At 37.5% G+C, this 144,179-nt stretch overlaps 1 pseudogene across 4 annotated transcripts; it reads right to left on the bottom strand.

Moving 5' to 3' along the window:
- Positions 1 to 60,329: 60,329 nt before the first annotated feature.
- On the bottom strand, positions 60,330 to 117,074 carry LOC149223885 (exocyst complex component SEC15A pseudogene; annotated as a pseudogene). Of its 4 annotated transcripts, none has more exons than XR_016249491.1 (4): positions 116,627 to 117,074; positions 113,891 to 116,390; positions 60,614 to 60,685; positions 60,330 to 60,517 (listed from the first exon to the last, which is right to left on the bottom strand). The product of XR_016249491.1 is annotated as an exocyst complex component SEC15A pseudogene, transcript variant X4 (transcript). The 4 variants fall into 4 exon arrangements; XR_016249490.1 differs by having other exon boundaries at positions 60,330 to 60,541; positions 113,891 to 116,476; positions 116,627 to 117,073; XR_016249488.1 differs by having other exon boundaries at positions 113,891 to 116,476; positions 116,627 to 117,073.
- Between the last annotated feature and the right edge of the window lie 27,105 nt (positions 117,075 to 144,179).

The following is a 144,179-nucleotide window of genomic DNA, read 5'->3' as shown; positions in this document are numbered from 1 at the left end:
GGTAATCCGTGCATGAGAGAAGCTTATGTAAATTTTCATTCTTTGATTAATAAATTGCCTGTAGTACCCACGTTGGGACAGGCCATGGACTGTTTCCCTCCTTGCACTCAGAGGGTTTTAACCACGTCAAAGATAATGGTGTATTGATTTGAGATCTGGTTGTGAGCGGTGTCCTTTTGGTGTTCTTTCTGAGGAACTTACCCTGTAAATTCCTACATGGTATCAGAGCTATTTGAGGGCCGCGTCCGTTGGTGATCCAAATCTGAAGCCGGTAGAACTGCATGCGGCTGTCGTTTCCTAGATCTGTTGTTTCTGACTGCTTTCGGGCCGAGAGGACTGCTCTGTTGCGTTCGGAGCATCTGTTCCAGTGAGGAACCCCTTTCGTTTCACGCGAAAAGGTTTCCGGTAGCCCTAGCTGCGTCATTTTTCAGATCGGGAGGTATACAGTGTTTTTTGCAGTTTACTGTTATTTTCTCTCTGCTTATTTCGGTTTCGGTTTATTTAGCCTTTTTTTTTAACCGGATCTATACCTTTCATTTCTGCGTATGCTCTTTGCCCTGCGACTCTGTGCGATCTGGGCAAATCAGAAACAGAAAGGAAGGATTTTTCTCATGCGTATGCTCTTTTCCCTGCACCTTAGTGTGATCTCGGAAAATCAGAAACATTGAGAAAAATATTTAGTTTTTCGGCTAAAGCTAACTTTGAGATTTTTTTAAAATTTCTAGTTTTTTGGCTAAAGCTAACTTCGAGCCGCAAGGTTCGTTTTTCTTTGCATATTCGTGTTGGGTTTTGTGTTTTGTGTTTTGTAGGGAAAAAGAGCTTTCTCAAGGCAAGCACGCAAATCAAGGCCCCCCCCCCTCTCTCTCTCTCTCTCTCTCTCTCTCTCTCTCTCTCTCAAATTTTTTGTATAGATCAATTGGTTCAAAGCTATTTTAAGAGAGTAGAGGTCTTGGGTTCAAGTCTCCATTTTGTGGGGGCGGATTTTTTCATTCCCGCACATTCGCGCACTTTGCCGGCAACGTCAACAATTTTTTTTCAAAAAGCCATAACTTCTTCATCCGGAAGCCTTTTTCAGAGCCGTTTTTTTTAAAACCGCCTATTTTTTCGAGATCTATCCATTGGACCACTTACTTTCAGCATCTTCAGCTTCAGTTTTTTCTAAAAAATGGAAAGTCCATGCCAAGTCATTCTTGACAGCACTAACTACTTCCAATGGGTAGCCTACATGGAAGATTTACTTAGAAGTAAAGGTCTCTTCAGAATAGCCACAGACCAAGAGAAGAAACCAAAAGATGAAGACAAGGCTGAAAAATGGGAAAATAGACAAGATCAAGCACGTGGTTTGATAGGGATGTCTATTTCTCCTGATCTTAGATTCCACATTGCAGAACTTGAAACTCCTCATGAAGCATTAGAAAAACTCGCTAAAGTTTTTGGGATTAAAAATGAAATTAGAGCCCATCAACTTGAAAATGAGTTGCTTACTTTGGATCCTAATAATTTTTCTTGCATTGAAGATTTCTTGTCCAAATTCAAGACCCTTAGATATCTCTTGGAAGGTGTTAAAGTTAAGAAAGAAGATGGTAACCTTATTTATTCCATCCTTACTAAGTTGGGACCAGCCTACTCTGTATTTGTTTCCACTTTCCATTCTACAAGGGAAGCTTTCATTTGTCAAGGAAAAGACTACAAGGCCCCTTCCTTTGACTCCTTTTGTGATTCCTTAATAAGAGAACAAGAAAAACTCTTACACCTTGGTCTTCTTAATCTTGGAAACTCTTCCACGAAAGCGTTAGCCGCCCAGCAGCAACCAAATTCAAAGAATCCTAAGAAGTCATATCCTCAAAAGAATGGTCCTAAACCAACTCAGCCTCAAAATGAAAGATCATTTCAGCAAAATGATAAGACCAATAAAAACAAATGGAAGAAGACTGATAGACATTGTAACTTTTGTAATCGAGATGGCCACTTAGAATCTAAATGCTTTAAGAAGATGGAAGCCTTGGAAGCCGCAATGAAGAAACATAACATCCATGTGGAGCCTACTTCAACTTCAACTTCCGGAATGGCACTTTCTGCATGTCGTTGTCAATCATCTCAGTCTGGTTATGCATTAAATGTATCTTCTTCTTCTTCTCATTCTCATGAGTGGCTCATTGATTCTGGAGCCTCTTATCACATGGCCAAAAACCAAGCCATGTTTTCTTCTTTAAATGATTGTAACACCAAAAATATATATGTTGGTGATGATAGATCTCTTAATGTTGTAGGGACTGGAACTGTTCATCTAGACAATGGTCAGTTTAATGATGTATTATGTGTTCCAACCTTATCCTGCAACCTTCTATCTGTCTATCAGATAACTCATTCAGGTGAAGGTAAAATTGTTGAATTTTCACCTCATGATGTTGTAATCAAGGATCTAAAAGATCCTAAACAGATTCTAGCTACTGGTCTTGCTGATGATTCCACAAGGTTGTATAAGTTTCACAACTTTGGGTCATCAAATCTTCCCTCAGTATTTGTTGCTCATAATGATGAAGTGAGCAAACTTTGGCATGAGCGATTTGGTCACTTAAACTATCGCTCCCTTCAGCATCTATGTAAAGAAAATATGGTGACAGGTCTTCCTATGGTATCTTGCAGAGATGGTGTTTGTTCCGGATGTGTACTCGGAAAACATCATCGGGACAGTTTTGACAAACGTGCCTCTTGGCACGCCTCAGCCCCTTTACAGCTTGTGCACAGTGATTTATGTGGTCCTCTTCCTGTTGCTTCATTCTCTGGCTGCAAGTACTTCTTAACTTTCATTGATGATTTCTCCAGACGCACTTGGGTATACTTCTTAAAACTCAAGAGCGAAGTATTTAACACCTTTTTGGCCTTCAAAGCCTTTGTTGAAAAACAATCTGGACATCAAATTCTTAAGCTAAGAACTGATAATGGTGGAGAATATGTTAAAAACACATTCATCAACTTTTGCACCGAAAATGGAATTCAAATGCAACATACTGTTCCATACACTCCACAACAAAATGGTGTAGCTGAAAGGAAAAATCGCACCTTAAAGGAAATGGCTAATTGTATGCTGCAATCTAAAGGACTCAGTCTTAGTTTTTGGGCCGAAGCAATTAATTGTGCAAATTATATAATCAATCGCACTCCTACTAAGGTTCTAGAGAATATCACTCCAGAAGAAGCTTGGAGTTCCATTAAACCAGATGTAAGTCACTTTCGTGTGTTTGGAAGTGAAGCATGGGCCCATATTCCAGATGAAAAGCATAAAGCTTTAGAACCTAAGAGTGAGAAATGTACTTTTGTTGGATATTCTGAAGATGTAAAAGGTTATAGACTTATTCCATTTAAGTCCAAAAATGTTATCATTAGAAGAGATGTAAAATTTGATGAAAATAAATCGGCCTGCGAGCCTAGTCCGGCGGATGTGCCACCTCTTCCTATCTCTTCTACTTTTGAAAACATTTCTTCTTCAGATGATGAAAGCGAGGATGATAATCCTCCCCCACCTTCTCAGGATCCTCAACTTCCAAGATGGGTCCGTGCTACTCGGGATGCAGCAGGTGATCTTGCCGGTGATCCTACAGATCAGCGACGTACACGTTCTCAGTTTGAAAGAGCCTCTTCTTTACTGGCTCAAGCTCCAGTAAATCATGATCCTGACACTTTTGCAGAAGCTTCAGGCCATCCACATTGGGAAGCAGCTATGAATGAAGAATATCATTCATTGATGACAAATGATACATGGGATCTTGTTCCTCTACCAAAGGGACGCAAACTTGTTAGATGTAAATGGGTTTACAGAACCAAGTATGGACCAGATGGGAAAGTTGATAAACATAAAGCTCGTCTTGTTGCTAAGGGCTTTTCACAGGTTGAAGGCATTGACTACACTGAAACCTTCTCCCCTGTTGCCAAAATGAACTCTATCCGCCTTGTTCTTTCCCTTGCTGCCTCTTTAAAATGGGAAGTCCATCAGATGGATGTTAAATCTGCCTTCTTGCATGGGGACTTGCAGGAAGAAATCTATATGGAACAACCCATTGGCTTCATACAAACAGACTCCAGCCTTGTTTGTCGACTTAAGAAATCCCTTTATGGCCTCAAGCAAGCTCCTCGGGCTTGGTATGCCAAAATGGATAGCTTTCTTTTAGAATCTGGCTTTTCTAGGTGTCATTCTGACAATACTGTCTACACCAAGAAAGTGGGCAACTCTCTTATCATCCTTGTTCTTTATGTTGATGATCTTATTCTTACTGGTAGTGATCCCAACCTTATAAACCATGTGAAGTCCAGCCTTAAAAAGAAATTTGAAATGACAGACTTAGGACACTTACACTATTTTCTCGGTCTTCAAGTCTTGCAATCCAAGGAGGGTATTTTCCTTTCCCAGTCCAAGTATGCTTGTGATATTCTTCGTCATTTTCACATGGAAGACTGTAAGCCAGCCCCTTCTCCCTTTCAGTCTGGAGTCAAACTTTCAGTCTCTTGTACTTCTCCTGAAGTTGATGCTACCTTATACCGTCAACTTGTAGGAAAACTCTTGTATTTAACCCATACTCGTCCTGATCTTTCCTTTGTTGTTGGCCTTGTTGCTCGTTTTATGCAAAACCCCCGTGAAAGTCATTGGAAAGCAGCTAAAAGAATACTTCGTTATGTTCGAGGTACAGTACAGTTTGGGATTCATTACAGTGCCAAAGCAGCTCCTCTGTTAGTTGGTTTCACTGATTCTGATTGGGCTGGTGACCCTGATGATCGGAAGTCTACTGCCGGTTATGTCTTCACTCTTGGTTCAGGACCTATTACATGGGCTTGTAAGAAACAGGCTGCCATTTCTCTTTCGTCAGCAGAAGCAGAGTATCGTGGTGCCGTGGAAGCTAGTAAGGAAGCCTTGTGGCTTCGTCAGATCCTATCAGAGTTTGGCTTTGAGCAGCAGCATCCAACCACACTTTGGTGTGATAATCAAAGTGCCATTCAGCTATGCAAAGATCCAGTCCAGCATCAGCGCAGCAAACACATTGAACTACACATGCACTTCATCAGAAAGCTCATTCATGACCATGTTCTTGAAGTGCAATATTGTCCACAGATGATCAGGTTGCAGACATCTTCACAAAGGCTCTCACAGAGGCGAAGTTCACTAAACTTCGATATATGCTTGGAGTTCAGGAAGTTGTCACTAAGGGGGGATAGGCTCTAGTGCCTCCTTCCTTCTCCTATTGTGTCATATTTGTAAATCCTTCAATCCTATCCCAAGTTGTTCTTAAGGGGGGATGTTAGGATATTCCGACACATAGGATATAGTTAAGTTCAACTTGGTCTAGTGTAGAGTTAGGTATAGAGTTAGGTAAAGTGTGTTTCTTTACCGTTGTACATTTTGTAACTTACAATCCGACGGTCACGATATGTAGTGATCCGACGGTTCATTCTCTCCTCGGTATTACCGACACTTGATCCGTGGCTTGACACCCGATTGGTCCATGAGTTCTATTTAAAGCGCATGGAGGGTCATTGTTCGGGTAATCCGTGCATGAGAGAAGCTTATGTAAATTTTCATTCTTTGATTAATAAATTGCCTGTAGTACCCACGTTGGGACAGGCCGTGGACTGTTTCCCTCCTTGCACTCTGAGGGTTTTAACCACGTCAAAAATACTGGTGTATTGATTTGAGATCTGGTTGTGAGCGGTGTCCTTTTGGTGTTCTTTCTGAGGAACTTACCCTGTAAATTCCTACAGAGAAACCACAATTGGAGAAGTGGGCAAAGGGATCACATGCAGCCATACCTCTAGGTGTGAGGTGGGGCGATGTGAAGTGATACTCTCAAGAAGGCTGAATTTGGGCAGGGTCCATTGAGAGGTTTATATCATGGATCATACCTTGCTACGGGAGCCCAAAGTACATAGTAGTGGGAGGAATCAGTGGGATTGATGCAGTCAAAGATCAAAGTGACAGAGGCTAGAGTTGTCAGATACTGAAGAGCACAGAGAAGGATTGACAATAGTGCAGAAAGGCATAGTCAACTGAAGCGCAAAGTTTTCAGTTGATAGAGACAATAACAATCAGACACTTTGATGACAGATGCATCATATTGATTCAGGTTGGATGTTTTTTTTGTTTCTGAAGTTGTTGGAGCAACAACAGTTGAGAGAAGTGTTGCATGTCGAACATTCCAAAAGTTCAGGATCGGGATCGAGTTGAATGCCTTTCTTGTTGAGAGAAAGTGTTGAGAATAGCAACAAGAAATGTTAAAAATAGCATTCAGAATATTCCAATTTCAATTTTTCCTTGAATTAAAATTCGAATTTAGTCTCACCAGCTGCTTGGAAAATAATTAATTAATTCATCTTGAGTTAATTAGTTGGAGAAATTCAAGCTAGAAGTCTTTGTGAAGTCATGAAACAGTTATCCCTTAAATTAAGGAGATTATCCCTTAATTAAGGAGATAAGGATGAGTTGTATTTGAGTTGTAATTAGTTAGCTCAGTTAACTGAGTTAAGTCTAGTTAAATTAGTTCCAAACAGTTTGAGGAACTAATTGTGAGTTCAGTTAGTTAATGCATGCATGCATCCAACTAGTGTACTTCAGATAACTGAAGATTCTCTCATCAATAACTCATGCATGTCTATTTTGAGAAAGACCCAATTGAGATTAAAGACAGGGAAATTTTGCTATCAGTTGCATGAGTTTTCCTATAAAGGAAACTCATCCATGCAAAAGGAATAAGGTTGCTTGAGGATTGCGTAGTTCTGACAGTGTGTTAGAGCAGGGTGTGAGATCAGTGTGAGTGATCAATGTTACACTTGGTAACAATATGATCACCCAGAGAAACTGCACAAGAAAATAGGAGGCTTGGAGGGCTGAAGATAAGGTTTGTGAGAAGCCTTGTTTGCCTGTGAGCATCCAGGAGGATTGTACTAAGAGCTGGCTCGCTGTGAGAGCTAAGGCTTTGTGTAATTCTGAGATATTTCCACCTTGTATGATAATACAGATAGTGGGGTTTTTAGCTTAGGCTTTCCCCTAAGTATTTTTTGTGTTTCATGTGTATTGATTCTTCTTATGGTTATATGTGTTCAGCTCTGATTCAGCTCGATCTTTAAGCTTCGGCAAGTTTGATAGTAGAAGTAGATTATTGTATTTTGCTTTGGTATATTGCATTATCGAGTTAATCTACAGTCATATTTTCTACATAGATCTTAGAGGTAGATTTGTAGAGAATTTGTAGGAAATTCTACACACTCTTGGTAGCTTATAGGTTGAGGGATTGTGAGGATAAGTTTTCCGTTTTAGAGATGATATGAACTACTCTCATTCCACTATCATATTTTGAGAGGCTTGCAATGCATGTGCTTGTATTTATCAACATTTAGTGAAAATATTTTCACTTCATACATTGATTATGTGCATGTTAATGGCATTTGTGATGGTTATCTAATACTTTTGTTGTTTATGCATGTGTGCTTACTTATTGGTTACATGTTAATGAACTAATTTGCTGAGTGTATATGGTATGTTTACTTTGAATCTATGCTCTTTCATTCCATGTAAATACTAGTAATTAACTGTGAACTGATTTGTTGTTGGTTTCTAGCACTTTTTTCTTATGTATGTCTTAGTTAGTCTTATCTATCAAATTCTTTCTTAAGAGATGCTTCTTCTCATTGTTACTTTTCTTGTATTATGTTGTGCAATTTATCAATTAAGGGTTGATTTTGTCCTCATTCTTACAAATTTTACGCTTGGTCTCACGCTCTTTCATTCCATGCAAATACTAGTAATTAACTGTGAACTAATTTGTTGTTGGTTTCTAGCACTTTTTGCTTATGTATGTCTTAGTTAGTCTTAGCTATCAAATTCTTTCTTAAGAGATGCTCCTTCTCATTGTTACTTTCTTGTATTATGTTGTGCAGGTTATCAATTGAGGGTTGATTTTGTCCTCATTCTTACGAATTTTACACTTGGTCTCACATTTATTTCTCTGCATTTGAAAGGCAAGAGTAACACGCAGATGGTGGCAGTTGGGCCCACAAACCAGATGGGACTCCTATACCAAACAGTGTGAGGTATAATTGGTACTTCACACCAAGGAGACCCAGGGTTCATTCTAGCCAAAAATAACATTACATTTAAAAATAATAAAATAATACTTACATTTTAAAAAAAAAAAAACTAATGACAAAAGAATCAATGTTAGACTTAAATAAAATAATATTAATAACAAAATATCAATGTTGGATTGAAATAAACTACCTATTTTTCCACCTTAATTTTACATCATACTTTAAATAGAGAGATAAAGTAATTGAAAGTAAAAAAAATTAATTCAATTTTGAGTATGAAGGAGATATGTAATTCCTTCACTACTTAATGTGGAGCTAACAAATGGCTTGTAGAAATAATATTGTTGATAGGAGATATATAATTCCTTCACTACTTAATGTGGAGCTAACAAATGGCTTGTAAAAATAATATTGTTGATACATGATGTGTAATTGACTTGTGACATTTAAAGAAAAAATATATCAATAACAAAAAAAACATTATTATCATTTATAAATAACATAATTTTATATCAAAAATATTATATTTTCACTTTCTATTGTGAGGGTGTAATACCTCTAGTGCAATTGATTTTGAAAACATTATTATTTATATTTACTTGTAAATATTATGGAAGTGTTGGTTGTGGGTGCAAGACTAAAATTGGTTGTAAATTTTAATATATTATTATGAATAAAATATTATTTCACTTATTTATTATTCTCAAAATATAAGAGGATCCACCACGTTATGACCACAACTGTCAAGAAATAGTTAATAATCAGTTGTAATCCATATAAGAAGAGTCACCACGTTAGGACCACAACTATCAAGGACCACAACTGTCAAGAAATAGTTAATAATCAGTTGTAATCCAAAAAAGGGCAATTGACATAAAATCATCCATCTTCAAGGGAATGATTTCCCTACCACCAAAATTATAGTGACTCTAGAGAAAGGTCACGGGTGGAGTAAGATGATTTAGTGGGTGGAGTAAGATGATTTAGTAGGACGGAAGATGATCTAGAAAAACAAACAAGATTGTGGGAGAGGAAAGAAATCTACATAGTAAGGTTTCAGTGGGAGAGAAGAGTTGTGAAAGAAACTAAGTGATTCCTAATAGAAAAGGGGCATGTAGCTCAAGAGGAACTATTGAAATGGCAATTCAATAGTTGAGAGGAATGTGGTCTCATCTTTTGTATTTTTGAAAAAACACAAATAAGTAATTAGGTTTTTATGTTATGATTTGATTGAGAATTTGAATCCCAATATGTGCTTATGTCTCTATGTATGGAAGAGGAACGGATGCAAAATTTAAGGGGTACATGGGTTCCTATTAGTAAGGGTTTAATTTAGTGTTATAAGTGGTTCTATGAAATAGGTTGACTATTTATGTTAAATGAAAGGCTTATTTAATTTTAAAAGTAACCTTGTACAGAAAACTATGAACCAAGTTGAAAATTGTTATATAAATTTTCATATATAATCAAGAATAACAAGGTTAGCATGGTTATGGTTATGGGTTGACACTAAACAAACAAAGGTTCTTAGTGCATCCATCAACAACATACAGTCCTTGTTGTAATATGGGAAACCCTTAAAAGTATTAAGTACAAAAAAAACTCGAAATCCAAGAGTCTTGTACTTAAAACTTCTGAAGTGAGAATTTCCTTAACCTATCTAGTCTATAAGTATATCTTTATAAAAATATATTCAAATAATAAGTAACATTAATTAGTATCACGTTGTTCCTTATATTTAAGATTCAATGAACGTGTAGGAAGATAAATATTAAATAGAAACTACAAATAGATATAGAAGCTCTATTCATGTTTCAACGAAAAAATTTGAAACATGTTATTTTTATACAATAGTTGTGATTTTCTATTCATAAGATGAAATATTTTAATTTTGTAAATACAAAACTAGGGTTGAAACAACTTCAGAATAAGCAGGCAGATCTTTGTGTAAATTGCTTGCCACAAAATTCAATTAATCATGTACAATCCTATTAAGATAACATAACGATTCTAGATGTTATAAGCCTTTTGTACACAGATGAACAATACAGTAAATTGAAAGACCGTTATAAATTATAGTATGTATTGGTTTTCAAGGAAGTGTAATTGAAACAGGGCATTCTAGAAGTAAATGTCCGAACTAAACTTTAGCGGAGTTAAAATAATACATAAGTGAATCCAGAAGGGTTTAGTTTTTTTGAAAGAAAATTGGAAAATGTAAAACAAATAAAAACATGTATGGCCATGGCCACGACAATCCAGAAGGGTTTAGTTTTTTTTGAAAGAAAATTGGAAAATGTAAAACAAATAAAAACATGTATGGCCATGGCCACGACCGTTATTGGGTTACAATCAATACTAATTTGAGACAAAGGGTTACAATCAATACTAATTTGAGACAAAGGTAAACCTGCAAAGAATAAAGGATAAGGTTAGTATCCCTAGATACCCGATAGATGTCTGAGTCACAAAAGTAATATCAGTAAAGGAAAATCCTGGAAAGAATAGGTACAGACCTATAACAGGCAAAGAGAAATAAGTTAGAAGGTTATAATCATAAACATAAAACTTATACAGGTCTAACCATAAGGAAATAATTTAATATACAGTGGAAGGGTAATTACTTGAGTGTGTTCCTTGCATTCCACTGAACCTTATTTATATGCACAAGTAATACTCAAAACTAAAAGCTAAGTGAACTGTAAGGAAATTGGAGTAAATTTTCTGGAATATGTAAGCCATTGTTTATTAAAATACTTACCATAGATGGAACACTCATGAGAGAGATAATATTCAGAGAAATGTTGACCTAAAAACAAAAAGAATGGGAAAAGATGAGCCATTGGAACTTTGGCATATTAAAGTAGAATAAATAAATATAGAAATTTTAGAAGGAATCATAATATTCTTAATAGTATTTACCTGTAAGTGGTGGATTGAAAAAGAAATGTGCTAACAAAATGGAGTAAGGTTTATGTTGTCAAATTTTGAAACCATAATTATAATAATAAATATATAAACCATAAAACTTTTTTTCAAATTTTTCTAAACAACCTCTAAAATTGCTCAAGTAACTAGGTATGAAAATTCAAACCTCAATAGAGTAAAATTACTCTAAGAGCAAGATAATAACATGAAAATTCAAACCTCAATAGAGTAAAATTACTCTAAGAGTGAGAAGAAACTCCAAAATTTCTCCGAGAACTATTGTTTGAGGAATTTACGAGTCTACCTTGCAGCAAAGTTTACAATTAGAATAAAATCTTGCATGAATCAAATAACCCTAAAGGAACAAAGAATACAAGCACATTGTGAAAATGTACTTGTAGTCAAGGGAGTACAAAAGAGTTCAGAGGAAGAGGAATATATATATATATAAAACATTTTGAAAAATATTAATAACAAAAATAATGTTTTGGATTTTTCTCAATCTCATGTGTCACCGTTTTTTTATGTAGCCAATTTAGGAAACTTCTTGTTGTAGCCTCTTATACTTTTTAAAATGTTGCATGTAAATTCCATATTAAACATTGAAGGAATTATGTATCGCACATTGAAGTACAATGAATTTATTAATGGAATAAGAATTTTCTCTTTCACGCACACACATAATATATTAAAATATTTTAATCCACATACATATTGAAATATTTGATTTATGACCCATATTAATGTTTTTTTATTATTTTTTTAAATATCATATGTGAACTCCATATAAGAATGGAATAAATTACCCATCTTTTTCATAATGGAAAGTGAAAATATTTTTAAAAAAAATTAATTTAAATTATTTTATTTTTTTATATAGAGTTGATATAAAATTATGTTATTTATAACTAATAGTAAAATATTTTTTATACTATTTCTTTTTCAAATACTTTATTTCTCTATATAAAGTTTGATGAAATTTGATTTAAAATTAAGTTGCAAATTGAAGTCTTCTATTTATGGCAAATATTGATTTTTTTTGTTATTAATATTTTTTAATTTGTCAATATAAGTATTATTGTATTATTTTTAAATGTAATGTTACATGACGACATCCCTCTTGTGTTGTAGAGCACCTACGCTGCAATAATATTTACAGAATATTAATAATAATAATAATAATATGGGTTATAAATGAAATATTTCTATATACATATTGAGTAAAATATTTTATTATTATAGAGAAAGAGTTCTTATTCCTTTAATTAGTTTTTTCTAATTCAAGATATGATAGAGATTTATAATTCCTTCAACATTTAATATGAAGTTGACATGTAACATTTTAAAAAGTATTAATAACAAAAATAATTATGTATCTATATATAGAAAGATATCTAACATTTTAAAAAATATTAATAACAAAATTAATTGCTATAGCTAAAATATTTTATTAATATGTTGTTCAAAACAAGTATAGATCCATCTTAAATCTAGATCTATTAAGAGGAATCAAATTTCTAAAAGTGTAAATATTTCCTAAATTTTTGCACTTAGAAAAAGGTTTTCATTTTCATTAATTTAATCCCTCTTGGTGTTTGGTAGATTCGAAATTAAGATAATCTAGGTTGGTTATAAGACACTTGAAAATTGTAATAATATATAATTTATGAGTAACTTAGAAGCAAAAGAAACATAACAATATAAAAATTAAAGTTTCCAAAAGGAAAATTAAATGTTTTAAAACTAGCGTATATCCACCTTAATTCTAGATCTACCAAGACATATCAAATCAAATCCCTTAAGATGAAAACTTCTTTTTTAGTGCAAAACTTGAGAAAAAGTTTATACCTAGACATTTGATTTCTATCATCACTTGGTAGATCCTTAGTTAAGATGGAATTATGCTCGTTCTTAATAATATTATTTATATTATATAAATTTCACATCTCTCTATATAAAAGAATTCCATTTTTAATTTTATTAAAATCTCAATTCAATCTTTATGAAATACCCACATAATATTTTTAGTAGTATGAAGGATAAGGTTTAAATATCTCTCAAAAGTAATTATAACATCTAAATGTAGGCTTATGTGATCCATGCTTGAATTATTGAGAAACTTTCGGTAATAGTCATATAGGAGAAATTTTGTCTACACATTTGGAACCAATTATAATATTAAATTAAAATAAAATTTATAAAATATTTTGATTATGAAATGAGCTTTGTTTTTGGTTAGGTGGTATTGATAATCCATGGTATTGGCCCATGTTATTGTAGCAAAGTTTATTTACAAGCTAATAATATCCATGGTAAATCTGAGGTGAATATCTATGGTTGAGAATCATGGTATATGGTAATTTTATTGTAAGTATTTAGCTTTTATGATCATTATTTTAATTTATATGATAAAATGGATCTTAATTTATAGCTACTATTTATATTTATACGTTATATGTTTTAATGTGATATGTATATTATGTTTTTCTTTTATCTAAAAAATTATTACTTTTAGTATTACAGACAACACAACATCTCCTGCATATTGAGCTCTATATTACTTGTAATTTTATTTTTTTTTAATTGAGCCAAAATGTAAATGTTTACAGAGTTTTACATCAAATGATCCAAAACCTTTTACATAACATTTATTCTTTTAAACTAATATACTAAATATTTTTTTAAACTAATATACTAAATGAAATTATTTCATTTTTTCTTATAAATATTTATTTAATTATAATTAAATATATTTATTAAAAATAAAATAATAACTATATAGAAATGTATATTGTAAAACAACCATTTTTAATTTAAATTTGTAACAGAAAATTGTTTGGGCATAAGTGATAATCTATAAGACACAGAAACATTGACATAATATTTAAGATAGAATTATGTTATGCATAATGGAAAATATCAAAACTCTTCTCATTCTATTTAATATTTAAAAGTATTAAAAATAATAAAAATACAAATATTATTAATACAAAAATTATAAATAATTATAATATATTACAAAGTTAATAAATTTGAAAACATATAAACATATAAAAAAATGGCTCTTGGGAAGAAAATAGAATTTCCCTTAATTACATAAACCTATACATGTGAACTTATATATGAATATGCATAAATACAGAATTTATTAAACCAATTTTATTAATAAATATATTTAAATTTACAAAAATTATATAATTTATAACACAATGAAATTGTATAATTATTAATATCAAACAAATAGCATCACATGTCCTAGAAAAGAGTGTATATTTTTTTATCAATGATGATGATGATTATAGTTTAAATTCATAGTCAAAATATTAAATTACAACACCTCCATAAACTTTTATTCTGGTATTTATAATTTTAAAAAATATATAAATGTCTTTTGTTTTATAATATATATTATTTAAGTTTTATGCTTATATAACATTTACTTAACTTAAAATAAGAATTGGAACACTCTCTATAGACTTTTATTTTGGTATTTATAATTTAAATAAATATATAAATATATCTCATTTTATAATATATATTATTTAAGTTTTATTTTTATATAACATTTACTAAGTTAAAATAAGATTGGGAAGAACAATGCATATTAATCGTAAATGTTATATATTTTAAAAATTAAAATTTTCAAATAAAAAAATATAATCATCCACAAAGAGTAATTCATAATGTGAAAGAAAAAAAAGGGGATATGTATATGTATATAATAAAGTTGTTTGAAGTTGAAAGATAAGTCAAAAAAAATGCAGTATGAGATTGTTGTTTAGTTTTCTTTTCAAAATATTGTTTTATATGTTCATAAATAAACACACATTCTAAAGTGAGAAAATAGACACTTTGTAATTGGAGTTTTATAGGTTTTATAAGATTGATATGTGTTATACAAATTTCATATGCATTACAATTGTTACTTATATTTTGTATAAACAACAAATTTTGTATTCATATTTCACACTTGTTCCAAATGATTAAACACACACACATAAAATTAGAGGAATGGACAAGCGGGCCAGTTTCATGCTCGATGATTCGAGTGGTTTTCACTCTAACCTTTATGTGCCTAATATACGCGTTGGATTGCACAGACACAAGTAAATTGGGGGTTTGAACCTCAAAACTTATGCTAATTGCATTGCCCCTAAGGGCTAATTAAACATATTTATTGATTTTTTATTTTTTATTTTTTTTAAATAATTATGGAAGTAGGCATTATGCTCATTATTCCTCCTATTCAATATTTATCAATAAATCTACTAGTTGTTAGAACAAATCTATAAAAGTAAGAAGCAATTATCTTCTAAATCATTTTTTCTAAATACATATGGAAAATGATTTTTTTCTCAATCAATTTTGTTGTGGAATCATCAACACAATAATAATATATAAAGCAAAAATTTGAAAACAATTATTATAAATAATAATATATAAAGCAAAAATTTGAAAACAATTATTATAAATAATAATATATATAGCAAAAAGTTGAAAACAACTATTACATTTCCTAAAGTTAGGATGAAGGATGAAATGAATTCTTAAATAAAAAATATTTAGTATAGTTAATAAAAATGATGATATTATATGGAGTTACACTCTAATGCATATGAGTACTCTTTGACTATTTAAAAAAACCTCAAAATTTGTAGTTGCTAATGAATTCACACAAATTTACTCTACTCAATCTACCGAAGGGAAAGCATACAATAAAAACACATGCAAATAATCAATCACAATGAACACTGTATTTTTACTGGGGAACCCAACCGGGACAACCCCCTCCTTTGTTTGTATTATGTTAGATGAGAAAAAAAAATATCTATTACAATGACAACTTCAATCCTTGAAGCTCAATCTACACTGCAATATTTATCTCCTCCTCCTAAGACTTCTCAAGAAAATACTTAGCCTACACTTGCTCTGCCTACACTCGTGTTCCTACACTCGCTCTGCCTGCACTCATGTTCCTGCACTCACTCCTATTTCCTTATGCAATTCTGAGGAAATTAGCTCATCTTATGCATACCAATTGTATACACTCTCTAGTATACAATAATAAATACAACTATGTCTTTTCCTTCCACTCAACTAGCCAATTTGAATTGTATGCATGACTAGGGCTATTTTTAGTAAATTGACTAGTTAATTGAGAGATCATTGAGTTAACAATAATTACAAATACTCAATTGAACTCCTACTAACCCTATTCGTGACTAGAGGTTAGATCATTGAGTTTCACTAACTATAACTCCACTAGATTGCTATATCTTAGTAATCAACTCATGCACAACTCTACTTCTATCCCACAAAATCGAATTGACTTATTTAACTAAGTGACTTGGCCATGTCACCCCTGCTAACTGCAACTCAAGTCATCCTACTAATGTGGAAATTTGAATTTCTCCATTTAATTAAGGCATGATTCAAATGAATCATTTTCTTGCTACAATTTAACGCTCCCTCTTAGCAAGAAAAGGGTTTTGAACAACCCCAATCCTGCTCCTCTATAGGAATGTATTGTACAACACAATTAACAAACCCTCTCACTGTTGTTGTCGCCACTATAACTTTTGTAACTAAGAAGCATCCAAAATACTGAATCAACTATGTCTCTAAGTTGCATTTGTCTCTTGAGTCTTTTGTTGCTACAATCCTGCAGCTGTCGCCTAAGATGTGACTGCGTCAACTTACATTGATCCTTCTACTACTGAATATTTTGGGCCCATGTAACAAGATTAATGATCCATGAGAAGAGTAGAATGCAATTATTATTTCTCTCATATGGACCCAGCCCAAATCTTTGCAACTTTGGGACTAAGGCTCTACATCGCCCCACCTCACTCTTGGAGGTATAGTTGCATACAAAGCGAACTCTAATTTACTCATATTGTTCCTGCCAATGCTATGTTGTTGCTTAAGTATTGTTGTTGTGACTACTGCAATAATGAGTCTGAACTCCCTAAATCTTGAGGTACTAACTTCCATAGGGATGCTCCCTCTGAAACTATACTACCTTTGAGACTTGATCTCCCTATGGGAAATCTCTTTGCTCTCTCCTCGCAACTTGCATTGTCCTCTTGCACTGGAGAAATACTTGCACAACAAATTAATCTATTATTCAAAATTTCTTGAGAGATTGATGTGGAACTTGGTTTCTATGTAGTTTTCAATAGCTCTGATACCATGTAGAAATCAAGTGAAATTTGCAGCTACTAATCAATTCAGATTGAAAACAATAGACACAAATTTCTTCTACTCAATCTTTGGAAGGGAAAAAATAAAATATAAACACATGCAATAATTCAATCACAATGAACACAGTATTTCACTGGGGAACCCAACTGGGAAAAACCCCTCCTTTGTTTTTATTATATCATATGAGAAAAAAATGATCTATTACAATAACGACTTCAATCCTTGAAGCTCAATATGCATTGCAATATTGATCTCCTCCTCCTGAGACTGCTCTGGAAAATACTGAGCCTGCACTCACTCTACCTGCACTCGCGTTCCTGCACTCGCTCCTATTTCCTTGCGTAATTCTGAGGAAATTAGCTCATCTTCTACATACCAATTGTATATGCTCTCTAGTATACAATAATAAATACAATTACGCCTTTTCCTTCCACTCAACTAGGCAATTCGAATTGCATGCATGTCTAGGGATAGTTTTAGTAAATTGACTAGTTAACTGAGAGATTAGTGAGTTAACAACAGTTACAACTACTCAAATAAAATCATATTGACTATATTCATTACTAGAGCTCAAATAACTGAGTTTCACTAACTATAACTCCACTAGATTGCTAGATCTTAGCAATCAACTCATGCACAACTTTACTTCTAGCCCACAAACTTGAATTGATTGGTTTAACTAAGTGACTTGGCCATGTCACTCCTGCTAACTACAACTCAAGTCATCTTGCTGATGTGGAAATTCGAATTCCTCCATTTGACTAAGGCACAAGCCAAATGAAGTCTTTTCTTGCTACAATTTAACACTCCCTCTTAGCAAGAAAAGGGTTGTGAACAACCCCAGTCCTTCTCCGATGTAGGAATGTATTGTAACACAATTAAAAGACTATACAATTTTGCATGCATCATTTTGTGATTATTAGACCATTTTTTTGTAGATTAGGATATCAAAGTGTTGTCAAATTTGGATTATATTATCACTATTATATTAAGCATGACTAAATTTTTGTTTGTTGAGTGACCTTTATTTTTTTCAACATGATATAAATAAATCTTCTCTATGTTAATCTTACTTTTTCAAATATACAATAGAAACAAAATGACGTTGAGTTACTGAGTTGCAAAATTATCTTTCATTAAAGGAAAATCCAAATAATGGTTCTAATTTACTCTAGAAAAACTGATTTGAACACCCATTTTTTATTTTATAAATTTTCTAAAGCCACATGTGGATGTGTGGGTTTCCACATTTCTTTTATAGCGAAAGGTCCAAGAATTAGCTTCAAATGAACATGTTATTTTGAAAACTATTACTTCATCTATGAATATTTTATTTAAAATTATATCCTAGATTGCTTGAATATGATGACAATTTCTTTATATATTATTAGGTAAATTACCATTAGATTGGAATAGTGTTCTTGTTATTTTGATTTAGTTATTTGAGTTTTGTTGCAGCCATACATTTTGATTTATTTTTCATTAACTACACTTTCTTTGGTGATCGGTTCTTAATTAATTCATGGACATTACCTTCCAAATGGATTAATGATTCCACATAGTCCCATATAATGAACATAATTTCACATCCTCCTTTTTAGGAACATTTATTTATGCATTTAAAGAGTCCCTTCATAATCAAAGAATTAGGAATCAAAATCCATATAGAAATGGGGGAGAAAATGTTAATCTCTCGTGAGCATAAGAATATAAACACATTTCTGAAGAAAATGTTATGGAGTTTTGACACTAGGGTTTCATGAGGTTTGTGCCACATAACTGTAGGAGGTACTTAGATCGTGAGCCAGTCATTTAATAAGTTAATGTTGCACAGACCCATCCAGGTCTTCCCTTTCAATGATTGTCCCTTCTGAAGGAGGGGGAGGTCCCTCCTCTTACATCAAGGCCCTTAAAGGGGGGAATGCAGGTCTATACCGATCCATCAATGGAATAGGATCCCCACAGGGACACAAGAAGAACCAATCATGGCGGGGCAATGGAAGGCGAGGGTGAGCGACCGATGTCTCCCAAGATGGAAAAAAACCCCAAATTTATGATCCAAAACAACCATGTGGAAAAAACACAAAAATTCATGAAATACCTTGTGATTATATATAAATTTATGGGTATTTGGCCAAGGGAATAAGAAATTATCCATTGGATCCACCCCAAATGGAACCCATCTGGACTAATTGAACTTAGACTATGAGCAAAAGGTTTTTTCACAGTAATGTTTACAGATCTGGGGGATGAGAAGAAATTATTTGAGAATGGGTTGTATTTTATGAATAATGTTGAGCTATTCATGATATTCTAGGAGGAATGTAATAACCCAGAGAAAGAACAATTTCAGGTAGCTCCGGTTTGGGTTCACCTTTACTCATTGTCAAAGGACTTCTGGGAAGTCAATATTCTTGAAGGAATAGGCAACTCTATTGGCCAATTTTCCAAAATATCATAAATCACCAAGAAAAGACATCATGCAGCCTATGCCATAATGTATGTTCATATGAACATATCTCAACTCCTCCCAGAATCCATAAATCTAGAGTACCATGAGTTTGTGTGGACCCAACCATTGGATTATGAACATGTTCCTTTCAAATGCAGATGATGCCATAAATATGGTCATCTATTTTTGGAATTCCCCCTTACAATAGTGGAAGAACGAAAGGAAAAGGAAAATATGGATGAGGAGGGGTTCCAACAGGTCGATTCTCAGAAAGGTAAAATCCCACCCTCCACCCTCAAGAAGTAGACAGGCTTGAGCAACCCAGTGCCAACCACGAGCACTAGTCACACTAGAGAAATCAAGGAAGATTGGACCTCAAAATAGTACAGAAGTTTACCAGAGGAGAACCCCTTTGATTCTCTTGCAAACCTAGAAATGGAGGAACTGATAGCCCCACAAGAGACATCTGCGATGATCAATGCAATGGAGACAGAGCAAGATCAATCCAAACCGATTGAAAGAAACATATCAAAGAAGAAATATTTGGAGGATATAGAAGAGGAACATAAACTAAAGGAAATCTTGGTCCAAACCAGTAAGATTCTTGAAGTAGAATAAAAGTACAATAGACTAAACCAGGACGAAAGGAAAATGATTGAACTCTTTAGTGTCTAGAAAAAAAGAGAAATGAAAAATAGCCCCTCCAACCAACTAGCCATCTTCCGATGTCTCTTTAGGAAATGGTACATATGTATCTCCCAGCAGGACAGGGAACCCATTCTAAGCAACAGTGGTAAAGAAGGAAGGAAGCTCTCTTTGGCACATTTGGTCATCATTCTTGTTGAAAAAGGTAAAAGAGGACGTAAAACAACAAAACAGATCCTGAAAGAAGCAAGTGAATTCCTTTTGAATTCAGGAAAAATGAGCCAACTCACGAAATACTTCCCACGTACTCCATTAGTAACCTACACTTTTATTTCCATCCGAGGATTGCGACAAGGGGATCCACTATCCCCTTTCCTATTCATCATTGCAGTAGAGGGTTTGGGCCCTTTATTAGAAAATTATATATTACAGAGCAATGGAACACATAGAATATTGCATAAATATAAACACATAAAACCAAAGAGACACAGATATACGTGGTTCACCCAGTTTGGGCTACATCCACCCCGAACAGCCAGTCCTTCCTTTCTATTATCCAGCAAAATGAAGAGACACAACCTACAGCAGATCCACTGTAATATCCTCTGTTTTCTCTCACAGTCTCACCTCTCTGTTTCTCGCTCGGAGAATACACATCTATTACACAACCTCAATACAATGCCCTCATACAAAGAGAGGGGTTTCCTTCTAGGGAAAAAAACCCTAAACTAAACATAAGTTCTACCGTCAGATCATCCGCCTAATGAACGGCCCAGATTGACTAGAAATTACTATACTTTTACAAGGCAATTTTACATCCGTTTTTAGCTTTAGAGGCGTTGCCCCCGAAAGCCCCGTTGGACGACCGCTAGCCCCCAGACCCCCAGCCGGGGGGGATCGGCCCCCCTGAACCCCCACGGGGGGAACAAGTCCCCCCCGCGTGGAGGGGTGTACAAACTTCTTGGGGTATACATCCGGCTGAAACAAAGACCTCTAAATAATCATGCTCCACACCCAACAATCTCCCACTTGGAGAATGATTGTAGCAACTCCACCGCTGCTTCATTTGCTGGACAATGACTCCTCTTTGGACCTGGCTATTTCTCATCTTCATCGTCATCCTTGAAGACCAATTGAAACTGAGCATATTCTCAGTTTCTCCCTGGTTACAACTTTTGTTAGCATATCTGTAGGATTCTGGCTAGTGTGTATCTTTTCCAACTTCAACTCTCCATCTTCCAACACTGATCGTATGAAATGGTACTTGTGTTGTATGTGTTTAGTCCTAGAATGAAATGCTGAGTTCTTTGCAAGATGAATGGAACTTTGGCTATCATTGTATAACGTGCCCATATCATGCTCCTTACCCAATTCACCCATAAACCTTTGTAACCAAATCATTTCTTTACTAGCTTCTGTAGCAGCAACATACTTTACTTCTGTTGTTGAAAGTGCAACAACACTTTGGATTTTTGAAACCCAACTAACAGTTGTTCCACCTACAGTAAATCCATATCATGTAGTGCTCCTCCTATTATCTCTGTCACTTGCCAGATCTGCATCAACATGTCCCTGTAGATAAATGTTTGAACCACCAAAGCATAATGCTTGATTTGTGGTACCTTTCAAATATCTAAGAATCCATTTCACTGCCATCCAATGTTCCTTTCCTGGATTTTTCATGTACCTGCTTACAACTCCCACTGCATGTGCAATATCAGGCCTTGTGCAAACCATTGCATACATTAAGCTTCCAACTGTTGATGCATATGGAACTTTAGACATATAATCCATGTCTTCTTGGGTCTTTGGGCACATTTCCTTACTAAGTTTGAAATGGCTAGAAAAAGGTGTACTAACTGGTTTTACATTGTGCATATTAAATCTTTTCAACACCTTTTGTATGTACTCATTCTGAGACAATGTTAATTTGCGATTTTTCCTGTCCCTAGTTATTCTCATACCAAGGATTTGTTTTGCAGCTCCCAAATCCTTCATTGCAAATGAATTTGCCAATTTTCTTTTGAGAAAATTTATTTCCTGCATGTTAGACCCTGCAACAAGCATGTCATCTACATACAATAACAATATAATATAGCTGCCATCCTTTTGCTTTTCCAGATAAACACAATGATCAGAGTGACATCTAGTATAACCTTGTTCAGACATAAACTTGTCAAATTTTAGATACCACTGCCTTGGAGCCTGTTTTAAGCCATACAAGCTCTTCTTCAACCTGCACACTAGTTTCCCCTTCCCTTTTACCTCATATCCTTGTGGTTGCTGCATATATATCTCTTCCTCCAAATCCCCATGGAGAAAGGCTATCTTTACACTTAACTACTCAAGTTCAATTCTTCAACTGCTACTAGACTTAAAATAGTAATGATTGAAGTCATTTTAACAATAGGAGAAAATATTTCATCAAAATCAATACCTTTCTTCTGTGAAAACCCCTTCACCACAAGTCTAGCTTTGTACCTTTGTTTTCCTCCATATTCTTCCTTTAGCCTGTAAACCCATTTATTATGCAATGAAGTTTTACCTGCAGGCAAACTAACTAAGTCCCAAGTCTGGTTTTGCATTAAGGAGTCCATCTCTTCTTCCATGGCTACCTCCCACTTCTTCCTGCTTTCAACCTGCATTGCTTCTTCATAACATTCGGGTTCACCAGAATCAGTCAACAATAAATAATATAATGAAGGAGAGTATCGTTCAGGGGTATACTTATCCTGGTAGATCTTCTAACACCACTTTCAAGTGTTTGGGGTGCCTGTTGCTGTTGTGGTGGTTGCTGTTGTTGTGGTTGTTGATTATTATTATTTTCAGGCACCCTTACTTTTTCAGTGATTTCATCAAGAACTGTGTATTCCTTGTTTTCTTTTTCTTGTTTCTTTTCCTGCAGCTGATTCTTATACAAGACCTTTTCATTGAATATTACATCTCTTCTCCTAATGATTTTGTGATTTTCATAATCATATAAGCGATAACCAAAATCATTAACACCATATCCAATAAAGGTACATTTCTTTGACTTTGCCTCAAGCTTTGTTCTATTTTCTTTATTAATATGGACAAAGGCCTCACAACCAAAAGGCTTTAAAAAGGAGTAGTTTACCTTTTTACCTGTCCATGCTTCCTCTGGAACACCGCCATGCAAGGAACTTGAAGGCCCTCTGTTTATTAGATAAACAACAGTATCTACAGCTTCCACCCAAAATTGTAAAGGAAATCCTGCATGCAATCTCATGCACCTTGCACGCTCCATGATTGTTCTGTTCATCCTTTCTGACACACCATTTTCTTGTGGTGTTCTTGGAACTGTCTTCTCTCTACGAATTCCATGCTCTGATACCAGTTGTTAGAAAATTATATATTACAGAGCAATGGAACACATAGAATATTGCATAAATATAAACACAGAAAATACATAAAACCAGAGAGACACAGATATACATGGTTCACCTAGTTTGGGCTACGTCCACCCCGAACAGCCAGTGCTTCCTTTCTATTATCCAGCAAAATGAAGAGACACAACCTACACCAGATCCGTTGTAATATCCTTTGTTTTCTCTCATAGTCCCACCTCTCTGTTTCTCGCTTGGAGAATACACATCTATTACACAGCCTCAATACAATGCCCTCATACAAAGAGAGGGGTTGCCTTCTAGGGTAAAAAACCCTAAACTAAACATAAGTTCTACTGTCAGATCATCTACCTAATGAACAGCCCAGATTGACTAGAAATTACTATACTTTTACAAGGCAATTTTACATATGTTTTTAGCTTCGGGGGTGCTGCCCCCGAAACCCCAGTCGGGGGACCGCTGGCCTCCGGACCCCCAGCCGGGGGGGATCGGCCCCCCCGAACCCCTGCAGGGGGTACAAGTCCCCCCCGCACCCCCCCCCGCATGGAGGGGTGTAAAAACTTCCTAGGGTATACATCTGGCTGAAACAAAGACCTCTAAATAATCATGCTCCACACCCAACACCCTTTGATCTAGGATTTAAAACAGAAAGGTCAAATTAAACAGCTTGTGATCCCTGGTATTGATCTCTCAGCAACACACCATCAATTTTTGGATGACAAATTGTTGTTTGGGGAGCCAACAAGTTGGGAGGCTCATATGGTGCGTGAAACTCTGGAAGCCTTTGAGTCTGCATCAAGTATGTCCCTTAACAAAGCGAAATCTAGCATATTTTTCTTCAACACTCCTATTCAGATCCAAAAGCATCTATCAAGAATTCTGGACTTCTCGATTGGCACATTACCTTCCAAGTACCTAGGAGTACCCTTGGTGTTCAACCCACTAAGGATTACATGCTAGAAGGAGATTTGTGTTAAGATGGCCAAAAAATCATTATCCTGGATGTTTCGTGTGCTCAACCTTGCAGGCAGAGCAACGTTGTTGAAGGCAGTGCTACAATCCATGTCGTTATATCAATTTTTGATACTGCCAACACCTCGTTGCATCTATCAAGAATTGGTGACCATATTTAGGAAATTCTTGTGGCAAGGAATTAATACCCAATGTAAATGTGCACTAGTGTCATGGGAGAAACTATCCTTACTGAAGCTTAATGATGGTTTTGGGCTTTGAGACCCATAAACCATGAGTAGGGTAATGGGTGCTAAACTATGGTGGAGATGGATCCAAGGAGGGAATGAACTTTGGAAACAAATTTGGTTCCAGAAATACTCCAAGGGGCGAGCACAAGAGGAGATAATTCATGCACAATACCTTGGCACAAGCTCACTAGTATGGAATTTAGTAGCCAGAAACAATTCCATTTTCAAAGATCACTCATTCTGGGAGGTACATAAAGGAGACTATGCCCTCTTCTAGCAAGACTCATGGCAACAACTCCCCAAACTTATGAATAATTCTAACTTAGTCCTGGTCAAAACCATCCTACAATTATTAAATGACCACAAAGTCAAAGATTATTGGAAAAATGCAAGACTTGGTGATGAATGGAGACAGTGGAAAAAGAAGAAAGATTGGCAGGGTGTGGGTGACAACCTGGATTGGGAACCATTCCATAAAATTCTAGATGAAAGACGCATCCTAATCTCCCAAAAATTAGATAAGATTCACTAGGCATACTCCCCTGTAGGTATGTTTTCAATAAAGGAATCATACTCTTTGGCTTCTGAGCACCAATCTCTCCCATGATAACCGATCTGGAGCAATATTTGGACTACAAAACTTTCACCAAAATTTGTTATCTTCCTATGGTTGCTCAGCAAAAATGTCTCCTAACCTAGGACAAGTTGGTAAAGAATGGGTTGGTTGGGTCATCCAAATGCCCATTATTTCAACAGCAGGAAGAAGATATTCAACATTTATTGAACAATTACCTTATAGCAAGCTTTGGCACTAGGTTTTGGGGACTTTTGGTAGAACGAACCACTCTGCAAATAGTATAACTGATACGCTAATATAATGGAGGCTATCTCCCTTCAAGGACCCCATTATTGATCAAGTTTCGGCCGTTACTCCTAGCCTCCTAGTGTGGAATCTATGGAAAATCCACAATCGATATATCTTTAAGGATAAAAGTACCCCTTCACAACAGATATGGAATATTATTAAAGAGAACATAACAGATACCATTTTCACAGAGACGTACACAGAAGATGATTGGGAATTTGTCCCAAAGGAAGCCATGGTCATGGCCAATCTTGACCTCTCACCGGCTTTATATTCCCCTCAGCACCCCAATATCTTGCATCATCTCTCTTCCCCTTTCCTATTTTACTCCCCCTTGGGGAAGGATTTACCCAAATCAACTTTGATGGGGCTTCCAAAGGAAATCTGGGCTTTGCAAGGTATGGTGGCATCCTTAGAAATTGGGTGGGTCAACCGCTCAGTTTTTTCTGAGGGCCTTATGTATGTATAACCAATAACATTGTTGAACTAACTACCCTAGAAAGAGGCTTGATGATTTTCGACCATAATCCTTTTATCAAAATCCAGAATACTGGAGACTCTTAGATGGTGACCAAAATGGCCCAAAAAATTATTCATGGATCATCAGTGGAGAAGGTCCTCAAAAGTTGGAGATTAGAGGAGAATATTTTTTAAGTTCAAGACCTCCTATTGGCCTTTCCATATGTAATACCTACTCATATTAGGCAAGAAGACAATAAAATCGCAACCTGGTTATCCAATCAAGGATCCATGGAGAATGCTCGAGACATGGTGTTGGAATTTTCTCCCCTCATACATCCAACCTTAAGGAAACATATGGAGTATCTCATCCATAATGATCAGCTCTCCCTGATGGGGGTGATTCCCAAGATAGAGGACATGATAGAAGGTGTTTCTCCCTCACACGAGGCAGCAGATAATCATGGTTTAGAGTAAATGTGTCTTGGGAGCCTGACTGACAAAGTTTCTCGACGTAGGACAGAGGTTATTAAACAAAGTAACTGAACCATTTGGTATTCTATTATGAAAATAAACACTTATTCTAACGAGGCGAAGGAGTTGCTCGAAAATTTATGGAAATTTCAGTCATATTTAAAGGAAATCTAGCAAGAATTTTTGTAAATCCAAGTTATAGTAGTTAAACTTCAAAATTATAGGTGTCCTAGATGTTTTTGACCTTGCTGAATCCATTTCCACCATCAACAACATGATTCAAACACTGCCTCTACAAAAAAAATTGAAATTTTTTTACCCGAATATCAGCCACTTTTTGTTGTCCGGGAATTCCTTTGCCTCGTTAGACGACTTCGAAAATAAATGAGTTTAGGTACTTAGAGAAACAAAGCCCATGTTGAGGATAGCTTTATCGGCTCTTTATCCCTCTGCAGTTGGTGAGACAAGCTTGGGAATCTAGCTCACGCTAGTTCATTTAATTCTCAGTCTTTTGTGCAATTGTTTGTTTTGGGAACCCAGTGTGGATAAAGGTAGTCATTGGGAGAACTGTGATGAGAAGAGAAAGCATGAAAGCATTGCTAAAGAAATTTCCGTTGCTCCCAACTTGACGCAGGCTTCCTCTCGGGTAATTCCATATCTGATTGTTTCTTGTTATGTTTCTTAATTGTTTTTGTGTGGAAAGGAGTACCTCCAAGCACTGGGTGTTCCCTGGCCTTACTCGGGCAGGGAAAAGGAATAGGTCCCCTCAACGCTCTTAGTGGAAAAGGTTTTTAAATTCGCCAGTCCTTTGGCTAGAGGTCACTGAAGTCAGGTTCGATGCCTCAATTTGAAACCTTGTTGAATGTGATGTAGTATGTCGCAACTTCAATTTGGTCGCTAACATAACAGAATTCAACCATGGCTTCACCCTTGGAAAGATATTGCCTTCTGGCAGCACGGTAATAAGCTTGCGGAGAGGTGGGGCACCCATGGGGAGGAGTTATTGTGTGGTAGCAAGGAAGGCCATAGCAATGGGGTTTCAAGAGGACAAAAGGTCACTCTAAATGTAGCGGCAACGAGGATGATCAAGGAGGGGTGGAGGAAATCAGGAAAGAGAGCAGCATGAGGGGGATGGAGAATTGGACCCTCCAATCAAGAACTCTCCTAACCAGGTGAATTTACCAACCCATTTTGAATCTATTGAAGCTCAAATTGATTTTCTCCAACGCACAGTTGACTAACTTGAGTTGGTCGGTTTCTTGAGTGTCATCCGCCAGAATCAGCATCGCATCCTGGACTGACAGGCCACACTGGGAAGGAACTAGAGGCGTCTGCGGAACTTTCATGTCTCACGTGGAATATCACATCCACGAAGCCTTTCATCACCCAGAAAATGTTGCCCAGGCAGCATAGGTCAACGTCACCCCTCCTCCTCAGATGCATAGATGATAATTGGAGGTCTATACTTTTTGGGTAAATTTTTCCCATTGTGGGCTATGGATGTAATGAGGTCTTGTTTTGTAAAATTTCTCTCCCTTTTTTTTGTATCTGAAGGCTAACAAATCTGGTCGGAGTGAGGCCATTTTTGCACTCTCTCGAAACTCCTCACGATGTAATATTCTCATGATATAATGAAAAAGGGTTGACTATATATATATATATATATATCAACACATGTAGGACCTTGGTGATAAAAAAAGATTAAAAGAATACAAGAAAGAGTATAAATTAAGAACCTTAGCAAATGCAAACCTATGATGCTTCTTTTATCAAAGATGGAAAATTACTATATCATAGTTTAATTAAAAATTAAAGAAAGAAAAAGAAACTTATTATATATTGTTTATTCTTTGTGAATCAACTCACTAAGACTTTATAATGTTTTTATAATTTAGGGAAATATTTTCCAAGGCTTTACAATGTTTTATAATTTAGTGAAAGAGTTGCCAAAAATTTACAAGATTTTATAATTTAGTGAAAGATTCACCAAAATTTTACAAGATTCTATAACTTAGTGAAATTCACCAAAAAGATATATATACATATTATATTATTGATACAATGGCCAATAAATTTTCCTATGTACCACAAAAATTCTCTCATTTATTGTACATATATATTTGAGGGTTGTTAAAATTTTCCCTAGATCTCATGGATAGAGTTGAATTTTCCAATTAAGACCTAATCGAATCCTTGAGTTCTCATTGTTTTGTTCCAAGAGCTCCTATTGACCCATTTGGTGGAGCTATGAAGCCATAGGAAGAGATGTTCAATTTGTGACAAATGATGGTGCCCAACTTAGTTGAAGTTATTGAGCTTTTATATTGATTTTCCAAAAATATGGTGATGTTACTTAGAGAAGAGAAATCATTTCGTGGAAAAAGTATGTATGTGACTCTTGAATAGAATTGTGATTGGAGTTGTGAAAGAGTCATGATAATACATTGCCATGCATTTCATTGCCATGTATATTGATAAAGGGTCGCTTTAATATCAATACGGAAAATGATAAAGGAGATATTGTTTGTGCGATCTAGTATTCGTTGTTGGCATAATTAAATTAACCATGAAATTTATTTATTTTTCATTGATACTTTAATTCGAAACTCTTTTCTTACTCTACTTTGAAATATATATATATAGTATTTTTATTTTTTTTTACATGTTTGTTAATCATTATATACTAAAAACATAAAACAATACTATATATATATAATATTATTACCTTTATTTTTTATTTTCTAAAATATTATATATTTATTAACCAAACATTTTCTTTTAATAGATTTTGTATTTCAGCTCATAGTCAATTTAGGTACTCATTATTAAAATATTAAATCCCTATAGAATAGCTAACCAAAAATAATTTTTATATTTTACATTTAATTTAATTGATGTCATGAGTATTAAGATTAATATTTAAATTTAAATTATTTGATGTATGTCAGTATAAATGAAATTAATATTTAAATTATAATTTATATAAATCTAAATTTTAAAATATTAATCAACTAATTATATCTAATATGCATTATTAATCAACTAATGAAAAATTGAATATAAATTCTTTTCAAGAGTTAATAAAGTATAAATTCCCATTATCTCTTTCTTTATGTGTTTGAGTGTTTTCTATTGTTGAATCTCAAATTCAAGATTTGGAATGAGACCTTAATTTCTCATATTATTAAAATATTTAAGTCACTAAAGTTGTTGACATTTCAAAATGATTTTCCAAAGACGTAGTAATGATACATGGAGAACAAAATTTATTGTCTTTGTTGTAGAAATATATGTCAAATTCTCCTAAAGAACATGGCAATTGAAGTTGTGAAATAAATTCATGATAAGGAATTATGAGAGGTTGTTTGCAATTGTTTTAAAACTAGTAAATGTAAATTTTGTTGAGAACTGAGGATGGATCTATTTGTTGACAATCTACATGGAATTGCTTTGCAGAATTCTGATTATGTACAACTAATAAATTTTTCCACATTGTGTTGATCAATTTGTTCAAGAAGACATCATTTTTTGGAATCTATGGTTTTGTCAATTGAGGTTGTGATTTGCTATTTACTTGTTATGGCTTCTTTCTAACTCCTTTGTTGTTAAAAATTTACTACTAACAATCACCTATCTAAGAAAGATACATGCAAATGACCAATAATAGGTTGATTTGAAGGTTGTGTAAAAAGGCTATGCAAGCACAATTATAATATTAATCCTTTTGTAGTATGTTGTGGTCTACTTATAAATATTAAGTGTAAATTTGTAAATCTATTTGATGGTAGAAATATCTTCATAAGAACCCAAAAAATTAACTATTCATGGAGGATTTGATCTACAATTAAGGGCCATGAAGTAATATACGTGGATATTAACTATAATAATATTTTTCATTTGTGGTGTATTTTAGAACATATACATTAACTTGAGAATGACATAATATATCCACACAAACAATAGAAGAATGAACACAAGAAACAATAGACAATAGAAGAATGAAGACAAGAATGTAGATAAAACCCTTGACGTAGGGTGACACTATTAATTCCTTAAGGAAGAAAACATTTCATAAGCCATGACTGTTATGATTACAATATTATTCACAATAAATCTCATTACATTTCTTCTACTTCTTTATATATTTCTATCTAACTTCCAAGGAACTTTCTAGTGAAGAAACCTTATAGTAGGTGGAACCTTATAGTAGGTGGAACCTTATAGTAAGCCTTCCTAAAAAAATTATTTTCCACAATATTGTCACCTATCTATTATTATCCTTCTTGGGCACATACCTATGTACCTTATATTAACCTTTTTATGACCATTACATTTCATCCCCATTTGAATATTGTGTCCTCAAAACATGGGAGGAAGTCATTTAATACAGTCTACTAAGTATTGTAACCAATTAGTACTAAGCATGAGCATCCATCCATCCTAGTGAAATGTAAGCATGGGGTCCAACTCATTCCTTGACACCTCGATCTTGACTCAAGTTGCTCTTTGGTGCCATGTTGTCATTGTACTACTATAATATCTCCATGCATTGCTTTAGGTCCTCCATGGATTTCCATACTAGTTGTCCTTTTGGTTTCATGTTAATTCATAAGTTTGTTGATGTTGAGGACTATTGTTCTGTTAATGGTGTGGGTGGAAATATGAATTAACCTTAGCTATAAAAAAAATTGACTTGGACTCTTCAACATGGGGTTTTTTCAAGCCATTTTTTTGCCCTTCTTGGGGTTTTATTCATATGCTTCAATATTCTCTTCTTCGGATTCACCTTTAAACATTTCCATTAGTTTTTTTGCAAAGAATTCTCTAGGTGACCCTTTGGAGCCTTCTTAGTTACTAAGATAAATATCATGCAATGTAAATATTTCTTGTAACAAAGCTTCAAAAACTTTGTTTGCACACTAATATTTATTGTACCAACTATGTCCATCCAAGGATATTATAAAAAAATATCCATAATATCCATATATATAGCATGAAAAACTAAATTCAACACATTTATCCATGGTAATATTCAAATCTTTAAAATTTGAATAGTCTCACCCTCAACCTACGTGCTTTGAATATGCTTTTTCAAAACTTGTAATATAGTAGCCAAATTAACATTGATGAAATATGCTTACTACTAGTGTTTATAGAAATAATGAGATGTTAGTGCTAAATGCATCCATTAACATGTAATAGGAATTTTATGAATGAAAACAAAACCTTGGTACACTCTTTATCTTTCTCCCAAATGTTAGACTACCTATCTAAAATTAAATGTTCAATTGCTTTATCTTAAAGTGCCATCATCTTGACACAATTAAGAAACTATAACCATGAGGTAACATCTCCTTTTAAATTAATACCTCCACAATTTCCATTCCTTTCTCCATAATAACCTCCTTTCTTTTATCTTTTCTTTAATAGAAATATAATCATTGTTTCCTATGAAGATCATTCTCCTTGTTATATCTCAAAAATATAACAAGTATTTTGAGTAATCAACTTACTTTTCAATGGAGTTCCTTTGGGTGATTTGGTTTTGAAGTGAATAATGTAAAATGACTAATATAAAATTATCACTTCGGTGATGCTTCTTTGATTGGATATTATTACCATAATTATGAAATTACATTATCAATTTTCAATTATTGGCACTAGTTTAACAATAATATATGCACTATATCAAAATATATTTGATCTATAAATTGTGCAATTTCCATCACAAAACCCTAAACTGGTTGATTTAGATCAATTATAACTCCACTTCCCAACCTCCAATTTGGATTTTCTTTTTGTGTTTGGGCATTTTTTCAAGAGGAACTCAAATCTACAACTATGTTCTTTAGAGTCTACAAAAAATGTTTCGTAAGTAAATATAAGTATTTTCGCCCTATAAGTATTTCTACCCTCAATTTCCTTTGAGAAATCTGCCAAAAAAAAAAAGTCTTCCCCTTATTGGCCCAAGAAAGAGTTTAGTTACCACTTTTAGTGTGACTCAATAGATTTGAAAATATAAGATAGACATTAATTCAAGAACAATAAATCCTATCCACATAATATATAGCAAAATAATGAATATAAGAATGTAGAGAAAACCCTTGAGGTAGAGTAATACCATCAGTTATTCTTTAAGGAAGGAATCACTTTGCAAGACATAATTTCTACAATTACAATATTCTTCAAAATACATTTTCAATATATTGTTTTCTCTTCTTTATTATAGTTCTATATAACTTTTTAGGAAATTTATATTGAAGGAACCTTTTAGTAGGTGGAATCTTCTAGTAAGCCTTCTTACAATTATTGCTCTTTTACACTATGTGGCCACCTATATGTTATTGTTAAAATGGGTACCTCCCTGGGTGGTGGCAATCAAACAAAATTAATTCAGAAAACACCTGCATATTTCTTACACAAATATATGTGTGTGTTTGTGTGTGTGTGTGTGTGTGAAGCTTGAGACTTTCCTTTCTTGCCCCATCATATACATTGCATCCCTATTTATTTTGGAGAAACGAAATATCTTGAAATTCCAAGAGATAGTTCATCCCCTATAAACTTGGAGGAAGTTGAGAGTTAATCTCATATAAACTTGGAGGAAGTTGAGAACAATCCTCTCAAATTTAGACACTTGAATTAACTATATCCTAAACAAATAAAATTAGTCACGATTACATATAGTTTCTAGAATTTTACAAAATCTAGTATTTTCTAGACACTTCTTAGACTTAGAAAAAATAAGTACATGTATCTTTAATAATGCAAGATGCTCCTACATTAAAATCCCAAGGAGAAAAAAAAATCATGGAATCATGTGCATAAATTCTTCATTGCCATTGTCTTCACTCAAAAGTTTGAAATAATTTAAGTGCATTAGTAAAATAAAGTGTTTTCTTCAAATATTTTTCTCCTATATCCCAAGGTCTATTCGCTAGATGAAAACCTGGTTTTCTTCTCAATTATACTATAGTGTTATGATCTTGAAATTGGGAAAAACATATAAATATTGTATGCATAACTGAAACCATGTCATGATTTATTTATTCATCTTTTTTCTTCAATTTGTTCCTGATTTCTTTAATTTCAACTACACATGAAGCAAACGTGTTAAAGAAAATAATGTGTTCATTGGGAGCCTTCTCAAGCCCATCCTCAACCATAAAAATCGCTACCATTTATATAATTGTCAAGACAACTTGAAATAAAGTTGTCTTCATATTCTTTTTTATTTCCTTCCTTTCTTCCACACCACGCTCCATTATTTGATTGTGCGCTTCATATGCATGAAATTGTACTTACTTATGCTCATCCTCTCTCAAACATACAAATACTTCCTCTTCCACAATCTACTCACAAAAATTATTGTCAATATCAATTTCAGGTTTCTAACACAAAAACCCTTCATTGTCTCTCAAGACAACATCTTGCTCTTCATTTTCTTGGTATTCACACATAACAATTTCTTCACTATTTCCTTCTATCACAATATCTTTTTTAACATTCTCTTTTGCAGTAGGTATCACTAGATGATATATCTTTGTTTTGTCAATACTTCATTGGAAAATTCATTAGTCTTCATATTATCATGTTCATTTAACAAGATATGATTTTATAAAGGCAAATCAATTATCTCAACAATTATTTGTCTTATTAGGAAATGTATATCCTATTTCCTCTTAAGTTTTTGTTGATGGTGTTGGATCCGCCAACATTCAGGGGATCTCCCCGATAAGAAATCCCAACTTGACCTCAGACCGTTTGGAGTAGGAGTCTCAACAGTGGGTGGTAATGTAGTGCCTTGACCACAGTAGCGCGTAGAGATAAGTATGATGACTTTGGTCGAAAGCAAGTGTGTGACCTTACAGCGAATCAAGTGAGATGCATGGGAGTTCTAACACACGGTGGGGAGAGGGAGGCATGCCCCTTAGAAGCATGTAATAGTACGCAACTTGAAAGGAACACATGAGCAGAATGACATCACAAGCTCAAATGTGGAATAGTCCACAAACCAAAGTGACGGGTTAATCCAACAACACGCATTCAACAAGCATTAGAGGAAATTTAGCCTAAAAGTGCCAATGAAATTTTAACGTAATTTCCATGTCATAATATGTAAACCAATCAAAATCCTTTAAATTTCAAAAGAGGTACTTGTATCTATTTTTGAAGAAAAAGAAGAAAAACTATTTTTTAATTGTATTTTTTACTTATCTCCTTATAAGTTTACTCAAATTTCAAGTGTAGGCACTCGTTGGATGCGGAATTAAATTTCGCATCCAACAAGTACCCATAATTCATAATTTTGAGAAGACCCACATTGACAACAAATGAAGATACATTAAAAATGTGTGTACAACGCATTTTTTAGTGTATCTTCATTTTTTGTTAATGTGGGTCTTCTCAAAAGTATGCATGATAAGTATTGTTGGATGCAAAATTTGATTTGGCATGTATCAAGTGTCTACACTTGAAATTTGAATAAAACTACAAGGAGATAAGCCAAAAATACAGTTAAAAAAAAATAGTTTTCTTTTTTTCCCTCCAACATTTGTAACTCTTATTTTATTATTTTAACTATTATTTTATTATTTTTCCGTAAGTGGCCACTTTTATGCTGAAATTTCCTCTAATGATTCCTACAATTGATACAAAGTAGTTCATAAGCAAATGCATAAGTTAAACAACATACATTGCTAAAGCAACCAGAATATACCAACTACAATAACAACATATGCATGAAAATGTGTTAGCTCAGTTATTATTATTATAAGTGAAAGTTCCATCCATATGTACACCAGTGACATCCACTAGCCCCGATAGTGGAACATTACAGTCAAGAACACATGCTCCTCCAAAGAAGTATACTCGCTCTACATTGTGGAGCATTCAAGGCTCATCACAATACTCTCAAGCCTTCTCTAAGCCTAACCCTAGCCAAAATCTTGGCTCCCAAAATCCTCTTCTATGAGTTATGAGATTCTATTTATAATAAAGGATGGGGTGACCCTTTACATTCTCCTTTGTGACTCTTTGAATACCCTCCTGACTCTTCAACTTCTTTACAAATAACTCATTACATTACATAGTGAATGTTCACATTCCACTAATGACACTTGGAATTTCACTTACAACATATTTACAAATAATATATGTTTTCCATATGTACCCATGTGATACAAAATAGGCTAGAGACAGCCTAACAAGACAAAACACTATGACTTAGAAGTTTGGGGAAAGACCAACTCGATAACCTCCACTTGATGTTTCTCGGTGACGTACTAATACCAAGCTTGGTATTGTGCTATGATGATGGTGTCTTTCTGATAGCAGACTCTTGCCTCCATAGCTTATGGGTATATGGTCTTGGGACCTTTTTCCAACTCCTCCTGAAGCATGTGCAGCATGGTATTGACGATGACAGGACCACTAATGTACTTTTGCATGTTTTGTGTGCTCGGCTCCAAGTCATCGTTGGTGGCCTCTCGCCTTAGATGCTCCATGTACCTATCTATCTCTAGCCAAACTTGGTTCTTGTGCTTAGCTTCAGTGAGGGAATCGATTGACGGGATATTGTGTGTTCTTACCATGACATCCAAACTCTTATACAACCGTGCATATGAATCTTGTATGTTGTTGACGAACGGGGCGAGCTGCTCATAGTTCTGGATCAACATCTAGATCTTTGATTTGTCTAGATCTACCTACGGCTTCATCATCTTTGGAAAGTGAAGCGGGGCTCCCTTGTACCTCATTGTCCATTCTTGCACATGGGCAATAGCAGCATCTATGTCCTTGAGAGTTTGGACAATCCTTTTGCTCCATTGTTGAAATCCATATAGATGGGCAACCGCCTTATGCACAGTGACAAATATGTCGTAGAGTTGTTGCATGGTAGCCTCAAGAGTAGATACTTCAGCAAGTATCGCTTTCCTCATCTCTACCATTGCGGAACCTACAGATTGTTCTACCTTCTACCTAGCCGCTTGCAAGTTCTTTTCCATTTATTCATTCTTAGTTAACAGGAACTTGACATTTGAGCTCATGGCTCCTGCATAAGCTAAAGTGGCATCGACCATGGAGACTAGATGCTTTCTGACATATGACACTATCACCCTTTCCTTCATAAATGCAGGTGATGCGTGATCATCTGGGAAATGCTTTCTCCGCGCCTGTACAATCTTCTTTTGCAACTCGTCAAATGATAAATTGTACACATCCATCATTGGATCATCATCAAGGAGAACATCCTCTCCCTACTTGCTCGGGACTGGTTCTGATACTAAACATGGTGGAGACTAAGGGGTGACCTCAAGTGCTTTCAGCATTAGGTTTATGTCTTGGTCATGTGGCTCCTACCCCAACTCCATGTTTGTCACTTCAATTAATTGCTCAATCTGTTGAGCAAGCTCCTGATCCTACATCTGCTCGCCCTCTTCTTCAATTGTTGGTCATTTTGACTCCTCAACTTGTATGGGCATTGTTTTCTCTGTCATCGCACCTTGCCTTTCTTCTTCTTCCTATTTCTACTTTTCTACCCTCTCTCTCCTTCTTAGCTCCTTCACTTCCTTCAACTTCTACTTTGTTTCCTTCAACTTCCTCCAGCCTTTTCTTTTCTTTCTTCCTTCGCTCTACCCTCTTTATGTGTTGTTGCCTCTTTGCCTTCGCTTCCAAAGTTGCTTTCTCAATGAGAGGATCTTCTTTGAACTTGTAGCTTTTCTCAGCATCTGGGTTCTCGGCAATATTCCTCTTACCCTTGTCCTGCGTCAATTTGCTACTTATTGTTGTTGTTATTGTTGCTTCCTGCAGTGTTGCTGCCTGCAGAGCAGCTTTCCATGTTGTGGCTATATTGACATGTTCATTGAGCTTGGAGGAGTTATAACAGTACCTCCAAGGGTCCTCCTTTGCCCAATGAAATGTCTCGTGGATCCATGGATAGTACACCTTCACACAATGATTCTTGCAAATACCATGGGGATCATACGGATTGTAGTATTTGGTGTCGAACTCGAACTTCACTATCTCCTTAGCTTCAGCATCCGCATCCTTCAAGCTCTTAATCTCATACAATCCAATCCGCAAAGGAAAAGTGGGCCATGGTGCCTTATTCTTCTTGTGCAGTCCTGATGATAACCCTGTGGAGAGGTGATATGCGACCTCTTGCATGACCAGCTTGTCCTTGGCATATCTTGGTACAACATGTGGAGGCTTCTCTCCGCCAAACACTCCGATGAAGGTGCCACTGGGTGAGGCATACCAATATGCAATGTTAAGTATCGCCTCCATCGCTTCTTGGGACATGCAAGGGGGGTCCTGCTCAAAGATCAACTTGTACAACGGGATGATGAAATGGTCAGCTAGCCTCACCATAAATCCTCGGTAACTGGAGTCAAAAATAAAATTGCAATAAATATGACGGCAACCTCTTTTGGTGCCCATGTCCAACCCATGCTAGGAAACTGATGTTGGGCACAAATTGCATCAAGTAAATATGCGGACATGAAGAATCTTGCCTGCTCATCCTTGGGGAGATTCCAAACGTTAGTCACATGGAACTTCAACTGAAGAGCCAACAAATCTGACCAGTTGAATGGATTTCCATCATTCACCAACTGGTCCAACATAACCACCCAATTTTCCGGAAAGGTCTTCATGCTCTCTTGATCGTATAATCGGCATGAAAATATGATCAAGAACTGGTAGGCCTTTCTGAGTGACTTAGTATTGTAGACATGATTGGGTGTTGCTCTGACATCTCTTTCACTCGTTGCTTTATAATATCTATGGTGTATGAACTGTGGGTGGCATACAAAAGTGCATTCATGCGGTTCACTGGCTGGGGTAAATGATACATTTGTTGATAGTTATCTGCCCTGAAGTTGGAAAGTTGTATCCCACTGGAACTTCTCAATGTCATAGTCTTTGGATCTGTGTGTGAGACAATCCAGTGGATTATGTCCGCACATGGGAAGGCAGGTTACCTACATGCAACCTTATGTAAGCTTGACCGGTGGACATTGATATAAATTTTTCAATCCTCTAGATCTTCCTTGAAGTGCCTTACAAAGATATCATTTATTTCATGACATGTTAGCTTCATGCCCTTCTCAATGAAGAGTTGAGTGTCTGCATAGATTGGAAAATTCTTTGACACATGTTCAATTGTTTCCCCAGTGCTACTCCCGACAGTATCCTTTGATGCAATTCTCTTGGGATTCATGTTACCTGTAACTGTTGGAGAGTTTCTCAACAACTATTGTGCCTGGAGACGGAGAGGACACTCATGGCATGCAAATGTTAGCTTGAAACCAAAATCACTTCAAGAACAGACCAAGAAACAAACTGGACAACTTTGGGGAAGGATTTTGCAATCTTGGCTCACATAGGTGACTGGCTGCCAGCTAGAACTGTGCATTGCACAGTCCCAGCAGTAAGTGGGAGGTATTTCTAACGGGAACTGTGCAATGCGCAATTCAGTCTAGGAAAAGGCTAGGAGATACTGTGCATTATGCAGTCTTAGTGGCCAAGGCTTGGGGTTGGCTCCTGGAACCGCGCAGTGTGCAGTTAGAGCCAAGCCTAGGCAACATTTGCGCAATTCCAAAAGCCAAGGTTGAGGCCCTAAGTTCTAGAAATGCACAGTGCATGCTTGGGAAGACGAGATTCGGGCCAAGGAAGCCCAAATCTGCCCAAGGGAAGTGAGAAATCGAACAGATCTGAAGGATTGAATGATGTTGAGTGTAGATCTAAGTGAATGATGATGCATGCAAGTGAAACAAGTGCAGGAATCAATCAAACTAAAGGAAAACGAAGCATGTGGACAGAGTTGCCGCAACGGCGACCGTTAGTGCAAAAATTGGGTAATGCATGCAACACTTGGGAAAGGCAATGAAAAACTTAAAACAACACTTCTACAAGCTAAAACAAGTTGAAAATCCAATGGTCATTCAACAAAATGAGTGAAACAACACTCTCACAAGATAAACAAACAAAAGTGACAGAAGAAAAAAAAAAAAAAAAAAAAAAACTAGAAAAGAAAGACTTACCCGGAAAAGCAACGACGATCGCACCGGAGGTTCCTTGATCTCCTCAGGAATGCTAGAGCTCTAAGATCGAATATGAAAATGAGCTCTAGTAGCGTCCATTAAATAGATTTGTTTGAATTAGGGTTTATAATGCGAAGGCCAAAAATCAAGGAAAAAGCGACACTTGGCGGCAATTTCCAAAATAACTCTCGTGTCTCCTCAGGGATGCTAAAAATAGATATGTATTTTATAGGGATATTTTTTCACTTTTTTTTCTTTTTTCTTTTTTGAGACAAGTTGCCATGCATTGCCTCGAGAGATTGCATAGTTTCAGGAAGGACTAACCAACTCACTAGCTCATGCATTGAGCACCTTCTGAGCAAGAAGCTTCTGCGCAATTTATGGGTTGAGTGGCTCTAGGTTTCCTCTCAAGCTCTACGCAGTTTCCTAGCTGAAGGTTGGTTGTCAGTTGGCTCTATGCAATTTTGGAGCTGAAGGCTCACTATCAACTTGGACTACTCAATTCCCGAGAGCAAGGTTGGTTGCTCTCAAGGATTGTGCAATTCACTAAGGCAAGCCTGGAACCAGGTTGAAACCAAGTCAAGAGATCGACTTGTGGTTTAGTCAGTAAACCAAGTGAGAAAACACAAGCCAAAATGCAAAAGATAAATCTCAATCAAAGCACAAGTACCTAGGTCAGTGCGAGATGGGTTGTTGTGATTTGGGAGGGAGGCTCCAGAACGAAGCATGGCAAAATTTTGGAGGGTGGTTGTAGCCACTACAACAATTTCCTATTTCAAAAATTCTCTCACTCAGCATTAACACTTTACTACTAATATTTTTTATTGCACCTTCATCCTTTAATGGTAACAATGCATGTTTCTCACCATCCTTTTCAAAAGTCTATGTGTTTCTCCTTCCATCATGCATTGTTTTTCTGTAATAACTGTAGGATGTACCTAATAGAATGTAACATACATCCATGGGTATGATGTCACAAAGTACTTTATCTTTATTTTATTCAATGTGGAACTCTACTTCACATCATTTGTTTACCAATATCTGGTGTCCTTCCTGTAGCAATGACACTTTGTATGGAGTATGATGCATTGTCCTCTTTAGGTTTAACCTCTCCACCATATTTGTAGACACCAAATTTTCAGTGCTTCCACTGTCAATAACAATTATACATCATTTACCTTTTAACTTATAAGTGGTTTTGAATAATTCTTTTATTTATGGAGGCTCCTTAATCTCTTTTACATTTCCAATAGAACTATCTTCATTATAAGAGATTCTCATGCATATAGGAATTCACAATTTATGCATTTTTCTATATATTGTGGACACTTTTGTATTTATGGAAGTGTTCTTTGGACTCATTTGATTTATGATTAATTGTGTTGTATGTATAACATCTAACAACAAAATATTTTCCTATACCTCTTTGATATGGTCATTTGCCTCTAAATTCTCCTCTTGATGGCTTTCTAGATGATATGAACTACTTCATTCTTCTGCATGGGTTGGAAATCTTCCTTGACTACTTGTATGTCCTTTCCTTCCCATTGAATTTCACTCATTTTATCTCTAGATTTGTTTCCTTGTCAGTTTCTCTTACACCTTGATACTTACCTGGTATGCTTCTTCAATAGTTCATAGAGGAAAAATACTCTAACTCACTTTGGATTTCATATCTTAAACCATTAATATATTTAGCTACCTTTTTAATGACTTCTTCTACATAACCAACCCTTATGTTACAAAATTCTTCAATATACTCTTTCACAAACATTGATTGTTTCTTGAGACTCTTGCATTTGTCCAAGGAGATTTAGCTAGTAATATTGGGGTATAAATTCACCTTTTAATTTTGCCACCTTTCCCAGTTAATAACCTTCTTCTTGCCTTTGTTCCTTCGCTCCACTTGCATGTCATCCCACCATAGTGAGACACGTCCCTTCAATTTCATCACTACAATTTTCACCTTCTTCTCCTCAACTACATTCTTGTAGTCAAAATATTTATCCATGGCGATGATCCAATCAATCACTTATTCAGCATTTAAGTTGCCTTCTTGCATAGGCACTTCCAATCTCGGTTTGATGCTTAATCTAGCAATTATCTTGATCATTCTTTCTTCTTCAATTCCTTCTTCAAAATTGGCTTCTTTTGACGACTCTTCTTGATCGTTGATGTCACTAGTGTCAACTCTTCTTCTGTATGTTATCTCCATTGCATCTAATCTTGTTTGTATGATTCTCTTCAAGTACGATTTGGTTGGAAACTAGTCTTCCTCAGCCTATTTTTGCTCCTTTGGTTCCTCTAGCTCTATGCGCCATCTTATTATTTTATTGCACAATTTATATTACAAACATTGTTTGACTAAGTTTCGCTATAACATTTAAAAATGTTAAAATTCCATATTAAAAATCAAATCTCGCAAGCTTATGCTTCTAACAAAAACCTCCAAGAAGCCTCATTGATCTAAATGAAAGGAAAATATTTGACTCGTCCCTTATCTCCACCAACTTCGAAAGACCCACTTGACCCTCAATTTCCTTGGATACATCATCTACTTTACACTTAAATTTTGGAACCATATAGGAAAAGCTCTTACATTTTCCATCACTTCCTGAATTTGTTGTTAGGTTCAGGAATTGGCGTATCCTTATCATCCTTTTCCTTGTCTTTTTTCTTATTTGACCATTAATATCCATGACTTTATATCTAATATCCCATATTTTTATTTAGAGATGAAAAATCTTTATGTCACTCCTATCCATTAAGTTTTGTTTGCATTTGAAAGGGGAATAGTTGTTTTGGGTGTTATTCTAATAATGTGTTGAACAAATGCTTACAGGACGATCTAGCTAGCCTAAGACATTATTACGCCACCATCTTTAAGGTGGTGTTACTCTTGACTAACAGATTGTTGTTACTCCATCATCTTCAAGGTGTTGTTACTCCTAACTCGCAGATTGTTGTTACTATGCGTTCTTCATAATGTTGTTATTATAGGTTGTTACGATGTTGTTACTCCAAGATCCCAGTTTGTTGTCACTCCAATGAATCTGTATGTTATTATTCTAGCATATGGTTATTGCTACTTTGGGGAAGTTGTTATACGCACCATTACCTATTGAACACTACGGTACGAGTGAATACCAAGTTAACCCCCAGTAATCATGCATATGAAGCTAGCGACATGTAGCCCTTGAAGAACCCATAACTCTAAATGAAAGATGAGGAAGTCAAACCTTACCTCTAGTTGGCTATTAGACTATGTTAAATACCTAGCCATAGTTGAGCAGAGCAACAGGGGTGGGAATTTAAAGAGCAAAACAAAGGAGTTTAAGATTCTGTAGCACCTTTGCAAGCCACAAGTCTTAGATAAGTCTATATGAAGTACCTCTTCATTTATACTGGGCATATTTCCATATCAAAGAAAAATTAAGCAAAACAACCTCACCTTCTAATTGGATTTTTTTTCATAATGGTATCACAAGGAAAAATTTGTGTCTATTATGGATGGTGTGTGTATTTATTTATGTTCTATATTTCTCGCATTTCAACTAATTTATTTAGGAATAAAAAATTAATATATAAAGAATCTGATATCTAAAAGGAATTAACATTCACAATAAATATATCAATAATTTTATCCAATCTATTACGACAAATTGTTCTAATGGAATATCCATGGAAATTTACAAATCAAGAATATTCGACATGAGGGGTACTAAGCCTACAGGTAGAAGATCAACCCTAATCAAACATAGATATATAGTAATAATTACAATATAAGATCAAATGTAATTATTTAGGTTGGTTGTTGCATGGGGAATTGAGATGGCACATAAGAAGAACACCTTTGAAGGTAAGACTTCAACTCCCAAATTGGTGGCTATTCAAGCCATTTCATTTGTAATTCTTGCCAAGAATAGACTCTCTCCCAAGTTGTGAATTTTCAACAGGTACTTCCATTGATAATTCTATAGGGCCTCTTTGATGGTGCAATTCATTCGGGGGGTCAATTCTACAGTGTTGGATTCATCTTATCATTCTCTAACCATCATTATTTTCAACGGAAAGCTAACGTTGGTTTTAACACTAATAATATGGGAGAATTTATTGCTCTATTTTTATTACTCAAAACAATTGCTTCTAAGGAGATCCAAAGGCTTCAATTCTTTGGGGATTCTTTTTGTTATAAATTGAATGTGAATTTGTAATCAAGCGTTAAGCCTCGGTATTGAAGCAATCGCAAATCAGATCATGGCTGCAATCTCTTTATTTCAAGGCATTTCTTTTGATCGTGTTTAGAAAGATTTCAATATTATAGTAGACACTCAAAAGCAACTCTCAATATCCCTGAAAATACTTTTGTCTTAGAAGAACTTCAGAGGGGGCTCTATTGTTGCATTGATCCTAGCTCTTACCTTTAATATATGTATCAAATGGTTATTGTGAAGGCTTGGTAATTGATCCTATGAAGTTATGTAATTGAATATTGTTGGAAAACATATAAATTAGCACATTTTTTGGGTAGTATCTTAAAAAGTAAATAAGATTTTTTTAATACCTACTGTGGACATACCACTTTTGGAATGTATTTCACATTTCTTCTAAAATAGAAAGTATATTTTTTTTTCAACATATATTGTAGCCAAATTGGAGAATAAAATAATTATTTGATCAAATAAAACCAAATTATCATGAGCTTCATAGAGAGATTCGCCATTGGACTAAACCTAAAAATCATGTGATGAAAGAATATATAACATTTTCACATACTAAAATGGTTGTTAGACACCTAATCCTCATGTCCAATTGGGCGAAAATGTGTAAATATGTAAAAAGAGAAAAATGAATTGTTATAACGGGAAGAGACCTTGGAATCTAAATCCCAAAGAACATCCCTCTTCATGTATATAATGATGATCACATTAATGAAACATAATTTTGGGGACTTAAACATCCTGGCCTAAAATGGAATCAAAGCTTAAGTTCTTAGCTCGTTTGTCTTGGGCCGTAACTCCTACTTGCCATCTATTTCCATTGGTCTCCTCTGCTCAAAATTCTTACCTCTAAGAACCCTAACGCTCCATTGCCATCTATGTCTATTGCTTGATTATGCTCCTACCCGTTAGTGCACCAAATGTTTTAGAAATATCTTTGTCTTGTTAATCATATCAATTACCCAATATCCATTATTGTCTTATGCATTAAGCTTGATGTTGGGTGTGTGTTATATTCTTTCCACAACTAGCCCCACGTCCAGAGTTTTGAGTTGTAGAAACTCAAGATGGAGGATGTGTTGGTGGATAAAGATCAGTGGATTGCGGTAGATTCGGGTACTAAACCAACGGAAATGTCAACTGAACACTGGGCGAAGTTGGATCAGAAGGCAAAGAGCATAATATGGTCGTGTATCTCAGATTCAGTATTGTTGAATGTATCAAAGGAAGCTTCGACGAAGACTTTGTTGGAAAAGTTAGGGACTTTATACCAATCTAAGTCTCTGGTGAATAAATTGTTCCTACAGAAAAAGTTGTATAACCTGAGGATGAAGGATGGAGACTCGGTGACAGAGCATCTGAATGCTTTTAATATTGTGGTAAATCAGGTGTTATCTGTTGATATAAAAAAATTAGATGAAGATAAGTGTATCAATTTGTTGTGTTCTCTACCATATTCATGGAATAGTTTGGTTGTTGTAATAGGTAGCAATGTGACCACCTTGCAGTTTGATGAAATAGTCCCATCATTGTTGTCAGAGGAGATAAGACAGAAAAATACATAAAGCCAAAATGGTGATGCCTTGTCTATACGAGAACAGTCCCAAAATAGAAACAAAAATAAATCCTCAAGTGGGAGATCTAAATCTAGAAGGAGATCTAAATCTCCAGGAAAACCTATAAAGGTGTGTTGAAAATGCGGAAAGGAAGGGCTCTTCAAAAAGGACTGTAGATCTAAAGCTCCTGAGAAAGGAAAGGGATATGATGATGCTCCTTCTGCATAGACGAAAACCACCTCAGATGAAGGTGGGGATGTGTACTTAGCTTCTTCTTCAAGTACACATGTAGATCATGAGGCATGGTCGATTGACTCAGGTGCATGCTTTCACTTCACTCCCCACAAGGAGTGTTTCTGCGAATATGATAAATATGGTGGTGGTGATGTCTTCTTAGGGGATGACTAGAAGGCTAGAATCATCAATAGTGGGAAAGTCAAGTTGAAGTTGCAACGTGGAAGGATTAGAACACTTGCAAGTGTTCTGCATATTCATGCATTGGCTAGAAATTTGATTTCTGTAAGCAAGCTGAATGGTGCAGGTGTAAAAACAATGTTCAAAAAATATACCTGCAAGATGGTTTGGGGAGCACTGATATTGATGTGTGGAGTTCGGATTGGAACTATGTACAAGCTTCAGGGTAGCATTGTTATTAATGGGTGCAATAGTTCTGTGGTTCCTGTAAGTGGAGCAGAAAATATAGTGGTCTCTGGAGAAAAGACCATGTTATGGCACCAAAGGCTTGGACATATTGGAGAGAAGTGCCATCAAATACTTCATGGTAATGGTATGGTAGAAGATATGTCTAATTTCTCTCTGGATTTTGATTTCTGTGAAAATTGGGTATATGGGAAGCAGAATTGGGTGTGTTTTCCCTCTGGTGCTAAGAAAGCGAAACAGATATTAGATCTTGTGCACACTGATGTGTTTGGCCCTGTGTCGGTTCCAGCACTGGTTAAGTTTGTGTACTATGTATCATTTATAGATGACTTCTCAAGGAATACATGGATATAATTCCTTAGGAATAAATTTGAAGTCTTTGACAGATTTAAAGAATTTAAGGCTCTGGTGGAAAGCCAGACAGATAAGAAAATAAAGGTGTTGAGGAAAGATAACGGTGGAGAGTTTTGCAAGAAAGAATTTGAAGAGTTTTATAAAAAGTGTGGTATAGCACAGCAGAAGACTACTCCATACACACCTCAGCGAAATGGAGTTGTAGAAAGAATGAACAAGACATTGATGGAAAAGGCAAGAAGCATGCTCAGTGGTGTCGGGTTAAGACAAGAATTCTCAGCAGACGCAGTGGAGATTGCATGTTACCTGGTCAACAGATCACCTTCATCAGCGTTGGAAGATAAGACTCCACAAAAGGTATGCACTGGTAAGAAACCCTCTCTTTCACATCTGAGGGTATTTAGATACGATGCATATGTATATATTCCAAAGGAAAAAAGAACCAAGTTGAATAGTAAATCTGAAAGGTGCATATTTATTGGGTATAAAGATGGTTTAAAAGGTTATAAGTTTGAAACCCAGAAACAAAGAAGGTCGTGTATAGTCATGATGTGGTGTTTAGAGACATGAAAGATGTTATTAAACATGAAGTCCTACCAAAGGAACCTGAGAAGATAGAGTTTGAGCTAAAGGAAGAGAAATCAAACTCTACAGCAGAAAAAGAATCAGAAGATGAAGAGCCACAAACTCTAGCTGTGAGAAGATCAGTTCAAGAAAGAAGGAATCCAGGAAAGGTATAGTCCAGATGCTTTCTATCCAAAAAAAAATTTATCTATTACTGATGATGATCCCAGAACTATCATGGAAGCAGTAGATTCAGAGGATGGAAAACTCTGGAAAGAGGCCATGGTTGATGAAATGGCATGTTTGCACAAAAATGAGACTTTGGATCTGGTGGAGGTGTCGATTGGAAGGAAACCCATTGGTAGCAAATGGGTGTTTAAGAAGAGGATGAATGCAAAAGGCAAGGTGGAGAAATACAAAGCTCGGTTGGTAGAGAAAGGTTATTCCCAAGTGCCAGGAATTGATTTTGGTGATATTTTTTCTCTTGTTTCCAAGGTAGCTTCTATTAGATTACTTTTATCTGTTGTTGCTTCTTTTAATTTTGGGGTAGAACAGATGGATGTAAAGACGACATTTCTTCATAGGGATTTGGAAGAAGAGATCTACATGTAACAACCTAAAGGCTTTGCGGTGAAGGGTAAAAAATAACTGGTATGCAAGTTAAAAAAGTCTTTGTATGGGTTAAAACAGTCACCAAGGATGTGGTATCAGAAATTTGATACATATATACGAGGACTTTGCTTCACCGGAAGCAAAGCAGATCACTGTGTATATTTTAAATTAATTGTTGACCGTGTTATTTATTTCTTCTTGTATGTGGATGATATGTTGTTGATTGGAAATAACAAAGAAATTATCCAGGAATTGAAGACCCAATTGTCCTCCAAATTCGACATGAAAGATCTCGGTGCTGCAAACTATATTTTGGGCATGGAAATTAAATGAGATTGGGCAAAAAAGAAGCTCTGGTTAAACCAGAGGAAGTATGTCAAGACAATATTGCAGAGGTTTAATATGTAGGATAGTAAACCGGTGAAGGTTCCTATTCCTGTCGGTGTAAAGTTATCTATTGAACAGTGTCCCAAGACACCAGAAGAGGAAGAGGACATGTCCCGTATTCCATATGAAAGTGCAGTCGGTAGTCTGATATATGCAATGGTTTGTACTAGCCCAGATATTGCACATGTAGTGGGAGTATTGAGCAAATTTGTGTCAAAACCAGGGAAGGATCATTGGACAACAATGAAGCAGGTTTTCAGGTATTTGCATGGCACTAGTGATTATGGACTGTGCTACCAAGGAAGACCAGAATTGGACAGAGTTTTGGACATCCATGGATTTGTTCATGCACATTGGGCTGGAGATCTGGATCAAAGAAGATCTACAAGTGGGTAGGTATTTAACCTGTTTGGAGGTGCAGTCATTTGGATGAGCAAGAGACAATCTGTAGTGGAACTTTCAACTACAACAGTAGAATACATGGCAGCCACTAATGCAAGCAAGGAAGCAGTTTGGTTGTAGAGATTGTGTTCAAGTATGCGATTGATACAATGAGCTATAAGGATAAACTGTGACAGCCAAAGTGCAATTTTCTTGGCAAAGCGCCCTGCTTATCATTCAAAGACAAAGCACATTGATGTTCAGTATCACTTTGTGAAGAATATGGTTAAGGACAAAAAGATGTTGTTGGTAAAGGTGGACACTTTGAAGAATGTTGCAGATGCATTGACAAAGTCTGTGAGCACTGAGAATTTTTCTTGGTGTAGAAAAACAATGGGGCATTGCAGGGGTGGATCAATGACTAAGCTCCCATGTGGTCCCCCATGGAAAGAAAACAAGAAGTGGGAGAATGTTGAGTGTGTGTTATATTCTTTCCTCAACTAGTCCCATGCGCGGGGGGTCACAGGGGGGCAAAAGACCCCTCATGTTCGTTGCATCGGGTGCAGCAGGGGGGTCACAGGGGGGGCGATAGCCCCCCTGTTAGGGGGTTTGAGGGGGGTGGTAGCCCCCCTCTACAAGGTCCAGGGCAGTGCCCCGGGGAAAAAAAAATGGACCCTATATTAGGTGGTTGGACCTAAATATGGTTTTGTGCGTGGTTTTCACACATGGTTTTGGGCATGATGGTTTTCTGCCCATGGTATTTTGTAGATCCGGTCAAGGGAACTGTGGTTATGTTCTAATCCATGGTTAATGGATTGGGGTTTATGGATGCTTTGGCATGTATATATATATATATATATATATATATATATATATATATATATATTGTAACATTGAAAGGAATATAATAAAAAATCAATCTGGTAGTCCCGGTTTTGGGATCCAGGGGAAAATCTCTATGTATATTTGTTTTATGTTTTATGCTCTCGCCATTGTTTATTTTCTGTTTTTAGAATTCGTATGCAAACAATTTCTGTGCGGGGTTAAAACTTACACTTGAAAGGCTAGGGCGCGACCAAGTTGGTAAGGATGTGCATTCATGAGGATTTGAACAATCAACCCACCATTAGCCACATTTTGTTTTCATAAAAGAGCTTGCGGTTGGGACGTAATTCGAACTCGAAAAATTCAATCTATTCTCATGAGATTTAAAGCACTTGTCTTCATGTCAAGCACGTAGAATTTTTTTTCATGCAACACAATGTTGGTTGTCGTAGTAGAGAATTGAGGTCTCTTGTAACCATTTGTCATGACTCACAGGATAAGAACCATTTCCTTTGTGAGGTTCTTTATTTTCAAGGCCATACAAAAAAGGGGCCTGGTTCAGGGGAATAATGGGAATGATAGGACAGTGTCATGTGTTGTGTAAGCATTAGACTTAGTTAACATAAAAACAAGTAAAATGCTTTGTTAGATGAGAAAGAGAATTTGAAATATATTTAAAAGTTGTACATTGTTATCATTGATTTGTTCAAGGATGAGATCTTAACAAGACAAAAGAATAAATTGTATAGATGATGATATGATGATGGGCATCCCCAAGCAAGCCAGACAAAGAGTTTCCTCTGATATAGAGTTGTGTGCTACATTTTTAAGTATTGTGTAATGCTAATGTGGCATATTGTAATTAAGCCACGCGGGGTTTCTATGGAAAATTAGGGTGTATTATTATTGTTGTTACAAAAGGAAATGAGAATATTCGAGATTGTTTTTATTCAATGTATTATATGAGTTTAAGCATACATTGCAAAGACTTTAACCCAAGGCTCTACTTAAAGATGCATTCTTTGATCTCCATTATGGGTGTGGTGCTCATTGGCAAAGAGAAATACCATGAATGGTATAGGAATATCAGGCACACCCTCATCTTTAATGACTTATGGAAAGGTGTTTATGAAGGAGAAAGTGACAATGAACCCGCTAAACTCGTGTTAGACAAAGAGCTCGCCATATGGGGGACCAAGGACAATAAGGCTTATGCCCTAATTATTGCTCTTGTAAGCAAAGAGGTGAGTCGTCATATAAATGCTTATGAAGCATTGAAGGAGTTAAAAAAATTGTATGACTCACACTTAGAATTGGAAGTGGATCAATTGATGATTAAGTTCTTCAACCTTCAATTGAAAGATGATGATGACCCCTTGACCTTAGCCTTAGAGATTAGAGTTATCATGTATATGATGTAGACACCATTGGAGTTAAAATGGATATTTCTCTCATGGCCTTTTGTAGAAATTTCACACAAAATCACTAACAATTCTCTTAATGATTTTTGTCAAACACTTAGCATACACAGATTTTTGTCTCCAATAAAACTTCAAAGCAAATGCATTTCACTCAACACTCACAACTTGAATTTTACGAGCATAGATACAATGTTAAGTAATTTGCAACACAAAAATAATGACAATAGACAAGCATTCATTGACATAATGGCATTGGAGCAAAGCCCAGGAAATAAACCCCCTAAGGAAAAAACCCAAAGAAAGACTTTTTTATTATTTCTTTGACATTTAAGAATTAAAAGCAATAGTACAACTTAGCAATACACAACAACTTATTTCTTTAACTTATGTTGCCCCTCCTCGAAAAATGTGCTAAATCTCCTCCCTTTGATTTATATGGCAATATTGCTTAGACATATGTACGGTTGTACTGCACTGTATGGTCAAATTCCAACATGATCTTTCTCAATTTCTATACATAAATTATACATGTTGTCAAAACAGTATGGAATATCCAACCTGTCTTTTCCCTTGAATCATGCCTCAAACTACCCTTCACACTATTGTACAATCGTACGTTTTAGTAGCAATTAATGTTGAATATTTACTTGGATTTTCATGCCCTTTTCTCTTTGATTTTCACTCGATCTTTGCTTCAAAAAAAAACTCCCTCTCTGGTCTTCTCTCTCACATTCAATGTTATGAAACCAGCTCACAAAAAGATAGAAAAGATAGATCAACGCCTTAGAATTCAGCCTCTTCGAAGGGGCAGCCTCCTTGACATTAAATAAATGAACAATTCTTGAATGATACAAATGACAAAACCTCATTTCTATATATAGGAGTATAAAGAGTCACAATATAACCCAGCCGACCTAACAATAATAATATAAAGCCACAAAAATAACAATAGATGTATTCTATGGGGCACAGTAATAACAATATGGGGACAATAAGGTCACAACAATATTAATAAGGGATACAACTACAATAGTAATGGGGTAATCACTAGTATTATAGGGACCTAACATACCCCTCCTTCAAAAAATTGTTGTCCTCAACGCTTGAGTAGTTCTGGATGCTTCTGTATAAAATTCTCATCCTCCCATGTGGAATATTCAGCTGATAAGTTTTTCCAGAGATACTCCGAAATTGATCGATTTCGTAGCTGTCGAGTTCTTGTCTCTGTGACTGCTTCCGGTTCCAATATAATTTTTCCTTCCTCGTCAAGTTCTGGCAATATTGTTTTAACTGGGAGCTTGTCGCCTATAACCTTCTTTAAACATGAAACATGGAAAACTGGGTGCACTCGAGAAGTTGCAGGAAGCTCCAATTTATATGCCATAGTACCAATCTTTTGCAACACCTTGTACGGACCATAATACTTTAGTGATAATTTATTATCCTTCTTAGCTTGCTTCAGGGACATTTGTTTATATGGTTGTAGCCGTAGGAATACCCAATCACCTACATCAAAACTTCTTTCATTGCGATGTTGATCTGCCTGTTGTTTCATTATATTCTGTGCCAACACGAGGTTATCCTTTAAGAGTTGGAGGACTTGTTGTTGATGTTCGATGTGATGTTCCACTGCTTGAACCTTAGAATTTTCTCTTAAATATGATGTGATGGATGGTCGTTGATATCCATAAAGTGCCATAAATGGGGTCATTTTTGTTGCTGTATGGAAGGATGTGTTATACCACCATTCAGCCAGAGGCAACCATTTGACCCATTGTGTCTGTTTATTGGAGACAAAGCAACGAAGATATCCTTCCAAACATTTGTTTACTGTCTCAGTTTGCCCATCAGATTGAGGATGATAAGATGAGCTATGAGCTAATTGAGTACCAAAACAAGAAAATAATTCTGTCCAAAAATTTCCAGTGAAAATGGGATCTCTGTCACTTACAATAATCTTTGGATTTCCATGTAGCTTTTGAATTGTTTCCATAAATGCAGTAGAAACTGTATTGGCTTTAAATGGATGTGGGTTTCAGAGCTATTTCATCTCAAATGGGTTTTTTTTAGCTTCTGAAATGTCGCAGAAAAAAAGTTATAGCAAAAATGCCACGATGACCTGTTTGGAGCAGCGAAACCCTAGAATCCAAAGCTCTGATACCAAATGTTATGAAACCAGCTCACAAAAAGATAGAAAAGATAGATCAACGCCTTAGAATTCAGCCTCTTCGAAGGGGCAACCTCCTTTACATTACATAAATGAACAATTCTTAGATGATACAAATGACAAAACCTCATTTCTATATATAGGAGTCTAAGGAGTCACAATATAACTTAGCCAACCTAACAATAATAATATAAAGCCACAAAAATAACAATAGAGGGATTCTATGGGGCACAGTGATAACAATATGGGGACAATAGGGGCACAACAATATTAATAAGGGATACAACTACAATAGTAATGGGCTAATCACTAGTATTATAGGGACCTAACATTCAATGCACTCATGAATACTCTCTCCCTCTCTCTCTCATGTGAATCTCTCACATTCTCTCATGTGAATCACTCACAATGATGTATTTCTCTCTAAAAAGTTTTTTTTATACTTTTTCTCTTAATGACTTAACCCTAACTTCTCTAACCACCTTTTCAGTGGCTCATATCAGATTAGATCTAGAGATAGAATTTAATCTCGCATTAAAGACAATTTATTTAATTTCTCTTTAAATGTATTTTTAAGTCATTAATTACAAAAAAATCACTTTTTATAATATAAAATACAAAACTCACTTTTATAATATAAAATCACTTTATATGAAAAAGTCACATCCTAGAGAGAGAACTTTAGTGTCCCCCACCATGATAGACATCAAAACATGGAAGAAGATCTCCTGAGCTATAATTTCTCAACACCTTTGTCAAGGCTCTTTGTCTTAGATACTTGCACTATCGTGAATCTTTGCAAGTTAGTACACAATTCAAGGATATTACTTTTGACTATCTTGTGGAGAAGTTTGTAGATTGGGATAAAGTGTTTGGGAAGAGGATGACAGCTTCTCGAACACCTAAAGAAGTAGTGTGTATTGCACAGAAAGAGAAGAATCAGTGACAAAATTATTCTAGAGGACAAGGTAGTAGAAGAGGACGTGGAAGGAAGAATCACAAAGGTAGGGGGTAAACATCATCAAGGAGAAAAGTCTAACCTCCATTGCATTTGTTGTAATAGAGATGGTCATGATGCATCCACATGTAGAATCCCTTGGGAGAGAATCCAACAAGAATGCAAAGAAAACAAAGGTAAAACACCAAATCCAGTGAAAGGTAAAGCACATAAATCTGCTCATTACATTGTTTCTCGTTGCTCATTACATTGTTTCTCACTTCATTTTCTTCTTGGAAAGATGCATGGCTACTTAATACAGGTGCAACCTGCCATATGACCTTCTGACAAGACTTCTTTGAAAAGCTCAATAACAATGTAGATGGCGCAGTTTACTTTGCAGACAAGTCAAGTCTCAAGCCATATGAACTTGGCACCATCATGCTTAAATTACCTGGAACTTTCTTTTGTGTGATGTACTCAACCTTCTAGAACTATAGAGAAATTTGTGGTCCCTTATTCACATTCACCAGCGAGGACACTCCATTCATATGTTTGATGGCAAAGTTGAGATAAGAAAAACATCATAAAACACAGTGACCATGACTAGAATAGAGAAAGAAAGATTGTTAAAGCTGCAAGGAACGTTTGTCATGCACAAAACCCTACATACAGTTCTTTCTACAACGAAGGTACATTTCCATCTAGTATTCCTTGGCATGCAAGATTTTGAAATCTTAATTATGACAGTATTCATTTGTTGAAAAGAAATGGTGTTTCTAGTTTGCCAACTATTCTAAGGAAATTGAAGCAATGTGATGCTTGTATACTAGAAAAACATAGCAAACAATAATTTCATGAATATGCTTCCAGAGCACATAGAAAGCTTGCACTGACTCATTCTAGTTTGTGTAGCCCTATGCCTATTTCTTCTGCAAATGGAAATAAATATATTATGAATTTTATTGATGATTACACCAAAATGTGTTAGGTATACCTATTGAAAAGTAAATCAAAAGCTTTTGAAACTTTCAAAAACATCCATGCATGGATTGAAAATGATGCACAATCATTTATTCATCTCTTCATATAGATAATGGAAAAGAATATAGTTCTAATGAATTTGAAAACTATCTTCGTCGACATGGGATTCAACATCAAACAATTGTTCCATACAATCATCAACAAAATGGTGTAGCTCAAAAAATGAACAAGACTCTTAAATATGGTTCGTTCAATGATGTTTTTCAAAAATGTAAAGACGGTGTTTTAGTTTGATGCAATTCTATGTGTAGTGTATATCAAAAATAAATGTCCATCTCATGCCCTCTAAAACAAGACTCCTTATGAAATGTGGTATCGCCACTTTCCACAAGGCATCTCAGTATCTTTGGTTCCACCTATTATGCCTTCATTCCTAAGTAACAAAGAAAAAGCTTGATGCAAAGAGTCGAAAGTGCATCTTCTTGGGGTACTTGGATACCACCAAAGCATATCATCTAAGATTAGGTAAATAAGAAGTCTATATTTTCTAGAGATGTGATTTTTATTTAATCTTCCAAGGTTGACAACATTGTTGAGTGGCAACTTGATTGGTTGGATAGATTCAATCATGCAAAAACTTACCATGAATTTGATAATGAAATTCCACATCTTGAAAAGGGGGATCCCTATCTTGGATCAATCTAAGGAATCTTCTTTTGAAGCAATGTCTCCCCCTCATAATGTTCCAACCACTTCTTTAGATCCAAAAGACCCTTTGAGTGATGTGATTGAGAGGATTGGAAGATTAAATCATGATGCAACCCCAACTCAATCAACGGAGCAACCTGGAACATCTCAGAAAGAGTCCTTCAAAATGTCTCATTAAAACATTTGAAAGTGTTCATCTTGATGAGATTGGAAAGGCAGAAATTAGAAGTTCCACCAAACAAAATGGAGGTGATGTAGATGATTCTAATTCAATTGAAGATATAGATGTCTCTTATGATTATGAATTAAAGATGTCTACCAAATTTGAACCAACTTCCTTTAAAGAAATTACTTCTCATGATGAATGGAAAGAAGAAACGCAGGAGTATGATGCTCTCATAAAAAATGGAACATGGAAGCTAGTGGACCCTCCATTTGGAACCAAACCAATTGGCTACAAGTGGGTCTTCCAAAACAAGTATAAATTAGATAGCTCACTTGACAAACGCAAAGCAAGGCTCATGGAAAAAAGATTTGCACAGAAAGAAGGGGTTGATTATGAAGAGACCCATGCCCCCACAACAAAATGGACCACCATCTTGACTCTTTTTGCCTTGGCAGCTCAAAGTGGATGGAAATCCCATCAAATGGATGTAAGGACTTCTTTCTTTAATGGAGACTTGAAAGAAAATGTTTTCTATGTTCCAACCAGAAGATTTTATTGTGAAGGGGCAAGAAAAAAAGTATGCAAACTCATCAAATCCTTGTATGGCCTCAAACAAGCACCGTGAACCTTCTATGAAAATTTCCCTGAGCATCTTTTGAAATTAAATTTCAAACACTTTAATCTTGATGATGCAACTTTATTTGTCAAGAGTGTTGGCAAAATTGTTGTCTATTATGTGGTTTATGTAGATGATTTGTTGATAACAAGGAACAATGGGAACTATATTGTATACATAAAGAAAGAATTGAAGAAAGGATTTGAGATGACAAATTTGGGATACCTTCATTACTACTTGGTCATTGAAGTGACCCAACATCTAAGGTAGAAATTCCTCTGCAAAAAAAAAAAAATAAAGTACATTGGAGAATTGTTGAAAAAGTTTTGCATGGCTTAATCAAATCCTTTGTCCACTCCAATGGAACAAAATCTGCAGTTCACATCTAAAAAAGGAAATGAATTTGAGAATGCAACTAAATACAGACAACTTGTGGGAAGTGTTATCTACCTCACCATTGCTAGACTAGATATTTCATTTGTTGTTGGAATCCTTTCCAAGTTTATGCAAAAGCCTTGTGAAAGACATTGGTCTGCTGCAAAAAGAGTTCTAAAGTACTTGAAAGGAACTTAAGATTTTGGACTCAAATATTCATAAGTGGATGACTTCAACTTCAGAGTTTGATAGAGAGAAAGAAAATGGAGTGTCTACTTCAGGCTACGTTATGAGTCTTGGATTAAGAATTGTCTCCTAGAGATCACGCAAATATTCAGTTCTAGCAAATTCCACAACAAAGGCAAAATATGTCACAATTGCAGAAGCAACCAAAGAAATTGTGTGGCTCATGAAAATTCTTGAAGATTGGCAAGAGAAACAAGTGAACTCTACTCTTCTTGTGATCAACAATATTCTGCAATTAAATTGACCAAGAATCCCAAATTCCATGATTGAACCAACACATCAACACAATGTATCATTTGATTTGGCATCATTTAGAGGCCAAGACTATTCACCTACAACATTGGTCCACAAATTATCAAATTGCAAATATCTTCATCAAAGCATTTAGAAGAGAAAAGTTTAGAAGATTCATAATGATGCTTGGACTCACAAACACCCTTTCAGATTAAGCGGGGGAATGTTAAACACCCAATCCTCGAGGATTGGGTGAAAATGTGTAAATATGTAAATAGAAAAATTTGAATAGTTAGAATGGGAAGAGACTTCGGAATCTGAATCCCAAAGCTCTGAGGATTGGGTGAAAATGTGTAAATATGTAAATAGAAAATTTTGAATAGTTAGAATGGGAAGAGACATTGGAATCTGAATCCCAAAGGTCACCCCTCTTCATGTATATAATGATGCTCACATTAATGCAAAACATAATTTTGAGGAGTTAATCATCCTAGCTTAGCAATGGTGGAGGATGAAAACCACCTTCGATTAGACCAACTTGCATACACATGTATTACATCTAACTTTTAAACTATTTGTAGCACTATAGATCTTCATAGTTTGTTAATTCATGAAGACCAAAGCATTTATCAATTTTTTTCTATCATAAGAACAATGCCAATCCAAATAGAAGGTAAATTAACTTCATTGAGCACAATTGTGAGCATGCTAAAGGGGTTTTCTATAAGGCAGACAGCCTAATAACTTATTATTTGGCCTTAGGAGAAGCTTCAAATCCCTTATTCAAATATAGCACATGTATGCATGCAAAGATCACGAGGTTGATTAAGCAAAGAAATACAGAAGCCCATAATACAATATGGCTCCCTCCTAGTTGCAAACTTCAGAAGGATAATGAGATAAGAAAATTCTGATGGGAAGCAAAAAACTCGCTAAGGACTAGAGACGCATTCGCAGACTAATAATAGTTGCAGAGAAGCTAATAAATTCAGGGCCAGCCTAGAAATTTAGGACCACTCCTTCATGTAAAGCAAACACAGATGCAATCAAAGAACTGTTAAACCCCAATTCCCTCAATATCTCAAGGCATGTGTCAAGAAATCTACTGCATGGAGGATATATCTAGCTTTGCCTGGACTCCCCACTATTGTCATAACAAAGAACACAAAATAGTGGGAGATTATCATGAGATAACGATGTCCAGAGTAATGCAACTGATGATGTTGCACATAGACTTATGCAAGACCACCCTTAATGAATCAAGTCACCTACTTTCACAATATGCATGCCAAAGTCTCTTCTAGAAATAGTAACGGAAGATGTTGATAAGTTATAACCATCGCTGAAAGTTCAAAAGGGGATCCATGGGATGTTATTGTTCAAAAACCACGACAATGACCATACAACATATTGCGTACTGCCACATAGCGTAGAAAAAGCAAACAGCGCTGGAATAAATCAATAAATTATCCCAACAAGGGTCACTAAATTTCTTCCTAGAAATATTTAATTCTCTGTGAATCGATAGGATCGATAGATCTTTCTACCACAAACCAGAGGAGGAAGTCAATTCTGACTAGGATGCTTTAAGCCTACAGAAATTAATAAATTCTAGTGATAACAAAATCTTCTTAGTGTATTATCTTCTGAATATGCTCTGATTTAAGTTGTTACTTATGTGAAGCAACAACAGGAAAAGTCATTTTCTTAATATAAATTTTGTTATATATAAAGGTCTAGACCCTCTTTTATTAACATAATTCTTAACAACCAATAGAATGGTATGGTTGCTTATCGGTCTTACATATAGGTATTATGATCATAGATGGTCTTCCATGTAAAGAAATCTCTTTGGGAAAACTATGACAAATGTTTTTTGCCATTAAAAACTTGTATTTACCTAAACTCAGGAAGTGAAATTTAAAAGGGATAATACAATTTCACATTGCTAAAACGAACCTGTTCATAGACCAATGCTGAAACAATCTGAATCGGGAAAATATCAATGGTTGTCATCAGCTCAGAAAATCGGAAAAAACACATCAAGTAATAAAAATGTAAAATATCTCTTTTGTTTTCTTATATATTTAAATTTAAAAATCAGCAAAAAAAAATCATATTTTCAGGTGCAGTTCCTATCACTACAAAAATTGTAGTTTTTCAGTAAGAGGAAAAAATTACGATATTTTTCTGGTAATTAATCTGAAAACACTAAGAAAAGATGATTTTTCCAACTTTTTTCTGATTAATCAGCAATCTTTCCACACTGATAAAGAATGCAATTTATCCACGAAACTGAATGATATTCCAAAACTGGCATCAGAAACATAGATAACACTCATCATAGTTAGAGGAATGTATCAACCATGCAAAAAGAAAAGCTCCTGTCAAATGGAAGAACATAATAGAAACTCTCAAAGAATCAGTGTAGTTTTTCCCATTCTACTTTACCCTAATTCTGTGGTTTCTAATATCTATCATATAGGCTTTTCATTTTTACTTCAAATTCTCAAGCTATCAAGTTAGTCCAACCAAACATGTTTTTTTAATCAATAAATATTAATGAATATAGAGTTCCCAATGTCCTTTGAACACCGATCAAGCATTTCAACAAAAACAGGAGGCTAACATGATGATTGATTATATGGACCATACATGTTTTTCACACTGGACCAATTCTGAGATGAAAATAGGAACCTACAGATGATTTGTTCTTTGTCAGGTATTAACAACTTGACCCAGTATTTTACCTAATATGATTTTGTCCAACCTAATAAACCTATTGATAATGCCGATAAGAGCCTCAATTTCCTTCTTTTGCTAAGCATGAAAGGGATCCAAAAGTTCATCTACATCTAACTAGTAACAACAAAGTCAAAAACTTCTGCCAGCAATTAGGCCAAGCAGCAACAGCATTGCAGTGTGTCATTTACTATTTCATACAAATAAATAGAATACAGTCTTCTATAGGTACTAGTTCATATGCTATCTTGAAAGAACACTGATAAAAAAAAATTGAAACTAAAACCATGAAGAATTTTAGTAAATAAGCAACTTAGTAGGTTAGAAATATCGTTGTCAAGGAAAAAAGATATTGGAGTAACCGGTTACATGCTCATCTAGAAAGGAAAGATGAATCTTTTGTCAAAAGAATAGCATGGGAAAACATTTAACAGACACAAAGCCATGAGATTTCAAAGAAATGATAAAAGCAGTTCAGATTACCACTTCAAGCTAAAAGAAATAACACATGTTGAGAAACCCTAAGGCACCCAACTGTGAAAAATTTGGATATTCCATGTTTTAGATATTCCATAGCTTACAGTATATTGTTATTTGTTAAATACATCAACCAGCTAAGCATGCTACCTGAATGCCTTTGTAGTCCCTGCAATCAAGGATAAATCCATAACTAAAAAAGGAGGATTATACAATTTCACAATGCAAAAACAAGCCTGGTAATAAGGACCAGAATAAGACTTACAACAGTAACAGAAATATGAATCAAATATGCCAAAATGAAGAGCTCCTGTCAAAAAGCAGAATGTAATAGAACCTGTGAAACAAGGAAAAGAATGATATAAGTTTTCCCATTCTCCTCTACCCTGTTGTGCACTCTGTCATGTAGAGCCTTCAGCATTACTTCAAACTTTCAAGCTATCCAAAAAGTTAAACAAAATATGTGCTCCCATAAATAAAGTAAGTAGAGGTAGCTCCCTTTAAACCAAGTGAACAAGTAATTTAAACGAAGATAAGGTACATAGAAAACCCATTCAAATCAGATGGGTCAAGAATAAGTAGTTTATAGGCACGAATGCCATTATGTATAGGGGATATCTAAATACTAGAAACCCACTACTCCATTTCCATTTGTTGATTCACAGATATAATACAATCGATGCCTGACAAGAAAAGCTATCCTTCAAGCATGTTACAAGACAGTCCATCAAAATTGGAACATGCGGACAAAATCAAGCAATTTATGCTACTGGAATCAAGAACATTGTAACATGAGAGAAAATGGGTGCTAACAAAATGTATCAAGTTCAAAAAGTGATCTCAGCCATGCCAGAGAAAGCAAAGGGCCAAAATCTTCCAGCAAAAATGGGACCACAAGAACCAAGATTGAAAAGAGGAAGAACATGCTCTTCCTAACCAGCAAATGGCATGTCAACATGTGCATTTTTTTGTTGGCAACCCTATTTTCTTTTGTATAATAAGCGAACAGAATCAAAACAGATATGACAGAATAGAAAAGATAAAGTTTGCAGTAAATTCCTTGCAGGTTTTACTTTGGTATCCATGGAAAACATAATAATGTATGAATAAAAAGTGGTCTTCATTTTCATTTTTACTTAATGGTATTAATAAATCTTTGCTACAGCACATGACGTCGTTGCAAACAGGATAATTGGCAGGTGTGGTATCCTTCAATCTGTGGAGATTAGTTAGACAGCATGACTTGAGTAGCACTATAACAAGGCAACAGCCTCATCATGATGAAATGGCACTGGAGAGATTTTGTAGGAAGTTATTATCACCATAAATGGAAATTAAGCACATTAAGAAAACAAATATAAACTGAAGAGAGTGAAATGAGTGAAAGCCTCCTTATCAATGGCTACATGCTAGTCGAGTCAATCCACTTTATGAATGTGGGATACACCGAGAAACACACTAAAGTGAAATAAAGCATAAAATAATCTAAAGTCAAAGTGACTTTATTAATGTCCATGTCTAATGTCTAATTGACCATGATCAAGCCGATATTACTTTAACAGCCTCCCTTAATGATCAATCTACTAACCACACCAAGCTTATCCTGAAATCTGACATATTTGTCAGAACCCAATGACTTGGTAAAAATGTCTATAATTTGATCCCAATGTTATTGGAACCAGACTGGAATTAGTGAAACAAGCCGGTCCAACCTGTTTGGGTGTCAAGCCGGTCAAGCCGGTCCAATTCGAGGTCTAGAACTGAAAATGGCCGGTTTGGTACCAAACCAACCCTTTTTCACTGAATCGGCCAGTTTTGTACCAAACCAATTGGTTCCGTACAATGTAACCAAGGATGTTCCAAACGCAATTAAAAAATACAGACAAACAAAACAGAAAACAAAAATAAAAATAAAAATTAAGTGGGGCAGCCTAATATTCAAGCGTATGGCCCTACTATTGCTATATAATTAATGGCAATGTTAAATTCTTAAAGTAAAAGGAGCTTAAATTTTTAACGTTATCACTAATTGACTCGGATGTTTGAGAGTGGTTCTGACTTCTTTGGATTTCATATGGGGAAAGTAGAATTTTAATCTCATTCAAAATCCGGGTGACTTAACAGTTTTCAATATTTCGGGATTGGGGGGATTGCAACGCTTCCATTCGATTATGTCTCATACGAGGGTATGGAACTAGCATTTAATCAAGAGCAGCATGACCCCAATGTACCTTGTTGTTAGTGGCATTGACTGCTGAACTCCTCTATCATGACCCTGGTAAAAATGTACACATCACTCAAACAAAATCTCAATTTGACATGTGAAGCTTTTTTCTATCTTTGTTTAATGCTTAAAGCGTGATATTAATGATGAAGATCCCAATATAGGCAATGATTTTGATGATATGTAGGTATTTGTTGTAGCGTGATTCTTTTTTACACTGCGGGCCATCTAGAGCCTCTTTGTTGATGTATTTTTAGTTCAAAAATGTATTGCACTAAGCAATTTTGGTTATATGCACCTCTTATTTGCAATAAAAATAAGAACTTTTGCATATTTGTGTATAAATGGTTTGGATTCATATGGATGCACATGAATATATATGTTTTTCTTTAAAATTTGAATATTTTGTTTTTTTGGTCAACCAATTTTTTGGTCAGGTTTTTTTACGGGTTCCAGTCTGGTTCAAATTGGTTCCTGATTCAAAGAGTTTTTCGGTTTGATCACCAGTTCGATTATGATAATATTGTTTGGTCCTCCATGGGACAGTATTGCAGCCCAATAAATCCATCCTTTACAGGTTGTTTGATGAATAGAAAATGTATCTCAACATGCTTGGTACACTCATAGAAGAATGGAATCTTGGCTAGTTTGATCACCCCTTGATTCTCAGAAAATAGGGGTGTTGGCTCTATCGGACTCTATCTGTTGCATCTTCATGGTTGAAAGCATCCTCCTAAGACAACCCACCTCACATGCTCCTTGCACTGCTACTCAATATTCTTCTCCCTTGAAAGGGCTATGCATGTTGCTTCTTGTTGGTCCATGTGACTGCATCTATGCGAAGGTTGAATACATATCCAGAAATTAATTTTCTATCCTCCATAGAACCTGCCCAATCTGAATCAATATACCTACATAGCCTAAGGTCTTTCCTTTTATTGTATAAAATGCCAAAGTCAAGTTCTTTTTCACATATCTTAATTTCCTCTTTGTTGTAGTTCAGTGTTCTACTTTGGGCACAATTATATATCTAGAAATGAAGCTCACAACATAGCTCAAATCAAGTCTAGTGGTTGTAAGGTATATCAAGCTCCCCATTAGTTGCTTGTAGATTGACTCATTAACTTGCATGGCCCAAGGGCTCAAGTATAGGCTCTGCTAGATTAATTAGAGTTCGTAAGGAAGGTTGTATATGCTATAGACTCTTGAAACAACCAGCTCAATCATTAGTGCATAATGATATTAATCCATGTCAACTATGGCATAAAATATGTTCACCTTCACTACAAAGCTTTGCCAGCTTTAAATCAAATGGTTTCAGGTGTTCTAGAATTGTAGATGGAGCATAAAGATGTATGTAAAGGCTATGCACTTGGGAAGAATGTTAAGAGGTCTTTTCCAAGCAGTGAAAGTAGGTCCAAGGAAATCTTGGATCTAGTTCATTCTTATGTGTGCAGTCCAATGCCAATGAAATCTCTAGGAGGCTCTAGGTACTATGTAACTTTTATTGATGACTTCTCTCACAAGACATGGATTTACTTCATGAAGACCAAGGATGAAGTCTTCAACAAATTTCAAGAATTCAAGGCTGAAGTAGAGAACTTGACAAGAAAGAAAATCAAGATTCTGAGATCAGATAATGGAGGAGAATACACTTCCAACGAACTCATTGCCTTCTGTAAATAAGTTGGGATTAAGAGGGAGTTGGTAGTCCCTTACAATCCACAACAAAAAGGAGTTGTTGAAAGAAAGAATAGGTCCATTGAAGAATTTGACAAGGCAATGATGCATGATCAAGACTTGCCCATGTTCTTATGTTGCGAAGCATCCATGACAACATTCCATATTCAAAATATGGAGTCCTCATCGAATCTTGGAAGATATGACTGCTGAAGAAGCATTCACTGGACAGAAACCAAAGGTTGGACATTTGAGAATCTTTGGTTGCCCAATTTACACACATGTACCCAAGGATAAGAGGAAGAAACTAGAGCCTTTAGGAAAGCAAGGAATATTTGTTGGAAAGCAAGGACAGCAACAAGTTGGAGTTAGTAGGGACATTACCTTTGATTAGAATGTTGACTATTGGAAGTCCAAAGAAGCTCCCATGGACTCTGATGATGACGAAGAACATGAAGCTCCCAAGGAAGAGGATTCGGGTCCTTCCAATTCTATAGAACATCTTGTAGATCATCAAGAAGAGCCAGAAGGGCCTAGTGAACCAATGGATCAAATTGTTGTTCTTGAAATCAAGAAGAGGCTAGCTTGACTTAGATCTACCTTGCAAGAAGTAGAAGGACATGCATCTCCACATGGCACCTTCAGGGAAAGCAAGAGACCAGAGAAGTGTTCTGGATATGAAGCATTGATCACTAATCTCATTGATTTTGAGCCTTCCAACTATGAGGCAACTAACCTATAAGTTTGGAAGGATGCTATGATGGAAGAATACCAATCTATTATGAAGAATGGCGTATGGGAGATTGTGCCAAGACCTAAAGGGAAATCAGTGACTCCAAATGGATATACGAAATTAAGCATGCAATGAATAGCAGTATTGACAAGTACAAGGTGAGATTTGTGGCTAGAAGATTCTCCCAGAAAGAGGGAGAGGATTATGATGAGACATTTGCCCGAGTTGCCAAGTACATTACTATTAGATCTATTATTTCTATTGCTTCTTCTATGTGTTGGAATTTACATCAGACGGATGTAAAGACTTCTTTCCCTAATGGTGTGATTGAGGAAGAAGTAATCATAGAAAAACCTCATGGTTTTGAGGTTCATGGGAAGAAGTATCACATTTGCAGATTAAAGAAAGCCTTGTATGAACTTAAGAAGGCACCTAGTGTTGAAAATGTAACTAGTATCGGTCTTCATAATTGTTGTTTGGCTCATGACATAATGTAATTCTTATGTATTTGCAAAAGAGAAGAAAAGAAAATTACTATAAAAATCAAAGAAAAATTATTTTTATAAGCATGAGTTTCATGCTCAAATTATTATGTTTATAGGTCAAAGCAACCATTGAGTGCTTCTAGGGTTGTGTCATGAGTCATAGTCCTTGTCATTATGTATTAGACCCTTCTTGGGCTTTTTCATGTCAAGAAAGAAAAATTATGTGTGTCAAAAATGCATTTTGTACCTCCTCCACCAAGTCAGCCTCTCCTCTTGACAAGTCGGCCTCATTAAGGGAATTCGTCCACACTTGAAGACTATATATAAGTGAAGACTTCGACCTCTTGTGCTCTTAATCATTTAAGGTTCGATCTGCAATTAAAAAGTGTGAAGAAAGCTAAAAAGGAAGGTCTTATCATTGCAAGAAAGGAGCCCAAGCGAAGAAAAAGCAGCCCTAAAATTCTTTGTTTTATGTCACTTGTGCGAGTTGCAGTGGGTAACTAGGATTACCGCAAGTCCGAGTTGTTGCAGGGTGAAATTGCATACTATATTAAGAAGATTGAGGCTTTTGTTTGGGCAAAATATTTGTGATCATCACTTGTTAACTTGAACATCCTTGTCTTGTTTAAAGAATATTGGTTGGAGGGCCGATTTGGTGGTTGAAGGAAATATGTTGTCTTGGTCTTAGGTCTTGGTTGTCTCACTTTGAATTGGTTCTACAAGAAAAAGAGAATTTTGGTTGGGTTTTCCCCTTGGAGAGGGATTTTTGCCTTGGCTGACAGCCTACACACTATGTTCTTTGTTATTGTGATTTTCATGCTTTTATGTTTTGATAGTTGTTTGATGTAAAGAAGATATAAAGAAGATAATAAAGCATAAATATTTCACAAGCTATTATCAAGTTAAGAAAATCTTTCTGCCTTTCTGATTTTCCAACAAGGTTTCAGAGCTAAGGTGAAGAAGGAAAAAGGCAGCTTGAAGATCATTTGTCATAAGAAGAGGCTCCTAAAAGAGAAGATGCATCTATTGAAAGATACTATTTGGGAGAAAGAAGAAAGTCTTGGAAGAAGTCTTGGGACCTTCTTGAAAAAGTCTTTGGAAGAATAAGAAAAGACCTATAGAAGGGTGGGTTTAGGACTTGTGATCTTTGGCTGACTTCATGGAAAGGTGTATGTGGATGTTCTGAGCATAAATTCTATTCGTATCTTCTATAGGAATCTTTGTAACAAGGTCGTGTTAAAATCAGTTTGCAAAGAGAGGGTTGAGACCCATGTCTAGGTTAGAAGACTAGGCCTAGTAACGATCAAGTCCCCTCAAGAAGTAGCGCTAAAAATTTTAAGGTCTAAGAGGGAGGATATCACAATGAATATGTGACTTAGGTGACCATCAGTCTAAGGTGACCGCAGGGTTTGTGATGTTCACGGAAAAGTGTCATCAAGGCTGAATATTTCTATCATAGTCATGCCCAAAACTGAGAGCTATGTTGAAGTTCCATTTCATGCATGGTTGTGATCTTATGTTTCAGAAATCACTAGTTTGGAAAGGTAGACAGTTGGTGGGAAGTATTATGAAAATCTATGTTCAATCTTCTTGGAGCAATAGGAGGAAAAAACGAGAAGAGAAAAAGAAATCAAGCCTCAGTTGTCAATGATGATGATCCATCAAAGAATACCAAAACCGAAGATTCAAATATCAAAGACTTGTTCTATTAAGTCTTAAGGGTTGTTATCCCTTGTGTATCCTTTGCTTATGGTTTAGGTCATTAACTTTAAGCATTGTGAAATTTTCTATATAGATTGACTTTGATTTGGATTCCTAGGGTTCAAAAATCTAAAAAGATTTGATAGAAAGTTCTTGCATTGTTTTGATGAGTTGAAGAAATCCTTCTATAATATCGGGAGCCACTACTTTTTCACAAAAGATAAGTATTTTATTCTTTATTTCCTTCATTGCATTGTTGTTGATTTCCTTTATGTATCTAGCTCTATTTTGTTACTTGATTATAATCCTTTCTTTATGATTTCCTAAAAAGAGGTTTGCAAGTATATTCTACAAAATATCTGTGAAAGAAAGGATTGTGGCTAGATCCAGAGGGAGCATCTAAAGAATACCTTGAATCTTAAAGAAGCCTTGTTTCAGAGGGAGCCAATCAAGGCTTGTAGAGGGAGCAACTCAAAGTATGTTCTTTTAGAATTAAAAATTGAAACAGTTCTCCTCCACCTTGAAAGGTATAAATCAAAGAAAGTACGACCACTTTGTTTTCGTATAATTTCTTTATGACTTTTTCATGTCCTTACAATCTAGGGTTTTGAATCTTAAAGAATCTTGATATCTTTAGGGTGTTTGACCTCTAGATAGTGTTAACCCTTGTAATATTAATTTTTACTTTTTGTTCACGCTAGCTTTTGTTTTCTAGGGTTTTGCACATAAAATCTAGGGTATATGATAAAAGCTAGCAAGGATTGAATTGAGTAAACCCTAGCGCTTGAAAGTTAAAATCCCTAGGAGTGATGTTTCCGCTGAGAGTAAAAACCCTATTTAGGGTCAAGTCATGGAATATCTAGGGTTTGCAACTAAAACCCTAGTAGTATCCTTTGGAAACCCTAGACTAACAAAAATTAACATCATGCTCTTGTACATGTATATTTTGCTTGGTTGTACTTGTTGACAAAAAATGTAGGTACATGATTATATGAAAAAGGATGTAAGAACAAGACTAAAGTAAATCTCATGCTTAAGGAAGACTTCATGGTGGGCATGATGGAAAGAGGGAGCTATAGGAACATTGTTGATATAGATTATGGAAGGAGGAAAGTGAGCATGAAGGAAGATTAATATGGAGATGGACCTTGAAGATGTTGATGAAGATAAAGTGGTCACAATAAGGATATCAATTTCATAAAGAAGCTATTATCAGCTTGAAGTTTGAAGAGAATCAATATAATCCCTTCATTGATGACAAGACAAAAGTAACATGAAAAACTAATGATTTGAACCTTGTCACAAATGTTAGAAGATGGCTCTGTGATGTTCAAAAAGATCGAAGTTCTTTGATGACATGATGATGCAAAAAGAAGAACCTGTGATCTCCACAAAAAGAACAAAGTAGATGATGCTGGACACAACTCCTTAGTTAAGGAGGACATTGGATATATTCCCTTTCTGTGTGAAGGAACGTATATATCCTCCCTGGAATGGACATGATTCTCTACTTCTTGTGTCATGCACTAGGACAGGACTAACAGTCATACATCTAGTGAACGCCATGAGGAGAGAATGACGATTGAAAATTAGTAGAAGCACTACTGGTGGTTGTTTTTAGTTTGGGATCCAAAATGAATTCTTGGATGAGTCGTAATCAAGACTCAGTTGCGTTGAGTAGTGTTGAGTATGTTGTTGCTTGTGAGATTGGAAAGGAAGTTGTTTGATTAAGGAAGCTTTTGACGAGATTTGTTTGAAGGGATCATGAATCCCACAATTGTGATAACCAAAGCAGCATCAAAATGATTGAGGACCATGTGTTTTATACTAGCATAAGTACCACTATACTAGAAGTTTGGTATTGGTTGGGGTCGTGAAGCTACAATGTTCCGACAGTTGAACAAGTGTCTAATGTGTCGATCTCTCCCTGAAAAGTTTGAATATTTAAGAAGCATGCTTGGATTGATATCTCTAGTTTAGTTGAGAGGGAGAGATGAGTACCTTAGGCTACGAGCCAGTATGATGGTACTAGGGAGGACATTTTGATGTTATCTAAATCCCTTTCTAGGGCTAATGATGTCCTGATACCTGTTGTGTTGGTGTCTTGGCCTAGATGATGTTCAAAGCTCTATTGGAATTGATATATTGGCCTAGATGAAACTGGGATCAGTGATAAGTAGGTGCCTTGGCAAGAAGCCTAGATGACACTGGGGCCTCTAATGAGTTAGTGTCTTGATCTAAGTCACCTGACACGGGGACACGGGACACGAACGACACGAGGATTCGAGTGTCGGACACGTTGACCCCCCGAAACAGGACATGTTATAAATTATTTTATTAAATATATATATATATATATATATATATATATATATATATATATATATATATATATATGCATTCAATTAGATATTTCTTACACAAATTCTCATTCATGATACAAATTCCTTGATTCAAACATAGATTTTCATCTAGATGTAAGTTTTACAAGATTACAAAGTAACATTATGCATACAAATACAATTGTGACATAATACATATTCATCAATGATCCAATAGGAGAAAGACAAGATACAGTAGTTTTTTCATTAAGTCATCAAAATCAAAATGTGTTACATAGGTTGTAGCAATGCCAATGGAAAATAGAAATAAAAAATACAAAACAACTACAAGCCTCAAGGCATTAGGTAGCTCATGAGTCATCAATCCTCATAATCAAAATCAGCATTACTATACTCATCATCATGGTCACCACTCTGTTGCATCCTCCTTTGTATCCAATGTCATCTTTGCATCTGCTGGTGTGGAGGATGACCCCTCTACAGTATCACCATCATCAAAAGTGACAGGCCCTAGCACTGGCTCATTAAGATCCAAGTTGGCCAATGCCAACTCAACAATGTTGTCTAAGCCCATAGCATCAGGAAAGACATCCCACATCTTTGTCTTTCCCTTCAACCACTCATCCCTCCGCCTGTAAATAAGACGACAGTTGGTATGCACATACACCATTGTCTCTACCCTGGACTGCTCAAGCCTGCTCCTCTTGACACTATACAAATTCCCATATGTGCTCCAATTCCTCTCGCAACAAGATGATGAAGTCACCCGAGAGAGGAGCCTCACGGCTAACTGTTGTAGAAGAGGGCTTGTTGCCCCATGAGTTGCCCGCCAACAATAGGGTTTCTTAGCCACCCTATCTCTAATCACATCGTATCCTACAAATCGACCAGCGCCAGTGTAAAACTCTGCAAAGGCATCCTCCACCTCATCATGGGATGCTCTATCCTGAAAAATCTACCTCAATGCATCTTTCCTCCCCTGTGAAATTTCACCATCCATGTGAGGAGGGAATTTGCGGGATGGTCCACCATTCAGCCACTCATGGTTGTAGTATTTTGGATTCAATGAGTGAGCCAAACAATGTAAAGGTGTAAAATTATTGTCCCATTTGCTAACAAGAATATCTTGTATGGTAGTGAAGAAGGCGTCTAATGATGTCTCATACTCGAGGCACTCACTCTGTAAAATAATGCTCCTCACGGACTCAATCATGGAATTCCATCCCTCATAAACCTCTCCTAAGAAGGGTTGGTTTGTATCTACAAATCAAAGCAAAGAAATGATAGGGTCCATGATCTGAATAAGTAGATCTACCCTCTCCCACCAAGCATCATCTAACACTGTGTCCTTCACTCTTTTTTAGGCTGCTTGATCTGTCTTTCTCCAAAAAGACCAAAATTTTGAAATAACCATGGCCCCAAGAGGGTCGTGACCTCCCTCAACCTCTTCAACATGATGAATGAAGAGGCAAACCATGTATCTGCAATCTTCAACAATGATAAATTGGTGTACTCCTTGTAGATAGTGAGGGCATTTGTATGATTTTGTACAAAATTGTGAATATGTCGTGCATCCTCAATAATGCTTCCAACCCAAAGCACATCAAAAGCAATAGATTTAAGTGCTAAATTCAAAGAATGGACAATGCAAGGTGTCCAAAATACTTATGGATATTTAGCTTCCACAATCATGCCAGCAGCCTTGCAAACAGGTGCATTATCTGTAATGATTTGCACACAAAAATCAACACCTACATCTTCAATAACTTTAATAAACAACTCACCCATATATTGTGCATCCTTGTATTGTCCAAGTGCATCCACTGATTTCAAGAAAACTGGACCATTCAAGGAAGACACCATGAAGTTGATGAGTGGGTGTCGTGTTGGATCTGTCCATCCATCAAAAACAATGCTAACCCCATATGTTGGCCATGCTCATTTAATAGACTCAAGCATTTTGTCCACCTCTTTCTTTGCCTTTGTCAACAATGTGGTTCTAAGCTTCTCTGATCTAGGAGGCACATACCTTGATGGAGCCCCTTGAGTTAGAGCTCGGTACATCTCAATAAATAAAGGTAAGCGTGCAACATTAAAGGATATGAAGTTCTGATAGAAAAAAAATGCACTGGTGAGATCAAACTCTTCACATTTCTCTTTCTGAAAAATCTTGTCCACTGGACCAAGTGCCATTGCCTTTCTTTTTGCTGCTTATCCCCCACCAGAACTATCAAATGGAAATTTGTTGTTGTGCTTTTCCTCAAGGATGGAAGGGGGTCATCATTCTTGTTTTTTTAGATGTTGCAGTCACCTTTGCCATACCAACATTGGCCTCTTTTTCCATTTCTTTCCTCTTAGCTAAAGACACGTGTACATGTTGCAATTCTACAACTTGGTAAAGCCAACAAATGAGCTTTCACACGGTAATATGTGCTCATAAAATGATTGTTGCTATAGTTGCATTTCCAAGCAACATTGACTCCTCCCTTCATGTTGATTCCTGGCCCTTTCTCTCTTGTGACATATTTCCACAAGGGATATTTGTTATCTAGAGGTTGTTGTCTTCCCTCAAAATTTGAAGTTGTTGTTGCAACCCCACTTCTAATAGAGGGAACACTTGCAGACCCTAATGAAATTGGAACAGGAGAAGCATCTCCAATGGGGACTTTCATCCCCTTTGCCCCTTCCATGCTTCCCTTGATTGAGCCATGAATGTTGTAAAAAAATAAAGAAAAAATACACTAAAAAAATGTGCATGCAAACTATTGTAATAAAAATGCAAAAAAAATAGAGACAAAATGCACTTACATGTTGCTTGAATCGCCTCCAAAACGCTCCCACACTCTTTGCTCTTCGCTCTCACACACCCACAGCAAACCAACAGCAAGGGAAAATGAGAAATGTGATGTTAGAATGGCCCAAATATGCCTTTTATGGCCATGTGACAGTCCAAAAATCGGGACACATGTCCCAGAATTGGGACATGATCGTGTCCTGATGGGACACGATCGAACACAATCCAGAGGACACCTGTCCCACCGAATCATGTCTGATTCGCCCGATTCGGGACACGAGGGGGCCTAGGCACGAATCTGATTTTTTAGGTCTTGATAAATGACATTTGGATCCCTAATGAGTTAGTGTCTTGGTAATTGACACTTGGATCCTTGAATTAGTGTCTTGGCAAGTAGCCTAGATGACACTTGGATCCTTGATAAGTTGAGTTGGTGTCTTGGCAGGTAGCCTTGATGACACCAAGATCCTTAGTGTATTGATACCTTGGCAGTTTTGGCCTAGATGGTATCTAGCATTGCATATGTTGTTGTATTCTTCTTAGAACTTCAACTTGAGGTCATCCTTGTACCAGTTAAACAATTATGCATACATCCCTAAGTTATGAGGGAGTGTTGAAAATGTAACTAGTATTGGTCTTCATAATTGTTGTTTGGCTCATGACATGATAGAATTCTTACATATTTGCAAAAGAGAAGAAAAGAAAATTATTGTAAAGATCAAAGAAAAATTATTTTTATAAGCATGGGTTTCATGCTCAAATTATTATGTTTATAGGTCAAAGCACCCATTGAGTGCTTTTAGGGTTGTGTCATGAATCATAATCCTTGTCATTATGTATTAGACCCTTCTTGGGCTTTTTTATGTCAAGAAAGAATAATTATTTGTGTTAAAAATCTATTTTGTACCTCCTCCACCAAGTCGGCCTCTCCTCTTGACAAGTTGGCCTCATTAAGGGAATTCATCCACACTTGAAGACTATATATAAGTGAAGACTTCGACCTCTTGTGCTCTTAATCATCTAAGGTTCGATCTACAATTAAAAAATGAGAAGAAAGCTAAAAAGGAAGGTCTTATCATTGCAAGAAAGGAGTCCAAGCAAAGAAAAAGTAGCCCTAAAATTCTTTGTTTTATGTCACTTGTGCGAGTTGCAGTGGGTAACTAGGGTTATTATAGGTCTGAGTTGTTGCAAACTGAAATTGCATACAATATTAAGAAGGCTGAGGCTTTTGTTTGGGCAAAATATTTGTGATCATCACTTGTTAACTTGAACATCTTTGTCTTTTTAAAGAAGATTGGTTGGAGGGTCAATTTGGTGGTTGAAGGAAATATGTTGTCTTGGTCTTAGGTCTTGGTTGTCTCACTTTGAACTGGTTCTACAAGAAGAAGAGAATTTTAGTTGGGTTTTCCCCTTGGAGAGGAGTTTTTACTCTAGTTGAGAGCCTATGCACTGTGTTATTTGTTATTGTGATCTTCATGCTTTTATGTTTTGATAGTTGCTTGATGGAAAGAAGATAAAAAAACATAAATATTACACAAGCTATTATCAAGTTATGAAAATCTTTCTGCCTTTCTAATTTTAAAACACCTAGACCCTGGTATTCTCGAAATGATGGCTACCTGACAAGACTTGGTTCCTCCAAAAGTGATGTTGATCCAAACCTATATATCAAGGTTGAGAAAAATGAACCTATGATGTTATTGTTATATGTTGATGACTTATTTCTAAAAGTATAGAGCATCTCATTATTTAGTGTAAGAGGGAGTTGGCTTTTGAATTTGATATGAAGGATCTTGGCTTGATGCATTATTATTTGGGACTAGAAGTATGGCAGAAGCCTGGTGAAATCTTCCTTGGTCAAGGAAAGTATATTATCAAGATCCTTCAAAAGTTTGGAATGATGGATTGTAAATCTATGGCAACTCCCATGGTGACTAATCTAAGGAAGTTGAGAGACTCTGAGTCAGATTTGGTAGATCCATCCATGTACCGGAAGTTGATTGGCTCCTTGATGTATTTGGTTAATACTAGGTCGAACATTTGCTTTGCAGTAAACACTATGAGCCAGTTCCAAGTGGAACCAATACATGATCACTGGATTGTAACAACGCATGTATTGAGATATCTACGTGGTACAGTTAATTATGGTTTGAGATGTCTCAAACGGTCATATACAGTTGCAAGGATATACAGAGTATGATTGGGCAGGGAGTGCAAAAGACAGAAAGAGTACATCTGAGGTTGCTTTAGTTTGGGCTCGGCTATGATTTCTTGGATGAGCGAGATGCAGAGATTTGTTGCACTCATCACTGTCCAGGTCGAGTATATTGCAACTAGTTTAGCGAGTTGTGAAGCAGTGAGGCTTTGGAAGTTACTCATAGGACTATTTGATTAGGTGTTGGAACCAACTGTGATATATTGTGACAATCAAAGTTGCATGAAGCTTTTAGATAATTCAGTTTTCCATGACAGGTCAAAGCACATCGAGATCAAGTACCACTTCATGCGTGACATGGTGCAAAAGGGAGAAGTGAAGCTCCATTATGTCTCTATTGATGAGTAGAGAGCTAATATTCTCATAAAGCCTCTGTCCAGAGCGAAGTTTGTATACTTCAGGGGTAAGTTCGGACTTGACGAGAATGCCTCCCTTAGTGAGAGGGAGTGTTGATGTGATAGCATCAGGGACAAACATTCTCCCTAGGTCAAGTATGTTGACCAAGATTAGGGAGAATGGCCCGGCAAAGGATAGTCATTCTTCCTGGGTCAAGTATATTGACTAGGATTATGAAGAATGGTCCTCGAGGAACAAAATTACTCAACCATAGAGTTGAGTAGGTGCCTTTTAGCATCAGGCTCAGGATTACTCTCCAGATAGGTTGAGTGAGCCCATTTAGCATCATGGCCTAGAATGAGGCCTTTGGATTTGGGACTAGGATTACTCAAATAGATTGAGTGTGTCCCTAGGGTTTCACTAGGGGTCAAAGAGATTGACTAGGATGATAGTGAACAGGGACTAGTCTGTGTACTATGGGGTCAAAGGCACCGACCAAAATCATGGTGACTAGTCAATGCTAATGATGTACCATGGGTTAGAGATGCTAACCAGAAGTATGGTACCTAGTTGATGCTATAGATTTTACCATGGGTCAAATTTGTTGACCAGGATTATGGTAATCGGATGATGATAACGTTTATGATGTTTTTTTAACCTTTTCTTAGAGAAATTTGTCAACAAGAGAACATCTAGATAGTCATTATGAATACCTCCCTAGCTAAGAGGGAGTGTTGAATTTTGTAGCTATGGTCAGTCTTCATAATTAATATTTTAGCCCTTGAAATATATGTAATGATTAATATAAGACATGTTCTTCATGTCGGTTTCAAAAGAGAAAATTTTGAATTTTGAATTTTGAATTTTTGGCTCCAAAGTTGTCAAGTCGGCCCTCCCTCAAGTCAAGTCGGCCCTCGTTAAAGTGTCATATCCCCATTTTTATTTTCCTCCATAGTACAGCCAAGGTGGATTTCCAGGGCACAGGATGGCCAGATCATCAGAGCAGGTTTATGTCATCAGGGATTCCGAGGGAGTTTTGAGGAGTTTTTATGGGATCTGATGGCATTCGCTTGGCATTATCCACCACCCACACAGTTTGCCTTATGTTTCGTTGCATTCCGACAACTTTTAAAAAATGGCATTATTATGGGGCCTAAATTAATTATGCTCGAGGTGGCATACAGGGAGGATTAATTGATAGAACACCTCAGCGTAATAGCTCGTTGGAACCGGAACGAGAAGATCTACAGGATGGGATGTTGAGAAGTGGCTTTCAGTGGTCGGAGAGAGTATGGTGGCCAATTTACCATTTTCCCACATTAAAAGGAATATTTAATTGAAATAAAAAAAGGGAAAAGCGCTCCATGATTAAAATAATAATAATAAAATAGGAGGTTGTAGAGGGGTCCATCAGATTTATAAAAAGAGGAGCAGGATGCCATTAGTGGACACCTTGGATTTGACATTTCTCCTATATGAGGTTGAGAACCAGGTTCTCTACTTTATTGGTGGCCCAAGGACGGAAACCCTCAGGGACGTTGTTGAGTGTTGGACGAAAACCCTACTCTCTTGAGGAGACTTCATCCAGGAGTTGCATAGAGCTTCAGGGATATTGGAGTGAGGATCATTCAGGTCCTCAATTGGTGCTTCATCATCTTTCAGTGGATTCAGTGGCGGTTGTTGTTGGAGGGGGAGTGCAGTGGTTGTGGAGTATTGAGAGATCAAGATCAGCATATGAATAGTATAGTTGGAGGTCCACTCAGCTATCATCTTTCCTATTTTGTCTCAAATATTTCCAGCTGTACTCTGCATGCTATATTATAATAAACGAAGTTGGGTCATTTCTTGTGCTACATTTTCTGATGTTATTTGAGTTTCTGGGTTTACTTCTGCAAATTGTCAATGTATTTGTTGTGCTTGTATAATTTATGGGTTGCTATTTACTGGTGCATTTTGAAGCAATTTCGTGCGTTTTTTGCGAAAGTGCCGACATAAAATTTTATAAAGAAAATTCTCAGAAAAATACCAGAAAATTCCTGAAAAAAGATATTACAGTGGTATCAGAGCAGTGCATCTTGCCAGCCTGCAAGTTAATTGCAAATCAACTTCAAGGAGATCAAGGGTTTAAGAGAAACCCATCATGCCAACTATTTTTCAGAAGAAATATCTTTTTGTTAAAGAGGGAAAATAATATTTTGGCCCAAATATTTGTTAAAAGCTAAATTATTTGGTTAAAGGGCCAAAATCATAATTTTAAAAGAGGTCCAATTATAATTTTGGTGTGGCATATTATTTTGAAGGGTCGTGAAACTAATACCTGAAATAAGTTTTGGAGAGGCTGTAAAAGGCCAAATTATTTATGAAAGGGCAGACCATTTAAAAAAGGGCGTGGGGTAAAACTGCTTACAAAAGCCAAAATCATATAAATTTCCAAGTGGAGTCGTATTTATGAAAAGTCATGCAAATTTTAAAAGAGGGTCGTGAGCGATTAATTATTACAAAAGGGACTTTACAATTGGCAAACCATACGTGATTATTTTGGAGCCAAGCTGAATTTCAGCGAAGGCGGTCTTCCTCTCTCCAGATCAGAAGGCCGAGCACGAGTTCTGGCCAGCGAACAATTTTTTTTTATGCAGGATCAGTCTCATTTTTGTGGAAACCGAGTGCAAGTCAACGGGACGAAGAGAAAGAAATTAACCGTGGGCCAAATTGATCTATCGCACTGCCACAGACAAAAAGCAATATGCTAATTACGTGGGCGTTGACTACCCAAATTTGTGCAAATTCTCACCTAATGGGGACGACAACTCATTGGCCAAGAATGCATTAAACATATTGGAGATCACAACATGGATTGAGCTAGATTCTTCAGTTTGCCAGGAGTCACACAACAATGGAGCCGCATCAAACCATTGTTGTATTGTGGAAAATCATGAAGACCAAGTCGTGGTTGTTTGAGTATGATTTGGACCGAAATTTCTTGGCATCTAAGTTCCTTGACTCGAATAGCCATCCAAATTACTTTTGAAGGAGGGCAGAAAATTTCTATTCACTAAATTTTTGCTGAGGATCGCAATTTTTGAACCCGATACAGGCATTTTACCGGTTCTAAGTGATCTCAGGAAGAGTCGTACGAAGCTGACCCCGGTGATCGTATAGCCTGCTATAGTAATCAGTGCATTTGGAAGGAGTGGAAGAAGAGTTATATATGAAGTGAGGAAGAATGTTGGTGGCAACTCAAGAAATCAAAATTAAAATAATTGTGTGCACGAGGAAGCATGAACGTAGCTGGAGGAAAAATGTGATTCAAGTTGTGATTAATTACAGTGATCAGTGGTAGACGTATCAGTACAGAGGGCCGTGAACTGTGCATGCGGTCACATTCTTCCTGGAGAAAGCATTCAACAGTATGAATCGAGGAGCCACATCAGTGTTTCCTGTGGCAGATGAGCTAGGTTGTCGCTATTCTTGCCGGCAGCTACTGCATATCAATTCCAGATTTAGTATTTCCTTAGCCGCTCAAGTTTGTTGTAGCAAACGTTGGGATTCCAAGACCTGAAGATCACATATCATATGCCTGTAGCAACCTCTCCATGAAAGGAAGAATTGGTATTTGACTGCAACAACTCACCAACAAGGACCAAGCTGGTTTTTCAAGGCATCTCATCAAGCTCTGTCGACCAATAAATGTTCCAGGTTCCTTTATCATCTCAATGTTTCCTTGCCTCTTGAACATTTGTGGAGTTGATGTCACTATTGCATTTTCAGTGAATTGCATTGCTTCTTTAATGAGATACAATTGATGTATTAGGTCAGTAAACACAAAAATAAAACAAACTACACCTGTTAGTGTCCTAGGTCTAGGCATCTTGGTTATGATACTCTTACTATGTCACTTGAGGTCATGTTTATAAGGTCATGTTAGTGTATTTGTTTTGGTTTTCATGAGTGTCATGGCATTAAAAGGTTAGATTTGTCAAAGTATCATAGAGTCAAAAGTCTTTTTGCCATCATTTGAAATGTAATGGTCACAAGAAGTCATGATTCGAAGTTGTAATCATAAAAGGTTGGTTGTCATTATAAGAGAGTCTAGGTATCAATGTAATCAAACTTTGGTTATCATATTCCAAGCATGGAAATCAAGTCCACATCAAAAAGAATCATGACAAGGGAATGGGCACAGATTTGGAGGCAGTGATGAGTCAGTTTGGAAGTATTTTCAACAGCAGAATAATGATCTCAGCAAAGGAGGTAACAGTTATGAGTACAGTCCTTCTCTCTTCCCAAGCACTGTGAATCTGGACATGCACTGTGTTTTCATGATTGGTCATTCAAAATCGTGATCAACATCATTTTTACCTGCTCCAAGCTATTTTGCATGTTCAATTGGGTTATTATCTTCACTCCTCAACGCTTAGTTCTTCGACATTCTCATTGGAGGCTCCAATTCACTTGTTTTGTTCGCTACGCAAAGTATGCAGGGGCACTGCGAGTTCAGACAACGTTTCTTTTCTTGCATATAGGTGTCAAATTCTTGCTCACATGGGCAAATTCAGTTTGGTTTTATCCTTTAGACTTAAAACAATTGTGTAATTGTGATTAGAAGCCAGTATAGACCATGTCAAGCTTGTAAAAGAAGTAAAATTTGCTATCATTGTGTTTCTGTGTTTTTGTTGCGTTTTCTCCTAATCTGTCGTTGCGTTTTCACCCTGAAGTGCTGTGAATCCACACAGTGGATCACACCCCTTCTTCTAAGCTGCCAATTTACCTCTTTCCGTTGTGTAAACCTTGCATGCAATTGTGTTTTTAGCCTAGGGATTGTAACCAAAGCTTTTCCCTCAAAATTTATGCCCAAAAGTGTGTTAAAAACCAAAATTTCCTCTGCGTTGTGTTTCTGACCCTCTGTGCTGCGACTATCCCTAGTCAAATTACTTGTCAACAGTTATCAAATTTCTGAGTTTTATAGGGATAAGTTGAGAGTGCCTGTAGTTGTGAATCTTGACATAATTGTTGGACTATATTTTAAAACATTGTCACAAGGTTTGGGAACCAAAGAACACCTCCATTTGTTGCCTAATAACCTTACCAAATTCATTGCTGCAAAATTGAAAATATGTCAACACCAGAGGACAAAAAACATAAAGGGGGAGCCATTGTGCGTTTTGAACCACAAGACATCACAGCCATTAATGCAGATCCAGCTATTAGGATGGTTTTTGAACAAGTAGGGTGCATGAGATTCTGTGAGAGAATTCAAGGATATCATTTGCAATTGACAAAGGAATTTGCTAAAGGTATTGATGGTGTACAAGTAAAAGTGGGAAGCATGACATTTCTAGTTTCAGCCCAAACAATATCTGAGGCCACTGAGATTCCTTTAGGTGGAGAGGAGTGGTTCAAAGGAATAGATTTTGATTTGGTTGCCTTTAAGGATTTTCTCAAGCCTAAACACAGGAAAGGGTATGGTTCATTTGTTCCTAGAAGTTATTTACAAGAACATGGCAAGCTGCTAGAGGTCGTCCAAAGGTACCTTACTTGTGAGGGAAGATTCAGTAGGGCTCATCACTACCACATCAAGCTCTTAATGCATTTCACTGGCAAGAAAGCTATGAATCTTCCCTATTATTTGTTCAGGAGTATATGTAAGATGGTTGATCGAGTGCAGACAGAAGGAAGTCAAGTAGAGGCCAGTTTATTTCATTTTGCATTAACTAATTTGTTGGTCTTGAAGGAGCTTGAGAGGAGTTCTTGGTCTCTTCAGGTTGGGCAGCACAGTCTTCAAACAGTCAAAGGGCTAGGAAGGACACTCCTTCCATTGTGATTAAGGAAGTTTCACCTGCAACAAGCTCAGTCAAGAAACCTTTGACCAAAGGAAAATTGGATGGTAAGAAAAGTGCCAAGAGTAATTTTCCCCTGAGATAGAGAAGGTGGTAAGGGTGCCAAGAACAAGGTCTGCAGCTAAGAGATTACCAGTGATCCCTCCATCATCTCCTATTCAAATCATGGAATCAAAAAGCACACAAAGAGAGGTGGAAATTGATGAAAAAGACCAGCAAATTAGGGAATTACAAGATCAGTTAGACAAGGCACATGTGACTATAGCTTATTTGCAGCAAGAGAACAGGGAGCTTAGACATAAAGTGTCTCAAGAAACTATCCATTCTAGAAGAGAAGAACCATCAAAGGAAGCATTGACACATGATGCCAAAGGCAAGGGTAAAGTGGTGATTGATGTTGAAAAGATGAAAGAGCCAATTCAGTATTCAAGGAGACCTAAGACTAGGTCTATTGCCAAGGTACAGGTACAAGAAAAGGAGATTGTGCAGCCTGTGGTTTTTGATGAACAAAAGGAATATGAGAAGCTACTGGAGCAGCTTGAAGGTGTACAACATCAAGTGGATCAACTTGCAGAGAAAGACCATAGGGATAAGATGGCCTTGTTTAAAGAGGTGGAAGTTGCTTTGCCTGCTCTCCAAAAGGCCAAACACAAACTAAAATAGACTTTGCCTCTGCATAGGCAAGTGAAGAATTTATATGTGCAAAACCTGGTCCTGAAAAGAAGACTTAGGTTGGTGAAGAAAAGGCTTAATGAAGTCAGAGAAGTTGGAAGAAAGAGGAAGATAGGTAAGTTGGACTTGCTAGTAGAGGTTAGTACAAAGATGAAACTCCAGCAAGAAACTTCAACCCAACCCTGGAAACTTCATTTTTGTCTTTGTTACCGCTCAAACTAGCAAGGAACCTAAGGGGGATCCCTAAAGGGAAAATGCTAGGCCAAAGGCAACAAATGGAGACTTAGCCCATTGACAACTCAGTTAAGGCTCCCTTCTATTTACGAACTTTCACCAATGGGAGGAGACATGTTATGTATGGACTCACCGATGAAGGATAAGTCAATGGATATGAGTGACCCAAATAAACCTTTTCCCATAAGAGTTTGAAGGATGGAGCTTGCTTGCTTTCTAAGCAAGGTATTATGGGTTCTAGGGAAAGGAGGAGAGAATTTGAGGGTTAGGTTTATGGGATAAGACTTATGAAAGAGTTTCCCAATCCCTAAAATCTTTGTTAGAATTGGCATTCCGGATGGTTCTTGAAGAATGATCTTTCAAAGGAACGAGACCACATGAGGCCAACTGGACCCAATCTAGGGTATGAGGGAAGAATGTAGCAACCAATGATATTCTTACCCTGGACAAGGAGGGGAAAGGGTCAAAGAAAGAATTTGCACTTGAAGGTGTTGTTTTGACCCTATGAGGTACTTGCCTTGGGGATGGCAGGGCAAGTTTCGATCCTGAAGCTAGGGCTTGGCTTTTCTCCCAACTCCACCGTCGAAATGGCTTCAAAATCAGAGGAGAGCTTGAGGAAAGGCCGGCATAGGAGACCCGAGGAGATCGAAAAAAAAATTATGGCTAGCTTGTCGGGAAAATGATGCCCTAGCTACCCCAACTTGCCTAGACCTGAAAGGAGGTGAAGGAATATGAGTTTTAGTGACCACCCTTGGTAGATCAATGCCTTAATCTTTGGGAAAATGGAGTCTATGATGAATATGAGTAGGATCTCTTGGTTCCTAATCAAAGAGGCCTCAAGGTCACTTCGCTTGCCTTCTAGGTCAAGAAGGAGCAACCTTGCAGCTTTTATACTTTAATGTGCAAAAGGAATGGCTTATCAAGGTCAAATTCTTTGATAGAATTGCCCATAGGACATTTCGCTCATATTACATGGCCCATACATTGAGAAATGGAATAGAGACAAATTCCACAAATTTGAGCAGTAAATGCATGTAGCAATTAGCCCTAAAACAACGAAAATCCCAGTCCAACGTATATGACAAAAGTAAACAAGAATAACATCAAAAAGCATGTACTTACATGTAACAGAGTATATCCAACCATTCACAATTGACAAGAGAGAAGCTCCAAGAGAAGATAGACCAATATCCACACATCAAAATTCATCCATAAAGCTCCAATTCATCCACTAAGAAAAAGTGTGAAATTCTCAAGAGAGAGAAGAGATCCAATCCAAAGTGATGATGAACAAATGAGCTCATCTCACTTGTATTTATACACAAATTAGGAGTTTGAATTAGCCTCCTTGGCCTACATAAGCCCCAAAAATAAAATAATGTTCTAATAATTCAACTTTTGGTGACAAGCCCACCAAACTAGCTCATAAATGAAAAAGTAAGCCTCTCAAGAGGTCAAATAATAATCTATGCATGTCGTAGGGCCCTCTAAGAAGCCTAATGACGTACATGGCTGCCACAATGAAGAATAGGACCCTCAAAAGCAGTGGACAAGGGGGTGGCCCCTTGCAATAACTTGTGGTGCTCCAAATGACATGTGGGGGCACACAAGTGTCCCCATGGGTCTCCAAACAAATCGAAGATGCTTGTAGATCGTCCGCAAGGGTTGGGATGATGGTGTAGGTGATTCCACATCATCGTGCAAGTCCTGGATCATCTGCTAAGTGTATGGTGTAGATCTGGGGCTAGCTATGCATGATAGATCAAGTGCATCCTCCTCGTCCAATAAGTGAACCACGAGCAATCTCTAAATGGTTGTGGGGATCCATGGAGTGCTATTTGTTGTTGTGGAGGCCCATGGCTCTCAATGCACACCCTACATGTGCCAATGTAACCCTGTGGAGGATTAGAACCCCGTATAGGGAGACCAAACCCAAGATGGAAACCATCTGCGATCTTGCATAAGATCCAATGCATCCCCTAGCCTTCCAGTACAACAAGTCATTAGAAAAATCGAGTAAATGAGCTTACCTAATCATGGACCACAGGTGGGGACTTCATAATGGCCTACCCTTCCATAATGGGTTTCGAGATGTGCCAATGTCTCTTAAACTCCAAATGGCATTAACCAATAATCCTATTAGGTGGTTTCTACTTCTACAGGGGATAATAGGTGAATGAAATAAGGGATGAGAAGGGGCAACCCTGAATCACATGCTAGGGTACATGGGTAGCTAATAAGAGGGAAGCCCACACTTGGGTTTATAATGTGTAGGAAAGAGCAATTGTGGTACGTGAGGTGCCTAGGCCTTGATTTTTCCACCCTTCTTTATATACCTTTTGTCTTTTTATGATTTTCTTTGATTAACTGCTCGGGGCTCAAAGGGGTAAGAGCACGATGTATAAGATATAGCAGTGAATATCCCCCTTTTAAGGCGGGGCGGTTCATAGCCCACTAGCGGTTGGGACAATCATGGTTTCACATGCTAGGGTACAAGGGTAGCTAATAAGAGGTAAGCCCACACGTGGGTTTATAATGTGTAGGAAGGAGCAATTGTGGTACGTGAAGTGCCCCGGCCTTGATTTTTCCACCCTTCTTTATATACCTTTTGTCTTTTTATGATTTTCTTTGATTAACTACTCGAGGCTCAAAGGGGTAAGAGCACGATGTATAAGATATAACAGTGAATATCCCCCTTTTAAGGTGGGGCGGTTCATAGCCCACTAGCGGTTGGGACAATCATGGGTTCCTATATGATGAATGAGGCTCATATAACCTGTAGGAATCAGGGTGATGGCCACGATGATGGGGTAGAGCTCATGTATTGGCTTTTGCCCACATGCTAAATGTGTTTGTCCAGCCATCTTTTGCATTTTGTGGTACATTTTCCTGTTGAATGTGGCCATATATGTTTTTATCTTTCTTTTTAGCTGCATCAACCTCTGGGCTTCATTCCAAGCCATGATCTAAGGTGTGGGCAAGGGGAAGGGGCATGTTAACCCTATGTGGACCCAGTAGAGGAATGTAAACCCAGGTGGGAGAAATGATGAATATGGTAGTAATGAATGGAAAGGGGGTAATATAAGCGGATAAGGGAGCGGGACCATGCAACCAAAATCAGGGTTTCCCATGAAATACCATCCCTAGAACCAAATGGTCAGTAAAAGAGATCCAACGGGACTAGAATCCAAGGTTAATACCTAAAAGGGGTCTAAAGGGCAAGAGCAAAGACCTAGCCCATTCTTTCTGTTGAATCCCCCCATTAATCCATGCCCATAAGTGTCCATGATAAGAAAACTACAATACTTAATTTCCAAATAACAAGGCATAACTTTAGGTTTGGGAGGCCCACCTTCAAACATACGATCATGGCAGATGGGCGAGGGACCACATGGTTGGCTTAGGTGGTGGAGAAATGGCAAAATGAGCTAGTTGCCGGTTGAGGAACATCTTGGAAAAAAAAATCTCCTAGGGATATTACCCACAAAATGGTGGGTAACAGGCTCAAAGATCAGTTTTGATGAAAATAGCAGAATTGCAGCATGAGGCTTGTTGCGCTTTCCATCCATAAATTTGATAGCTATGGGGTAGTGAAGTTCAAGGTTTTTGCTATCATGAGGGATTTGTATGAAGGTTTTAGTACTTATTTTGAGGTTTCCAACATTCCACATGGAGGAAAAGGTCATCAAATTTTCAGTTTGCAAAGGCGTTGCGAAAGTGGGGTACAAGCCAAAGGGAGGTCTACAGGTGTTTTGAAACTTGCTCAGGAGGACCATCACCATCACAGGAGCATTTGAGGCATACCCAGTTGCTTCATTTTGTCAGATAGAGGTTGCAACCATATAAAGCATGGAAGTCACTTTGTTTTGCTGTGAATCTGCCTAATGGTGTTGCGAGTCTAGACAGTTAGCCATATTTTGTCTTAAAATTCGAATTTTTGACTTCTAGTAATAGTTTTGAGCATGTAAATAGATGGAAAATTATCCTAGGGATTGTGTTTAATGTTTATTGGTCAGTATTCTAAGCTAGTGATGTTTTAAACTTGGATTGGCTACAAGGAAAACAGTTCCTATTTTTAAGTATATGCACCAAATTTTGAATGTATCTAGTTAAAATTAGTTTTGGTCAATGAATTCGACCACCTAGGATAGGAGATCGAATCTTTGATGATGTATAAGGATAGAAAAAGCATTGTAAAGGTTTTGTTGGTTGAGTTTAGAGAGAATACTTTTTGTGCACTGTAATTTTGAAGACTTTTTGCCAGTGAATGAATGGAATAGCAGGTGATTTGCAGGGATTCTTGTGTCAAAATTTTGGTGGCTTGTGCTCCTTTGACTTGTGAGTTATCTTATGTGTTTTTCATCCCTTTAATGTACATCTTTCTTTCTTGGAAAAAACCAGATGATTGATTCAGAATTCATCCTTAATGATGCTCTGATTAGTTTTCCAAGTTATTAATGTTTTTCAGCTTTAGAACAACATTTTAGAATTCATCTATTGTTTGATGCTCTAGTGTCCTTCATTTTTCTTCCTTCACCTTCCACAACAATTTAATCTAAAACCACCACCAAAGTTGCCTACCTTGCCCCTATGGAAACAATCCTCTCTTTTCCCTCCTATTACTAGACAAAAAAGAAGTTGATTTAACATAGCTCCATGCCCAATGGATCTACCCTGTTGACCACTACGTGTCAACTTCCCAGCAGTACACCCCCTTTTCTTCACAAAAAAAAGGATAGCGCTTGATCGACATGTCCGTGCCATTCGACAGTCATCGACAGCTTGATCAATTTATGTTGTAAACCCAGTCTGCATATTTAATTGTAAATAATCTTAGCAGAGTTGAGTCATGTATGTAAATTGCCTAGGTGGACCTAATTTTCTAGTGATAATCTACGTTCCGGAAGGTTTTTTGTCTCACCGATCTATGATCGGCAGAGTTTTCCTTCAGCCTAACCCCAAAGCCGGAATGGATTTTGTCATTAGAATCTTAGGAGAATCCTAGTGTGTTAATCTGCTAGATTATAGTTGTGTCGCAGAACTGGGTGGTTTATGAGGGTCTATGTCAAATGGGTTCTCCCCCTTGAGATGTAAAGTTGTAAAAGTCATGATGTAAAGTGTCTTGAGGGTTAGAAAATGTTTTTAATCCCCTCATAAGTCCTAAGTCCTAAGTCCTAGGTCCTAGGTGAATTTTCCAAAGGCTAAGTTCGAGGATCCATTTAAAAATAAATTTAAAAAGTTAAAAAATTTTGAAATAAATAAATAAATAATAAAATAAAATAAAAATAATAAAATAAAGTAAAAACTTTAAAAAATAATAAAATAATAATATTTTGAGTAAATAAATGCAGAATTTCAATTTTTAATGCATTAAAAATTCGACGGATGAGATTAAGAGATATCTTGATCCTCATCGACGGTCGAGATCATTTTGACATGGATCACTCGAACTAGCTGTTGGGAATTTTTCCTTTAAATAGGGTGCTAGGGGTCATTTGAGATCAGGATTGGATCTGAGAGTCTGGTGCTAAAGAAAGCTCTCTTGTAGTCATTTTTTTTTGTGCAATAAAGAAAACTTTGGGGTTAAAAATCTTGCTGGTGTTACTCTTCTAAAAATGCTGTAAGATTGTTCTATTTTTTTTTCTGCATAATTTTATTTTCAGCCATTGATGATAGCTTAATGAAGATTGATCTAGGCACAGGTATCTTGTCTGATCTTTGGGGTTTGAATAATAGTTTAGATTCTGAAATATAGTGGCAGGTATCTCCATTTGATCGGGGTTTCACTATTGTTTTCTCCTTCTATGTTGATGGTTGATTTTAAGCTGTGCAGGAAATCCTTTTTTTTCAGATTACCGGGCGTTAGGGGAAGTTCTCAGCTGAACCAGCCAACTCCCGGGTTGTGTTTTCTGAAAGAGCCCAGCCAGTTCTTGATCCCGGGCTTATCATTCGAAATATTTTTTATGAATGCATGCAGGGTTTTCTGAAGCGTTTTACATTAAAATTAAATTCTGATAATATTACTGTGATTATTGATAAATCTGGCTGCTTAAGAGCTTTCAGTTTATAAATGCTGTAAATTTTTTTTGCTGGGTTTAGGGTTTTCAAATTTGTTTTATGCAAATATTTTTATTTTTTTTTGGTGATTTTCTATTCCAGGTTGCAAGGTTTCTGAGGAGTTTCAAGGTTTATCTACACTATTTTGCTGTGCAGGGGTTTTGAATATCGGTTGTTCTCCAGATCTGAAGGGTTTTCATTGCATATGAGGAGGAAGTTTCTCAAGGGCGTTTGTGACCTGGGCAAATCCCTTGTCGATTGGCCAACTAACTGTTCTATTGCTACCCATCCTTCTCTATTTTCCACGCATTTTTTCTTATCCGCATCTATCTCATCATCCGCCCCCCTTCCAGACCATTCGTTGCCCATTCTCCAAGCTTGCAAAAGGAAAACGCCTTTTTCTGCCCAACATTTCCACCCAGCCATCCCTTCCAACGTCCTCTGCATTCACGCATTTCCAACCTACGCCCAAGAAACTGACCCGTAGCTTCCTTCGTTGACCTGCGCAAAAAGCAAACAGAATCATGGTTAATGCAGTTTGTTGAATCGATTTTTATTAATAGCGGGCCAGTTTGTGGGTGTGTTCTGGTGTATACCCCTCAAGCGTGCTCCAATCCTTCAGCACCCTGCCGTTGAACTCTCTCCAAGCTGTGCATCAGTCCGTGGCCTTGTCAGTGTTTCAATCGCACCTCCAGATAGCAGCTACGTCCTGCCCTCCTCACCTACAAACCTGCGTGTCGCTGCCGCTGGGGAAAATTTCGTGGACCTGCAAAACTCTTCAGGCAAATCTACGTGGCTTCAATCTCCTGCAAGAGATCACGCCTTTCTCTACCTGCAAACACTCAAGATCTCTCTGTCTGCCGTCTAAGTTTTCCGCCGACAAACAAGAACTCGTTGCTACGCTTCATCACGCAGACGGTAATATTGATCTAAGTTTTGAATAGGTATGGCGTTAAATTAAATCATTTTTCACTACTTTAGGTTTTAACGTAAATGAAAATTTAAAAAAAAAAAAAATGATTTTTTTTTTTGTTTTAGATTTTATATAGGTTATTTAACTTTTAGATTAGTATAGATTTTTAGTGTTAGTTTTAGTATCTAGTTTTTTTTAAATCTTTATTAAAAAAAAAAAAAACTATTTTTCCTTTTTAGTTAGAATTTAGATTCTTTCAATTTTTTATTTTAATAGTTTTGTCTTAGTTTAGGAATTAAATTTTTAATTTAGGTTAATTTAATAGTTTAAATTTTTTAGATTTATTTTAAATAGTTTTAACTTTTTAGATTTTATTAATTAAAAATCATAAAAACTCATTATAAAAAAAAAAATATATATATATATATATATATTGTGGAAAATTTTTGCCAGATTCAGTGTTGGCTCGAGGATTTTATCACATTTTATCTTTTTTGCTAAGGCTAAAATTTTTGATGAATGTTTATCATTTTATGCGAGTCTGCACATGAATGATCATTTTGAAGATTAGCTGCATGAATGTGATATCTGGTTAATGTTCATAATTGCGTGGTTGTTTAAAGCATTTATCTTTCGAAATTTTTAATCGTTGGATATCGTTATTGAGCTTTAATCACTATAAGAGCATTGTGCGTTTATCAAATATCTTGCATTTGCTTGAGTTATCTGATGGTAAATGATTGTTAATGAGTTCATCTTTCCGCAGCATTTGATAGATAATCATTCAGCCATTAAATCTATAAGGCACTGGTCTATTAACTTACTAAAATCAAACAAGTGCTTGTTTTCTCTCGTGTCTCCCAACCCAACTGGTCCACAGTTGGTCTTTATCATCCCTTAGGGTCTACCCCCCTTAGCCACGGGAGACAGGCTTAAACGGAGAGATCGGGGATCAGGGTGACAGCCCCCGGTCTGAGCGTTGTCGTGACAATCTGTGCAACAACATACCCCTTTCCTCATCATCAGACCATTGAAAATCAAACTTCATTGAGCCTATTTACCTAGCTTAATATCCTATTTGTTGAGTGACCTAAGTGAGAGAGCCCTCTCGAGGTCAGACAGACTAGATTCTGACCTAGAAGTGGTTTGTGGTTACCTTTAGGATTCCTTTCTCAGCGTAGGGAAATCATAGAGTGATAACAACACCTACAGTGGTTTGTCATGAAACTGTTTGTCAAAACACTTCACTGAGAAATTCAACAAACCCAAAAAACAATGATCTCATCATCATTGTACTTGTCATCATTAAACATGGATGAGACCTTCACAAAAGCCCTTAATAAACTAGCAGCAACCATCAACCAATCCCTTCCCAAGGGGATACTTTTTATGCTACAACAAGGGCAGCCACAAGAAGAGCACGAATTGGAACACAATTTTTTAACTTGGGACAGATTTGAAACAAATGAGTATCACGGTGAAAGCTCTTTTCAAACTAGAAGAACTGGATGCGCTTCTTTCCAAAATATTCCAATTAGAAGGGAAGAAACTAATTTGGGCCCTAAAACCAGCTATGTTTGCCCTAATACAAAACAAGTTCTTGGAGTACCCTTGTGAAGGGGTCACACTTCTAGTTGCCTCCTGTCTCAGCAGTATCATAATGTTGACCGCACATATACCTCCCTACAGTGATGACATAATGAGGAGAGTCTTAAGACTGATAGTAGAGACCTTTCAGGATTTGGATAACAGTGAGGGTCCTACTTTTGGGAAGAAGCTTGAGATTCTAAAAGCCATGGCCCTGGTTAAATCTTATGAAATCATGCTTGATTTGGAGTGTGATGACCTGATCCTGTAGATGTTCCAATGCTTCTTCAGCATTAAGAAACATTATCCTGACACAGTCATAGCACACATGCAGTGCATTTTGTCCTCATGTATGGGAATCCATGATGCCATTTGCAGAAGATTGCGGACTAGATTTTTGACCATTTGGAGGAGAGAACAACCAGTCTCACCTGCTGCTTATGAACTAGCTGAAAGGTTGGTTGAGCAAAACATTGGGTTGTTCAGAAGACAGTTGACCAAGGAGGAGTGATCAAGTTTGGTGGATCATGCAGCAAGAATGAGTTGAGGAGGAAGGGACTTTGCTTCATCTACAAGGGACCTTGGGGACCTGACACTCATGCTTGAGTGACACTGAGGAGATGACAGAGGTAGAGCAGGAGGAGATTCCTTCTGACTTTCAGGGTGAAGATTCTTCTTTGGACGAGTCCATGGGTTCATACCAAGATGCCTCTGAGGAGCATGAGCCATGTGGGATTGTTGACAATAAGCCAGATACATATTCGGATGTGTATGGTGAGCAATCAGTGGACCCTATGGGAGACATTCAGGATGATGAGTCACCAGTGATGATTCAGCATGAGCAGCATATGGTAGAGCATGTGTCAACTGAGGAGTAGGATGTGCACAGTATGCCTGATGAGCCTCTTTGGGAGAGCCAGTTGGAGGATCATATTGAGCCCGTGATGGAGGATGAGCAGCCACCCTTGGGGTCAGTGATTGATGAGGAGCAGACAGATGTACAGACAGCGAGTAGGATGGCAGTAATTACAGACACTTGTCCTTAGAAGATGTTGGAGGTTGACAGGGTAGTTTTGAAGGAGGCTAGTAGACGGCAAGAGGGAGGAGTTTCTGATCAGTGGAGGGAGGGAGTTGTTGGACATGGTGGTACATCCATATTTGGGTCGCCCCACTGATGAGGTGTAGATGTTCCCAATTCCAATGCTTCTTCAGCGTTAGGAAACATCATCCTGACACAGTCATAGTACACATGCAGTCCATTTTGTCCTCATATATGGGAAGCCATGATGCCATTTGCAGAAGATTGCGGACTATATTGTTGACCATTTGGAGAAGAGAACAATTGGTCTCACCTGCTGCTTATGAACTAACCGAAAGGTTGGTTGAGCAGAACATTGTGTTGTTCAGAAGACAGTTGACTAGGGAGGAGTTGCTCAAATTTAGTGGATCATGTAGCAAAAATGAGCCAAGGAGGAAGGGACTTTTCTTCATCTGCAAGGGACCTTGGGGACCTGGCCACTCATGCTTGAGTAACACTAAGGAGATGGCAGAGGTAGAGAAGGAGGAGATTCCTTCTGACTTTGAGGGTGAGGATTCTTCTTTGGACAAGTCCACGGGTTCATACCAGGATGCCTCTCAGGAGCATCATGGGCCGTGTGGAGTTGTTGACAGCAGGCCAAATTTATATTCGGGTGTGTATGGTGAGAAGTCAGTGGAACCTATGGGAGACATTCAGGATGATGAGTCACCAGTGATGATTCTGCGTGAGTAAGATATGGTGGAGCATGAGTCAGTTGAGGAGGATGATGTGCACAGTATGCCTAATGAAACTCTTGGGGAGAGCTAGTTGGAGGATCATATTGAGCCCGTGATGGAGGATGAGCAGCCACCCTTGGGGTCAGCGATTGATGAGGAGCGGACAGATGTGCAAGCAGCTAGCAAGGTGGCAGTAATTATAGACACTTGTCCTCAGGAGATGTTGGAGGTTGACAGGGTAGTTTTGCAAGAGGCTAATTGTAGTATACTTAGGGTAGGGCAACACCATACACTCACTCCTTAAGGAACAAGAACACTCCACAAGCCATATGCTTGTTCATACAATATTCCTTGATATCTCTCAATGGGGAGTCTCTAGCCTCTATATAGGATTCATACATACAATGTCATGGGTCATTACCATGGTTCTCTCAATACCATATATCTAATACCATGGGCTTATCACCTTATTGCTAACTACTTGTGGTCTCTTACATGATACGGGTTAACCACTTTATTTATTACTATGGCCCATCCCATTATTACATTATTCCCTTGAATACCTCCCTCTGTACCCCATAATATCCCCCCTAGGTATACTACACTCCACCCCCCTTAAACATGTTTCGTCCCAGAAACATAAGAAAAACACAAATAATAAAATCTACTCAAAAGAGTAGTCCATTGGTACCATGCACGTGCATCTAGCCATCCAAGAGAAAGGTGAACCCTCGATCTAGCTCGTGCCTCACTTGCTTGAGATGGAAGTTGATACTGGCGGTTCCTCTGTGTTGATGTGCTATGGTTGGATCTTCACACCTCTCTATCTGTCGTGCGAGGGTTGTTGTCCTTGTTGCTAAATCATTGCCATCGTGTTGGTTGTTTTCTTGCTAGGTGATGTGGGTGGTGATATGCTGAAGTTTTAACCAATGGTGTATCTTTCTTGAATTCACCACCTAATGGAGCCTTATTGTTATCTGGTACATGTTGTGGCATCTGTTGTTGTTTCTTACCTTCCACTATTACTTCAACCACGGATTCCTCGTCTGATGTGTCAATCCCTGGAACATCTTCTGCTTCAGCCTCCTTGGACTCTACCTGTTTATTGATGGAAATATCATGTAATGTAATTTTCTTCTTTTTATACCAAAGCTTCAGGGATTACTTCTGCACATTAATATTGATAGTACCAATAGATTCCATCCAAGGGTATCCCAAATCAACATCCACATTATCCATATCTAAAGCATAAAAATCATAATGCAATACATACTTATCCATAGAAATCTTCAAATTTTGCTGGAACTTGCAATGTTTTTGCCAAATTAACATTTATAAGATTTTGCTTACAACTAGGATTTATAGACACAATGATCTTCTCCTTCTGAATATATCCATGAACCTATCATAAGGAGATACCAATAGAAAATAACCCCTCATGTTTCTCATTATCTTGTTTTCCAGCATGAGACCATTTATCTAACAAGAATTTTTCAAATTCTTCATTGGGCAGGTTTAACCACTTCATTATGTTAAGTGATTCCCACCATGTGGTCGCCTCATCATTAAAATTAGCCACTACGAAACATTTCCAATGTTTTGGCCATAACCACTTTTGTCTTTTTATGAATTCTTCAATAGTAGGACCACTATCGTTTCTTGTAAAAAAAACTCTTGCTAGAAGCCATGAAGAGGGTTTTGAAAAAAAAATCACTTACTTGGCGAATATTTATAATGGCCACAGTTCGGTCAATATTGTTCAAAATATTTATTACGACCTGATTTCGGAAATGGAATAAAAATCCCGATCTAGGCACTCTGGAGTTCAGATTTGCGTTGCAGTTGTCCCGTCGTCACCAAAAATTTCTAAAAAAAAGTTGATTTTAAATCAGCGATATTTCCCTCATCCGAACTCCGACTCGACCAAAATTTTTTTGAAATTGGATAATTTTTCAAGAGGATCTCAGATTTGCAATTAGTTTCTCAAAATTCCCCACAAAAACGATAAAAATTAACTGAAGATCCGCCGTCCACAAATTTTCATCAAAAAATTTATGCAACACCGCTGATTTTTAAATCAGCGATATCTCCCTCATCCGGACTTCGATTCGACCGATTTTTTTTTTGAAATTGGGTATTTTTTTGCAAAGAATCTAGATCTGCAATTTGTTTCTTCAAATTTTGCACCAGAAGTTACAGATCTGATCTGCAAACTCGCCACCCCAAAAAATTCCTGCAAAAATTTTAAAAATAATAATAATAATAAAAATAAAAATAAATAAAAAACTCTGCTTTGCCCAAGAAAGTGCTCTAATACCACTTGTAATAGATTTGACCTTAAAATATATAAAATATAGAAATATAACCAGAAATAACAAAATCAACCCAATAATATAACATGAAAATGCTTCTCTTTATTGATCAAACCCTTAAGGTAGGGTAACACCATACAATCACTCCTTAAGGAAGATGAACACTCCACAAGCCATATGTTTGTCCATACAATATTCCTTGACATCTCTCAATGGGGAGTCTCTAGCCTCTATATAGAATTCATACATACAATACCATGGGTCATTACTATGGTTCTCTCAATACCATATATCTAATACCATGGGCTTATCACACTATTGCAAACTACTTGTGGTTCCTTACATGATGCGGGTTAACCACTTCATTTATTAACTATGGCCCATCTCATTATTACATTATTCCCTTGGGTACCTCCCTCTGTACCTCATACTATCCCCCTAGGTATACTACACTAGGAGACGGCAAGAGCGTGGTGTTTTCGATCAGAGGAGGGAGAAGTTGTTGGAGATGGTGGTGCATCCATATTTGGGTCAACCCACTGATGAGGTGTAGATGTTCCAAATTCCAATGCTTCTTCAGCATTAGGAAACATCATCCTAACACAGTCATAGCACACATGCAGTCTATTTCGTCTTCATGTATGGGAAGTCATGATGCCATTTGCAAAAGATTGCGGACTAGATTGTTGACCATTTGGAGAGAACAACTAGTCTCACCTGCTGCTTATGAACTAACCGAAAGGTTGGTTGAGCAGAACATTGGGTTGTGCAGAATACAGTTGACTAGGGAGGAGTTACTCAAGTTTGGTGGATCGTGCAGCAAAAATGAGCTGAGTAAGGTACTTTTCTTCATCTGCAAGGGACCTTGGGGACCTGGCCACTCATGCTCGAGTAACACTGAGGAGACGACAAAGGTAGAGCAGGAGGAGATTCCTTCTGACTTTCAGGGTGAGGATTCTTCTTTGGAAGAGTCCATGGGTTCATACCAGGATGCCTCTCAGGAGCATGGGCCATGTGGAATTGTTGACAACGGGCCAGATTTATAATCGGGTGTGTGTGGTGAGAAGTCAGTGGACCCTATGGGAGACATTCAGGATGACGAGTCACCGGTGATGATTCAGCATGAGCAAGATATGGTGGAGCATGAGTCAGTTGAGGAGGATGGTGTGCACAGTATGCCTGATGAGCCTCTTGGGGACAGCCAATTGGAGGATCATATTGAGCCCGTGATGGAGGATGAGCAGCCACCCTTGGGGTCAGTGATTGATGAGAAGCAGACAGATGTACAGACAGCTAGCAAGGTGGCAGTAATTACAGACACTTGTCCTCAGGAGATGTTGGAGGTTGACAGGGTAGTTTTGCTAGAGGCTAGTAGACAGCAGGAGCGTGGTGTTTCCGATCAGAGGAAGGAGGAGTTGTTGGAGATGGTGGTGCATCCATATTTGGGCCGACCCACTGATGAGATGCAGGTAGATGCACAGGCAGCTGACAGAGCTGAATTACTTTCAGGGAGCAGCCCTCTTAGATTTGACATTTCTTCTTGTATGAGAGGTTGAGAACCCGGTTCTCTACTTTATTGGTGGTGGCCCCAAAACGGAAACTGTTAATTTTAGGCAACAATGGTATGTTCTATGCTTTAGAGCAATGAATTTCAATTTCTTTATTAGCCCAATATCAATATCCAGTTTAGCGATCACATCAACATGATAGTAAAATGCAGATAGATCATAGAACATAAACATAAACAGTAGAAGACAAGCCAAGACAAGAGGACACAAGATGTGGCACCAACTAGGGACAAACCCCATTGTGGGGAAACCCTTAATTAAATCTTCTTTTAGTCTTCAATAGTTCAACAGAGAGAGATAGTACAATTTACAAATTCTGACAATTTATAACAACAGGAAAAGAGTCCTAACCAGAAAAGTCAACGCTGGTTAACAGGGCAGATTTGACCCTCAAAATATTCGATCAACATCAGTCAACTTCGGCCTCTAAACAGCAAGATAAAACAACCCTCAAAACAGTCAAATTCAGGCCAGTCAAAGTCTGGTTAAACAACCCACCAGCGGTCAGCCCTAGCTGCAGTCAACGTTGATCAACACTTGGTCAAACTGTCCAAAAATTTGGTCTCCTGAACTTTCGGCCTCTTGAAATTTTAGCCTCTTGAAATTTCGCTCTCTTGAAATTTCGGCCTCCTAAAATTTCATTCTCCTGAAATTTCGGACGTGTGAAGAGAGAGGCCCAGAAATCCATACCCAATCAATGAGGAGAGAGAGAGAAGTGTGAAGATGAGTGTGTCCAAATGAGGCTAAGTCACCTTCTATTTATATGCAACGTAGAGGATGGATAAACGTGACTGTTGGGCTTCTAAGCCTACATAAGTCTGTTGGCCGACCTGAACAATTTGACCATAATCAAAATAAATTCATAACTTCATTTGTACATGTCAGAATTGGATGATATTTAGATCAATCCTACACTTCTCGAAGAGAGGAATCCAGGAAAAATATCAATTGTCATAAATAAGATGACCCATGTGGAGTTTGGCCCTAGTTGCCAATTTTAACACTCCCTCTCAACTAGAGAGAACTCCATCTGCTAATCCATCTGCCAATCTATACTATCTCTGCCATCAATGCACTACTTTGCTCTGCTGAACTATGAAGAAGAAGAAGTGATCGAGAATGTATCATACCATTATCTACTGACCCGAAGTCAGTCCCAATCAAAGGAGAGTGTGTCATACCACTCTTACTGACCCGAGGTCAGTTCCAATCAAAGAGAGTGTCTCATACCACTCTTACTGACCCGAAGTCAGTTCCAATTGATCCCATATCAATATCGATCATCCTAGCACAGGGAGTACGGTAGTACACGATGCATCCATTGGTAGTACTATGGTCCCTATCCTCATTTCCATACTCATTGGCCAGATGAGAGGTACGTCCCATGAGTCCCAAACTACATGGGTAGGATGTCTCAGCAGGAGAAGGATGATCCACTCATCCTACCTACATGTCGCCAAGAGGTATCGCAAGGGAAGGCTGAACCACTCACCCTGTCACAGCAAACCACTAGGGGAAGGCTGAACCACACATCCTATGGTTGCTCATCGCTCCAAGAAGTATCCTAAGCCCCCCGGAGCTCCCAGAGCTCAATGTCCATCTCATACAAGACCCTCATAAGAGAGTCTCTCCACGATTCCAAGTCGTTCTCGGAAGGCCAACATTTGACCTTCCCTAGGGGCTTTGTCAGAATATCGGCGACCTGCTCATCAATTCCAATGTGATGGAGCCTTATTACTTTTTGTTGTACCATATCCCGAATAAAGTGGTACCTGATATCTATGCTTGGAGCAATCATGAAACACGGCATTCTTTGATAATCGTATCCCACTCTAGTTGTCGCAGAGGATCACGGTGGTATCCAGCACATGTCCAAACAGCTCGTTGAAGAGCTTTCTCAACCAGACAACTTCACAGGAGGCAAACTAGCAGCTATGTATTCAGCGTCGGCGTTGCTCAAGGCAATCAATTTCTACGTCCTTTTCATCTAGGATATTGAAGCATAACCCAAAGAAAAACAACATCCAGAAGTTCTCTTGCGATCCACCACACTGCCAGCCCAATCAGCATCAGAATAACCATGCAGCCTCATAGTTCTGGAAGTGTATCTCATTCCATGAGTGATTGTGCCCTAAAGATATCTCAGAAGATTCTTGGCAGCAATCCAATGTATATGATGAGGCTCAATCGTGTACTGGCTCAATGTGTTAACTGCAAAACATATGTCCAGACGGGAATTCGCCAAGGACATCAATGCTCCTATGAGTTGACGATACTCAGAAGCATTTCTCAACTGAGGTCCAGCAGCACTACCACATAACTTCTTAATGTTAAGTTCCATCGTAGTAGTCACAAGCTTGCAGTCCACCATCCCAAATCTTTTCAATATCTTCACAACATATTTTCCTTGAGAGAGGAAAATTTCACATGGCTTTTGCCAAACCTCAGCCCTAGGAAATAGTGCATCAGCCCTAGGTCCTTCATCTCAAATTCAGAAACCAACTCCCTCTTACATTTGTGAATGAGAGGGTATGCACCTATCAGAAAGAGGTCATTCACATCAAGAACTAGAATGAGAGGTTTATCATTTTCAAACTTAAAGTAAAGGTTTGGATCGGCTTCACTTCTAATGAATCCCAACTTCATCGAATAGCTATCGATCCTCTCATACCAAGCCCGGGGTGCTTTCTTCAATCCATAGAGAGCTTTCTTCAACCTGCATACATGAGATTCCCGATCATGTACTTCAAACCCCTCGGGTTGTTCCACATAGACTTCCTCTTTGATTGAACCATGCAAGAAGGCGATCTTGACATCCATCTGATGTAGGTTCCATCCTTATGAGGCAACAAGGGCTATGATCGAACGGATGGTGGTGTATCGGGCAAAAAGTGCAAATATCTCATCGTAATCTACACTTTCCTTTTGAGAGAAGCCTCGAACAACAAAGCGAGCCTTGAACTTTTCTGCACTTCCATCAGCGCCATACTTGATTTTGTAGAGCCACTTAGAGGTGATAATCGATTTGTCCTAGGGTCTAGGGACCACATCGCAGACATCATTCTTCATAATTGACTCGTATTCTTCATTCATAGCAACCTTCCATACTTGTTGCTTCACGACTTCTTCAAATGATGAAGGCTCATTTTGAATAATAGTGCTCATGGCGGTCAAATATCCTTGATACCTGTTCGGCTTCTTGCTTTCACAGAAAGTCCCCCTTGGTGTAATGTGTCTCTCAGCATCTTCGAGAGTCTCCCTAAGCCATGAGGGTCTTCTCTTGGAGGAGGAAGGCTCATGAGGGAGTGGATTAATAGGATCCATAGGTTCATCAACATCAGGCATCGTTTCGTCCTCTTTTTCACCCTGATTTCCTGTGTTAGCTTCTTTGTCCTTCCTTAGGATGGGAAGGTTGTTGATCTTCCTGAGGGCCATATCTTCATCGAAGGTGACATCATAACTTATCTCAACTTCCTTTTGACCAACCACATATATTCTATATCCCTTAGAATTTTCACTATAGCCCACAAACATTTCCTTTCTTCCCAGATGACCCAATTTGCTTATTTTCTCTTTCGACGCATGAAAATATACGGGGCTTCCAAAAATTCTAAAATGAGAGACATCAGATTTCTTACCAGTGAACATTTCTTCGGGAGTCTTGGAGTCCAATGCTTGATGAGGGCATCGGTTTTGAACATACACGACGGTATTTGCAGCTTCAGCCCATAGAAACTTCGGAAGGCCTTGATCATGAAGCATGGCACGGACAGCTTCTACAATAGAGCGATTCTTCCTTTCAGCCACACCATTCTACTCGGGAGTGTATGGCATTGTAGTCTCCCTCTTAATGCCAGCTTCTCTGCAATAATCTTGGAATTCATTGGATTCATACTCGGTCCCATTATCAGTCCTCAATATCTTGATTTTCTTTTCAAATTGATTTTCGATCAAGGCTTTGAAATGTCGGAACCAGGTGAACACTTCATCCTTCTTCTTCAAGAAGTAGATCCAAGTCTTGTGAGAATAATCATCCACAAAGGTGAGATAATATAAGTATCCTCCCAAGGAGTTTACGGGCATCATACCAGATATGTCGGAGTGGATCAATTGCAATATGTCTGTGGTCTTGCTATTGCTTGAGGGGAATGGTCCCCTTGTAAGTTTTCCTTCGGCACATCTCAGACATACACCTTCATGCTCTACTTTGAACTCGGGCATACCTGTCACCATCTATCTCACATCGGGTAGGGCCTTATAATGAAGATGGGCGAACCTCCGGTGCCATAGTTCAGATTGTAGAGATGTGTCGCAAGACATGGCTCCCAATGGACTTCCTCCAACTTGATACAAAGTGTCAACCTTGAACCCAAAAGTAAAAGCATCTTTAAATTTTCTTTTCCAAACACGTACCTTTCCATCGATAAAAGCCACCTTGAATCTTTTATCTTCCATTGTTGAAATGGACACCAGGTTCTTCTTGAGATCAAGTACATATAGCACTTCTTGCAAATGAATAGTGTTACCTTGATTCAATTGAAGGGTGACATTCTGTACTCCCTTCACAGGATAGGTGGCATCGTCTCCTAGGATGATCTCCAAGTTTGTCTCCTTTTCTCTCAGATTAGAGAGGTCTTCCTTGTATTCGATGAAGTGCCTTGAGGACCACTATCAATCAGCCAATTTCCCAAAGTGTCCGGAGGAGAGGCAGTGGAAAGGGTCGATATAAGATAGTACTATTTTTGCTTATTGTTAACAACATTGGATTAATCATACCTGGAATTCCTTGATTTCTTAGAGGGTCGACCATTTCCTTGATGTCCCGCGTTCCTTTTTCCTTTGCCATTGGACCTGCCATTCCTTTGATCGTTGTTCTTGAAGTTGCCCTTGGAATGATTGTGATCATCATCATGCCATGTGTCCCTTCTCTTTGGACACTCCCTTGCATAGTGGCCAAACTTATTGCAAACAAAGCACCTGCCCTTCCCTCCTCCCTTAGATTCAGGTTTTCTATGGAAATGACCTTTAGACCCTGCATTATTTCTCCTTTTGGCATGAGTGGAGAATGCAGTGGGGTTGCTTCTATTAGAAGGCATTTCTTGCTCCACCATTCTTGTTTCTTCTTGATTGCATCTCGACATCAATTCTTCAAACCCTGGAATTCGATTATTGTTAAGGACAGTGGTTCTAAATACATACCACTCAGGTGGGAGTCCTCCAAGGGTGGTGAGAGTAAGTTCCCTGTCAGGAATGACTTCTCCAATCGAGAGTAGATCATTCTTGATCTCAGTAATCCTCAAGAAATAGGATTAAATATCCTCATCCTTTCCCTTCTTAATATCCTTCAACTTATTCTTGAGAAATAGAATTTGATTAGGATTACTAACCTTGAACATGCCAACCAACCTGTCGTAGATCTCCTTGGAGGTCTTCAATTCAGAGATGTAGGTCACCAGATGCTTGTCAATGGAATCCCTGATAATCTTCTTTGCTTTGACTTTAGCCCTATTGTACTTGGTCTTCACAGCAGCCAGTGCATTTGAAGGAGGTTCAAGGATTTTACCCTGCAAATAGTCCATCACTTCTTTTTCTTCCAAGGTCAAATCAAGAGACATCTTCCATCCATGATTATCAGATTTATCATGGAGCTTGTCTTCAGCGGGGAAGTAGGATGAGGAACCCATTGAACCTTTTGTCCTTGTCCAACTGTCTTTGATGATTGCTCTTTCACTCTTGCTTGGGCTTTGTCTTCACCTCAACGCTGATACCATGTTAATTTTAGGCAACAATGGTATGTTCTATGCTTTAGAGCAATTTTACTTCAATTTCTTTATTAGCCCAATATCAATATCCAGTTTAGCAATCACATCAACATGATAGTAAAATGCATATAGAACATAAACATAAATAGTAGAAGACAAGCCAAGACAAGAGGACACAAGATGTGGCACCAGGCATTGACAAACCCCAATGTGGGGAAAGCATTGATTAAATCTTCTTTTAATCTTCAAAAGTTCAGCAAAGAGAGATAGTACAATTTGCAAATTCTGACAATTTATAGCAACAGCAAAAAAGCCCTAACCAGAAAAGTCAACGTTGGTCAACAAGGCAGATTTGACCCTCAAAAGATTTGGTCAACTTCAGTCAATTTCAGCCTCCAAGCCGCAAGATAAAACAACCCTCAAAACAGTCAAATTCAGCCCAATCAAAGTCTGGTTAAACAGCCCACCTGCAATCAGCCCTAGCTACAGTCAACGTTGGTCAACACTTGGTCAAACTGTACAGAAATTCAGTCTCCTGAAATTTCGGCCTCTTGAAATTTCGAACGTGTGGAGAGAGAGAGAGAGGCTTAGAAATCCGTACCCAATCAATGAAGAGAGAGAGAGAAGTGTGAAGATGAGTGTGTCCAAATGAGGCTAAGTCACATTCTATTTATATGCAACGTAGAGGATGAATAGATGTGACTGTTGGGCTTCTGATCCTACATATGTTTGCTGGCCGACCTTGACAATTTGACCATAATCAAAATAAATTCATAACTTCATTTGTACATCTCAAAATCGGATGATCTTTAGATCAATCCTACACCTCTCAGAGAGAGGAATCCAAGAAAAATATCAGTTGTCATAAATAAGATGACCTGTGTGGAGTTTGGCCCTAGTTGCTAATTTTAACAGAAACTCTCGGGTACGTTGTTCAGTGTTGGATGAAAACCCAACTCTCTTGATGAGACTTCAACTAGGAGTTTCATAGAGCTTCAGGAATATTGGAGTGAGGATCAATCAGGTCCTCAATTGGTGCCTCATCGTCTTTCAGTGGATTCAATGGTGGTTGTTGTTGGAGGGGGAGTGCAATAGTTGTGGAGTTTTGAGAGATCAAGATCAGCATATCAGTAGCATATTTGGAGGTCCACTTAGCTATCAACTTTCCTATTTTGTCTCAAATATTTGTAGTTGTACTCTGCATGCTATATTATAATAAACAGAGCTGGGTCATTTCTTGTGCTGCATTTTCTGATGTTATTTGAGTTTCTGGGTTTATTTCTGCAAATTGTCAATGTATTTTCCGTGCTTGTATAATTTTTGGGTTGCTATTTACCAGTGCATTTTGCAGCAATTTCATGAGTATTTGGCGAAAATGTCGGCATAAAATTTTATAAATAAAATTCTCAGAAAAAATACCAGAAAAATCCCGAAAGGGATATTACATAAAGAGACACTCATTCATGCTAGCCAGAACACTATATATACTCCACTCATCCTCCTCCATAAGACAAAATTCAGATCACACAACAACAAGACATCTTCTATGCATCTAAGCAAAGGAGAAGAAGACAAGAAGGACGAAGACATCTCTAGCTTTCTCTCTCTCTACCCTGCACGTGTGAAACCCTTCTTCTGCAGTTTTGCATGTGTGGTTTCTAGGCAGTTTCTGGGCAGCAGGTTCAAAATTTCTGGCAGCAGCTTATGGGCAGCAGGGTCGAGTTTGTTGGGCTGATTGGAAACTTGACAAGAGGGCAACTTGACCAAGTTTGACCATTGTATTGTTGGTCAGTTTGACCATCATATTTGACTAGAAGAATTGGGTTATCTCTTATTGAACTAAAGAATTTCTCTAAGGAAAAGGTTGTGGGGCTTTTCCCCAAGTGGATTTTCCCAAGGTAAATCTTTTGTTATCTTTGTGCATTGTGATCTCTATTGTCCTATTGCTTTTGGTTGAATTTCTGAAGTGTAGTTGCTTAATGATAAACTGAAAGTGCTAAAAGAATATCTACATCACTGGAAGTAATTATCAGTTTTCAGAAATTAGTGTTTGTATATATTGCACTTGCAAAATCAACACTGGTCACCTTTTGCCCTCGGAGATTGAGATCAAGAGACTTTGCTCTTTCTTGATCAGCGCGAAGGCATCCAGTCTCAAACTCTCACTTTGTATTCACTACACCTATGACACTATTATATATATTTTGGGTTTTGCTTTACTTAGACCTAGTGATTAGCGTAGCTAGGCACTTATCTAGGCTGCACTTTTTCTTTTTCTTTCTTTATCTTACCTTCAGCATTACCTAGGAGCTGCTTCTGCACTTCCACATTGTACTCACAATGGAAATATCCTTTAGTCCCAATAACTTACCTTTGTGGTCATTTATTGGACACTAATAAAATTATCTTATTGGAGGCATGCTAACACTCTTAAAGAATGTCATGGAAGCAACCCCTGTTCTAATGGATGTCTTTGGCTCTAATTCCCAATAAAATCAGGGAGAAACCCTTTAGGTACATATGGTCTAGGAAGAAGGAGAAATCAATTCTCTCTTTGGTTAATTGGCAAAGAATAGCCAAACCAAATCAGCGGGAGGATGGGGTTTGAAGAACCTAAACATCTTCTTCAAAGCGCTAGCTGTCAAGGGTGTTTTGAGAATTATATCTACAGACAATCTTTGGCAGGAGGTAACGAGAAAGAAACACATAGCTCCAGGCAGCACAGAGGAATGGATTAGAAATCCATCGAAGCATGGAAAAGGAGGATCAATTGCATGTAAGACTCTAATGACAGATATCACCTCATTGAGACCAGCTAGCCTGGCTAATAGGAAATGGACAAAGGGTACAATTAGGGGCAGAGCCATGGATTGGATGCTCTCACACAAACGCATTATCAGAACCTCGCTCACCATCTTCATACCAGAAACTGTCAATATCTTGCAGATGTTTAGGACAGAGATCAGCATGGCATATGGGAGACTGGGTGAAAAAATGCAGAGCAACTACCTCTGGTAGGCAAAGGGACAGAGGAATGAATGTTAACAGATGAAAGTTTGTAGAGACAATGATCAGAATGAAGGATCATAATGACTCCTTATTTTGGTCGCCAAACAAAACAGGAGGTCTCCTTAGGTTACAAGAGAGTTAGTTATTCAAGCAGAGGACGACATGTGGTAGCAACACATATTGTGGAAACACCAAGCTCCTCATAAATCAAAACTTGCAGTTCATCTTACACAACTGCATCCTAACCTGGGACAACTTACAAATAAGACCATGACAGGGACCAAGGATTTGTGTTTTCTGTACAAAGCAAGGAATGTGACCCACCTCTTCCTCACCCGTTCTTACACAGAATAAGTTTGGTCAGCTGTCAATATGTAAGATACCTTCTAGGAATATCTTTGACCTTTTACTGAGTTATTCTGTTTTGTGTAAAGTTTCAGCTTGTCATTTTGTCAAACAGTTCATGAACCACTGACTGTGGGTACACTTTAATAAATTTAACAAGTCAGGTATGCACAATACCCAAGATTTACCACAAAACCATTCAGAACAACAAAATGCCTAAGTTACCAGGATTCGGATACGGATGCGGATCCGGATCCGGATTCGCTAGATTTTTGAAAATCCAGGATCCCGATATGGCAAGGATACGTCAAGTACAAAAAAATATAATAATATTTTAGAATTTTAAAAAATTTAATATACAAATTTAATATTTTAATGTTAATGTTAATGTTAATAAATTTAATATATAATTATAATATTTTAATGTAACAGGTAGAAAATGTAATATTATAATATTTGATAGAAACATCAATCCAAAGCTAGTCTCTAAGTAACATTATAATTTAATTATAATACTCTCTAAGTAACATTATAATTTAATTATAATACTCCCGAGTCTCATTCTAAGTTAAAAATATTTACACATTATGTTATATTTCTCTAATTTTTTTTTTTTTTTTTTTTTTTTTTTTCAAAAGGTGGAAAAACCTATCAAACTCAGTTTGTCAAACCAACAGTGAGGACAGCCATCTCTGACTGCTATCCGCGAATGTTAGTTTAACACATCACTGTTATCAAGGAAAACCACGCCACCTGAAATAACCTGCTGGTGGTCCGTAAAGGAGCAGGCTATCACTCCTGCCAGATGCCTCTGGGTCTTGGGCCGTTAACCTGTTTCCTTACGTCCGAGGAAGACGAGCTCTTAGCCAAGCAGAAGCAGTTTTAGGGCATACTCCAGGCAGTTTTAGGGCATCTCTAATTACACATAATAACATTATAATTTAATTATATTTACACATTATTTTATATTTCTATAATTACAAATAATAACATTATAATTTAATTACAATACTCGAGTTAATTAGAATAATAACATAACATAATATTCGAGTCTTTCTGAACACCATTCTGTAAGACGCTTTGCAAATTACAATACTCTCAAGCAATGAATATAATATCGCCGGATTTTCTTTCCCATCAACGACGATGAGGAAGAAGTTGATGTTTTGTCCATGAACGGTTGCCGCCAAGTTGGATGAGGAAGAAGTTGACGTTTTGTCCATTAACGGTTGTTGCCAAGTTACAAAGCTCACCTGCTCTCAAAGCTCTACAAACTTGTGCCTTCACCGTTGCAGTCAACTTACAAACCGTCGCTGCCTCCTCCGCTGCCTCTTCACTGTCGCTTCCTCCTCCGCTGTTGCTTCACTGCTTCACTGTTGTGGCTGACCAAGACACAAATCAAGACAAGACAAAACCTGAATTTTAAAAACCGGCTATTAATTTTTGAAATCCATTGATTATTTGTGAAGGATCCTTCTCTATCATCAGGATCCGTTTCTGGGCGTCCGGATACGATTCCGAATTTCATGGATCCTCCACTAAGGCGTATTTTTGCCGGTTCTAGCAGGATCCGGATCCGGATCGGATACACGGATCCGTGGATCCTGGACCCTCGACCAGCAGATCGGTAACATCGCAAAATGCTACTGCATTCAACTCAGGAACACTGTCATTCTGGTTTATATTTATTACAGCAGTCAAATCTCTACTTGAAACAACCCAGATTTACAATAACACAGTTCTAGCAATATTCAGCCACTTTATTACTGTTTTAACAAAGCTTACAGAGGAACCTGGGACTTGTTTTAACTTTTGACAATGCAGACTTTAATATATCAGTCACATAAAAGAATAGCACCAGCAGTATAGTCTTCAGATATCAGCTCCAGGATGACCATGAAATCAACCCCTTCCCACTGGGATATCAGTCCCACAAAATTGTTGTCTATTCAGTCCACTGAACCAACCAGCACTCATCCCCTTGTCTTGATGCAGAAATAAGCCACAATATTAGCTCCACAGCCCACAAGAAATTCCACAGGCTCAACTCTCTGTAGCAAGGGAGAACTCAGCCCTTTAAGTAGGCAAACACGGACCAGCAAAGGACGAACTCAGCTCATAGATACTTCAGGTGCTCACGTCCAGCATTAAAGAGTAAACTCAGCCATATGATATCAGTTCTCTGCCCTTTTTATCAACACTAAACTCAACCACACAAGAGTAATAACTCAGCCTGCAAGCCCGGGAATATATGTGACCATGAACAGAAGCAAACTCAGCCAACAAGTGTGCAACTTGACCCTAAACCAAGGATGTAAATGATCTGTAAACTGTCGTGGCTATTCCACTAGACAGTTCGTCACAACAGATCTGATAATAAAATATTAAAATACTGAAATTGTACACTATTACATTTTAATAAACTTTAAGATCTGTAGATTTAATGCAGAAAAGTAGTGAACGACAAAATAAGCCCACACACACATAAGACACAAGATATAGTCTCTAGGAAACCCTTTCAAGAGAAAAACCCAGCTGAAAGGTGAGGTCACTTCGCTCTCTTTCTCTATCTAGAAATATGGTTGTAGGTACAAAGAAGTAATGTTTGTGGCCCGTGGGCTGCTATAGTGCACAGATCCTCTCTGTGTTCTCTACCTCCTATCTCTCTTGGCTATCTTTGCTCAGCTATGGAACAAAATGCTTTCGAAAAAATGGAATGCCTCTTCTTCCTAGTGGCCCGGTTATAACACAGTGCAATAGCCTACCAGTGGTTAATTTTGACTACGTCAACTATTAACTAGAGTTACAATAGAGAGTCTTTTACATCACAAACACGTGGCTAGCCCCTTTTCCATAAATAATGGGGGTTGATGCAGCATCCTCCCACACTAAGAAACGGGATTCGTGCCTAGGCCCCCTTGTGTTCTGAATTAGGCGAATCAGACACGATTCGGTGGGACACATGTCCTCCAGATCATGTCTGATCATGTCCCAGGACACGATAAGACACGATTCTATGGGACACATGTCCTCCGGATCGTGTCTGATCGTGTCCCAAGACATGATCGTGTCCCGATTCCGATACACATCCCGGTTTTTGGACTGTCGCGCGGCCATAAAAGGCGGACTTGGACCATTCTAACATCACATTTCTCATTTTCTCTTGCTACAGGTTTGTTGTGGGTGTGTGAGAGCGAAGGGAAAAGGGCATGGGAGCATTTTGGAGGTGATTCAAGCAACAGGTAAGTGTATTTTGTCTCTATTTTTTTTGCATTTTTATTACAGCAGTTTGCATGTGCATTTTTTTTACAAATTTGTGCATTTTTTCTTTATTTTTTTATAGCATTCATGGCTCAATCAAGGGCAGCAGGGAAGGGGCAAAGGAAGGGGAAGAATGTCCCCATTAGAGATGCCCCTCCTGTTCCAATTTCATCAAGGTCTGCAAGTGTTCCCTCTATTGGAAGTGGGGCTGCAACAGCGGCTTCAAATGTTGAGGGAAGACAGCAGCCTCAAGATAACAAATATCCCTTGTGGAAATATGTCACAAGAGAGCAAGGGCCAGGCAGCAAGATGAAGGGAGGAGGCAATGTTGCTTGGAAATGCAACTATTGCAACAATCATTTCATGAGCACATATTACCATGTGAAAGCTCATTTGTTGGCTTTACCAAGTTGTGGAATTGCAGCATGTACACAAGTGTCTTTAGCTAAGAGGAAAGAAATGGAAAAACATGCCAATGTTGGTATGACAAAGGTCGCTGCAACATCTAAAAAAACAAGAATGATGATCCCCTTCCATTCTTGAGGAAAAGTAGCAACAAATTTCCATTTGAGAGTTCTGGTGGAGGACAAGCAGCAAAAAGAAAGGCAATGGCACTTGGTCCAATGGACAAGATTTTTAAGAAAGAGAAACAGGAAGAGTTTGATCTCACCATTGCATTTTTTTCTATCAGAACTTCATATCCTTTAATATTGCACGCTCACCTTTATTTATTGAGATGTGTCGAGCTCCAACTCAAGGGGCTCCATCAAGGTATGTGCCTCCTATATTAGAGAAGCTTAGAACCACATTGTTGACGAAGGCAAAGAAAGAGGTGGACAAAATGTTTGAGCCTATTAAATCAACATGGCCAACCTCTGAGGTTAGCATTGTTTCTGATGAATGGACAGATCCAACACACCACCCACTCATCAACTTCATGGTGTCTTCCTTGAATGGTCCAGTTTTCTTGAAATCAGTGGATACACTTGGACATTACAAAGATGCACAATATATGGGTGAGTTGTTTATTAATGTTATCGAAGATGTATGTGTTGATTATTGTGTGCAAATCATTATAGATAATGCACCTGTTTGCAAGGCTACTGGCATGATTGTGGAAGCTAAATATCCACAAGTATTTTGGACACCTTGCATTGTCCATTCTTTGAATTTAGCACTTAAATCTATTGCTTCTGATGTGCTTTGGATTGGAAGCATTATTGAGGATGCACGACATATCCGCAACTTTGTACAAAATCATACAAATGCCCTCACTATCTACAAGGAGTACACCAATCTATCATTGTTGAAGATTGTGGATACACGATTTGCCTCTTCATTCATCATGTTGAAGAGGTTGAGGGAGGTCAAGACCGCTCTTGGGGCCATGGTTATTTCAGAGTTTTGGTCTTTTTGGAGAAAGACAGATCAAGCAGCCTCAAAAAGAGTGAAGGACACAGTGTTAGATGATGCTTGGTGGGAGAGGGTAGATCTACTTATTCAGATCATGGACCCTATCATTTCTTTGCTTCAATTTGCAAATACAAACCAACCCATCCTAGGAGAGGTTTATGAGGGATGAGATTCCATGATTGAGTCTGTGAGGAGCATTATTTTACAGAGTGAGTGCCTCGAGTATGAGACATCATCATAAGCCTTCTTCACCGCCATACAGGGTATTCTTGTCAGCAGATGGGGCAAGAATTGCACACCTTTACATTGTTTGGCTCAGTCATTAAACCCAAAATACTACAACCATGAGTGGCTAAATGGTGGACCTTCCTGCAAATTCCCTCCTCACATGGATGGTGAAATTTCACAAGGGAGGAAAGATGCATTGAGGCGGATTTTTCAGGATAGAGCATCCCTTGATGAGGTGGAGGATACCTTTGCAGATTTTTCCACTGGCACTGGTCGATTTGCAGGATATGATGTGATTAGAGAGAGGGGGCTAAGAAGCCCTATTCTTGGTGGGCAACTCATGGGGCAACAAGCCCTCTTCTACAGCAGTTAGCCATGAGGCTCCTCTCTCAGGGGACTTCATCATCTTGTTGTGAGAGGAATTGGCGCACATATGGGAATTTGTATAGTGTCAAGAAGAGCAGGATTGAGCAGTCCAGGGTAGAGACAATGGTGTATGTGCACACCAACCTTCATCTTATTTACAGGCAGAGGTATGAGTGGTTGAAGGGAAATACAAAGATGTGGGATGTCTTTCCTGATGATATGGGTTTGGACAACAGTGATGAGTTGGCATTGGCCAACATGGATCTTAATGAGCTAGTGCTAAAGCCTGTCACTTTTGATGATGGTGATATTGTAGAGGGGTCATCCTCCACACGAGCAAATGCAAAGATGACAATGGATACAGAGAAGGAGGATGCAGCAAAGGAGAGCAGTGATGACCATGATGATGAGTACAGTGATGTTGATTTTGATGATGAGGATTGATGACTCATGAGCTACCTATTGCCTTGAGGCTTGTAGTTGTTTTGTATTTGCTATTTCTATTTGCCATTGGCATTGCTACTACCTATGTAACACATTTTGATTTTTATGACTTAATGAGAAAACTACAATACCTTGTCTTTCTCCTATTGGATCATTGATGAATATGTATTATGTCACAATTGTATTTGTATGCATAATGTTACTTTGTAATTTTGTAAAACTTACATCTAGATGAAGATCTATGTTTGAATCAATGAATTTGTATAATGAATGAGAATTTGTGTGAGAAATATCTAATATATATATATATATATATATAGATGGGTTAATGTGTACGTGTCCGACACTCGAATCCTCATGTCCTTTGTGTCCCTGTGTCAGGTGACTTAGGTGACCATGAACAGAAGCAAACTCAACCAACAAGAGTGCAACTCGACCCTCAACCAAGAAGGATGCAAACTCGTCCCCTACTACACTGAACTCAATCCTTCTCCTTACAACAGTTCGACCAGCAAGCAAAAGAGATGAACTCAGCCTTTCCTGAGATCAGTAATTCGGCCCCATATTTGGCATGCAGACCACTGAAACATTCACCTACAAATTGGCTTCCAATAATGGGTGTATGCATCAGCTCGACTTCTCCAGTAGATGTTATGAATATGCCCTTCTTGGCACAACTTGCAAATCGATCCCTTCCTTAGCTTGAATAACTCAGCCTCTAATCAAAATAATTTGGCCTTTAAACAAGTCTGCTCGACCTTTGAATTTTTGGGCAGAGAATTCTTTCCTTTAATTTGTGCAACTTGTCCTTGACAAATGTCTTCAGAAATCGAACCTCCAGACCTTTGGAATTCGGCTCTCTTGAAAGAGAATAAACTCGGCCTCTTGAATATTGTATGACCCTGCAATAAACACAAATGGAAGACCTGAAGTGATCTTCCCCGAGAACTAACTAGGGTGGCACTTGAAGCCCGCCGAAATCAACTTAAAGTTTCACTTGAAACCCTTAAGTTTGAAACCCACTTGAGTTTCTTTTCAATGTCAAGGAGATATGATAGGAATCGAATGATCAACAAATGAGTCCATCCTCCGTTTATAAAATCTCCCCCATGCTTCTAGACACCTTTTTAATAGTATTATATTGGTGGGGACCACTTTCCACTAAGTGACTTTTTGTCATCATTTTAATAAAATAATAATTTACATCATTCTCCAATAAAGAATAATTTTCTGCTATTCTCCAATAAAATAATATTTGCTGTCATTCTTTTAAAAGATAATATTGGCTGCCTTTCTCCAAAAATAATATTCACCCCCTTTTTAATTAATATTGCCAAAATTGGGCAAAACTCCTAAGTGATTTCCATACTCACAAAATTGGGTATATTACACAATAGCATTACTTCAGTACAAGGTTGGATAATAACGAGGTTGAAAAGACCCATCACTCCATACTTTTCTTCGTTCTTTGGGCACTGTGGATGACCAGGAATTCCATAATTTTCCATGAGAAAGCTATCACATCAGTCATGGTCGTATAAAATCTAGGCAGCATGCAAGTACTTCCTACAGATGGAAAAGCCAAGACAGCCTAGACAGATTTCTAACTTGGTCATTAACAAAACAAAACCATGTGAATTTTCAAATCGGGCCTTCAGGAAACCCAGGCCAAGTGGAGCAGGAGGTGTTCTATTCTTATCAGAACCCCACAAAACCCTCTTCGAGTGTGGCATGGGAAGGCCTGCTAATAAGTGAGAACCTGGGCCAGCTCAAAAACAGTGGAGAATGGTGGTAACAGTAAGGGAGAGCAGTGAAATTAGAATAGGTTGCTGCTCACTCAAAGAAGATTCTGATGAACTTTACCAAAGGTACTTTCCTGATCTTGAGCTAGATGGGTCGGTATTTACCTTGTTAATACTAAGTGGGAATGGGATATATGCAACAGGGGCATGAGGGCAGAGACAAGAGAGGTGCAACAAGGCACAGATGGGCAGCATAAGTTGCTTGTCACAGAGTAAAGTAAGGATGGGTAACAGTGAAATGGAAACAGGTAAATCTGCACATTTTAAGACTGAGAAAGAAGAGATGTGAAATTGGTAGACTAGATAGCAGATGGGGTTCCGCTGCCTTACCCCTGAAATTTCAAAATCACAACCTTCATTTTAAAAACACTTTCATATATCATTGTATCCTACAAGTGTCCACATTGGACATTGTTTTTATAGACTAATTGATAATTGTAAGTTGGATGGTGATTTACCACAGTCCAGGGGACTGTATATGTAGTCATTATAGCCCTTTCCCGACAATCATGACCTTATACATATAACAGCATCATCATTACAATTTAATTTTCTATCTTTTTTATATCATCTCAAATACCAATTATATTACAAGGTATTAAATACAAACTTAGAATGTTAAGACGCAATAAAATCTGAGACTGAAAGATACCTGACAAATAATAATGTTGGTTAGGTAAGGCTAGGCAAAGCAACACTCCTGAAGAGAGAAGCTTCGACAATTTTGTTCAGCACTTAACTAAGTTGCAAATCTTGTGCTTGGAAGTGATATAGCTTCAATAGCCATGTTCTACCAATAGAAACTCCCCACCTTTTCCCCTCTAAAAAATACAAATATAGATTTCAATCATCCCAAATTCAGTGTCCAGTCAAGCCTTATTCAAGAACCATTGCCTCCTCTTTGGTCAGAGGTTTCTAGAGTATCTTTTGTATTTATGCACCTTCTTTCAATTTACACCATAAAATGGTTAATTTCTCCAAGTTTACACATATTTTAACAAATTATAGGCATTCTTGATGCTCAGTTTCATTGCTTGAAGATACTTGTTGACTGCACTTTACAGATCAGCCATGCAGAAATTGATTCAGGACCATATTCAAAGGGCTGTCATAAGCAAGGAGGTTCTTATGCATGTAAGACAAATACATATAAAATGGGAAGTAAAAACATAAAGGGCAAGGGGAAAAACAATATTGCACATGACATAGTAGATCAGAAAGAATTTCTTTATTAATGATATAATTCACCTGAGTCTCATGGGCTAATCTGTTGATTTTACCGAGGCTTTTAACTTTTGTAGCTAGACAAATACTCCATACAACAAATTGTATTTTTCCTAAACGCTCTGAGAAACAGAAAGCATATTGCTATAAACCTGTAACACCTAAACAGCTTTTAATCAAATGACACAAGGGCATGAATAAAAATTAGATATCCAGTGTTTCCAGTAGTGACTTGAAACATACCATTGAATCTGTTAGTTGAAATCTTTCAATCTCCTTACTAATGTATCCATGGACTTCTTTCTGGGATTTTGCTTTAAATTCCTACCCCCCAAGCTTCCAAATAGCCTTTCAGGCGCATCTCTGAATTTCTCAGAAATCACTGCAACCTTTCTATAATCCAAAGCACTGTAGTGTTTCTCCCTTATAACAGGGTTCATGAAGTTCTCTGGCTGGTTGCTCAATAAAAGATTAACCAGCTGCCGCACTTCTGCCAAGCAGTCCTTCAAACTTGTAGCACCCTGAAGCTCACTCAAGCCAGTGTTGTGGAATCTCTCCTCGGCAAAGGACTCTAGCACTCTTAAATCATTATCAATACCCATTATAGCATTTATATTGAATCTTTTGACATTGTCCCTCATAAGTGTCACCATGAGGCAGTCTGATATGTGCTTCAACACCCCCCTTCCTACCTTCTCCAAAGCATCCAATGGTAATATTTGTTGTGCTGTAGAAACCAACGTTTCCAAGTAAATTACCACCTCATTTAGATACTCATTGCCATTTTGTGGAACTTCATCTGGGTTCCAATTGATGTTGTCAGTTAGCAACATAAACTCATCCACCTTAGACTTGACTAGCCTCAGCATCGCTTCATGTGCAGCATCTTGAGAGTTCTTCAAGACAGTTCGAGCAGACAATGCAGCATGTGGCCTTTCTGCCAAGCGCATAGGAATGCCACAAAATTGGGCAGCATGCTGCATAAAAAAGTCACAAGCTCGCTCCAAAACTGTCATATTGGCAGCAATCTGCATGGCATGAGATACCCCCAGCGTGGAAATGTTGATCAATTTGAGTAAAGCCTCATTCATAACATTGATCAAAAGCTTATCTAGATACTTCTTCACAACATCATAGAAGTCCATGTGACCTCCATAGGACAGATAGCTCACAGAATCCTCTATGAAAGACCTCACAATACGACAACAATCAGGCACTGTGGCAGAAAACGGTGCAATGTAGGGGAAAGCAGGCATGATATCTGATGTCTGTAAATGGAATGCCAACACGTTCATGTTGTACTCATACTCTTTTTTCATCACCATCTGCTCGTATTTGTCATTAGCAAGGACATCATTGATCTGTTTTCTGCATTCATTGAGAAGAAGTTCATGATATTTATCTCTGTTCTTGTCCAAAATATCAAGCAAAGGACCCACCTGGTAGCCATATCTTCTCAAAGTCACACCAAGTAGACTCACATAGTCCTTGATAAGCAGAAGATGGCTTGCAACCTGCATACGCGAAAACTGATCCTCTAAAATATAGCTCATCTTTGCTACAGCTGTATCCCACATTATTTCCACCTGGGGAGTGGAGATTAATCCTCCAGCCATCCTCAAGACACAGTCTTCGACTATGAAAAACCCAACAATCTGAGCAAAGAAAAACTGATGTGATTCTAGAAAAGGCTGCACTGATGAGATTTGCAAATCTGAATTAAGCTGCAGCTGACGATTTGTATAGTAGTAATCCCGGAACTGTTCTTCGAGCCCAAGACAAGTCTGGATATGGTGTGCCCTATAAACTGGAGTGATGTCGAATTTCAAAACAGAATCAACATCTTCCGTATCCTCAGTGTCTAAAGCATATACACATTCCCTTACACCTGACCTGCTCTGTTCCTCTGCCTGCTTTTGCCGGCCTCGCAGCTCCTCTTCTCTCTGCCGAGCTGAAGAAGCTTGCCCGATTGCCAACTGACCAATTTCTTTAGCAGTACTCCTAATCTTCACTAGCCATTCATTGAATTCCTTGTTCACTCTTTTATCGATGTGGGATTTGATTTCAGGGATCTTCTTTTCTAGCATTTGCTGAAGCGCCTTGGCTGGAATTCTATGCAAGTAATCTCTTTCTATCGAGTCTAAAGTTTTCAATGTGGGGTAGTAACTATCATTTATAACATGTTGGTTGCATTTCACACACAACTCCATGGCCTGTGCACAGATTTTCGATGACTGGATCGCTTCTGTTAAGTTCTTCTTAATTGCATAAGCTTCTAGAAGCTCTTCAACTTTAGCCAGGAGAGAATTACCCACTTGTTGAAGCTGATAATTCTCATTGGCCATCCCATTCTTTAACTCATCCGCATCTACTAAAACCCCACGGAGCTCATCCACTGCATGGATGAATTCCTCATAATGAACTTTACATAAGTCCTCTATTTCAATCTCCTTTTTCTTGACAAAATATTTGAGCTGTTGCAATAGAGATTCTGGCTTCCCAACCTCAAATGCTTGTCTAATGATTGAACCCAAATCCTCTCCATTACCGATTGCAGAGGCTAAGGCCAATTCCTCCCCTTTGTCACCCCCATTCTCTACCATGCCTCTCCTCTTGGTTTTAGTCTGCATTTTATCTTATGTGCATAATCTTAATCCTCAAAAGGGTCAACTGGTCATCGATTCTGGTTCAGAAAATTCAATAGTTTCCTATTAAAAGCCCCAAACATCCCTCGCCCTCATATCTGAATGGGTTAATTGATCATCGATGCCGGTTCAGAAAATTCAATAATTTTCCATTAAAAACCCCAAACATCACTCCCCCTTGTAGCTGAATGGAAAATAGGTAAAAAAAATCACAAAACAGGAATTCTTTCTTCATTAGATATATTTCATTCAAAGTTCAAACAATGCACTAATGAGTTTGTAATGAATAAAACCACATTCTATCATCAGTGAGGTGAGAACAATTAACTGTTACCTGGATCTCCATTTGGGTAGATCTGTTTCTGGTTTTTTTACCGTGTTGGGTAGAGTATCCCGTACGCAGAATTCGAACCCGTAACCTGGCGCATCCACCTGTTTTTATAGCAGTGTCAGAGATTCCAGCGGCCACTCCACTAAATACCCCTATTCCTCCCCTCTCTGGTTTACCCACCTGGCACCTTCCAACATTTGGTGGTCTGTTGGTTTGGTTATGAATCCATGATCACCGTGGTTGCTTCGCCGATCAAAAAATGCTGATGCCAAATGTGACAGCTTAAGAAAACACTTAATTTTGAGGAAAGAATCATGAAGAAAATTTGATCATTTCGAACTAACACACGGAGAAATAGAAAACCGAGTATTTTTCGTTCTTTTCTCTTTGATTTTTTCAAGATATTGAATTGGAATGTCACAGTATACGTCACAAATTTCCAGTGTAACTATTTTACAAATTCGTGGATTTAGATGATTATTCAATGATGTGACTTTTTGAAAAAATAGCCCCATTTTGTAGGGTTATTTCGTTGTAATATTGTAAATTAATTTGGTCAGATATATTGTAAAAAGTTATATTTTGAAAATTACAGGGCGTGGAATAGTTATATTTTTATAAATTTTATAAATTTTAAATATTAAATTATTTGTGTTTAAATATAAATAAGTTTGATATAGTAATTAGATTACACTGATTTTAAAATTAGATTATTATTATTGATATGAGAGGTTTATTTTCTCTACTAGAATGAAAGAAAGATGTGTAAATATGTTTGTGATTTTTTTTTTAACTAATATATATATAACTTTAAAATATAATAAAAACAAAATGAATATATATGTTTGGTTTGTTTAATTAAAAATATTATAAAGCAATTGCAAAAAAAGTGATTGAAAAAAATATAATATATATTTTTATAGTTAAAATATTTTAAGAAGTGTCACTATTTTATGCCTAGATAAATTTTGATCCATTTTATATATTCAAAAATGCAATATAAGCAATGAATAATTACAGGTGGTCTCTCTCTTTATGTGTGTGTGGTCTTTATGTGTGTATATATATATACACATAAGATTTTACACTCTAAAAGAAGTTTTCACATCAAGAGATTTGATCCCTCTGGCTAGATAGATGGATATATACTAGTTAATAATTAATTAATTATGTAAGTTTTTAAGGATTGAGTTAAATTTATAAATTTGTAAGGATGAAGTTAATTTTGTAAGTTTTGAGTTAATTTTTCAGTAGACATATTTTTTATTGGACCATAAATTTAATGAGAATTTGGTAAAAATTCCAAGCATCAACATAGTTTGGGCATGATTCAAGATGTGTGTATAGTTGAATGCCATGTCCTCCACCCACCTAAGGCAAAGGCATGTGATTGTTCGTCTAACATGATTCAAGATGTGTGTATAGTTGGATGCGATGTCCTCCAGCCACCCCAACAAAGGAATCTGATTGTTCTTCTAAAATTCCAAATTTCCATTGTACTTGGATCTTATTTCCATAATTAAGAAACTTTGATACAAATTAATAATATGATCTGCATAAAAACAAATATGCAAGCCTCGCATCTGTTCAACCGTAACAAACAAAAACATATTATGCAACACATTTACCGTAAAAACAACAGCAAATACTAAATACAAATTAAACATAATAAACCACATTAAGGCATTCATAAGCATGGCAATATTTATCTATGTGAAATCACTAATTGGCTACTAACTAAGGACATTCTTCCCAAAATTGGGCATTGTTGTTTTAGAACTCTCAATAGTAGGCCACCCCCAAGCCAAGGCTATGACAACATAAGGGCAAATAGTCACTTTGTATCACAACCCAAAAGTCCTTCGAATGCATAAATTTCTAACTCGCTTGGTCATCCCAATCATCAACTCTCTTTTCCCCCTCAACCCACACAACCCAAGAGGGGATCACCTTTGTTGCAAATGCAATCCCTCAAGCTATCTCACCTCTTCTAAGGTTTTAGTGCAAGCTAGCTAGGCAAATCTCTATGTCGAGACATAAGAGATGTCTTATGGCAGTTAAACCTCATATTTCCCATGTAATTCAACTTCCTGTCATACTCTTTATTGATTACCCATACTAGGTTTGGAACAACAATTCCAATTAGTGAAAGTGATGGAATGAATGGCCTCAACTCACAAAATCATACCTTTTATGTGCATGATTTCTTCTTGCCACTTGGCATTCTAGAAAGCTTTTCCCAACATTTGAGCAACAACCCTAAGTCGGTCCCATTTACATCATCTAAGGTATTGTACTTTGGCTTACAATAAAATAATGAGTGCTTTCACTTTAGCCCCTTTGAGCCCCTTTAGCCTCCTCTCATAGGGTCATAGCCCCCGACCATTCTTAGTTCCCTTGCGATGCAGTCAATGGTATATTTTTATTTATAACATTGTGTACATTATTTACGTTATATAGTTATGCCCTTTGACCATATGATTTGGCTCATTAGCCTATGTTGCGTGTATGTACAATTATATTATAAAACAAGGGTGTTACGTTCCCCTCTTCCTTATTGTATAGTTTTGTTAGGGCACATACTACATAGGGTTCCATTTATATGCATTTTTTATAACAAAGTTTTCAAATAGTTGTGAATATGTCTCCCACATATCAACCTCTAGCTCTCACATAGCATCCTCGGGGTTGTAGTAGCTCCACTTGACCTTTAGGATCCATATGGCTTTGTTGCACTTTAACTTTATGGTGTGGGATATGCATTGGTTCTACCTAAAAGTCCCCCTTAGGCTCCAACTTAATCATATTCCAGACAATAGCATGGGTAGGATCGAGTAGATACTTTTTCAATAATGAGACATGAAACACATTATACATGCACATAGATGCAATATGTGCAACATGTTTCTATTCGACTCAATATCTATAATGGCCCAAAAAATATGTATGTTAACTTGTTGCAACTTCCCAACTTCAGTAAACTCCTCTTATACTTCACCTTTAAAAGCATACAATCACCTACTTTGAATTCTCTGGCTACCTTGACCTTATCTAAATAACTCTTATGCCTATCCTAGGCTACCTTTATATTATATTTTATTCTAATCATTTGCTCTTCTATGTCCTTGAGTGTATCTAGCCCAATCACCACTCTATCTACTAGATTTTCCCAATTGATTGGAGTATTACACTTCCTACTATGTTATGCTTCAAATGGATTCATTTTAAATGATGCATAGTACTTGTTGTTGTAGGAACATTCAACCAAGTGTAAATAATCTTCCCACTTGAACAGTTTATCCATGACATACATTATAAGTATCTCTTTAATGATCTAATTAACTCTATCTATTTTCCCATCTATTTGCGGATGATCTGTACTGAGGTTTAAATTTATGTCCATCCCCCTGAATAACCCTTTCCAAAAAATTGAGGTAAATATAGAATCCCTATATGATACAATAGCTTTGGGCACTACATGCAATTTGACAAATTCTTTCATGTATATTTGCACAATATCTACTACCTTGTAACTGATCTTGACTAGAATGAAATGTGCAACCTTAGTTAAGTTGTCCACCACCACCATGATTGACTCATGTTGCTTCATTGTTGTGGGTAATTTAGTGATAAAATCAATGGCAATTGTCTCCCATTTCCACTCTAGAATGGGCAATGATTGGAGTGAACCAAATGGATGCCCATGCTCAACCTTCACATTTTGGAACTTCATGCATTTAGCTATATAATCAGTTATCACTTTCTTCAAGTCTGACCAAAAATATTGGTTTTTTATGGCTAAAATGGTCTTCTAACAACCAAGATGTCCAACATAAGGAACATCATGCATTTCTCTTAAGATTAAAATTTTCAACTTTAGGAGTTTGGCATGTAAATTTTGCCCCCATACATAAAGATTCCATCATCTTTTACTTCATGATCCCTATACCTCGGCTATAAAATTTCCTAGCTACAATGCGTCGTTCACTTGCACATAGTTTTGATATGTATTTGCAACTATTAATATTTGTATTTTTAAATATGTGATATACATGTTTATGGTTAGAGCATGTATCTCATAAATCCTCTTGCTAAGTACATCAACCACCTTGTTCTCTTTATTGTTGATGAGCATTGTATCAAATTCATACTCACTAAGAATACCCAACCATCTCACTTGCCCTATATTTGATGTGGTTGTTCAAATAAATTCTTCAAACCACTATGGTCTATCCTCAACTCAAATTTCTTACCCATTAGATCATGTCTCCACTTTTTTTAAATCATGGATTATGGCTACCAACTCCAAGTCACGAGTAGCATAATGCATCTCATGCTCCTTGAACTTCTTATATTTATAACATACTATGTGACCATTTTGTATAAGGACTCCACCAAGCCCTTCCTTGCATGCATCAGTGCACATTGTGAAGCCTTCATTTGGATTAACAATCCTCAATATGTGTGCACTTATGAACCATTTCTTTAGATGTTGAAATCTTTCTTCACACTCTACCATCCATTCAAATTTCACACCCTTCTTTTACAAATAAGTGATTGGGTGTGTAATTTTTTAACAGACTCGAATAATTTTTTTTGCATTAGCCAGCAAGCCCCGTGGATGATCTAACCTCTAGGATATTCATTGATGGTGGCCAACTTCTAATTGCTTCAGCTTTCTCTTAATCCATAGTTATGCTTTCTTTTGAGATGATATGCCCCAATTAGTGAATTTATTTTTGGGAAAAGGAACATTTTCTCAATTTGGCATAGAGTTGATATTCCTTGCTACCTATAACACCACTTTTCTCATGTGCTTCCTCTATTTTGGAATAGGTAATCATGTCATGTAGGAAGAAAATGTCAAACTTATCCAATTCATTTCTAAAAGTTACATTTATTAGGCACATAAAGATAGTTGGTGCATTTGTTAATCCAAATGGTAGCACTACAAATTCATAGTGCATGTACCTTGTCATAAAGTTGACTCGTTTATGTCCTCTTCTTTGATACTTGATGGTGTCCATATCTCTCGTTTATCTTGGAAAACATATTTTCTCCCTTTAGTTGATTGAAAAAATCAATTATGGGGAGTGGGTACTTGTTCTTTATTGTAACATTATTTAGATGCCTAAAGTCAATGCAAAATCTCGAGATCCCATCCTTATTTTTAACAAAGTGTATTGGAGCTCCCTAAGGTGAGACTTGGGTGTATGTATCCCTTTTCCAATAACTCTTCTAGTTGCGTTTGTAACTCCTTTAACTTTGGTGTACTCGTTCTTTACGTTGTTTTGGATATTGAAGTAGCCTCAAGTATTAAATTAGTAGCAAAATCCATGTCTCTTTTAGGTGGTTGACCAAGAATTTATCCAAACACATCCTCTAACCCTTGTAGCAAAGGAGATTCTTGTTCTTGACTAGCTCCTCTACATAAGCTACAAATAGTTGAAAATCTTTTCTTAAGCTTATTGTCATCTACAAGGCTAAAATTTCCCTTATAGAAATAGGTCTTGGAATATTTAAACTTTCCTTTATTGCCCTTCCTCAATAAGACAAGTAAATGTCTTGTTGTAACAATCTAGTATAACATGATGCTTGTCCAACCAATCCATCCTAATGAGGATGTCATAAGAACCCAATGGAATGATATTCCAATATACAATCATGCCCACTTCATTCAAGTTTATGGAACAACTGCTAACAATTTCAATAGATCTTCTAGTGGTTAGTTGAACCAACCATGGTCTTTCAAGCTCACTATTTTTAAAATGAAATTTATTCACTATATCCGGATCAATATCATTATGGGTTGCTCCCAAATCAATTAAATTAAAAGGATCTAATTTGAAACCTTACCTTCCTCTTCAATCATATGTGATTGATGCTCAACCTATCAATCTTCCAAGGCTATATATATCCTTCAAATGTTCCTTTCCATGTCTTCAACTCTAGTGGCTTCAATAAGGTTGTGAACAATCCTTAATTTGTCTTGCCTATGTGCACAATCCTTGAATAAGTGATCTCCCTTGTAACCCCCACATTTGGTTGGTGGTCGTAGTCTTTTCTTCAAATATTTAGCCACCTTGGACTCACTCTAAGTTGTTTGGCTTGGTTAAAATGCATTAGGATTTCTCCTAAAAGATGAAGGTGGTTTGAAACCTTTCATCCTTTAATCCTCTTTCTCCCTCTTCTTGTCCTTCCATGTGTATAAATTATTATGTAGATTCGAAATTGCTCATGAAATTTACTAAAACACAAGGCTAAATTCTACTCTCCTACTCTGCGAAATTCAATTCACGATCGAGAACACGAATCATAAACATGCACAAAGATTTATCACACATACACATATATTTATCTAGGGGAAAGCAACTACTCAAAACCCCTTCCTATCTATATTGCATTAATCAAAGAATAGGTATGAAATACATATGTTGCTTAAGCATGAGCACAACCTACAAGTGTATAGTCTATCCCTCTGCCTAATTGACTGACTCTGGCCATCACTTAGACAATTTTCAAGCCTCGAAGCTCCTATTTCCTTGCATTATTCCTTGAGGAATTAGACACCTATTAATTAGGAAATTCCTCAATTGGATTGCGCAATTCCTTTTAGCTCATCCTCTGACTGCACGCACCACCTGTACACTTCGGAATAGCCTACAACTGATAGTACACTGCCTTGGAATCTCCATCTCAACTGGGTAACTTGAATTCTCTGCATTCATGAGCCAATTTAGGTTGATTGATAAGTTAACTAGTTGATCACTGAGTGTGACTAAAGTTACACTTCCACAGCTTGACCTTCCACTAGTTCCTCCAACAGTTAGAACTAGTTTAACTCACCATAACTCAATTTAACTGAATTAAATTGCTACAATTGAAATTAACTCAACCTAGGATCTTAAAATTTAGGAATCATTGCACACAACTGAACTTCGTGCCCCTAACTCGAATTAAATAAGCTAATTGAGTGACAACAACCATGTCACCTCAGTTAGCTCATCCAAGGTGTCTGTTGATGTGGAATTTTGATTTTTTTCAATTTAACTAAGGCAAAGTCAAATTAATATTTTTTTGCTGCATTTTTCAACACTCCCTCTCAGCAAGAAAGGGATTCTCAACTACCCCGATCCAGCTCCTTTGGAATGTACTGCATGCGACACCTCTCATTGTTGTTGTTGCTACTACAACATCTGCAACTGAGAATAAAATAAAATTAAAAATTAAAAAAAAAAAACCATTGAATCAATCTACAACTATCTACTGGGAAAATCGTGTCGTTGTTGACTCTGCTACTAAGCCTCCTGCTCTACTTTCAACACTCCTCAGTATCTAACTGACATTGATCTTCCTGTTACTAAATATTGTGGACCCCTATAGCAAGGGTAATGATCCATGAGACAAAAAACGCCTCAATGGACCCTGCCCAAATTTCTTAAACTCCTGGGACTAGGGCTTCACACCACCCCACGTCACACCTGGAAGTGGGGATGCATGTGCTCCCTCTTCCCACTTAGCTCAAACTCTCCCCCTACTGGAGGTATCTAGTTGAGTGGATTTCTCCACTTCGCCTCATGTCTGATTCTTTACTTGTCGCAGCTCCACAACTTCTTGAGGCTGCTTCTAAGGCTCCATTTTGAGAGGTAAATCATGCTCCCTCTTAATCACCATGTCTCTAACCCTTTCCTTTCTCCTCACAGTTTTGCATGCATCTTCTACCTCAGTGCATACAGGTTATTGGCTCGAGCATCGATCTGTTTCACTTGTCCCGTGGCTATGTGTCTCAGGAATGCTTTCCCTTTGATGAACATCACATCGTAACCACGATCTCCAACATTGCTACAAAGATGAGATTCTTATTTAGACCCAACACGAACATAACATCTTTGAGTCGAAGAGGGATCATGTCTCCCTCTTAAATGTTATTAGACCAATCCCGGTAGCAATGTACCTTCCATCGTCTCCAAACTCAATGTTCATCTTGTTAGAAAATTATATATATTACAGAGCAATGGAACGCATAAAATATATTGCAGAAATATAAACACAGAAAACACATAAAACAAGAGAGACACATATATACGTGGTTCACCCAATTTGGGCTACGTCCACGAAGAAAGAGCCAGTCCTTCCTTTTATATTATCCAGCAAACAGAAGAGATACAACCTACAGCAGATCCGTTGTGATTCCCTCTTCGCTCTCACACAGTCTCCTCTCCCTTTCTCACTAAATACAGATCTACATAGGTGCAATACAATTCCCTCATATATAGTGAGGGGTTGCCTTCTAGGGAAAAAAACCCTAAATTAAACATAACTTCTACTATTAGATCTTTGCCTAATGAACGGCCCAGATTGACTACAAAATTACAACATTTTACAAGGCAATTTTACATCTATTTTTAGCTTTGGGGGCGCTGCCCCCGACCCCCTGCCAGGGGGGGCTCCCAAAGATCGCAACCGCTCCCCCTGGACCCCCCTTGCAGCGCAAATATTACGCGTGACATTGCCACCACATTACAAACTGGGGACCAATGCAGTGATACCTCTGAATAAAGAAGATAATCAGGCTCCACACCCAACACATCTTGAGATCTTTCTCCTCCACGTCACTAAAAAAATCTATTCCCCGTCATGTGGAAGGAGGCACCACTATCCAAGTACCACACACTCCCCAACACGATGTTGACCATGCATGTGATAAAGAGTGAAGTCAAGCTTCAAATGTGAAGCTAAGGCTTCACCTGCTGCTGCTACTGCAAGCTCCTTCTTGCTTTCCTTTTTGTGTGGACACTTTGTGGCATAGCGCCTGAATTCATGACAATTGAAACACTTGATTTTTTACAAGCCTTTCTTCTTTCCCTCTTGGATGGAATCAACCTCACCTTTGGACTTCTTTCCCTTGGCCTTCATTCCTTTTCTGACTAATGCAAATTCCTCTTCCTCTTATATGGTGAGGTCCCATCTCTGGTATTCCACCTTATTTCCTCCTATACCAAATCAAACCATAAGCATTCCCAATTTGGTAGTTTCTCCCTCCCATTCACCAAATCTTGGTACTTTTGCCAACTCTTGGGAAGGCTTAGAAGGGCTAGGCTTACCAAATCATCATTTGCAACAGTAACACCAACTTGACCAAGTTCATCACGACATTATGTGAACCTGCTAAGGTACTGTAGAATAGTGTCGTTCTTTCGCATCTTGATATTTTGAAGTTTATCCTTGAGCGCTAGCTTCTTGTGGTCACTACTATTCTAGAACAAATATGTCATTGCTTGCCACAATCCATAGGAAGTCTCTTTCCCATTGATATTTGAGACAATGTGGTCTCGTACTCCCTCCAATGTGATTCTCCTTGCCTTGGCTACACACTTCTTCCATTTTGCTAGATTTTGAGTATCAACTCTTGTTGGTTTCAGAATGTCATTGTCAACAAATTCCTTCAATTCATTATCTTCCAGTACTACCTCCATGCAGTCCTTCTAAGCAACATAATTCAAGCTTCCCTCAAGGGCATACTCGAGTCTTAGTCCATAAAAATCCATCCTTCTAACTCTAAAGAATTGATCTTGCAAATTTGATCCTCCTGCAATAACAACTTTGAAATTTATGCTTTACTGTGAATCCCCCTCTGATACCATGTAGAAATTGTTGTGTAGATCCGAAACTGCTAATGAAATTTACTAAACAACATGACTCAAATCTAGTCTATTGCTCTGCGAAATTCAAATCACGATCAAGAACACAAATCATAAACATGCATGAATTTATCACACATACATAGAGATTTATCTAGGGGAATGCAACTTCTCAAAACCCCTTCATATCTATATTGCATTAATCAAAGAATAGAGATAAAATACATATGTGCACAACCTAAAAGTGTATAGTCTATCCCTCTACCTGACTGCCTGACTCTGGCCAACACACAGCCAATTTTCAAGCCCTTCAAGCTCCTATTTCCTTGTGTTGTTCCTTGAGGAATTAGGCCCCTATTAATTAGGAATTCCTCAATTGGATTGCATAATTCTTTTGGCTCATCCCATGGCTGCGTGCACCACCAGTACACTTTAGAATAGTCTACAATTGATAGTACATTGTCTTGGAATCTCCATCTCAACTAGGTAACTCAAATTCTCTACATGCATGAGCTAATTTAGGTTGATTGATCATAGGTTGATCACTGAGTGTGACTGAAGTTACACTTCCACAACTTGACCTTCCACTAGTTCCTCCAACAGTTAGAACTAGTTTAACTGACCATAACTCAATTTAACTGAATTAAATTGCTACAACTGAAATTAACTCAACCTAGGATCCTAAAATTTAGGAATCACTGCACACAACTGAACTTCATGCTCCTAACTTGAATTAACTAAGCTAGCTGAGTGACAATAGCCATGTCACCTCAGTTAACTCATCCAAGCTGTCTGTTGATGTGGAATTTCGAATTTTATCAATTTGACTAAGGAAAAATCAAATCAGGAATTTCTTGTTGCATTTTTCAACACCATGACTCTTTTTTTTTCCAAGGAAAAAGGTGTAATTTTATTAATATACAAAAATAAAATTACATGTTGTACTCGCGTGTAACCAAACATCACCAAGCCGATGGCCGATGGTAAGCATGAGCATCAAAAATAAAACAAACTAATATACAATGGGCGAAAAACTATGTTTTCCTCCCTTTTCTCTTCTCAACCTTGCGCCAACCCCCTGCAGCTGAGTGGTAGTGACCAGAGCGAGTTGAGACTGATCAGGTATGAGGATGTCTTTATCTGAGTCTGAATTGTCTGATGAGTGTATTCGCTTGTACCCGCTTGGTTCCATTGATTCTGACATAACTATTGGTTGTGATTCCATGGGTTCTTGTTCCCCCTGGGATTCTGGTGCCTGGTTGTCCTGAGTTTCCCTGGGTACCTGAGCGAACTCCTCCTGTTTTTCTGGTGCTTGTGATGTCTGGTTGTTCCCAGGAAATGGGAGATCCATCTCAGCTTTGTCTTCCTCCATTTCCTGTTGGGATGGAAAGAAGTTCCATCTTTTTGGTTGCTTCCCATTTTTCTTCCTTCTGACGTTGTTTTTTTGGGCTTCCAGGCATATATTTTGAAGATGCCTTGTTTGTCTGTAGATTCTACATTTGAAAGCTATGTTTTCATAGTCTATGGTATAAGTCCATTTCATCTGCTTGTGGATTAGCTAAATACAGTCTGACAAACCTTTGCTGAGGTCCACATCCACACAAATCCTGGCATATGCGTAGATCCTTTCATCCAACCTTTGGGAATCCATTTTGAGATATTTCCCAATGTTGTTGCTGATATCAGAGAGAATGCGTTCATTCTAGAAATGAAGAGGGAGATTGTGCAGGCGAATCCACACCAACATTCTAGAGATTACCATGGTGTTTGCATCGAAAGCTGGGAACCATGGGGTGATGAAAAGACCTGTCGATCCCTAGAACCATGGCCCCTCCTGCAGAATACAGTCTCTGGCAGCAGGAGAAGGGAGTTTTACTATAAAAAAACCCTTTGAGCAAAGATGTATTTCACAATCGAGGGACCAGTTGCTCAAAATCCAATGAAAAAGTTCCTATGGTTTTGGCTAGAAACAGTTAAATTGACAGATAATGGCTTGTGTTTCGAAAGAGGCGCAACTCACATCTGCTTCAGTATCATCTATATTTAGTTTCGGGGTTGAGTTCATTAGCTCGACTATGTATGGGCTAGAGGCTGAACCTTCCTGTCGGTTTTTTTTTTTGCCCTGTTCTTTTCCCCTATAAAATATTTTTAAACGAGGGGCCTCCGTTCATTTGGTTCTTATTGTCTTCTGAGTATTTCAATGTATTGCTCCCGGAACCCTTTCCTGCCATAGAAGGATGTTTGACAGTCCCTACCCCCCCCCCCCCGGCTTAATCTCAGATTGAGGACAATGGTGGATGCCAGTTGAATATCATAATTCTGAAGTGGCCTATAATCCTGTAAAGCTCTGCCTCCATAAATCAAATTTTGCATGTTTGTTGGATATCTAGCTTTCTGCATAATGGTTTGTTTCAGGAAAAGAACATTGTCTGCTACACTAACCCAAATCGATAGGGAAAGCCCTTCTGGAGATTTTATATAAATTTTAAAATGGGTAGGGTTTACATGGATGAGGAGCCAACTTCCCTCATAATGCTTACAGTCCGCGCATCAGGGGGAAGATCATGAGTCATCGAGGGTCGGACATAACAGAGCATTTTGGGCCAGACAAAGTGGATGTATGCCGTAAAAAAACCCGAGCTATAACCAAATCTACCCAACTTATTGAATGGGTCAGCTGATTCATGGGAGACCCCAGCCAGTACGTCGAAGGGCATAGATTCAGACTGGCCGCAACCACAAATTTATCTTATGCAAAAACCACCTAGAGGACGTAAGAGTTGTCTTCAAAAGAGGGCAGGTAACCAGAACAGGCAAAGCGTCTGACCTGTATCCACTCCCAAATCATAAAAACCACCGGGAACCCTCCGCCAATCCCCCTGCAACCTGCCTTGGTAAAACAATAATCGAGCCTGACTACCTGGGTAGTCGTCGAGCAATACCCATGCTAGGTCCGCATCCTGAGCTTGAATCCGCCTAAAGAGTGTAGTCTGCAACATCTACCGGGGAACCGAACCCGTCTAGGATAGCAAGCAACGAAGCCTAGTCGTCCTGCGGGAGTAGACCATCGAGAGCCCTTGGGGCAAAACAGGAGGTGTAGCCGCAAAGGCCTAACCCAACCATTGCCGCCATGAGCTAGGGCCTTCATGTCCACCCTTCGAGCCCTCCAAAGAACCAAAATGGTGGCCACATCCAGAAACTCCTTTTCGCGCAGAAAAAAACCTAGCTCCATTAAAAATTCTTCTCTCGTGCCTCTCTGAGTCAACACCATGACTCTTAAAATGTGGCATTGGTTTTATTCTGATCGTGCATGTACTTAGCCTTTATTATCATCTCTGCTAAGGTCTTGGGTTCATCAAATTGTATTTTATCCTTATATAAAGCAGGTAATCCACTAAAAAACCTTTGAATCTTCACTTTATCATCCTTGTTTAAACCATCATATCTCAACAACTTTGAGAACTTTATCTAATATTTAACCAATATCATATTTCCTAGCTTGATTTCAAAGAAGAACTCTTGAATTTTCTTATAATAATAGTTCTTTGGCAAACACTTCTCACAAAAGTACCTCTCGAACTAATTCCAATAATTGTTTTTCTCATTTAGGTGCTTAGCTTGTTTTAGTTGGTTTGGCTACATGGATGCATTTCCTTGCAAATGGTATATGACAGTCCTAGTGATGAGCTCTCATATTGCAACAAGAATGTTGTAACTCCCAAGACTACCAACTTTAATTTATTAATTTTGGATTCGTACAAACTTAAGAGCTGACAGTGTTGTATGCACAGTAAGATAATTTCTACTTAAGTTGCTCATAGGCAGTGGACCAAACCAAGGCATACAGAGACCATAAATCTATATTTTACAGAAGGGAAAGATGTTGCACAAAAGGAAATCTAAATTTACTTGCAAGGAATGAAAATACTACATATAAGGAAATTCTAATCTACTTGCAAGAAATATAAATGATGCATGAAAGGAAACCCTAATCTATTAGCTTGAAATGTAAATATGGCATAAAAGGAAATTCTAATTTACTCGCAATAAATGAAACTGCTTGAAATGGAAACCCTAACCTATTGCAGAAAGCAAACCTAGTCTAGTTGCATAAAGTAAAGAGCATGAAAACAATCTTAAACTATTGCATTCAAAGGAGATTCTACGATATTGACAAAATCCAATAACTCCTTCAAGAAGTGATAAAGCAAGACATCTATGTGTTGTTAAATTCATGGACTGAATCACTAACCCGAATTGTAGGAACAATTTGCAAAGGTGAAAAGAAAGCTCGTATGTGGTCTCTGGTCTACCTCAAGCTTGATTCCAAGGCCTAGGAGACATTATGAAGGGCTAAGAGGCATCAAGCTTTAAGAGCCATTCTGGTCAAGTTTTGAAGGCTTCTACACGGTGCTACAGGATTGTCCTGTTTTTTTACAATATTGAATCCAAGAGTATTTTGAGGGCTTAAAAGATGTTCTGAAGGTGAGGAAGGCTGATAGAAGGTTGGAGGAAGTTATGGAAGTCCTTTCTAAGCCTAATACTCCTTAGGAGCCCATCTTGCACAAGGAGGAAATGAAAATAATGACACCTAACAAATATGTCTTGAACTTTCTATGTGAAAACTGCTTAAAGGACGTGGTGAGGATGGAAAGTGGGTTTTGACGGTAGGGTCATAAGTGAAAATGACAGTGCTCTACCCTACAAACCAAGAGTATGACCTACACACCACAAAGGTTACCAAACCTTGCAAAACATCTAAAGCATGCTAACAATATTAATTGCAAAAAATTATACTAGAAAGGAATGGATGAGTTGAATTTTATTTAAGATCTTCATTCTACATAAAAATGTAACCTATAATTTTGTGTTGGAAATACAAGGCCTATAACCACACTTTTCAAGATGATTGATAAATTTGCAAGTGTAACTTTTCATATAAACAAAACTTTTGCAAGAAAATAAATATTGCTTACCTAAGTACTGGAAATAATGATGCATAATAAAATGTACAAAGTTGAGAGACTAGATTGCTTAGGTTGGGCCTTAACACAAAGGAACTCAACCCTTTAGAACACACTCAGATTAAAGGAAACAAAAGACTTCTCATTAATCTCAAAAAGTGCTCGAGTACATGATATGGAAATGAAAATGACAAGTACAAGCTCCTAGCTCTAGCAGTCACTATGCTCCTCTAAAAAGGTGAATCCTACTAAGCTCTTGGGCTCTTCTATTTATACAAACTAGTGAGGGGGAACCTTCTTGGAAGGAGGGTTGATTCCATCCAAAATCCCTACAAAAGTGGAACTAGTTCCCTGAGATCCTCATAACTATTGAGTGGAGTAATTTCTTCCATAGGTAGCCAAGTTGGTTGGTGAGTTAATGCAAGAAACAAGCCTCCTCCATTTGCCTCCAACATACTTCTGCATAATAAATGCACCCTTTTCCTGCACATTAATCATGTTAGGCCACAAGATATGATAAACATCACTTAATCTCCCAAATAAACACATTATATTCAAGGAGTTATCAAATGCAAGGAGAGAGGTAAATGTATGCTAAAGGATGGCTAGATGTGCCTTGATGTATACCTATTAATCAGGCCCATCATCACTGTAACAACCCTGATAAAGATTCCATGCAAATAAAGTTAATAAAGGAAAAATAATAACCAAGGTCACGGGACATGTATTCCAAGCTGAATGTTGGGAAAGACGTCCTAGTGTGGGTGTTCATTTGGTTTATTATGGTTAAGGAAATTGGCAAAAGGAAATGGAAAAGGCTTTGGAAAAGGCACGAGGCATTAATTGGAAATTTATTTATGGAAATAAAAGAAATTAGGAGAAAAGGAATGTGAAAGGTCACAGGTTGCATGTGAGAAGGAAAATAATGGAAAATGAAGAAAATAGAGGCCTTAATGATAAAAAGGCTTTTGAGGATTAGTTCACAACCTTTTATTAGTTTAACATTTTGTCAGTTCAGTTTTGGAGCTCTCTCTCTATTCTCTCTCTTTCATACTCTTGGACATTTAGAGTATTCTTGGAGCACTCTAGCATTGGAGAAAAGAAGGCAAAGGAGGGACAAGAAAGCAAGAAGAAGCAAAGATCAAGCAAGGAAGAAAAAAATCAAGCCGCTATAATGGGATTACCTGTAGGTATCGATTTGCATGTGTGATTTCCTTGCTAGTTTTGGCATGCTTGGCACATGCATGTGTGTTTTGGTTCTCTTGTTGCCAATGGCGTGGGTTTTTCCAAGTGTGACAGTGTTTTTCAGCCTTGCCTTGCCATTTCCAGATAGCCATGGTGTGGTGGGTCCTCTTGTATTTGGTTGAGTTGGTTTTCTAGATGAACTTGAAGCTGAGTGGGGTGGTCTTAGGATTATTCACAAGGCCTAGGAATCTCAGGATGGGATACATGGTAAAGCCTAGTTGTCCTCGACAAGTGAATAATGGGATACATGGTAAATCTCAGAGGTGAATGCCCTTGATTGAGCCTAAGAATCCTCGAATGGTGAATGGTGGGATACACTGTAAAGCTCAGAGGGGAGTACCCTTGATTGGGCCTAGGACTCCCTTAACCGGTAATGGCAGGATACACGATAAAGCCTAGAGGGTGGAGACCTCGTAGGCATAGGAATACCTTGACTGGTAATGACGGGATACATGGTAAAGCTGAGTCGTTGAGATAGACAAATTCCTCATGGTTTAGATCGAGTGATCCAGAGGCATCCATGCTTATTTAGGGCCTAGTGATGTTGTGGGGATTGCGGTAAAGCCTGGTTCTATTGATGAGGGTTGAGGTGGTTTGGCCTCGGGAAGAGCTAGTTGATTTTATTGTGAGTCCCACATTCATGCTTGGAATATGGTAGGGGGGTGATTAGCTAAAAGAAAGATTTGGTTAAGCCAATCTACGGTCGGGTGGTTCGTGGAAGTCCCAATCTGGTTGGCTTATGCATTCATTAATGAGAGCTCCTTCTCCTTAGTATTTCATGTGTAAATGTATTTGTTCATATGTGGTTTTTATGGTTGTTATATCCCAATTATTTCTGTTGGTTATATGTTGGTTATGAGTATGTTTTATGACAAACTTGATGTATGGCTCTCATCATGTTTTGATTAGAAATTGATTAAATAATGAATATATGACCTAACTGATGATAATGCAGCTATTTTGATAAGGCATTAATGCTTCTTTATGAATCTTAGATAAGTATGAGACCCATATGCTCAAATATGTTGTTATGACCCGTAGATTATATATTTGTGACATGTTTGACGAAATTCCTGTCATGGCTAGTGTTGGTACCATTCCATTACCATCCTTTTTCTTCTTAAAACACATCATTTGTCTACCTTTTTCCTTCATAGACCCTTTTACCCATTGAAATTGATTAAGTAATAGCATTATAGTTATTAGCTTGCATTAAAGTTAATTTAGGAATTTTTATGTTAGAAATTAGGAATTTTCAATAAAAAGGTTACAGGAAGTCATAACATCCTGTAAATGGTTTATCATCTGACACGTGGCATGACAGGCAAGCCAAAGCAAGGGATAGGAACGAGACCTGGAATGTACAAGCATGAAGAAAAATCGATCCTACAGCAAATCAAACACTCCTGGTTATGCGGTCAACGTTGGTCAAAACCCCAGCCTTTTGGTTACAAAGATAGTAACAACCATGGGTTTCCCAAACTGGTTTCGTTTTGTTTCTTTTTGGAAATCGGTTTAGAATAGAAATGACCAAAAATCATTCCATTGTAAAAGCGGAAACAGTTGCTTAGTGAATGTACATTCAATTCAGATAAAGACTGTGTATTAGTTTTTTTTAAAAGACAGTTACAGTTACGATTATTATGATCTCTGTGTATTGTTTTGAGAATAGAGCTTTTTGTATGATCTTCAGAACTTAGTTACAAAACTTGATTATAGCCACGGTTTTCCCATAACAGTGTTCATGCGTTAATACCTTCGTTGCTTGAGTTTACTCCAGTGTACCATTGAAACGTGGACGGGCCCTGCGTGGATTGGTATACTGTTATTTTCATTTCCTTAGCAGCTTTTGAATATTGAATAGAACGCATAATGTTTAGAGTTATGCTTATGATTTTGTTGATTTAATTAGCAATCCTCACGAATGGTATTTATGGTGATAGCTTAAAGGATTTATCGTTAGATCATTGAACCATATCTTGTAAGAGATCTGATCCATCATTATATTTTAAAAGCATCTCCATAGACTCTGTTTCCATGTATTTAAACTTTAGTGTGATTTTGATTTTTCATGAATGCTTAAGTGTTAACTAGACAGAGCTTTTGTGCATAGCGTCCTTGTAAGGGGATTAAAATCTCAGTCTAGCAATACGTTGTATCTTTAGGACAGTTAGATGAGTTGGGTAATCTAAGTGTCAAGGTGAGAGGAAACGTATCTTAACCTTCCGTAAAGAAGTATTGTAACCTATCACAATGAACACTTTGTTAGGAATCCTTTATGTCTATAGATTTTAGATGCATGCCTCGAAGTTTACTTACCCTGGTCGATAATAAATCTAGTCTAATCTATCACCCTAGGTTGGCCACTACAGCTAGTAGGGGTCCAGTTATGTCCTTGACAAAATGTTTGTATTAGTAACCATGTTTCAATGTTATTTATCATTTATGAAGGTTTCATGAAGTTTTTGGTAGTGGCTTGAGTCTTGGCCCTGAAAAAGTGGCACAGGATCAGAGGTTGTTGGCTTAGAACTGCCTGGAAAAGTCCATAGTCACTAGCATTCCTTGTTGTGGGAGCGACTAGAAGGCCTCAGTCCCATGCATGGATTGTCATGGGAGTGGTTGAGGGTCTAGATTAGTAAAATGTCAAGTTGTCTCAGGGTTTGGTCACTTGGAAGGGTTGGTTGGCTCCTAAAGGTTTTGTAGGATGTGTGGAAGGTCATATTGGTTTAGTTTTGTTGGTTCCACTTCCTTAATTGTACATGGGGAGTTCAATCACATCATAGTAGCCTCTCATCACATGTTTACCCCAGTGGACCGATTAGCTTGGGCAAATGTGGGAGGAGGGTGTTACAATCACCCCCCTACTGAAGGTGTTTCTCACCCTCTGAGCAACTTAGCCACTTAATTGCATCTCATTTATAGCCCTGGTGGCAACGCTGACATCCCAAGGTATCTTTGATGGAGTGTCCTCTTGAGGGTGGAACCCTACATTTTTCTCTATCTCGCCCATTCTTGTTGCTCTTTTGCTTGCTCTTTTCCTTCTTGTAGCCTTAGCAACAAAAGAGTTTCGAACTTAAGCCCAATCAAGTTGACTTTAAACCTTCGAACTATTCTTTTATACAAGGTATCTTCTCCAAGGCATTCCTCAATCTCTCTAGAGAGTGATACTCCCTAATTTTTGGAAGTAATGCTTCCATGTCATGTGTTCCATGTGTATTACAAGTTGTCAATGAGTATTCTGAGGTGTTATTCTAGATGTGGTTGTTTCCCATGTGTATGAGTTGTAATTGTGAATCCCAAGGAGTCAATCTAGAATTTTTTATTTCCCTATGTGTGTGAGTTGTCTATGAGTCATAGATCTACCTTCTTCAGATCTTATCATCTAGAAGTCAGTGATCTAATTCTTATATATGTAACTGCTTTATGTGATCAATAAAATATAGTATGTGATTTTTTGTGTGTATAATCTCTCTTAGCTCTCTTCTATTTTTCTAATATGGTATCAGAGCTAATACTGACTTGACTCCCTCAAGGGAGGGCCAGGAATATGTGAGGGATCTTGAGTGTTATTATTTCTGTACATATTAGTATAGATGTGTGAGAGTTTATTTTTAGTGTGTGATTTTTTTTGTGATCATGTGTATAGATCTGTTTGTTTGTTTGCAACTTCTTCAAGCATTGTCAGATCCTTCCATTATCTTGCTATCTGTAAATTTTTGTTTGTGCTTATCTGCCCGGAACTTGCAAAGGAGTTAAATTCATGCCTGGATGGTTTTTTCAAAGTTGTGTGCACTATCATATTATAAATTTGCAAAATCATGCCCATGAACTGTACATGTTGTTGCATGGATCTGGATATGAAATCTAGGGCGAAGGAGTTTCAAGTGGGCAATGATACATGTTAAAAGTGTTAAAATTGGAGGCAAATCTCAATTTTTCGCTTCTGCAGGGAAGAGATCTCTGGGTCAGATGTTTATGTTGCAATCTTGTTCCGATCTTAAATTTTTAAGTTTTCATTTTTAAACATATTGAGCCTGGTCATCTCAATATGTGAGTGTAAGTTTGTTGGAATTGACCACTCTAACAAATGTTGCTTTGTGAAAATGAGAAAGCTCCAAGACAAAGATTGAACTAGATGAACAACTTTTGACTTGTGTTAAGGAGGGACGTGGTGACTCGTCTATGCCTAAATGGCAGCTGATAGTTTTTTATTATTGATTTTGTAGTTGTGAAATGTTTCAATTCTGGCTATAAAAAAGGGTTGGTGGTTCTTAAATTAGAATCCTCGGTGTCTAAAACATCAATTATTGTAAGGTCATGTTGTTTGATCAACTTTTTTACACATTCAATATCCAGACCTCTATCCTAGCAACTAATGGATAACTGAAAGCGAAATATCCAACGTATGATGGTTGGTCCATAGGATGGTTCATTACTTGATGACTCTGATCGCGAAAGCTCGGACAAGCCGAGGTGTCAGTATTGTTGATCTTGCAATGTTCATCAATGATGGTCAGAGGAGGTTACATTTTAAATGGAGGTCAAGTAACAACTCGAATATTTGGTGGTGAAAGAGTGGTGTTTGCGAGATTCCATACTGGATGTGGGTGTTGATGAAGACCAATCAGATAGAGATTTATTTATTGTTGTAATATGTGTTTTTAATATTATCCATGTAATCATGAAGGGAGGGTGTTGGAATTAATGCTTCTATGTGTATTACAAGTTGTCAATGAGTATTCCGAGGTGTTATTCCAGATGTGATCGTTTCCCATGTGTATGAGTTGTAATTATGAATCCCAAGGAGTAAATCTAGAATTTGTTATTTCCCTATGTGTGTGAGTTGTCTATGAGTCATAGATCGACCTTCTTCGAATCTTATCATCTAGAAGTCGGTGATATAATTATTATATATGTAATTGCTTTATGTGATCAATAAAATATAGTATGTGTATAATCTCTCTTAGCTCTCTTCTATTTCTTGAATAAAGAGTTCCATCTCCTCTAACAAGCCTGCAAACTCTCGATTCCTTGCAACCTAAAAATGTCCTCAAAATGCAGGAGGGCTTGTTCCTATTTTTCTATGTAGAGTGGTGCCAATTTGGGGTCTTCAAAATTGACTCTATGGTTTCTAATGACAAGGTGAGGGGCTCTCAATTTTGCTAAGATCCATAGGGGTTCATCAATTTCCCTAAACATGACTTTTTTTGTCTCTTTAACCCTTGCATCGTCATGAGTCAGCCAAGAGGCCAATGCCATTAATAGCACATCTCCCATTCTAGATTTGGGATCCCAAAAGTTCATATCAATCAATATGAGATTGTGCATATAGAATTGTGCCATTCTAGCTCTGTCCTCCACACTATGTCTATGACAAAAATCAATGAACTTTTTATAGTCATGGAAAGGAAGTAACCCATATTGTGCTAGAGTCTTAATTTGAAATTGAAGCCATTGTCCTTTTAGGAACATGCCATAGGTTTTTTAGGGGTGTTTGCATTAGATGGCCTCCATAGCCAAGCTTGTCATAGTAGCAAGTTTCCCTTCTTTCTCCTATAGTTGTTCCTTCAATCTCTTATTTTCTATCTATAGTTGTTCCCTCATGCTTGCCTCTCTTAGTCTTAAATCAACCATCTCCTCACCCATATTTTTCATTTTCTCTTCCATCAGGCCCACATCCTCAACTCCCTTTGACTTTGTAATCTGCCTCCATCAGTGGCTTCTGCTTCTTTCTCTGTCTAGCTCGAGGAGGATTAGGACTGTAAACTGGGTAGGGATTATTATTTCCTTCCTCATAAAATTTATAATAAGGCTTGAGGTCTGGTTGGGGATCAGGTTCTTGTAGCTCGTGTGGTCTTTCTCCTCCTTCTTGTGGTTGTGCAATACTTTCATGTAGCGTTGCCTCGCTTTCCTGGAGCGCTTCTCTGCCTTCTTGTAGCACTTTTCTACTTTCTCGTAGCATGGAAAATTCCTCTTGCAACTATCTCATCTTAGCTCCCCTAGTGTTTGGCTTCCTTTGTGAGGCTTGGGGTTGTTTTCCTTTGGCTTTGAGGGAGGTTACTTCTTCAATTTGTTTCTTATCCTTCTCTAATTATCCCTCTTGGTGACTAGCTGACCCCTCAATGGTGATGGGGGTTGTTGAGGAAGGTTGAGGCTTCCCTTGCTTGAGTCTACTGCTTCTCCTCTTCTTGAAATATATAGGACCCTGCTTTGGCTGCCTCCCCTGACTGGATATGTATTTCAAAATTTGATAGGTCACTTCATTCCATGAGTAGGGTAGTCTCTCTTTTCTAACCTCGTTTTTATCTTCAATCAGTTTCTTTTGAGGAAGGATAAATTTCTTTTTGGATGTAATAGCCTTTGTTCTCTCCTCCTTGCTCCACCTTGCTACTAGGGGCAATGTGGTCACCCCGCTCACGATTTCTGCATTTAAATGGGTAACAGTCCCTCTTACAATGGCGGTAGTACTATCTTCCCCTTGAGGTTAGACACCTACTGCAAACTTATGAGTAATTTCATCATCAAACCCCTTGAATTTGTCAAAGAACTCCAACCACTGGTGGTTTGCAAATATGTCTCTGACAAGAGGGTGTTGGTGGATCCTTGATGAGTTTATGGGTTCTCTTCTATTAAAACCACCCCCATGATCCCCACTCTAGTTTTTTTCAAAGTTTTTACAAGGGAATTATGTTGTTAATGATAAGTTTTTAAAGCAACATATGGTTTCAAAGTAGAGATAAGAGGAATAATTCTATTTTTTTGGTTAGGGGAAGAAAATTGGCATTCCCAACTCAAAACAAGCTCATTGCTCTACTATCATGCTTATTTTAGAAGAAAAATTCACACTTTCAATTTCCTTTCATTTTTAGGAGTCTGTTACAAGATGTTCTTATGGACAAAATTTGAAGAATTCCACAGGATTTTTGTGCATGTGAAGTGAGGAAAATTGTCTACTTACCCTTCCATTGGAGGCTCCTTCGTGGCTCTAGGGTTTTGTGGGAAAATTTGCACAAGACCAAGCTCTTTTTCACCTCTCAGGACAATCATGTAGCAGCCAAGGTCAATCTTGTAGCACACAATTTGTATCTTGTAGTAGTTGTTTGACGAGCCTGTAGCCTCTCTGTAATAGCCTATGAAACTCCTGGTGTAGGTAGCTTGAACTCTGATGATGGTAGTGGGCTTATTTTCTTTTTTTTTTTAAGAATGAAAAGTGTACACCAAACAAGGTTTGGGCCCTCTTTTATGAAAAAATTGGTTAGGTGGTGGGCTCAACGCATTTTATGAGTTGGCCCCCACCTACCACCTTCGCAACTCTTCCATATACCCGTTTACCTACTTGTATTCATCACCTTTTTGTTTTTTACAATTTCTCCATTTGTGATGAGAGAGAAAGATAACCCCAACTTAACTATTTGAGGGTGGTCGAGACTGTTGAACCATCTTCAGCCTACAAAACCTCACCCCTCATGCATTTGCAATAGTTTTTAGACTACGATGCACTTAAAGGAAGAAGTGAGGGATATTTCATACCTATGCATACCTGGTGGTCCTTGCTGATGTGTTGATCACTTGATGTTTGCATGGCATTTCTAAATAGAGGTAAGGCTGATTTGCTTGTCTTTTGAGATGTCATCCTCTTGTTTTCCTTGCTCCATGCATTTGTTTTCTTTGATTTTTATTTTTTTTTGAAATATTCCTTGTTGATTGAAGCTTGACAATGTAGGTTCTTCAGGATGTGGATCAAATGTTGTTCTTGTGGGTGAACAGGGATCCTATAGCATCTTGCAGAGGGTCCTGTAGTTGCTCAAGGTCAGAGTGGTGGTCCTCCAATGCCTTCGTGATGATTGTCTTCTCGATTTGGTGCTCCAACTATGGTCCTATAGGGTTTATGCAAATTGTTATAAGATTTTGTGCCTTCATGTAGCAGTCACACATACCCTTCTAGGATCACAATTTCCTTCAGATGCTGCCTCTAAAAACTGATAATTCATGAGTAACCTGTTGACAATGTTTAGAGGTTTTTTTTTTTTTTTTTTTTTTTTTTTTGGTGGAAGAGATGGAAGAAGGGGTGAAAAGGAGTATTTTTTATGGACAAAAGTGGAAATTTGGGTGGAGGAGAGGTCAAGTGGTGTGGAAAATGGATGATGAGGCTATGGTGGACCCCTTCCCTTGTTCCTGAGTGGAAAACACAAGAATTGTCCCTTATTTTTGTATTGATGGCAATCTTGTAGAAAATATGGAACAATTTTGTAGCAATATAGGACAATCCTATAGCACTTCAAGACTGAGGCAGAATTGAATGAGGAGGGGCATCTGATGTTGGATAAACTTTGGGAAGCCAATGGAGGGATGGAATGTGTTTATAGAGCCAACTTGGAGGGTGTGGAGTTAATTTTTTTTTGAGCTGCTTCCCTGATTGTTGACCTCCATTGATTGCCACTGGAAAGAATGATCTAAGGGTTCCCTTTTCTCTTTTGTATTTCTTCCTTTTTCCCTCTTTTTTTGTTTATTTATTTTCTTGAGACATGCAAGTTGCCTCAAAGGAGGTTTTCAACTTACAGGCATGCCCCAGGTGCCTCATGGAGGTTTTCACCCCAGATTCTTTTATTTTTTCATCATTTTTTTTAGACTCTCGGATTGCATCTTAGAGGTTTTCAATCAAAGAGCTTGCCTCAAATTCCTCATGGAGGTTCTCACCCATGCCTTTTATTCTCTCTTTTTTATTCTTTTGTCTTTTGTTGATCAAAGGCTGGATGAATTGGGAGCTTATTCAGATCTCTTCTTATTGAATTAGTAAATTCCTCTTTTGACAAAGGTCTCTTGTAAAGCTTCAATAGGTAACCATTGACTAACCAAGGAAACTTTTCCTCATCAATTGTTCTGATTTGGACAAATCCATTTTCATAACACTTTTCCACCAAGTAGGGACCCAACCACCTTGTCATCCACTTCCCCTTGAAGTCCTTTAATATGGAGTGATACAAAAGGGCCCAATCATCCTCTTGGGAGGTATTTTCCTTGATTTTCTTGTCATGCCAAATATTCCTCTGCAATTGGACCACCTTAGTATGCATGAGAGCCTACAACCTAAGTTCATCAAGAGCATTGAGTTGTTGCAGCCTCTCCTACTGAGCTTTGGTGATGTCTAGGTCCAATTGTGTTACCATCCTCAGGGTGTTGTACTCAAACTTAAATGACAGTAATGCCTTTTTTCCATAAACCAACTAAAAGGGAGTGAACTCAGTGGTGGTTTTCCATGTGGTATTATAGGCCCAAGTGGCTTCCACAAGTCTAGCAGCTCAATCATTTTTGTTATTGCTGACAACTTTGGTTAAGATTTTCTCTAAAGCTCTATTTGTCACCTACACCTTCCCATTTACTTGAGGATGATAGGGGGTGAATTTCTTGTGCTTGATGTGATGTTGCTCCATGATTTCCTCAATCAGATCAAAGGTGAATTGAGCTCCTCGATCAGTGACAAGCTCCCTTGGGAAACCAAATTTGTAGAAGATTTTCTCCCTTAAGAACTCTACCACTTTTTGCTCGATGGCTACCTTAACTACCTTCACTTCAGCCCATTTTGTCAAAAAATCAATGCATACAATTATGTATCTCTTTTTTCCGGATGGCTCAAGAGTCACTTGGGGATGTAGTGACATTTCATCCTTTAGTGTATGCTTACCCATCCTTTGACATTCATCCCATCTAGTAGTGTACCTCCTAGCATCTTGGTGTAAGGTAGGTCAATAGTATCCTACTTGAAGAATTTTGAAGTTTTTCCTCACAAAATGGCCCCCAAATGGTCTATCATGGCATGCTTAGACGATGTCGAAGACCTCATCTTCCCTTACACACCTCCTACAGATCTGATCTGGTCCAAATCTAAAAATATTTCCCCCAATCCAAGTGCAAGGGGCACTTTTTTCTGACTATTATGCTCTTTTCCTTGGAGGAGAGGTTAGGAGTAAATCTCCCAACAACCAAGAAATTTGCTATGTCAACAAACCAAGGAGATGACAATGAAATGGTGAAGAGGTGCTCATAAGGGAGTTTATCATATATCATCTCTTCATGTTGGAAATATGTTGTCATTAATGGAAAAGGAAAACATTGTTTGCAAAGGTAAGCATGGAAAAGGCAATGGCAAAGATGGAAAAGGAAAAGCATGGTAAAGGATCAGTCACAAGAAGATTAAAATGGTAGTAGTAATGGTGCCAAGACTTCAGTTTTGGAGTAGAAAATCATCACAGAAGAAGGTGAAACCCACTTAGATGGAAAGAGCTCGAAAAAATCTTTCCATTGATATGTGGAAGACTGAAAATGACCTCCTAGATCGAAAGTTAGAGCTAGTCAAAATTGGAGGACCCCCAAGTCAAACTAACAGAGCTAAGGTGGTTGGAGGAGCCATTGGCACATAACCAAAGTTGGCACAATTTCCAAACCCAATGAAAACCCCTAGTGTAGCAACCAAAAGGAGTTTTGGGCAGACTTTGGCAGATAATAAAGCGACTTTCCATTGGCTGCAAGTGGAGCCTGCACTATAGCCTGGCCCGATAGAGGTAGCTTGGCAAGTGCACCCTTGAGGTTGGAAAACAATGCACAAAGAATGGATCGGGAGATTGGAGCCAGGACACGACAACAAAGCACAACCTAATAGGAAGTGAGTAGAGTAGCCCACCTGACAACTTGGCCCGACGAACTTACCCTGGTGGGTGTACCCCGGAGCTTAGCTAAAGGCACCCAAAGCCAATGTGTCGGGAGATTGGAGCCGAGACATGGAAGTAAAGCGTCGTCCAATGGGAAACAATCTAAGAGACCCCATATTGACAGCACAACCCATTAAGGGCTAGCCTAGAATTATAATGAAGCTACAAGCAAAGGTGAGCTAACCCGAAGGATTTTGAAGCAAAACAGAAGAAATAATCGGAAGCTCGTCGAAAATTTATAAAGAAAATTGCTTGTAAAATGAAGGTCTTAGGGACCCTTTCCCTCTCCTCTGACAGATGATAGGTGGCAGTATATTATTGGCTCTTAGGAGATCACGATGGATGATGACATCAACATGACGTGGTCCAATCGAAGGTGGACATGTCGCTGTCACTTTTGGCATTTTCAGGTACCTAAAGGGCCCATATCTTAGTTACATGTGTCACCTATCAAAGGCTGACACATAACACATGTGACATCACCCCAATGGTGTAGAAATTCTGCAAATTCTCTACAAATCTAATCTAAGACCATGTAGAAAATATGACTGTAGATTAACCTGATAATGCAATATACCAAAGCAAAATACTATAACCTACTTCTACTATCAATTTGCAAAAGCTTGAAATTGAGCAAGATCGAGCTAAGCACATATAACCATAAGAAGAAGAATCAATGCACAATACACATGAAAATACTTTGGGGAAAGCCTCAGCTAAAAACCCCACTATCTATATTATCATACAAGGTGAAAATACATAAGAATTATACAAAGCCTTAGCTCTCACAGTTAGCTAGCTCTCAGTACAATCCTCCTGGATGCTCACAAGTAATCAAAGCTCCTCGCAAGCCTTCTCCTCTGCCCTCCAAGCTCCTATTTCCTTGCGCAGTTTCTCCTGGGTGATCCTCTTGTTATCAAGAGGAACACTAATCTCTCACATTGATCTCACACCCTATCAGAATTGCGCAATCCCCAAGGAACCTTATTCCTTCTGCATG

Source organism: Pinus tabuliformis, chromosome Q (genome assembly GCF_031772625.1).
Source record: "Pinus tabuliformis cultivar Carrire ecotype Pingquan chromosome Q, CPIR1, whole genome shotgun sequence".
Taxonomy (NCBI): domain Eukaryota; kingdom Viridiplantae; phylum Streptophyta; class Pinopsida; order Pinales; family Pinaceae; genus Pinus; species Pinus tabuliformis.
This window is presented reverse-complemented; position numbering and strand designations above follow the sequence as displayed.